The 144,179-nt window shown below is 48.8% G+C and overlaps 1 protein-coding gene across 3 annotated transcripts; it reads right to left on the minus strand.

Annotated features, from left to right (window-relative positions):
- Positions 1 to 273: 273 nt before the first annotated feature.
- RREB1 (ras responsive element binding protein 1) lies at positions 274 to 66,723 on the minus strand. Of its 3 annotated transcripts, XM_065885285.1 has the most exons (10): positions 66,553 to 66,723; positions 62,600 to 62,689; positions 61,730 to 61,893; positions 33,513 to 33,657; positions 32,685 to 32,821; positions 18,708 to 18,897; positions 14,795 to 17,687; positions 8,153 to 8,317; positions 2,068 to 2,883; positions 274 to 785 (listed from the first exon to the last, which is right to left on the minus strand). In XM_065885285.1, the coding sequence occupies exons 1-10, from the start codon at positions 66,721 to 66,723 to the stop codon at positions 274 to 276; spliced, it is 5,283 nt and encodes a 1,760-aa protein (XP_065741357.1). The 3 variants fall into 3 exon arrangements, with proteins under 3 accessions (XP_065741357.1, XP_065741358.1, XP_065741359.1); XM_065885286.1 differs by lacking the exon at positions 8,153 to 8,317; XM_065885287.1 differs by lacking the exon at positions 2,068 to 2,883.
- Positions 66,724 to 144,179: the final 77,456 nt, after the last annotated feature.

Genomic DNA, 144,179 nt, shown 5'->3' on the forward strand with positions numbered 1-144,179 from the left:
TTTTTAAGAAGTCATTTCGGGAAAACACAACACCCAAGACGACACCAAAGGGCTGGTAAGTAGTTAAGGCACTCGAGTCGCACGTGCTGCATCTCCGCGTGGGTCTGTAAGGCTATGGCACTGAGCGAGGCGCCTGCCTCTCTCCCTATCCCCCCTCCCCCTCCCTCCCCCACCCCGAGAGCTGAAGGGCACTGAGGAAACCTCGGGAAATATAGACTCAGGACATTTTGCTCTGCTGGCTTTCGTCTGTGTGCTGGGGGGCAGGCTGGGCTGTCATTCCAGGCCCAGGAGCGAGGCGCTGTCGGCAGCGGCCAGGAGGGGGTGGGCGGGCCTCCTGCCAGGCAGCTCCAGCAGGTCCTGCACGAGGGCCGCCGGGCTCTCCTGCTCAGGGTCACCCGGGGACGCCTGCTCCTTGGGGCTGCCCGCGGCAGCGGCCCTGGGAGCACTCCTGCTGGCCTCAGCCTGGCCGGCACCCGCCGTCCGGCCCGTCGCCCTCTCCTCCCTGCGGCCGGCGTCCTTGGGGGCCAGGCTCTCCTTCCGGCTGCGGGTGACGGCCACGTGGTTGCTGGCGAGCAGGGCCGAGTCGGCCTCACTCTCTGACACGGGGTTGGTGCCGCTGTGGGTGGATTCGCTCTCGCTGTCCTCCTCGCCTCGTTCCTCCTTGTCGCTGTCCTTTCCGTGCTGCTTGGGGTGCCGGGCTTTCTGGTGGACCCGCTGGTGGCGAACCAGGCTGTGCTTCAAGGTGAAGGTTCGCTCGCAGGTCTGGCATTTGTACGGCCTCTCTCCTGGGGGATGGAGAGAGATTCACGGCTGTCAGCAAGGCCACCGGCACCCACCTCCCTGCTCCGCAGGATCGCAAGCGAAGGCCCTAGGGGGACGGCGGCTGGGCCGGGCCGGGCCTCCCTCCCGCTCACAGGAAACCTTATCTGTCTGAACTGGCAAAATGGGGAGGGAGGAGAGTGGAGGCCCACACAGCCCTGTCTCCTCGTCCTTCAGCCCAGGGTTTGCACACCTGATCCAGGAACCAGAGTCCCAGAAGCGGAACCTCAGGGACAATAAGACCGGCCTGAAAGAACCCAGCAGTGGCGTCCTTCCCAGGGTCGGGTACCATCGCCAGGGACCCTGTAGGGCGGCACCTCCCAAGTCGAAGCTGCAGATATGCTGTGTTCTGACTCAGAGCAGCTGGGGCTTCCCCTCTCGCCTGCAAACACGGAGCTGAGAGCAGCTGAGAGCACCACCTGCCAGTATCCCGAGAATCTCTCTCTGCTGGGAGCCAAGCTCCGGTGCCCTCAAGTCCCAGCACAGGGCCGTGGGTGTGTGTGTGGGGCACGTGTGCACCTTGGCCGCTGGGAGGAGAGGGAAGCTGAAACCAAGACACAGAGGAGCTTTTCTGTTTGGTGGGGGAAGAATCGCTTGTATCTTCTGGCTTCATGAGGACATCCAGGGGGCCTTTCTACCAAAAGGACAGCCGCTGCTTTGGAGTTTGCAGCCTCAAGCCCAGAGGCGGTGGATTCCAGGAGGAGCAAGGACATGCCCAGGCAGCAGCCAGATGACCGCTGCACTCAGCCCCATCAGCCCCGCTGCTGCAGAGCCAAGAACAGACAAGGTTCCCGCTGCACAGCTGACCTAACACCTGTTGGCTGACGACGAATCCCGGGTGCCTCCCCACACAGGCCTCGGGCCGTGAGCCCCACGGAGCCCCACCGCACCGCCTGCTCTGCCGGCCACACCCACATTCTTCTAGATGCTTCTACCAGGCAGGGCAGCCATCATCCCCATTCTAGAGACAGGACTACAGAGGCTCAGAAGACTAAGAGGCCGGTCAAAACGTGCTGGCAGACACCACTCCGCCGTCCGTCGCACCTGTGCCCTCCTAGTGCTAAGAGTGGGACACGCCCTCAGAATTCCTAGCCCACCCGGGCTCTCTCCCTGCTCGGCAAGAAAGCCCTGCTGCCCACGGCGGCTGGAGGACGGGATCCTGGCTGGCTCGCCAGCCCCCGCCCCCCCCCCCCCCCCCCGCCCCGCAACCTCTGCCAGCAGCCCTCCCTCGGCCCCCGCCCCCCTCACCTGTGTGTGACCTCATGTGCCGGGTCAGGTCCTGCAGGGACCAGAACCTCTTGCTGCACACACTGCACACCTTCTTCCTCTTGTCCGCCTTGCTGGCCACACTCCTGGGGGAGTCTGTCTTTGGCTTCTTGTCGTCCTCACTCTTCTCCGAGGGCTTCTTCTCGGCCAGGCCCTCCCCATCCCCATCCGAGGGGCCCTCGGCCTCCTCGCTCTGCTTCTCTGCAGGGGCTTCAGTCACGGCCTCCGCCTGGGCGGGGGGCTCAGCGGCCGGGGGCTCGGCGGGCCTCTGTGGCAGCTCGAGGGCAGTGGGCGGTGGCGCTTCAGGCTCCTGGGGGGCTGCGCTCCTGTCCCCGGGCTCCTCGCGGCCGTGGGCCTTGCGGTGGCGGTTGAGGGTCCCGAGGAACTTGAAGCTCTTGCCGCAGACGTGGCAGGCATGGCGGGCGTGCCTGTGGTCCTGCGCAGCCGGGTCCCCGCCACCGCCCGCGCCAGCCTCACCCTCGGCCAGCTTGAAGCCCATCAGCTTGCTGGCGAGGTTGAGGTCTAGGCTCTTGTTGCTGATCGTGTCCTCCGCGGGGCTGTCTGCGTCCTCATCCCATTCCCCCTCCGCGCGCTCCTCCTCGGGCTCCGCGTCCTCCTCGGTGCCCCTCTCCTCCCCAGCCAAGGGCGTGGCTGCCGCTGGCTCCGCCTCCTCCGCCGCCGACTCGTCCAGGACCGGGCTGGGCTCGGCTGCTCCTTCTGGTGTCGGCAGCTCCCTCTCCCGGGAGGTGAGGTCCAGCACTTCGCCGCCCGCAGATGCCTCAGCGTCCGACTGGCTGTCTGCAGAGCAAGCACGGGGCAGGCTGAGACCCGGGCCACCAGACACGCCCCTTCCGAGGGCTCGCTTGTTACCCACCCCCTGGGGGGCTGTCTCCCAACCCCCGCCAGGACTTCTCTCACACAAATTCCCCTCACCCCTTATGTCCCTCAGGGGCTAAGAAAAATCTGGGGTTAATTTTTAAAAGGCAGAAGGAGCAGCCGCACACGGGTGCACACAGGCTGGGGTCACAGGGTAGCTGCGCCTGCAGCTCCCGGCCTCCCTTCCCCGCCGCCCCCATGCCGAGCCAGCCCCCTCCACGGGCACACACAGGGATGCTCGGGGCCCCCAGGGGCAGCCAGACAGAGCGACGGCGAGAGAGGACAGCTGGCACATTCCAGAGACTCGCAGCACAAGGGAGGTTGAGGAAGCTGAGCCGTAGAAGTTATTTTCCAGTGCAAAGAGGTTGTGTACACATGCAGCCTACACAGGCCCGCCCCCCAAACACGGTATCTGGGAGCACCTCACAGGAAGTGGCCCAAAGCGAGTATTCTGTGTATGTGGTACACATGCTCCCGCCTGACGGCGGGTTTCCAGTAGAGGTCCCAGGCAACAGGAGACGCATGCACACCTGTATGCACACCTGCAGGCCGCCCTGGCAGCTGTCAGGACCCCATGTAGGGAGCGGAAACATTTCCTGTCTCTCAAGTGGTTCCTACCTGTCCAGTCTCCACAGCAAAACCAGATGTGGACAGGCCACCCGTTTCTATCAGCCTTCTTAAGGGCTGGCCTGGTGGTAACAGTATCGACACCAAAGAGATGACAGTATTTATCAAAAGCACCATCTCCTCTCTATTCTGGTTGGACAAAGTCTTAGCCAATATTTTATTATGTGCTCTGATAGTGAATCTAAAGCTTGCTGAGCCCGACTATTAACTACAGATGCAACGACCAATGGACTACTGTGGCATCAGGCTGATAAAATTCGTTATTTCATGGCACATATGTGACATGTACCTCCCTCATCATACCAGGTCTCCGATCACAAGTTCACACATCTAACCTGAAGTCTCACCTGATGAGAGCAGACCACCACCACACCGACCCAGGCCCGTGGCTCTGAGTCACAGGCTCCACGACTCGCCACCAACGCAGCCCTGGGCTGGGGGCGAAGGAGCTGCACCAACCCTGCCACGGTCATACTGCCTGGGGCTCTCGGCTCACCTACAGCAGTCTATGCGGCTCTCCCACTTTACTTCTCTTCACTGGTTTTATTCTGACTACTTTTTGGCAACCACTGTTTGAGTATCTTAAAAGGTTTCAGAAGGAAACAAGTAATTGTGGGGTGAATATAAAATTTCTGAAAGAAATTTTGACAATTTAAATGATTTCTGACAATTATCCAAAAGATGAAAGAAGATGACCCCTGAGACATGCACACCAACATCGAGGCCATATTCCAGGGGAAAAACCAGCTGCTCATTTTCTTGAATCACGCAAATGGAGAGCACCTATTAAATGGCTTTTGGTATAAACTCCACAATAAAAAAAAATACAGAATGCTTGGTTTCCTACTTGTTGGTTCCGTGGGTAGTTACATTAAAGACAAAAAAAAAAAAAAGACAAAACAAAAACAAAAAAACGGCGAGGGGAGGGTTGATCTCTGGTTACTCCTTATTTGTCCCAGTATACTCTAGGCTGTTTCACTTAATTATTAATTTTTTTCCACCAAAGAGCATGGATTATTTAAAATTTCAACTGTAGTAGGATATATTTAAGATGATAAACTTTTGGGGGAAAATTCACAGTGAATTCTGAAATCAAACCCAAGTAAAAATACTACGATAATACACTAAGATCAGATCGTTCTGACTCCTGGGCCCTCCCTAAGTGTGGATAAAGGAGAGCTCACCCTAAAGGCAATGGGAGGCCAACTCCTTCCTCCGAGGAGCGGAGAGGGCTTGTTGCGTTCTACCCAACGTCCACTAGGGGGCGTGTTTTAGCAGGGCAGCCGGGGCCCTTCAAGTTCCCAGCAGCACCAAGGGCTCTTCTCAGCAATTCTTGGGAACAACGCACTTAGCCCCCCTCTGTCTCGTGAACACCCGCCTTACAGCGCCAGGTCCTATCTTGACCTTGTCCTCCGCAGCAGCTCACCCTTCCGAGTGCAGGTGGCGGAGCTGATGACTTTTGTAAGCAATGGGGCTTTAAAAATGTGTTGATTTGGGGACTTCACTGGAGGTCCAGTGGTTAGGACTCTGCGCTTCCACTGCAGGGGGCCTGGGTTCGATCCCTGGTCGGGGAACTAAGATCCCGCAAGCTGTGAGGTGCAGCCAAAAAAAGAAAAGAAAAGAAAAAGGGGAGGGGAGAGCGGGGGAAGAAAACTGTGTTGATTTTCTGTCTCTGTCAGCCAGTCCCTCATTCGTGATGCTAATCTAAGAAAACTGCTAGAGGAAGCAGATAGAATCTGAAGGCACTAGTAGATAAGAAGCCCAAAGCTCCTCCGATGCGATGCGCAGTGAACAATTAACTATCTACTGCTTCCTAGAAATTTCGCGTCACCCAACTGAGGTGACAATGTACTGACCTCAACGCCTACCTGCCTGGGCAGGGGCACAGCCTCCACTTTATCTAGACCAGCACTCCCCGTGGTGCAGTCCATGCCCGTACGTGGCCTTCTGGGCCAGCAAGGGCGCCACCACTGAGGGACAGTCTTCAAGTGTCCACGCTGGGGAATTAATTCCCTGGCGGTCCAGTGGTTGGGACTCGGCGCTTTGACTGCTGTGGGCCCGGGTTCAATCCCTGGTTGGGGAAGTAAGATCCCAAAAGCCGTGCGGCGAGGCCAAAAAAAAAAAAGTCCACGTTTACACTGATTTGAAAAGTCACATGCAGGTGCCCACAAATAGGAAGGCTCCTACAGACATCTGAGGAAGAACCAGGAGCATGCCCTGAGGGCAAAGTGGGCCGGGGTACCTCTGCCCACAAGAAAGTGAATCAAAGTTTCAGCCTAGCTTTGAACTATCAATATGTCCCTTTCAGCTAAAACTGCCCCCATCGGAGCATCTTCAGCATGCCTTTGGGGGAAAATCTAGGGCGCATTTTTGTGAGACCTTATGTGATCGAAAAAGTCAGACCTACGTTGCAAAACATGTCCTGGGATTTTAAGAAAATGCAACCTAGGCACATAAACCTAGAAATCCCTCAAGAACTGCCTTGGTCATTTCCTGCCTTTGTGTTTTTACGGTCTTTCTCCAAAGCCTCACTTTTAACTTCATGGGAGGGAGCCGGAAAGGAAACCTTCACTCCCTCCATCACACTCACCTGGTTCAAAAAACTTCCCCTTGAAATCACTGAAATCCACCTCCCTGACCCTCCTTCTCCCCATCTTACCTCTCAGCCCTCTTTCTCACCAGGGATTGTGACCACAATTAAACCAAACCTATATTTTTCTCTTTGCTGGTTTCACGTTACAACTCTCACTTAACTTTCTTTTTCCAGAGGCTTTGTCCCTTAAAGGAAACCTACACAACCTCCCGGCAGGGTCAGGGCAAGGAGGGCACTGATGGGACTTGGAAAAACAAAACTCATAACTGCAATTTAAAAGATAAATTCACCCACCATGAAGATGTGGGCTGCAGCGAAGCTGAGATATAAGTTCCGATTGGCTTTGCGCCTGCAGGAGCCCTGGTTTTGGTGTTCCTTGATCATACATATCAAGATGCTGAACCCAAAGTATGTTACACTTTAAGACTTGTCTGCCAGCGTGGGAAACCAAGGGCTCCCCGCGGCCACCTCAACTATCAGCTGCTTTCCCTCCTTTGGGACCGTGATGGGCTGTGAGAAAATGGGCTGGGTAGAACGTGACGTGGCAGCTGACACTCAAACACTGAGAGGGGTCATCCCAGTGAAGGTGTGCTCTGCCAGCCTTGCTGCCCGTTTCCTGGGGTTGAACAGCAGATCACCCAGCAACCTCGGGCTCGAGGGCACTCAAGTCACGGCAAGATTCCGTGGGGCCTGTACGTTTCTCTACTCAAAGATCCTGGCGAGTCACGTGGACCTGGACGCTGGAGGGGGCGTGGCAAACTGGCCTACACTTCTATACCCTGAGAGGGTCTGGGTACACCACAACCGAGGGCCTGGCCTTTCAAGGGCTTGTTTCACCGGGCTCTGTGGGAGGTGTGGGGAAAGAGCAGAGGGCTCTGCACCAGCTCCTCTTCCTGGAGAGGCTGCCCGCTCACTGCACCCCTCTCCCCCGTAAGTGGGACAAGGACAAGGGGGCCGGGGCTGGGGTTGAAGCCCGACCCTCCAGTCCACACTCACTCACAGACAACACAGCCCCCAACCCACCCAAGTCCGAGGCGGAGAAGCCCGGACACAGTCACAACTCTAGAAAAGCACATTTGGGGGGAATCTCCTCGGATTCAGAAAAGGGGGAAATGTCAAGCTTTCCAGATTTGCCAGACTGAACCCACACCTGCAATAGTTATTCAGCACTGGCCAACCAGCCCTGTGTCTGAGTAACCCGCAGCAGCCCATTTTGTTTTATTTGTTTTGGGGGGTGAGGGACACAAAACCCCAGCAGCTGGAGATAATGGAGTATACTGAAGAGAGGACACGAGTAAATACAGAAGCTGTAAGGAAAGAAAAGGTGGCAGGAGATGCACGGGGCAGCTGTTAATTGCTCTATAGGGGCCGGAGGAAGGAAGCACATATCAGCACATGAGAAGAATACCCGGATTCGGGTCAAGCAGAGATGTGATTAAAGAAAGGACATGCAGAGTGCTTTTTCAAACAAGACAAAGTTTTTTTTTTTTTAACTGGGAAAAGAGTTATTTAAAAGAAAAACACCCCACCCAGCCCGGCCCCTCCCTGCTGAGGGTGGAGCGTCACTAGTTCCTGCAACACCCTGGCAGCCAGTGGGCCCATCCCTGGCTCTGCAGGATGCGGCAGACGCTGGGGTTTGAGAAAACAACACCCGAGTAGTTTCACATCCCTTTCAGACGTGTTCCTATGCAGAGCTGGACTGTGCACCCTCCTGCACAGCCCAGCTCCACAGGGCAAAGGGCAGGAACAGGCGTCTGGGGTGGGAGGGGTGGGGAACAGATCTTCTCTAGCAGCTCAGAGAAGCAGCCTGGGGGCGCTACCGTGGCCCCCATACCCGTCCTGCTGCTGGGATGCCGGCAGGAGGCCTCAGGGTCCTGCAGAGAAGGGGAGGCCGCCAGCTGCAGCGCAGAGGCCGGGGCGCGGCTAACGGGCTCCTGCGGCGCCCTCCTCTCCATCACTTGGAGGCACTACCTGTGCTATCATGGGCTCCAACATCACTCTGTTTTGACTGGGGGATAAGCCCGTTTCTTCTCAGGGAACAGGCGGTAACTCCGTGTTTGCGCAACTGGTGGCGTTCACAGTTAGATTTGGTGGAAAAGAAGGCACCGCATTTTTGACAAGGGAAGGGTTTCTGACCTGAAGCGGGAAAAAAAATACATGTTTATCTGGCTTTCTACTGTAACGAAAAGAGAAAAATCGCTTTCCATTCATTCTCCTGGGATCATTGGCATTTGTCCACCCCCCCCACCGAACCCCTTTCTTTTAAGAAAATAAACAAAATACATTAAAAAAAAAAAACAAAACAAAACACTGAGAACAGCAGCAACTCAAATGATCACCTTCCCTTATCCTGAGTGGGATGAAAGATTTGTCTTCAAAATACTAGAAGTTAGCAATGAAACCAAGATACATATCTGAAGCAAAACAGCATTACAATTACAAATCTTACATAATAACTACAACAACAAAGGTGAGTGAAGGGATCTGAGCACAGCAGAACACCTATGTCCACCACAGAGAGAAGACGCCTGTGATAGTCTCCAGCCTGGCAAGTACCACGTACGTGGGGAATCGAATGGGATGAAGGGCAACGCCCGGGGCCTCCTGGAGGAATCCTGAACCCTCTGGATGTGTCTGGGGTCCGGCCCTCCCACCTGGACTGCAAGTGTTGAGTTCTGACTTCCCGGGATGCCTCCTGTCTGACCTCTGCCCAAGGTCACCGTGGTCCTGGCTGGCAAGACAGGGGAGGTCGGCCTGGTGCACGAGGGTTCTCTGTCCCCCTTGCTCTAAGCTCTTGCTGGTGGTGCATCAGTGACCAAGGTCCCGAGTCTGATCAGAGCTGCGTGCTCCACTCAGCAGCCCGCGTGTGAAGCTGAGTCACTGAGCGGCCCCTAACCCCACCAGCCCCACAAGTAGGCCAGCTGCCTGTCCCTCCCCGGCCATTATCTGCTTCGACCGGCCTACTCTCCCCCTCTTCCATTTCGATTCCTTTTGCAGGCTCCTCAGCACCTGGTCCCGTGTCTGCATGGACGGACGAGTGGGCGAAGCCAGGGCAGACCGCAAGGACAAAGAGAAGGAAAGAGGAGGGACCAGGGAAGGGAGTGGGCGGGCACCAGGACAGAGGAGGTGTGGTTGTCAGCTACTGCATCACTGGATTCTTCTGTTTTCCCCCCAAGTGCCACATTCTAAGGTTCCGGTTTCTGATTTTACAGGGAAAAGGTTTCGTGCACCGACAAACAGGACTCATAGAGCTGCAGCCAGCACGGCTGTCTCATAACCCCAGGGCTGCCACGATCACACACGCATCAAGACATGTCAGGCAAGTCAATCAGCGCGGTTCCCTGGAAACACTAAGAGGGGGCGGGGCTGGGCTTCAGCCTTCCATTCAGGTTTAGATGTGCATTAACGGCCCCCAGAACCAGCGCAGGCGCACCAGTCCAGGCACCCAGGGAATGAACAGCGTGGGCCTGGAGCCCCGAGTTCTCAGGACAGGAAGGACTGGCACTGCCAGCCGCACAACTCTGGGGGCCATTCGCACGGAGCACACTGCGTGTGACCCCCGAATCCCCACACTCCAAGTATGAGCATCAAGCAGTAACCAAAGAAAGGGGACGTCCACCTCCACCTGAGCCATGGTTCCAAATCACTGGCAGGGTTTTTACAAACACAGATGCCTAGCACCATCAAACACCACGGAATCAGAAGCCTGGGAAGGTGGAATCAGACACTCAGAAACCGGACCCGTGCACCTCTAAGGAGCTCCACTTGGGCCCGAGAGGATGAAATGGAGAACCCGACTGCTCCACAAAGCTTGTAGGTGTTTTGCACTAAATTTCTAAAAATGCTCACATTCAAAAAAAAAAAAAATCACGCTTTTTGCGTGAAGACTAGTTGTAAAGTATTTTAATGCTTTTTTTGTGCACCCTTCTCGCTTTTCACTAACAGCTGAACATAATGTTTAATAATTATTCAGGCTGTGTTAAGTAAGAAGAAAATACTTTTCCTTTAACATTTTATTGTCAAAAGGCAACATCACAGCTTCCCTGAGTCAGGCCAGTTTGGAAAACAAGAGAACCAGGCTCCAGAAGAAAACAAGTCAGAAGCTGTGACTATGAACTGTGATCTGGCTCTTGATTTCAAATGAAGCAGTTAGTTTCTTGCTTCTTCCTCTTACATGACTTGCTCTAATTTTCACACTGGTAGATGCGTCACTTGTACAGCTGGTGTGAATAGCCAGGCTGATGTCTCGTGATGATGAGGAGTCACGTTAAGGTTAAATGTAGAAAACGATTCAATGCCCTCAAAGTACTGTATCCAGTTAGGAAGATTCCCGAAGTGACAACTAACAGCAGTCTTTAAAAGTTCCCATTTCACTGCATAAGTCGCACATTTTACATAGCAGTGTGCTCTCCAGACTGCATGGACAGAGGAAAACAAGAGCGCTTTGACTATTTTATGATCATACAGGTTTCAGAAAAACCTTGCTGACTCGTAATCTACGTGGAAAGTATCCAATGATTTTATTCATTTGGTAGCAGCCACAGAAGACTGTTCCAGCAGCGGTGTTTCTAAACGCACCTGTGAGCACAAGGAGCCACCTCTGCACCCAAAGGCCCATGACGTCCTTCCACCCCACCCCGCGATGTCAGCCAGTAGTTTTCACTCTCACAAAACAGTCAAGAAACGAAGAAAGAAATTCTTCAGGAGACGACACCATCTGGCAGGCACTGGGCAGGAAGGAATAAAGGATGAAAAACCAGAGCAAGTCCAATGGCCCGGCCTCACACCCTCAGGCGCCTCTCCATACCACCCCCTCCCCGCCCGCCCCCACCCGGGGCACAGGCCTCTCTCTGTCTGTCTGTCTGTCTTTCTTTCAGGATGTGGCAGATGCAGGGCCAGCCACGTGAACGGTTTCAGAGCTGCCCCTTAAGAAAGTTGGAAGCAGCCAAACACGGCTGGTGTCAGTGCTTCCACACTGAGGTGTGTACATCTCACTGGTCTCAGCTCCGCCGCTGGTTGCCTGTGAACAGCGGGTGGGAGAGGTGGGTGGGGAGGGCCCCAGGCTGGCAGAAAAGGGCAGCGAAGCCCTCAACCATGAGAGAGTGAGCAAGGCAGGGGGCCAGGGATGTCAGAGCGGGAGGGCACCTCAGCACCACAGGTGCCGACCCCTCCGTTCCACGCGGAAGAAGGTGAGGAAGGGGCTGAAATGGGCCGTTTCCTGGCACTCTCTCCTCTACTTGTGGCCTCAAAACACACGGGACGCTCACGAGGGGGAAAGGCAGGAAGAGTGAGCCGTCTTCTCCTGAAGAGGCAGCACTGTTCAGGCTGAGGAGGGAAGGAGCCAGGACGGTCCTCCTCAACAGGGTGCCATGGGCCAGCGGAGGAGGGGAAGGAGGAAACTCAGCTGTGTGTGGCGATCACGCCAGGATCTCACGAAGTGCGCCAGCAGACGCCAGCTTCCTCCTGAGACACGATTCCTAGAACCTGAGCCACGCAGAGAAAGGGCTGAAACCATGTGCCCCTTGCCTGAGCAACAGTGAACCCCCGGCTGGACACTTAGCACCTGGGCTACTTAATGCTGCCCATTTAGGGGGCGGGGTGCACCGGAAACATGTCTGTGAGACCACGTAAAGATGCTAGAATTCTTTGCATTCGCTAAGAGGTTGGGAAAAGGCCGACTCTCAAGATGCACAGTTTGCTTCAATCCAGTTTAAAACTGGACACCACCCAAAAGCTTCTGGCTGGAATGCAGCTAGAGCTTAACACTACCACCCCGGCCCCCCAAGCCTCTTCCCTGTGTAACGAGGTTTTACAGGGTCATTTCAGAGTCCATGTTTAGTTTCTGTAACATGTGAGCCTCAGTCTAATTTCAGCATTACGGAGGGAGCACCTCACAGGAAGCCACGAGCCGGGCACTTGGAGATCCCACAGCAGAACCGTCTACCGGGAAAACCTCAGCGTGCAGGAAGGGTGGGCAGGTCACATGATTTCTCAGGCTCCGTCCAGCTCCAGCACTGTACCAGACATAGCCGAGGGCTGTATAAAATTACTAAATGGAGCTAATGCTGAGATTGTTGCTGGAAGCTGAGACTGTGAAAGAGCAAAGGAAGTTAAGTGAGCCCCATGGGCGCCAGCGTTCGTCCAGGTCTAAGCATGTGGTTAGCACCATCCCACGGTCACGAAGTCTCTGGTCAACAGCTCGTGGTCCACAGCCGTGTTCCACCTTGTCTCAAACCACTTCCCAATCTTCTGCGTTCGCACGTGTCAGGATACAGGGGGGCAGAAGAGGCACGCCCCCTGCATCCTCAGATGGAACCTGACCCTGGCTCCCACCCCCCAGCACTACTGCGCGTCCCCCAAATGCCTGCAGGCAAATCACTCAAGCCTCCCTAAACTTCAATTGCGTCATGGCAAGATGAGGACGACATGGCCCTCGTGGCCCGGTCACCAATACTAGCTCTGGAACGGTTCCCTACCCGCCCGAATGCGCCCCTCAAGAAAAAAAGCCCGTGACCCCACGGCAAGAACACACGACGTGAGGGATGGGGTGGAAGCAGACACGGCCGTCAGGGGACAGTGACTGTGGGGGGAGAAGCGGCAGAACATGTTCACACCTACACCTGCCCCCGCCCTCCCCTCGCCCCCGTCTCAGACTAACTCCCATCTCCTCTGCTCCGTTCCGACGCCACCAAATGTTAAACCAACGAGGTCGCTTCGGCGTTCAAAAGGAGCTTCTATCGGGCACCTGCAAAGACACGGCGCGGCCCTTGAGCGCAAGTACGGGCTGCTCAGTCCTCTCAGGGAGGCCGCTGGCGTGCAGGGAAGAGGACAGTGGCACCCGCCCAGCACAGGGCTCCCGGCTGGAGCAGAAGTGGGGAGGCGGTGCTGGCAGGGGGGCGCTCCTCATCACGCCCAGACGGCCTGCTTGCTCAAAAGCGGCAACGGGAATACTCACTTCTCCAGAGACTCTGCAGGAGACAGACAGCTGCCACCCAAAAAGGGCGGCAAGAGAGACTGCTGTGCAGGGCACCTTCTCTCTAAGAAGCATCTTCTTTCTGAACTACTTTCTTCCTTAGAACTGTTCCCTTACGTTGTCAGGCTTAAATGATTTCAAACGGAGAGAAAATGACAGCCTGAAAACGCAGCACAGACTCTACAAATCTAGGAATTCTGGTTCCTGTTATTTGAGTCCTCCGTGGACAGACACTCCTAACTGATGCCTGGGTTTGAGGCCCCACCACGCCGGAAAGAGACGCCGTGCCCACGTGGCAGCCAGCCTCAGACAGATCCTGCAGTGCACCCTCCCCTGCCCTGCCCTGCCCGTCTCCTCTGCACTCTCATTGCCCAGGACAGCTCTGCCATCCCCTCCCGATATCCCAACTTGTTAGGAGAAAGAGCCTTCCACGGAGGATCCACCCTGCGTGAAGCCTTTCTACCTGGATACAGAGCGTGGCTCCCACCCAGCCCCTGCCATCTTCCCCTCTCCACACCGTCATGAGCCTCTGCACTACCTGGGGTTGCCAGATTTAGCGACTCAAAATACAGGACGCCCAGCTAAAATCTGAGTATCAGATACACAACAAGTAAGTTTTTAGTATATCCCAAATAGTGCACGGAAGATATTTATACTAAAAATTATTTGTTGCTTATTTGAAATTCAAAATTTAACTGGCATCCTGTATTTTATCGGGCAATCCTGTACCATACAATTCTTTATTCTGTTTTAGGTCCTATCAATTAATATTCGGGTGGTGATCTCCAAAAGGCTAAGGATCTCACCCAATCTGTCCTTAGTTCAAAGATGTACATTTTGAATACTCAGCTTGAATATTCAGTAACTCATAATTAAGATGACCTTAAGATGACCCTAAGTTGTAGGGTCATCTGACTACTAACTCCCTGGTATAAAATTATTTAAAGTGTATTTCTTATCTCAAATTTCTCTTTAAAAATCAACGCACGACAACATTTGAAAAATACTTTTGGGATATCTTTTTGGCAACTTAAGTCTGCTACTTAGAATAATATTTATATTTGCGTGTTTCTCTCTGCAACAGCCAACAACTTCAGTATAGATAAAAAATTTTTTAAATTCTAAAGCTACTCTGTCACTGACACTCACGATGAACAGGGGAAGAGGTAATCGCCTTAGTGAACTGAAAGGTAGCTGCAAAATTTGCAATATTTCCCTTTATGGATACACAGCAGTCAAAAAGAACTTCACAGAAGGTCTGCCATTTTAACAGCTGCCTCGAATGCAAATTCTTCCGCCAAAGTCCCTGTTCCCCTAGCTGCCTCCTGTGCATAACCAAGCAGCTAATGCCTCGACCACGTGAGGGATGCGATGGCCCAAGACCATCTCACCTAAAAACACCCTGCCTGACCCTTCCCTTCACCAGCAGCCCTCGGAGGCCCAGCCAACGGAAACAGGCCATTCTGGTTACACGAGCGCGCAGGGAAAAACTCTCGGCCCCATCAGGCAAGCCCCTGCTTCTGAGACTGAGGAAGAAGAGAAGCTAGGAATGGGGAGGCGGGAAGAGGGCCCCTCCTTCGACCCCACCGTCGCCGCCCCTCAGCCCAGTGGCTGGGCCACAGCCCGCCCGGCCCTCTTACCAGTGTGCGTGAGCATATGCCTCTGCAGGGAGCTGGCCCAGGGGAAGACCCGGGGGCAGTGGGGGCAGCTGATCCTCTGCAGGCAGCTGGCATAGGAGCTGCGCTTCACCCTCAGCAGCCTGTCCTCCGGGGGGCTGCCCTGCTCGTCGTCGCTGGGCCCGCTGTGGTCTGCGGCCGCCTCGTCCTGAGCGTCGTCCTCTGCGCTCTGCAGGAACGGACTGAACTTGTTGGTGTCCGTCGTAGCCAGCATCTTCTCGATGCTGGCGAACTCCCCGCTGGAGTCCAGGTCCACCCCGCCGCTGGTGCGCAGCCGGCCCCTCGTCCCCTTTTTCCGGCCCCTCTTCTTTGACAAGCCAGCTGGTCCCTGCTCAGTGGGCGAGGCTGCCTCTGGGCTGGTGGCAGCAGCCGGGGAGTCACTGGATCCTTTCCTGCTGGCGACATCGGTGGTGGCTTTGGAGACGGCGCCCCCTACAACATCTGCAGCCGCAGCGTTACTGCCAGCGCTCGCGGGCCCCGGGTCAGCCACCTTGGTTTTCAGCAAGGTGGGGGCCGAGGACACGGATGAGATGATCTGGGCAATGGAGGCCAGCGGGGGCAGCTCCTCTGTCACGGGGGGCTTTGGCAAAAGCAGGGGGGGCTTGGGGCGCAGCGGCCGCAGCAAGGCTGGGCTGCTTATGAGGGTGGAGTTGCCCAAGAGCGGGGAGCTGTTGACCAGGGCTGAGGAGTAGATGGGCACAGCGAGTTGAACGGAGCCCTGCAGGGGCGGAGCCGGGGCTTCCGGAGTGCTGGCGGCAGAGGCCGCCGCTACAGGGGCCACGGGCTTTTCCAGGACCCCGCTGGGGCCCAAGGTCGCCGGCAGGGTGGGGCAGGCTGGTGGACAGGGAGAGGCCTGCTCATTGCTCGCGGGCTCCTGCTCAGGCTTCTTGGCTTCCCCGGGAGCGGCCGCGTCCTCGTCTCCTCTCCTGAAGTTCTTGGGGATGGACAGATCGATGGGCTCCATGGAGCAGTCGTATGGGGCCGAGGCGGAAGGGCTCAGGAAGGAGGCCGAGTTCTCCTGCTTCACTTGGACCAGGGCCAGGCCCTTCTGGGAGAAGTCCAAGGGCTCGTTGAAGTCCCCTGCGAAGTTGCTGGCAGGCTCCACTTTGACTGCGATGTGCGGGGGCAGCGGCTGGGCGGGGGCCCCGTGACGAAAGCCGTTCTGGGGCTCCAGGAAGGCGGCCAGGGGCTTGCGCTCACCCAGGGCGGCGCCGCCCTCCTCCACCCTGCCCGGGGCCTCGGTGGGCGCGTCGGCGGGGCCCAGGCCGTCGGCCACCAGGACGTAGCTCTCGATGTCACGCTCGGGCACGTGCAGGTGCTGTTTGAGGACGTGGTGGATGCAGTTGCGCTTGGCCGAGAAGGCGGCGCTGCACTCCTTGCACTCGAAGGGCTTGCGGGCCTTGGGGCAGCCGCCCAGGCCGCGGCCGCAGTGCGCGCGCATGTGGATGCGGAGGGCGCGGTAGTGCTTGAGGTCCTCGCCGCACAGCCGGCACACCGTGTCTGGGGAGCAGAAGGCGTCCACCATCTCAGCCGCGCTGCTGGTCACGTACTCAATGTTCTTCTCGATGTCCTTGCGTGTGGCCTTGAGGTGCTTCTTGCGTAGGTGCCGCTCGCAGTTGGCCTTGACCGTGAAGGGGTAATGGCAGATCTTGCAGATGTAGGGCCGCTCGCCGCTGTGTGTGCGCAGGTGGCGGATGAGCGCGGCCTTGTCGGCGGCGATGTAGTCGCAGATGTTGCACTGATAGGGCGAGATGCCCAGGTGGGAGCGCACGTGCGCGCGCAGCACCCCCGAGAAGGCGAACACCTGGTTGCAGAAGCGGCAGGGGTAGAGCACCTTGCGCATGGCCGGCGTCTTCTTGCCGCTGGGGGCCGTCATGATGGCCTTGAGGTCCCCCTCCGTGATCTCCTGCTTAATCTTGGCCTCCATGCTCAGGGGTAGGAGGGCCTCGATGATGCTGTCCTGCTCCAGCTGCGTCTTCATCTCGGCCTGGCCCGGCAGCTCGAGGCGCGGCTGCTGCAGGAAGAGCTGTGCGGCTGTGTTTGGCTGCGCCCCCGACTGGGACTGCAGCAGGTGGGCGTCGGAGGCCGCCTCCACGGAGCCCCTGAGGAGCTTCAGCGGCGGCGGGGGCAGGCTGGGGCTGATGCAGCCCGGGGAGGCCTGCTGCGCGTTGACGAGGGGTGGAGGTGTGGAGGTGGCCACCACCGTCCGCGGTGTGACCAGGGGCTTTGGCTTCAAAGGGGGCATGTGTTTGAAAATGGCCTGTAGAGGGGCAGCGGGGGCCTTGGACAGAGGTGGAAGACTGATCTGAGGCGGGGCCGAGGCTGCCATCTTCAGGATCTGCTGGATGTCTGCCAGCTCGATGGCTGACTCCCCAGAGATGGGCTTGACCACAATACTGCTGTCAGGCTGGATGATGAAGCCCTTCTGGAAGGGCTGCAGGGACAGATGCTTCATGCTCTCCTTGGTGGCCGGGAGGACGGTAAGAGACCCGCCCAGGGAAGCAGCTTCGAAAGGAGACAGACTCAGCAAGCTGGTGCAGCCAGGGTCCTGAGGTAGCTGACACTTGAGTGCCTGGAGCTGTATCGCTTGGTTGTCATCCGGCAGCGCCTCCTCGGCCAGTGCAGGCCTGGCGTCTTCGATATGCTGCAGGCCCAGCATGGCCAGGAAGACCTTCTGGTCGGGGGCGTCGCCAGGCAGGGCCCTGGACTGCAGCTGCTCCCGTCCCTGGTCGGCAGTTACATGGGTCTGCTTGTGCAGGGTGAGCGAGGAGAGCATGGGGAAGGCCTTGTCACACGTGTCGCAGACGAAGCGGTGCTGCTCACTGATGCACCTGCGCAGGTTCGTTTCACACCAGGCCTGCACGGAAGCCGGGCGGGCGAAAGCAGGGGAACAGAAAGGAGCATTTAGAAATGATCGCCAAACTGCACAGCTGCCCCGGCATCCGGCCCTTCTCCACGGCACGTAGGGTGCCCACCTTCCCCTGCTCCCTAACTCCCGGACCGAGTAAGAAAACCAACTAAGCATCTTACGAATCCTATCTGCTTGATGAATGACGCCGATCCCCAGGATGTCTCGGCAGATCAGCACTGAAGTACGGTTAAGTAATATCACCACAGAGGTAGGATTAATTCTCTCTTTAAAAATGGGGGCCTTGCAAGCCTAACTGATGGCAACTACCACCATCAGTGAAGAACTGGCTTCCTCTGTGACTGTGGGGGAGGAGGCTGCCTGGGAAGGGCACCACGGGGGAGGGGGCTACATGAGCGTACACACGTGGGTACGTTCACACATGGACATATGCATGTGCACACATGGACATATGCACATGGTCATGTACACGTGGAATAAGTCACTGAGTCTGGGGCTGCTGGGATGGAAGAATTTCACTGTTGATATCGTCTACCTCGATTTTTTTAAATTGGAAAAAAAATGGGTTCCGAAGTAGTTTTAGCAGGTGTTTTATAAGCAGAGCACAAATACAGCTCAGGCTAACACTGACCCAAAATATTTGAATAGAAGCTACAACACTAGAAATATTTAGCTGTGATATCGACATTAAAGAAATATTTAAAAAATACAAATTCAATTCACCTAGGGCTGTGTGGGGTAGTGAACGATTCACAACTTTAAACCCAAATGCCCCCAAATGGGCAAAGTACCGATGAGCTACACTCACACACCAGTTAACGTGAAATTCAGCACACAAAACAAAAGGCCGCCAACCCTCGTCAACTCTCAACTTTCAAGAGAAAGGTACTATTAAACAGAAAAAAACCAAATGACAGCATTTTAAGGAAAGGAAGCCTCAGGTGAGGAAATTCAGTCCAGCTGTGTGGGCCATGGAGGTGGCTGCCAGTCATGGGCCAATCGGAATACCTGAGAAATGCGAGGAAACCTCCTACAGGAGAAGTCGGTGAAGCCTAAGTCGTGGAAGCCGGCAGGGATGGAGGGGTTGTTCTGGATGAAGGGCCTTCCCACTGCGTCCCTGGGAAGCTGCTTGTGGACCAGTGCGTTGTGGCGCAGCAGTCCTCGGTGTGTGCGGAAGGTGACGCAGCAAATGTCACATCTGCGGGAAGAAGACACAGGACGTAAGGAGGTGGCCGTGCCGGGGCGTCCACCTGTCCGTTAGCCGTATTGTGTTTTCTGTTGCTTCATTTCAATGGAGCAAAATAAAAAGGCTGTGACATCAAGAAGCCAGCCACCTCATGGTGAGCAACGAAAGACTCTCCCTTTAAAAAAAAATTTATGTCCTACCAGCCTCTGGATACCCAGTCTTTGCAGACGGCACAAGTGTGAACAGAGCAGAGAGGTGGGAACCTGAGGCCACTTGCTCTTACCTGTGTTACACGATGTGGAGGGAACACTTCCCTCCCCCAGCTCCATGGATTCTGATTACCAAAAACATTTAGAAGCCAAAAAGCACAAATTTCCACAGCAGCTGGAGCAGTCACGTCAGCATCCCTGATATGTGACTGGGATAAAATGATAATCACATCCTCCAACTGAACTGGTAGCACGTGACAGCAATTATGTATTCAATTCTGCTATTATTACCGTCTATCTAAGAAATAACCACAGCTCCCGAATGCTGAGCCACGCTAAGTGCGAGGGCACCCCACAGGGGTAGCGCACGACCCGGCAGGTGGGTGGGCATTCTCATCTTCATCTTCCAGAGGAAAACACCGAGGCTCGAAAATGTCCAGCAACGCGGTGGAGGTCACACAGCCAGGAAGAAGCAAAGACAAAATGTGAGCCCTGTTCATACTCCCACCCTCACCCACCATGAAGCCATCTCCCTATCCTAGAAAGACTCTTTCAAATGCGGTCCACAGAAAGATGAAAGACTGTCACGCTTCACTTCAGAGATGACTGCATACACCTGACCCGTCCTGGGCCACATGGACGTGTAACAAACACCACTTTCTAACGGTGGCTCCGTTTTCTCCATGTTTCACACCGGTGCTGCCTTCTAGGTCTTCACTGAGAGCCATCTTAAAACCCAACAATCATTAGGACATCACCCACATCCTTTAGGCCTGCACTGAATACAGCGGCCGTGAAAGCCCTATTTAAACGAATTAAAATGTCCTTAGTCACAAGAGCCCCGTCTCACGGGCTCAGCCGCGACAAGCAGTGCAGGCCTGGCGCATTTGCAGGATCGCAGGAAATCCCACTGGACAGCGCCTCTTTCCAACTACTTTACACATACAAACACATCTGCCCCTCACGAAAGCTCTACGGCAGGTCTTCCCCTGTCTCACGGAGAAGGAATGTGGGGCACAGAGGGGCACAGCGACCTGACTGAGCTACACATCTGCCCCTCACGAAAGCTCTACGGCAGGTCTTCCCCTGTCTCACGGAGAAGGAATGTGGGGCACAGAGGGGCACAGCGACCTGACTGAGCTACACATCTGCCCCTCACGAAAGCTCTACGGCAGGTCTTCCCCTGTCTCACGGAGAAGGAATGTGGGGCACAGAGGGCACAGCGACCTGACTGAGCTACACATCTGCCCCTCACGAAAGCTCTACGGCAGGTCTTCCCCTGTCTCACGGAGAAGGAATGTGGGGCACAGAGGGGCACAGCGACCTGACTGAGCTACACATCTGCCCCTCACGAAAGCTCTACGGCAGGTCTTCCCCTGTCTCACGGAGAAGGAATGTGGGGCACAGAGGGGCACAGCGACCTGACTGAGCTACACATCTGCCCCTCACGAAAGCTCTACGGCAGGTCTTCCCCTGTCTCACGGAGAAGGAATGTGGGGCACAGAGGGCACAGCGACCTGACAGAGCTTACACCGCACACACCTTAATGGAAACTTTTTTTGCCTTGAAATCCTTCTCTAGAAATCAAAGAGAGAACGGCATCACGCATGAAGCAGCTGGGCTTCACGTGTAGCGCCGAAAGACCAGTGCCAAGCACGTGCAGCCCCGCTCCCTGTGCTGGGCCGTGGCTGGTACAGCAGCGTGCTCCTGTGTCCCCACCTCCGCGACACCCCCTCCCCGCTGACGCGCCCGCATCTCGCCACCGAGATTCCTGTCATCGTTCAATTAAATTTAGCATGCTGGGTTCCCACGAGCCACTCAAAACACAAACCCCTTTTGAGGGACTTCTGGTTAAGCTCACCAACTGTGATAAAGGCTCTGGGCAGGGATGGCCGCGGAGAACCCAGACGCCTATAGGTATGGAAAGTTCTCACACGGTGGGCCTGCACAGCGCAGCTTCCGTCTCTCCCCGGCTCTGCTTCCCGCAATATCTTGCACTGTTGAGATTTTCTCTCCCTGCACCTATTCCTCTTCCCCTCTGTCCTGTCTGGGCCACAAGCAGGTGAAGTTCAGGGAACTGTCTGGAAGCTGGTCTGTGCCTTCCCTGAAAGGTGAGACTGAGAGGAAGTTAAGAAAGAAAGGACAAGTGCAAAGGCAGCGGGGAGCTGCCACCCAGTGGGCCCTCAGGCATTTTCCACCTGACATCCATGATGACTCACTCTTGAGTTAACAATTAGCACTGACGACATATATTTTGTGTAGAATATTTGCAAAGTATTTATAATTAATTTTTACCAGCGTTGGGACATTACAACAAATACTTAAGCTCAATTCATCCTAGCAACCCAGCCAGTGTGTGACCATCCCATCACAATGGAAGCAGAGGCCTGGTTCTCGCTCACCCTCAGAAGACAGCAGGGCTCACTCCGTCTGTCAGAGAAAGGGTTGTACATCAAAGTTGGGTAAAGGGGTGGGGTGGGGGGGCCCCTCATTAAAAACAAAAAATCACGCACATTTATTATTTTACTCAACCTAAAACATATTCAGTTGATCCTCATTATTTGCAGAGTCTGTGTTTGTGAATTTGCCTACTTGCCAAAATTTATTTGTAAACCCAAGTCAATACTCGCGGTGTGTTCTTGGACAGGCAACGCAACAGAGAACAGAGTGGGAAGAACCTGAGTTGCCTGATGCACACGTTCCCTGCTGGGGCTGGACAAGGAGACGCTCTGCCCTCTCATTTAAGCTCCTACTGTAAACAAGTGTCCTTTCCGCTATCTCTTTAGTGCTGCCACATTTCTAGCATTTTAGTGTTTCTTCTTGATGAGTCTGCTATTTAAAATGGTCCCCAAGGGCCTCCCTGGTGGTGCAGTGGTTAAGAATCCGCCTGCCAATGCAGGGGACGCGGGTTTGATCCCTGGATTGGAAAGATCCCACATGCGGCGGAGCAGCTAAGCCCGTGCACCGCAACTACTGAAGCCTGCGTGCCTAGAGCCCGTGCTCCACAACAGGAGAAGCCATCACAGTGAGAAGCCTGCACGCACCGCAATAAAGAGTAGCTCCCGCTCCCTGCCGCTAGAGAAAAGCCCGCACAGCAACGAAGACCCAACGCAGCCAAAAATAAATAAATTAAATAAATAAATTTTAAAAATGAAATGGTCCCCAAGTGTAATGCTGAAGTGCCACCCTGTGTGGCCAAGAGCAAGAAGGCTGTGACGTGCTTTGCAGAGAAAACACGCGTGTTAGATGAGCTCCGTTCAGGCGTGAGCTAGAGTGCTGTCGGCTGTGAGTTCAATGTTGATGAGTCAAGAGTATATACTATATAGAGTGTCTTTAAACAGAAACACACTTAATAAAACAAGGCTATGTATCAATTAGTTCATGAAAATGTGACCAGAGGCTTGCAGGAAACTAACCCTGTGTTTCCTCCAGGAACAATGGTTCAGTGCCCACTAACTCTCTGTCTGTGGGGACTTCACGGAATGTACCTACTGTGTAACGAGACTCCACTGCACATTCAACTCGCCCATTTTTATGGGGGCCAAGGACTTAGGCTTGGGTCTAGCTCCACTGAGTGAAGATCCATGTCGCCATCACTGTGTGAGTCACACTCGTAACACAGCATCTTTGATTTCTGGTTTTAGATGCTTTCAGGTAGAGCAAGAACTTAGATTTTTGCAAACCAAACTAAAGCAGCATCCTAGGTTCTTATGATTGTTTCTTCAACTGTTCACAGCTGTCTTGCCCCCCCTAAATTTGACAGCAAAACAAAGAAACAAACAACAGCAACAACAAAAACCTGTCCAATCTGGCTTATGTGCAAGTATGCCCAACTTAGTTTTCACAGACCATTCTTTAAAAGAAAACAAACAATATTTTGCTGGCTTACAGACAATTTAATTAAATTACAGCAAATAATTATAAGTATTACTGACATAAACAGGTTGGGGGGAATCATACTGACCCTCGGCAGCCTGCGTGTCAACTGCAGAAGGTGAGCAGGTGGGCCTGAGCAGTGGGCTGCATGCTTCTTGAGCTTTTAACCTTGAGCTTCTAACTTTAGAGTTAAAACGCTTTTGAGCATTTATCCCGTATCGGCTTGCTGCTGGTGAAATGTGTGTGTTATGTATCTTTATGTATTTATATGCACACATATATAATGTACCAGGTACATTATAAAATATGAAAATAGAACATTTTAAAGGATGAGTGAAGAAAAGTCCCATTATCGTGCCCCAGAGATCTTTCTGAACACCCTCCTCTCTTGAGACTATGGCATCAGTGCAGAGTCTACTGGCCATGAGTATTCCACATGAGGGCATCACACGTGGGTTGTACAAGGGAATGGAGAGGTTCTCGGAAGGTGGCGATAAGGATTACTGCCCTTCTATCGTAGCCATGAATTTTCAGTAACGCTGAGTTTGCACCATTTATCTAGACATATCTATCTCCTCCTTCATTCTCTTATTCACCTTCAAACTCTTCCCGTTTCTGGTATCTGGTACCAAGTGTGCGCTCCATACACACGTGGCAGAATTACCTGGCACCAACCACAGGCTGTGTCCTCCGAGGAAGGCAGGTGTGGAGCAGTGGGGGGATAGGCGCAGGGACCAGGGAGTCCCAGCTGGGAATGGGGAGTCAGAGTGTGTGACCTTGGACAACTTGTTTCATCTGTATTTCAGCTGCCTGCTGTGTAAAATTTCCCAAACGTGCCTGAGATAAGAATCCCCCCATGACCTTGTTAAAAACCAGATTCCTGGGGCCACTGCAGATGGACTGGAATCAGAATAACTGGAGGAGGAACCCAGGAATCTGTATTTGTGCAAGCATACCAGGTGCCTCTTAGATCAGACAAGTGTGGAAAATAAATTAGTGAGAATCAAGCAAGAGGATCTCGAATTTATGAACAACTAAAGCTACAAGCCCGGGCGAGCTCATTCCCTTCCTGCTATGAGTCTCCGTTTTCTTTCTCATCTGTATGTGGGGATCTTTAGAGTTACCGTGAATAACGGGTAACCAAATGCTCGGAGAACTACAAGGTGCTAGACCAAATTTAACCATTATTTTATAGCGCTAGGTACAAAAAAAAAAAAATCAGGAATAACTCATTTCCTGGCAATTACAGCAGACACAAAAATGCAGAAAAAATGGAATTTTAATTTCCAAAGGATGTATTCTCTCCTTTCGCTCTCGAGAACTCCACAGAACAGCAGAACTTCTCCACTGCTGCCGTTTAATCTGGAGACTCACGGGGAGAGACGTGTGTTCCTCCTAGTCCTGCCTCTGCCCTGCACCCCCTGCTTCCTCATCACCCCCGTTCTCTTCTGGAGCCACAGCCTGCACCCACATGCACTCAAGAGCCTCCTAACGCCGTGAAAACGAGCCCTCCATCCACCACATCACACCTCTGTTTCCACAGGGTTTCAATCAAGGTGCTCCTGTTTCACTTCTGAAAGGATATAGACTTTCATCTTACAAACAAACTTCTTGAAAAGTGGCAGAGAAAATTAAAATCTGCCTTGAAATCAGAAGCACATCAAGAAGCTGGTTAAAAAGAAGGAAAGAACCCTCGTGGGAAAAAACACTGCCCCCCATCTCACACTTGGACCTCTATCTGCGGACAGACTTTAAATGAAACTGTCGTGGAAAACAGTCACCCAGAGACATTTAGATTGTCTTTGTCAGGCAGACACTCGGTTCCTCCTGAGGCCCAGTGGAGGTCACTGCAAATCTGCAGGTGATGCTGCTGGCTGCCGAGCTGGGGCTATCTGCTAACCTCGCTTCGGTCTGTCACCTTCATTAAGGCCACAGCCATTGATCGGGTGGTCCCCACCACTCTTCCCCTCGACCCTGGTTTGGGGGATCTTTCAACCCCGCCAGGAACTCGTGAACAGCACACTGTAAAACATTTAGATGGAGTGGAGCTGTACGTAAGAGTCACGGCAGAGTGACTGGAGGATGATTTCATTTTGCAAGTGCTCTGACGACGTGCCAGGGGGAAATTTTACAGATCCGAGAGGCTGCTTTCGGATTTTCTGGCAACGGAGATGGCCTTAAGTTGCAAACTGAGGGTAACTGTTCCAAATGGAAACTAACTTCCGCTGTCAGTAAGATAAATGCATTTAATGGGGGAAAGTGTATCTAGCTGTAGGGTTTAAAGACGCTAATAACATTCCACCCACTCTTCTAAGAACAAAACTTTCTTTTTTTCTTTTTAAATCACATACTCAAATAGATTACCGTGAAGAAAACAAAAATTCATTATTTGAAAAAAACTCTAAAGGACAATTTAAGTAAAGGTGAGCTTACTTACGAAACGCAGGGACGAATGCCAATATGGACATCCTGCCTGCCCTTGGCTTATGGAAGGATGATCCCCTATATGTAAGCCCCAAATTGTTCTGCTCACAGAAACAGTGTTTCTCTACCCAAGGCAGTTCACCAGAGCCCACTTCACCCAGAAAACACTTGAATCTCAGCACGTGTTAGCAAATGCTTCTATGAGAAAGGAAGCACGTTTAGTTCAGAATGCGGGGAGAGCGACCTGCTCCCCTAACTGCAGGGTTCCACCTCCCTCAGGGCAGCTCTATTCCCAGGGCAGGGGCTCCAGCACTTCAGTTTACTCGGGGTGGGTGGTAAGGGAAGAGCTGAGGTTTGGGGCCCGTGCAGGGTTGGAACTTCTGGAACCGGAGGGGAAAAGCAGCTGTCTGCAGCTTATCTGCTCTGCCTGCTGTGGCACCTGCAGTGTCACTGAGGGGGATTGGGGAGGTGTGAAGCAGAGACAGGAGGGGCTGGGCGGGGGGTTCCAGGGGAGAGAGATGCCCCCCCCAGAGCAGCAGGCAGGGGAGTGAGCCAAGTTTCCACTGTGGCCCCCGGTATACAAAGGAACAGATGGCAGGACTGGGGGCTGCCAGTGCTGGGGCTGGAGGGAGGCACTGTGATCCCAGAGCACCTTCACCATGTGCTTGATCTGTAGCCTGTCCTGTCCTCTCCTTCAGAAATCAAACAAACTCACAGTCTCTCAGCACACGGGCTCTGGCCTTGACGTTGGCCTCGCCGGGAAGAGCACACTGTGAACGTGGTCAGAGAAGGCTGACTTCCATGACAGTGGTGAACTGCACTGATCTTGAAGCTACCCTGCCAGCCACAGCTCAGGCCAGGGATGGGCCAGGCAGCTCCGGGAGGTCCAGGAAGTGCTCTCCTTTGTTAGCTGGGGCTTTGTCCTTTCAGTTCTCAGAGGGCTTCAATGCAAATGAATGAGGTTCTTGTTCATGCCCAGATCCACGACTAGTCTCAGAAAAACAAACGTCAGGATCTTAAGAGTCACTGAATCGAGGACTGACACGTAGCATGGCACACCCAGTGGGGCAGGGCACCACGGAAGCCGTTCTTTACAACACATGCCCTTCCTTCTTATTTACCTTTTAGAAGAAAACTGCAGAATTCTGGGCTGGGGTAGAAATGTGCTAATTATACACATGCTATAATGGCGTGGGCACTGTGCAGGAAGTAGGGGTACAGGAAGAAGCTGTCAACAGAGCAGCTCACAGTAGGGCTGACAGTGACTTAGCAGGACTAACTCTCACAATTAAAGGCATCAGCCATGAAACAAGGAACGTGTAACCACTAACCAGAGTGGGTTTCCCAACTAACCTTCCTGAAGGATCTACAATGGAGGGGAGCTTGCACACACACACACACACGCACACACACACACAGAAGACTGAGTCAAACCAAGGTAAATGTGGAGGCAAAATCACCAGCAAAAGCATCTACAGGAATGGAAAAGAAGGCCACCAAAAAGCTTAAAAAGAAGTATTTTTAAGGCTTGTGGCTAAGCGATTCTGGGACTAACCCCTCCCAGGGTTTGCTACAGTAATACTGTGTCATCTGGTGACCTTACTTCCACATTGTTCTATCATGTCTCCCAGTTAAGGGACAGACAGACAGATGACCCCCACTGCCACAAGAAAGGGTTAAAAAATTTTTTTTCACTATGCTAAACATATTTTTGAAAGACTGCTTTGGCAAATTTCAAACATCAGGAAACACATTTCTTTAGAATCTCAGGTTTCCCCAACAATCTAAGGGAAATGATGTGCGGTTCTATAATTTAAAGGTATCAGGACCTTTCAAGCTTCTAATCATCTGGGTTTCTGTGCAGCTGGATCACAACATTTGGGAGGCAGGACTCAAACCAAATGTAAACCGCCATTCAGCTACCCAATCTTTACAAAAGCAAAATCAGATAAAAGTGGCTACTTACAACGATAAAGACTAAAGGCCAAACTGCTTTCATGTTCTCTGTCAAGGAAATGGTACCTGGAGAAGCCCCGGAACGGGCTTCCTTCTCTATTTTACTGGAATCAGATTCCCAGAGAGCGACACCAACCCATAACTGTAAGTGTCGCAAGGGTTAAAATATTAAAAACAACACATGTTCTAAATAATAGTATCAGAAGTAAATGTTCATTGATTGATTGTTACAGTCTGGGGACTGTGGATGCTCCCTTCATCCTCACACAGCCCCTAAATCCATTTTCCAGACGGGGAAACTGAGCCCGAGGTCACGGAGATGCCAGGCCCCGGTCAGGCTGCAGCCGGCACCCTCAGCACCGCTCTGCTGCAACTGCTGCGCTGTGCGTTCAGAGGGTGGTTACTGCAGGTGTCCCAGCTCCTTCTACAACCCATGTCACGTCCTTAATGCCTGGGCCCTGGACAGCGGCTCGACTGGGAGTCTTCCCAACACACCCCGAGCAGCAGCAGGCCTGGCCCTGTCATCAGAACCTGGGAAATACCTTGCTGAGAAAGCGGCAGTCACCCTGGCTGCTTCCTTGAGATACTGAATTTCTTGCTCATTACAGTGTTTTATCGAGGGACTGACGTTCCTTTTTAAAGGGATTCCATGCTTCATTTTCTCTGTTCTGTCTACGGAGGCAAGAGGGGCGAGTGCAAACGGCTTCTCGTCAGAGCCCCGCCCGGTTCAGACCCTCCCTGCCCTCCCCCGCTTCCCAGCCGCAGAGCTGACAGCCAACAGCTGCCTTGATCTCTCCCAGTTGCTGGGAGCAACAGTGACGGCCTAGGAGAGGGCCCTGGCCAGGGGCAGCCTGCCCTCCCCACGCCCAGGAATCCGCTGGCCTGCACACACTGCATCCTGATGCCCTGCTAGGTCTGTTCGACCGAAGCAACGCAGCGGGAAGCCGGGCAGGTCCAGGGACTGCTCAACGCGTGGCTGGGGTGAACCCAGAAGCCGGCGGCAGTGCCCACTCCACGCGGCTGAGAGGCCCCCCGGGCAGGGTGCGGAGGGGCCGCCCGGACAGAGGCCTCCAGCTTAGGGGGCGGATCTTCTCCTCCCTCAGCCCCCAGCATCGTTTTAGATCTGCCCTCCACGTGGCTGAGCCTCAGACCCCTGGGGCTCTTATACGAGATGCTGCAGAGTATTTTGTTATACCCTCTCCCTATTTTTAGGATGACATTTAACAAGTGTGGGACCAGCGCCACGTCAGTCAGTCTTAGGGTCTCCCTGCAGGTGACGGGAATGGGTAGAGGGGGGATGGGGCGCAGGGCAGGCAGTCGAACGTTCCTTGGAACACTTGAGAATCCAGAAGAAGGTGGTCCTGGCGACTCTCCCCACCTCTGGCAGCCCGCCCTCCATGCCCGTGGGCACCTGCCCTCCCCTCTGTGCTGCCGCGTGCCCGCAGAGCCCACTCAGATCCCCACCTTCCAACGCCCCATGTACATTTAAGGGCATCACCATAACATTTTCCTCACAGACAACTAGGAACGGTACTGGACCGGACTGAGGAGGGCCTGCCCCGGGCAAGCGCCCCAGCATCCAATGTAAAAGGCCGTGGGAAGCTTTCCGCCAACCTATCCGGCTCCCTGGCTGCCTCTGCTTGGACAACAGGCTGCTGGCCTGTCTGGCCCTGAACTGACCCACTTCACTCTGTTATAATCGCTCTTACTCTTTTGCTGACAGCCCTCGAGGGGCCCTGTCTCCACTGTCACCACTTTTTTCTTAAGTCTGGTCAAGGGCCTGGCACACAACAAGCACTCATTCATTTGCCGGATACATTTTAGCTGAACTAATTTAAAAATTATTTATTACCCAATCTCCTTTAATCAAGAAGCCACATAAGATGATACAATAACTTTTGCCAAATTTCGCCCCCAGCTGCAGTCACAGTGCCACCGTGACTACCCAGAGGTCCCCCCAGCCCAGCCCAGCCCCCATTAGCCAGAGACTAGTCATTCAGACACAAAATGGGGATGGGGGCGGGGTCTGAGACAAAGCCCTCCCAGCTACAGGTGGGCTTGTCCTAGGTTCGCACCTACACATGGGCTGCTGGGGGCTTGGAATGTGCCTCTTCCAATTGAAATGGTGGGCTGCGATCAGGCCCCACACACCAGATGGCAAAGACTGTATGAGAATGAGAATGGAAATCACATCACTGACGATTTCTGTACTGACATTATATTTTGGGTATATTAGTATACCAGCAAAGCATGATCAATTTCCCTATTTTCTTCTTCCTTTTTTAGAATGTGGCTACTTGAAAACTTAAGGTGGCCCTCGTGGCTCTCCTCCTGTTTGCATTGGTGGCTGCTGACCTGGACTTCCCTCCCAGCTAACTTTACTCAGGGCAGCAGACAGCCTGTTACTCTGTTCTATTCTTATAACCAGGCACGATATTCAACACCCAGACACCCTCACACAGGGATGTCCTCTCTGCATCCACCTGCTCACTGAACACTCTGTCACCTCCAGTCCCAAGTGCCAGCTCCCAGAAAGCCTCTGCTTCTCCCGTCTGGGGGGCTGGACAGAAGGGCCAAGTCACTGCGGGTCTGGTCACGCCAGGGCAAAAACAAACCCGACACTCGGAGCCAGAATCACTACAGTGGTCTGTGTCTTCCTTTTGCTCTACGCTTCCACTTCGTTAACTTGAAACACAAGGCACTGCAGGAGAAAGGCCTCGGCGTTTACGTGAATTTGGATTTCCAATGCTTTTTATTAAGGAACAACGGGCACCTTGCCAGCTTTGGGGGTGGGCGGTAAGGGCAGGAGAGGGAGAGAAAGAAGCCAACAGCTGTTTCGAGTTATAAACTTTCTGTCTAAACTGGTAGCATCCCACTGTGGTTCTGCTGCCTTTGGGGTTTGCAAATGGAGTTGGTGCCTATTTTAGCTCTGGGTTAACAAGCAGTCTCTCCCACCAGCTACTGTCACAGTTCACTGCCTGGCTGGGCCCTGCCGGCTCATGCCTGTCCCCATGGCATCCTCTGATAGCAGGCCATTATGTGGAGGGCAGAGCAGAGGAGAGAGAAGGGAAACTAACTATGTTCTGTAATTAACTCCTTTGGTTCCCAGACACAAGACCCACCCACACAGCAACAGCCGCCAGACAGGGGATGGCATGCTTGCCCCCCACCATGGATGCAAGGCAACCTCTTCTCACGCCACTGCCGGGAGAGGCCGAGCCCCCCACCAGGCTCAGGACTCCTCCAGTCCACCCTCCCCAAACAAAGGATGCTATTACCAAGTGGGCAAGGGAGGACCTGAGGTTTAACTTCACAGCCTTGGAGTCACGGCAAGTGAATTATGCACCAAATCATGTAAAACAGTGAACCAGTATCCAAGGCGATTCCCGTCTCCATGTTCTCCAAGTAGCCAGCCCGGCCTGCCCCCAGATTAGGTGCTTGTCCAGAAGGCCCCACTCCAGGAGCACCCACGCCCTGGTGCCAGCCAGCACTAAAGAAGGGGACACCTGATCTTCCTTTATCATTGCTATACACTGTGCTGTGCAGGCTCCAGCTGCCCAGAAATCTCTCTTGAGAGTTAAGTTATTTTCCCTGTCGGACAGAATCATCTAGAAGAGGGGTAAATGGGTAGTTCCTAAGATGGTATCTGATCACAGAATAAAACACAAAGTGAAAGAAAACCTAGGGAGGAACCCAGAGAGGAGCAGTGTGTGGACTCAGGCACTCTGCAGTGCCGGGTCAGAAGCGCTGACCGGGGTCGGAGGGTCGGGGGTCGCAGCTGCTATTCCTGCCTCTGCCCGCGACTCACCACGTGAGGTTTGTCTGGTAACTTCACCTCCGCTTGCTCAGGTCCTGCATCTAGAGAACTATTTCAATAGTTACCACCCACCACCAGCCCGCATCCTGGGATGCTGTGGACGTTAATGAAACCATGAAGTCAAGTTCCTGAATCTCTCAGAATGACAGGGCCTACAAAAGGAAGAGCCAAGTGCTTTTTCTTGGTAGACAGAAGAACAACTGTTAAGAGGCAGGTTTCCGAGTCACAGAATTTCAGGCCTGAAAGGGAGCACAAGGACGATCTGGTCCAACTCTCCTTCAAGGTTTAGATGCAGCTGGTCCAAGCCCATGTGAGCAGAGGTGGGACAGGGACCCAGGGTTCTGACCACCAGTCCATGCCTGCCCGTCACATCCAGGAGTTTCCCAAGATGGGGCAGTCACCTAAAGACATGTTCTAGCACTTCAATTGCTCAGAGTTTAATCTCTCCATAAATTCTTTTCTCTCTCTAATGGAAAAAATGTCAAGCTAACGTGATTAAGGATAATGATTACTTGACACGACTTTATGTTACTGGACAATTAGGCTTTTACCCCAACACAAACATGTTTAGCTGCCTCAGACCTTTTCACTCCTAAGTCACAACCAAACATGTGCCCCCAAGAAGGAAATGTGGTCCATGTATTGGTGAGTCAGACAAACAGATGTCCAGATTTCTACACTCCCAAGCTGTCTTCTGAAACCCAAAGCTGCAACCACGTATGCACTGGCCTCTGCTCTGGGAACCTTCAGCTGTGCCTCTCGGGACGTGCTACTTTCAAGTCTCACAATACCAGAGGCTCCCCTACAGCACCTTAAAAATGATACAGTAGCAGTTTCAGAGAGGAAGCGTGTACCTGCTCAGCAGGAACAAAGGGCTTTCTGCCTGATAAAAACGCAGGGAAGAAGGTCGGGGAGGAAAGCCGAGCTCCCCCCACCCCATCCCCAAATTCTGCCGGAGGTCCGCCTGGGACCACTGAGAATCAGAAAAACTATGCGGAGCCTGGACCAGCAGAACCATCACCTTTGCTGCTACTAAGACAGGCTGCATTCAGGTCCCGTGTCCTGCACGACAGAACTCTGTCTTGCCCCCAAATGCTTTCCTCGGCTTCTGTGCTACCAGCCCATTCCAGACACCCATGAGCACCTGATCCGCCCTTCCCGCCCTTAGCACAGACACGGGCGCAGCTAACGACCATTTGGGCTGCAATACCATCCGTGAAGAAAATGTGTCTGCTGCCCAAAGCCCGGTGCTAGGAGGCTACCCGTGGGCGGGGGCTCATGGGGATCGCCCGGGGGCCCCGCCAGGAGTGCAGGAAGCACCGTGACGCTGGTGAATCCTCCTGGGGCTGCAGCCACCTGCTCTGACCCCTCTCAGCCCCACTTCCACCCCCGCAAGCACTCTGATCGGCCTCACTAATGGCCTCACAGCCCAGGCTGGAGTAACAGGAGGTAGGTTGCATCACACATCACAAGGAGGCGCCCCCCATAGCACAAGCCTGCCCCAGCCCCTCTCCTACCTTAGCGGGTTATCTGAGTGGGTCTCCATGTGGGTCTCCAGCCCGTACTTGCACACGAACTCCTTGAAACACAGTGGGCAGTGAAACACTTCATCAGCTTTCTTCTCCATGTCACCCGACTGCCTGTCCTCTACCATCTTAGGGGAAAGAAGAAACATTAAGTCACAAGGGAGAGCTCCCACGTAGTTTGTTTCAGAGAAGCCGACACTAAATCCAGAATCTGAAAGGAAAAGGACGCCTCCCTCCTAGGCATTAAGGATGCTACTGACCAACGTTTCATGTAACAAAACCTCACCGAACACCAGCACCCACCCACCCACCCTCAACTCACTCATCCATTCAACAAATATTCACGGTCCAGGCTCCACATAGTTTTTCTGATTCTCAGTGGTCCCAGGTGGACCTCCGGCAGAATTTGGGGATGGGGTGGGGGGAGCTCGGCTTTCCTCCCCGACCTTCTTCCCTGCGTTTTTATCAGGCAGAAAGCCCTTAGTACCTGCCAGGCACTGGGAATAAAAGTGTGAGGACAAAAGAGTCCCTAATACTTAGCAGAGCCTCTTCCATTCTAGCTGGAGAAACAAAAAACCCCAGGAGCAATGAAACAAGCTCCTCAGATCATCCGTGGGCTCAGCCGGGGGGCTCTTCCTTCCACAAAGGAGGAGCAAACAGGTACTTTTTTCTCCAGAGACCTTATGAAACAGTGCAGGGAAACAGGTTAGAAGCTTGGGATGGGTGTCCACCAAGCCCCCAGACTGCAAAATAAAGGCTGGAGGGATTTCTGCCAAGAGTCCCTGGGGCAGGCACATCTGTGCTGGGGGCAGAGAGGACCTTTTTAGCGGGCGCTGGGTCTTCCTTCTCTGACTCTGTATCATGACTCAGTTTCCTTTTGGAGGACAGCCGCCTGCGCTTCAGTGGGGACGGAGGGGCTGCAGCTGTAGCGCTGCTGGGGTCCTTCTCATGAATCTTCATATGTCTGGAAAGAACACACACACGGACAATGTGATTTAGCAAAAACTGAGGTGGTTTATTTAAAATGATATTTTAAATTTTATTTTATAAATAAAATTTATATTTTTCTATTTGGGCACTGGTAGTTAAATTTTCCTTAGTTAAGAGATACGGGATATAATTTATACAGTGACTTCTTTTTAAAAACCTTATAATCTCCTTGAACCCCTCGTGAAGCTCTCACAACGAAGTGCTATCCAAAAATGTGGCTCAGTGCCTTGCTGTCTGTTGGAAGATATTCATGAACTTCACTGGCACTAATAAGATAAAAACAAACTATTTGATGATCTGTTCTACTTATGCAGACAAGCTGTACTATTTTAGGGCACATAATTCTATAGACAAAAGAAGTCCCAGGTACCACTAGTTCATAAACCAAGAAACCACTCTGTGGTCCCAGAACCCACCCCCTGTCTACCAGTAGAATGTGTTCTCTCTCTTCTGCCTTTGGAAGCATGCTGGGGGTCCCATTTGAGAAGTGCTGACCGAGCACATGTCCGAAGTGCCCGAGACCTGAAAGCCTGCCCGTGCTCTCCAGGGTCTTACATGGATTTGCAGATCATGAGAGTAGCTGGGACAGTGGGATAAGTTACATGTTGCAACCCTGACATCTACAGGACTAGGAATACACATACAAGAAAGTATTATATTAGTATGCATATGTCTGTTCCAAAAAGAGAGTTTTATGGGTGACCTGACTTAAGTGACCTGACATTATCAAGTTCTAAAGCAAACATTCTAGGAAGCAGGTCCCAAGAGCTATAGGGAAAGAAAGAATGGCATTACAAAAAGATAGTCTCAATTTCCTTGCTTCGTGACATAAAAGGTTTACTCTTCCTAATGACAATCATCGTCGGCATCATCATCTCTGACCGGGGTTAAACTGTGCCAGATGTGGGAATGTAGCCACAGCTTTTTATAAATAACCCTCTGATGGGATTATCTTACTGGAGCCGTTCTCAGGAATGGGAAAAGACAGCAAGTTTTCATGACCGATCCTGTCAGACTTCTGAGAAGAAGCTCTGCTCAGCTCAAGCTCACGTTCTGCTGTGCCTTCTGTGCAGGACACGGGCTGGGGTAAAGGGCTGAGAAGCTCACGAACCACAAGCAGCGACAATTCAGGCTCTCAGGCCAACGACTCAACGAGACGGCTGGGCGACACCCTTCCCACTCACAGCCTCTGCCCCCGACACCCGTGAGCCCTCCTTCCGTGAGTGTGTGGGGCTAAGAGCTACAACTCCCCTGGTTCTGGCCCTACAGACATACTCTAGAAGGTGGAGGGGTCCCCAACGTCAGCCCAAGACCACACTAGCCTCTGCCCGAAGAGCACCAGCCCCGTCATCCACCAGTAGGCGAGATGTGGCCTAACCTCTGAGAAATGGGATTCGGGGAAGGAGGCTCAGACCAGCCCTCTGTTCTCTTAGGGGGAATCAATGTGGTGAGTCAGAAAGATCTAGTGGGAGAAAATGGAAAAGAATCACAGACAACCATCATGCCCATATCCACATAATTCCTTGCTTAGATTATTAGCGGAGGATGCTTTATTATTAGTTCTTGGTCACCTAAAGCCTTGAGAAAGTTAATGGAGACAAATAGCCTTGTTCTATGTACCCCCTCTATTTCAAGGCGATTGGGAGTTAAGGAGACCATCATTTAACGTCAGTGTTTGGAGAAAAAAAGAAAGGCTGGCAAGTTCCTTTCGACATTTATTGTATGGCACATTCCAATTTTAGAAATGTAAAAAAATTTTTTAGGCATCTAAGAATTGAGAAAGTATGATAATACTATGGGATGTAAATTAGTACCAAACCCATCCTTTCAAGAAATCACTCAAAATGAATTTTAAAAACAATATCCTGGAGGAATTGAGGAAGATGGCGGAAGAGTAAGACGCGGAGACCACCTTCCTCCCCACAAATACATCAGAAACACATCTACACGTGGAACAACTCCTACAGAACACCTACTGAACGCTGGCAGAAGACCTCTTGCCCCCAAAAGGCAAGAAAGTCCCCACGTATCTGGGTAGGGCAAAAGAAAAAAGAATAAACAGAGACAAAAGCACAGGGACGGGACCTGCACCAGTGGGAGGGAGCCGTGAAGGAGGAAATGTTTCCACACACTAGGAGCCCCTTCGCGGGCGGAGACAGCGGGAAGCGGATGGGGAAGCTTTGGAGCCGCGGAGGAGAGCGCAGCAACAGGGGTGCAGAGGGCAAAGCGAAGAGATTCTCGCACAGAATATCGGGGCCGACCGGCACTCACCAGCCCGAGAGGCTTGTCTGCTCACCCGCCGGGGCGGGCGGGGCTGGGAGCTTGAGGCTCGGGCTTTGGTCGGAGCGCCGGGAGAGTACTGGGGTTGGCGGCGTGACCACAGCCTGAAGGGGTTAGTGCGCCACGGCTAGCCGGGAGGGAGTCCGGGGAAAAGTCTGGACCTGCCGAAGAGGCAAGAGACTTTTTCTTCCCTCTTTGTTTCCTGGTGCGCGAGGAGAGGGGATTGAGAGCGCTGCTTAAAGGAGCTTCAGAGACGGGCGCGAGCCGCGGCAAACAGCGCGGAGCCCAGAGACGGGCGGGAGACGCTAAGGCTGTTGCTGCCGCCACCAAGAAGCCTGTGTGCGACCACAGGTCACTATCCACACCTCCCTTCCGGGGAGCCTGTGCAGCCCGCCACTGCCAGGGTCCCGGGATCCAGGGACAACTCCCCCGGGAGAACGCACGGTGCGCCTCAGGCTGGTGCAACGTCACGCCGGCCTCTGCAGGCTCGACCCGCACTCCAAGCCCCTCCCTCCCCCCCGGCCTGAGTGAGCCAGAGCCTCCGAATCAGCTGCTTCTTTAACCCCGTCCTGTCTGAGCGAAGAACAGACGCCCTCCGGTGACCTACACGCAGAGGCGAGGCCAGACCCAAAGCTGAACACCGGGAGCTTTGCGAACAAAGAGAATGGAAATCTATCCCAGCAGCCTCAGGAGCAGCTCCACAATCAACTTGATGTATCCTGCATCTGTGGAATACCTGAATAGACAATGAATTATCCCAAATTGAGTAGGTGGACTTTGGGAGCAAGATATATTATTTTTTCCCCTTTTCCTCTTTTTGTGAGTGTGTATGTGTATGCTTCTGTGTGAGATTTTGTCTGTATAGCTTTGCTTTCACCGTTTGTCCTAGGGTTCTGTCCATCCTTTTTTTTTTAAATACTTAAAAATATTTTTTTCTTAATAATTATTTTTTATTTTAATAACTATTTTATTTTATCTTACTTTATTTTATCATTTCTTTCTTTCCTTCTTTTCTTTTTTCTTTCTACTTTTTCTCCCTTTTATTCTGAGCCATGTGGATGAAAGGCTCTTGGTGGTCAAGCCAGGAGTCAGTGCTGTGCCTCTGAGCTGGGAGAGCCAAGTTCAGGACACTGGTCCGCAAGAGACCTCCCAGCTCCACGTAATATCAAACGGTGAAAATCTCCCAGAGATCTCCATCTCAACACCAGCACCCAGCTTCACTCAACGACCAGCAAGCTACAGTGCTGGACACTCTATGCCAAACAACTAGCAAGACAGGAACACAACCCCACCCATTAGCAGAGAGGCTGCCTAAAATCATAATAAGGCCACAGACACCCCAAAACACACCACCAGACGTGGACCTGCCCACCAGAAAGACAAGATCCACCCTCATCCACCAGAACAGAGGCACTAGTCCCCTCCACCAGGAAGCCTACACACCACACTGAACCAACTTTAGCCACTGGGGACAGACACCAAAAACAATGGGAACTACGAACCTGCAGCCTGCAAAAAGGAGAACCCGAACACAGTAAATAAGCAAAATGAGAAGACAGAAAAACACACAGCAGATGAAGGAGCAAGATAAAAACCCACCTGACCTAACAAATGAAGAGGAGATAGGCAGTCTACCTGAAAAGGAATTCAGAATAATGATAGTAAAGATGATCCAAAATCTTGGAAATAGAGAAAATGCAAGAAACATTTAACAAGGGCCTAGAAGAACTAAAGAGGAAACAAGCAACGATGAACAACACAGTAAATGAAATTAAAAATACTCTGGAAGGGATCAATAGCAGAATAACTGAGGTAGAAGAACGGGTAAGTGACCTGGAAGATAAAACAGTGGAAATAACTACTGCAGAGCAGAAGAAAGAGAAGAGAATGAAAAGAACTGAGGACAGTCTCAGAGACCTCTGGGACAACATTAAATGCACCAACAGTCGAATTATAGGGGTCCCAGAAGAAGAAGAGAAAATGAAAGGGACTGAGAAAATATTTGAAGAGATTATAGGTGAAAACTTCCCTAATATGGGAAAGGAAATAGTTAATCAAGTCCAGGAAGCACAGAGACTCCCATACAGGATCAATCCAAGGAGAAACATGCCAAGACACATATTAATCAAACTATCAAAAATTAAATACAAGGAAGACATATGAAAAGCAGCAAGGGAAAAACAACAAATAACACAAAAGGGAATCCCCCATAAAGTTAACAGCTGATCTTTCAGCAAAAACTCTGCAAGCCAGAAGGGAGTGGCAGGACATATTTAAAGTGATGAAGGTGAAAAACCTACAACCAAGTTTACTCTACCCAGCAAGGATCTCATTCAGATTGATGGAGAAATTAAAACCTTTACAGACAAGCAAAAGCTAAGAGAGTTCAGCACCACCAAACTAGCTTCACAACAAATGCTAAAGGGACTTCTCTAGGCAAGAAACACAAGAGAAGGAAAAGACCTACAATAACAAACCCAAAACAATTTAAGAAAATGGGAATAGGAACATACATATCAATAATTACCTTAAATGTAAATGGATTAAATGCTCCCACCAAAAGACACAGACTGGCTGAATGGATACAAAAACAAGACCCATATATATGCTGTCTACAAGAGACCCGCTTCAGACCTAGGGACACATATCGACTGAAAGTGAGGGGATGGAAAAAGATATTCCATGCAAATGGAAACCAAAAGAAAGCTGGAGCAGCAATTCTCATATCAGACAAAATAGACTTGAAAATAAAGACTATTACAAGAGACAAAGAAGGACACTACATAATGATCAAGGGATCGATCCAAGAAGAAGGCATAACAATGGTAAATATTTATGCACCCAACATAGGAGCACTTCAATACATAAGGCAAGTACTAACAGCCATAAAAGGGGAAACCAACAGTAACAGAATCATAGTAGGGGACTTTAACACCCCACTTTCACCAAAGGACAGATCATCTGAAATGAAAATAAATAAGGAAACACAAGCTTGAAATGATACATTAAACAAGATGGACTTAATTGATATTTATAGGACATTCCATCCAAAAACAACAGAATACACATTTTTCTCAAGTGCTCATGGAACATTCTCCAGGATAGATCATATCTTGGGTCACAAATCAAGCCTTGGTAAATTTAAGAAAATTGAAATCGTATCAAGTATCTTTTCCGACCACAACACTATGAGATTAGATACCAATTACAGGAAAAGATCTGTAACAAATACAAACACATGGAGGCTAAACAATTCACTACTTAATAACGAAGTGACCACTGAAGAAATCAAAGAGGAAATAAAAAAATACCTAGACAAATGACAATGGAGACACAACGACCCAAAGCCTATGGGATGCAGCAAAAGCAGTTCTAAGAGGGAAGTTTATAGCAATACAATCCTACCTTAAAAAACAGGAAACATCTCAAATAAACAACCTAACCTTGCACCTTAAGCAATTAGAGAAAGAAGAACAAAAAAACCCCAAAGTTAGCAGAAGGAAAGAAATCATAAAGATCAGATCAGAAATAAATGAAAAAGAAATGAAGGAAACAATAGCAAAGATCAATAAAACTAAAAGCTGGTTCTTTGAGAAGATAAACAAAATTGATAAACCATTAGCCAGACTCATCAAGAAAAAAAGGGAGAAGACTCAAATCAATAGAATTAGAAATGAAAAAGGAGAAGTAACAACTGACACTGCAGAAATACAAAAGATCATGAGAGATTACTACAAGCAACTATATGCCAATAAAATGGACAACCTGAAAGAAATGGACAAATCTTAGAAATGCACAACCTGCCGAGACTGAAGCAGGAAGAAATACAAAATATGAACACATCAATCACAAGCACTGAAACTGAAACTGTGATTAAAAATCTTCCAACAAACAAAAGCCCAGGACCAGATGGCTTCACAGGCGAACTCTATCAAACATTTAGAGAAGAGCTATCACCTATCCTTCTCAAACTCTTCCAAAATATAGCAGAGGGAGGAACACTCCCAAACTCGTTCTACGAAGCCACCATCACCCTGATACCAAAACCAGACAAAGATGTCACAAAGAAAGAAAACTACAGGCCAATATCACTGATGAACATAGATGCAAAAATCCTCAAAAAAATACTAGCAAACAGAATCCAACAGCACATTAAAAGGATCATACACCATGATCAAGTGGGGTTTATTCCAGGAATGCAAGGATTCTTTAATATATGCAGATCAATCAACGTGATATACCATATTAACATATTGAAGGAGAAAAACCATATGATCATCTCAATAGATGCAGAGAAAGCTTTCAACAAAATTCAACACCCATTTATGATAAAAACCCTGCAGCCAGTAGACATAGAGGGAACTTTCCTCAACATAATAAAGGCCATATATGACAAACCCGCAGCCAACATCGTCCTCAGTGGTGAAAAACTGAAAGCATTTCCACTAAGATCAGGAACAAGACAAGGATGCCCACTCTCACCACTCTTATTCAACATAGCTTTGGAAGTTTTAGCCACAGCAATCAGAGAAGAAAAATAAATAAAAGGAATCCAAATCGGAAAAGAAGTAGTAAAGCTGTCACTGTTTGCAAATGACATGATACTATACATAGAGAATCCTAAAGATGCTACCAGAAGACTACTAGAGCTAATCAATGAATCTGGTAAAGTAGCAGGATACAAAATTAATGCACAGAAATCTCTGGCATTCCTATACACTAATGATGAAAAATCTCAAAGTGAAATCAAGAGAACACTCCCATTTACCATTGCAACAAAAAGAATAAAATATCTAGGAATAAACCTACCTAAGGAGAGAAAAGACCTCTATGCAGAAAATTATAAGACACCGATGAAAGAAATTAAAGATGATACAAATAGATGGAGAGATATACCATGTTCTTGGATAGGAAGAATCAACACTGTGAAAATGACTCTACTACCCAAAGCAATCTACAGATTCAGTGCAATCCCTATCAAACTACCACTGGCATTTTTCACAGAAGTAGAACAAAAAATTTCACAATTTGTATGGAAACACAAAAGACCCCGAATAGCCAAAGCAATCTTGAGAACAAAAAGTGGAGCTGGAGGAATCAGGCTCCCTGACTTCAGACTATACTACAAAGCCATCGTAATCAAGACAGTATGGTACTGGCACAAAAACAGAAATATAGATCAATGGAACAGGATAGAAAGCCCAGAGATAAACCCACGCACATGTGGTCGCCTTATCTTTGATAAAGGAGGCAAGAATATACAGTGGAGAAAAGACAGCCTCTTCAATAAGTGGTGCTGGGAAAACTGGACAGGTACGTGTGAAAGTATTAAATTAGAACACTCCCTAACACCATACACAAAAAGAAACTCAAAATGGATTAAAGACCTAAATGTACGGCCAGACACTATCAAACTCTTAGAGGAAAACATAGGCAGAACGCTCTATGACATAAATCACAGCAAGATCCTTTTTCACCCACCTCCTAGAGAAATGGAAATAAAAACAAAAATAACTAAATGGGACCTAATGAAACTTCAAAGCTTTTACACAGCAAAGGAAACCATAAACAAGACCAAAAGACAACCCTCAGAATGGGAGAAAATCTTTGCAAATGAAGCAACTGACAAAGGATTAATCTCCAAAATTTATAAGCAGCTCATGTAGCTCAATAACAGAAAAAGAAACAGCCCAGTCCAAAAATGGGCAGAAGACCTAAACAGACATTTCTCCAAAGAAAATATATAGATTGCCAACAAACAGATGAAAGAATGCTCGACATCATTAATCATTAGAGAAATGCAAGTCAAAACTACAATGAGATATCATCTCACACCGGTCAGAATGGCCATCATCAAAAAGTCTAGAAACCGTAAATGCTGGAGAGGGTGTGGAGGAAAGGGAACACTCGCACTTTTGGTGGGAATGTAAATTGATAAAGCCACTATGGACAACAGTATGGAGGCTCCTTAAAAAACTACAAATAGAACTACCACATGACCCAGCAATCCCACTACTGGGCATATACCCTGAGAAAACCATAATTCAAAAAGAGTCATGTACCACAATGTTCATTGCAGCTCTATTTACAATAGTCAGGACATGGAAGCAACCTAAGTGTCCATCAACAGATGAATGGATAAAGAAGATGTGGCACATATATACAATGGAATATTACTCAGCCATAAAAAGAAACGAAATCGAGTTATTTGTAGTGAGGTGGATGGACCTAGAGTCTGTCATACAGAGTGAAGTAAGTCAGAAAGAGAAAAACAAATACCTTATCCTAACACATATATATGGAATCTAAGAAAAAAAAAAAGGTCATGAACTACCTAGGGGTAAGACGGGAATAAAGACACAGACCTACTAGAGCATGGACTTGAGGACATGGGGAGGGGGCAGCATAAGCTGTGACAAAGTGAGAGCATGGCATGGACATATATACACTACCAAACGTAAAATAGCTAGCTAGTGGGAAGCAGCCGCATAGCACAGGGAGATCAGCTGGGTGCTTTGTGACCACCTAGAGGGGTAGGATAGGGAGGCGGGGAGGCAGGGAGACGCAAGAGGGAAGAGATATGGGAACATATGTATATGTATAACTGATTCACTTTGTTATAAAGCAGAAACTAACACACCATTGTAAAGCAATTATACTCCAATAAAGATGTTAAAAACAAAAAACAAAAAACCGAACATCCTTTTCTACAGCCAGTAGGCTACTTGTGCAGATAAACATAAGGCTACGATAACGCATGAGGATACTGGAAATCAGAGGCTGACAACTGTAAGCAGTTCACTCGCTCATTTCAAGCTATCAGTACATCTTTCCTATCAATATGACACTAACAGTCACAAGACTGATGCTTTATTATCTAGCTCCTGGGATTTATGACAGAAGCTGTTTTCACAGAGCAGAGGGAGAGGCGGACTGGAGCGAGCACTCAGTGAGGATCTGCTGGGAACTTCACCCAGATTATGATTTCCATTTTGCAGGTGAGGCCATTGAGGTGTGGAGAGGCTGACATGCCAGGGCCTCACAACTAGGATGGACCCAGGTGTGCCAACTCCAAGGTCTGTGCTTTTCCCCCAAATTGCCTTTAAAGGCCGAGCCTTTGCATCTCTCTTCTGGATCACGGATCACAGGCTGGACACTCAAGGCTATTCCCTGAACCCTGGACACTTCTTCTCTGAGTGACTGTGGCCCACAGTCTTGCTTGCAGTTGGTACCAAACTCTAATCTACGTTCAACAGGAGAATGAAGGGCCCACAGGTCAGGCCTGGATGCTCCCCCCTCCAGTCCTGTGTCACTGCTAACAGCAGGGGGACGAGACCAGGTCAAGCCCGTCTCTGGGGCTTGGTGGCAACATAAGGCTTCTGAACATACCAGCCACTCCGGCTACCCCACTGAGCCCAGCTGGAGCCTCAGTTCAAAGCTCTAGCAATGCTCCATTCTAGGGTTAAATGGTGCTTTTTGGCCAAGACACAGGGGGTTCCCAGTCTGTCCTTCCACCTATGGGATGGCCAACTTCTGGAGGCTCGTTTAAGAACTTGATTCAGTCAATAACTGAGCTGCCAGGCGCTGGGATCTCCGGGCATTTCTGAATTTGGATGTGATCTGCAGTTAAAGACACTCCCTAACCTGACCCCTTCTCGTCTTCCCTCCAATAGCAGGAGCGGCCACAGAAGTGTCGGTTTCCTCCCCGATGCTCACAGGAAGTGGGGCGAGTCACCATGATGAACCACTAACGGCCTCTTCCCTGCAGAGTGTGGCCAAAAACAGAGAGGAGGGTGGGCAGGGAGGAGAAAATCCAATTTCTCTTCTTTAGAAGACCTGGGTGTCTTTCTTTCAGGTTTTATTTCAAGGGCTAATTCACCTCATTTCCATGTACCCTAAGAATCAACAAATTACAAAGAGCCTCAGGACTGGAAGGGAGGTGAGATGCTATCCCACCACCCACGCAGCACAGAACGTCCCTCAGCAGCGTGCACTGGAGACAACGTCATTCAGTTCGGATTGAATGCTTCCAGCAACAAGGACATCTCCATTTTCAGCAAGGCCAGCTGTTAAAACCATCTTCCCCATGTCGAGTCAAAACTTCCATCCTTCCTTTAAACGTCTGTCTGTCCTCAGGGGCGACACAGAGTCAGTGCACCTTTTCTTCTGCAGGGCAGCCCTTCAGGTAGTTCAAGGTGAGGTCTGCGTCTCTCCGAAGTTTCTCTTCCCAAAACTGAACAACTCTGGCTCCTTCAGCCAGCGTCCCCCAGCTCTGCGCTCCAGTCTGCTGGTCGCTACTCATCTTGGAATACTCTCCAGTTTGTGAATATCCTTCATGAAATGTTGGATCAGAGGTGAAAACCAATTTGGATGTGGTCTGAGTGCAGGGCACACAGAGTGCTGGGACGACCACGTCCTGAGGTTGTGTGAACAGAGCTGGGGTTCTCAGGTGTGTGGGTTTGGTTTTGTTTTGTTTTACTCTTTGGCCGCACTGCACAGCATACGGGATCTCAGTTCCCTGATGAGGGATTGAACCCCTGCAGCGGAAGCTCAGAGTCTTAACCACTGCACCAGCTCCTGCTCAGACCCCCGTGACTCCTTTATTCAGACTGCTGTCAAGCCCTGCGTCCTCCATCCTGCACCTAAACAGTGAACAGCTCTTCACTTTCCAGGTGGGCAAGGATGAGAAATATGCAGCATTGCTGTGGTACAAAAAGCTGGCTCTCAACACTGTGGATGGTACCGAACACCGGTAACAACCTTTCTGCAAAGTAGCTGAGTGACAGGGATCTGAATTTTAAATACATATGCCCTTTATTCCATTGATTTCACTTCTAGAAATTTGTCTCGAAAACTAATGATTGGACAAAAGTGCCAAGATTTATGCACAGGGGTTGATGTACCATTATACCCACAGATGGATATACCGCAAAAACGACCCACAGGATTCTTGAGTGGCTGGTCGTAACGTTTTACACTGGCCACCCTGCTTTCCCTCTTGCCCTCCTGTTGTTCATTCTCTACAAGGCAGCCAGAGTGAACTTCTAAAACATGCATCAAATCAGATACTCCTCCACGAAAGTGCCTCCGATGGTCCCCTCTTAGATCTGCCTACTTCTTGGGCCTCCTTTGTCGGCACCCTACCCCGATCCAAGGTGCTTTCAGACGCAGCGCTCCCTCCAGGTCCCTCAAAGGCATCCAACCAGTCTGACCCTAGGTCTGGTGCACTTGCTGCACGCCCTCTACCCAGGCTGCTCCGCCCCCGGCCTTCCAGGACTGGTGCCTGCCGTCACAGCAAGCGCCCCAGCCCACTCGACATAGATGCTCTCCAGCCTTCGACCCAGTTTTACTTTCTTCACAGCACATACCAGTGACTGGAAATACCGGGTATTTACTCGTGTGACTGTCTCCTCGGCTCAGACTGAAAAGAAGTTTCATTATAATCTTGCCTCTCCTGTTCTCTGCACTTGCCCCTGGTGGTGCACAGTGAGTGGTTAATAAATAGCGGTCAAATGGCTGGATGGATGAGTAGGCGAATGAATCAATAACTGCTGAATGGATGGATGGAGGGAATGGATGCATGGATGAAGTGTATGTAGAAAACCGGCTACACTTGCAGCACCACTACCACATATGTCTTCAGGTTCCAAGACAACTTCTCACTCACCTTACTAGGACTTAATGTCCACAAACCTGATATGAGATGGTATAGAAAAGTGTCACAGTGAAGGGACCTCGATGAAGAACACCCCAAAGATCAACACTGAGGACATGGGGTAGTTTTTTCTCTTATTGGAATTCATCTGTATTTATGCATTCAAAACTATACACATATTGGGCTTCCCTGGTGGCGCAGTGGTTGAGAGTCCGCCTGCCGATGCAGGGGACACGGGTTCGTGCCCCGGTCCGGGAAGATCCCACATGCCGCGGAGTGGCTGAGCCCGTGAGCCATGACCGCTGAGCCTGCGCGTCCGGAGCCTGTGCTCCTCAATGGGAGAGGCCACAACAGTGAGAGGCCCGCATAACGCAAAAAAAAAAAAAAAAAAAAAAAAAAACACAACAAAAACACAAAAACTACACCTACATCCACAGTAGAGAGAGGTTGATGTAAAATCAAAGTAAACATCTGTTTTCTGCATATAATCCTAGAAATTTCCTTTGGAGGCACGCCACATCGACTGCAGAAATCCTGCCACATCGCGGTCTAAGGAAGGCATTTTATCAGAACTCTTTCAGGAGTCAAGGGAAATTTTCTCCCATTCCTAACACTGCACTCCCGGCCCCCTCCTGGGAGGTGGGGGGACTCTTCCAGTAATGAATAATGACAAATATTGCAGATGTTTTTAAAACAAGGGGGAAAAAATCTCAATCTGAGTACTTTTTAGGAGCTCACTTTGAATTCCAGGGTGGATGTGTATTTTCCGCTCAAAGTTTCCGTCCTGTAAATGTTATATTTAACTTCTAAAATGTGAAAAGATCCATTTTAGCTACGGTGGGATGTCTGTAAGAATACTATATCACAGCTAAAACAACTACATCTGTACAAGAGCTGAATGCCAGTCTAGTAACTCAGAGCAGACAGACCAATTCCTAAAGCACATCCCTCCCTCCTCCCCCAACTTCCTCACTTCCAGTTCCAAATACAAGAATTTTCTACTGACCTTTCTTAGGTGTGATTTGGAAATGGAGGTAAACCCTTAACCATTCAAGCACTGGCTTGCTCTGAGAACGAAGCAGGAATTTAGTAGGTGAAAAAGCAAATTCAGGTGGGAAGATGGTGTAGTAGGTGGAGAGACCATGTGACGGCAATGAAGCCTTGGGGTGGTCTCAGAGCATCGAGACGTTTTAGACGGCGCCAACTAATAACCATCTAGTAATCACGGAGACCCCACTAGTTACTTAGGTATGTTAGCTTCAGATTCCACACCTACAAAATGGGGAGAATACTGCCAGTCTTACAGAGCACTGGCTTGCAAACTGTGGTCCTCCAACCAGAACCACTGGCATTTACCCAGGAGCTTGTTACAGATGTAAATTCAGGTCTGGCTGAAGACCTGCAGACTCAGAGACTCTGGGCCAGGGCTCGGTACCCTGGGTTTCACTCCACTGATACCCATGCCTGCTCAAGCGTGACAACCACTGGATCCCAGTTACATTCTTTAACCGTTCGCACTGTTCACAGGTCAGTTAACTATTGGACTACGATGTTGACATTTTTTGGATATAAGCATTAAACCTCTCCCAGGTTCACTCCGCAGTTTACCTGCACGAGTTTACCAGGTATAAATATGTAACAAAAACAGGGAAATTTAACCTTCTTATCTTGGGGGTAAAATCCCTTGAAAAACTTTCAACAAGTTTAAAGGACTACCTAGTAGACGGTGTCCCCATGACAGGTCTCAAACCTTCTTCAAGCTTTCCCATGTCTAATTTATGAGTGAAGGTCAAAGTTCAGGCAACATCCAGACACATCTAGTGTCTACTCACTTCTCAGACTGAATTTCCACGTAGGTTTTACTGATCTAGGGGCTGAATCCTCTGAGTGAATGGCATCATAAGGAAGGTCACTCTCAGTAAACAGGACACAAACCGTACACAAAACCAGCACCCAGCATGCCTCAGGGCCCCGCCGGACTGAAGTCAACAGGTTCGCACAGGTTTTTACAGGCTGATAATAGACACCTCCCTGTCCATTCCCCGTGCTAGCTTTGCTTTTACAACAAAGCCTTGTGATAACCAAAGAGGGAATGAATGAGATTCAGAGGCATCGGACCTCTACAACCTATTTTTTGGGCCAAAGCAAAGTAAGTCTCCAGAAAGCTTTGTGTGCGTTTCCCTAACAGATGTTTAGGGGAGGAGTTTCAGGGTGCGGAGCCCAGAGTGACACCTATAAGGCAATCACGCCCTGTGCTGGGGAGTGAAGACAGGCTGGGGAGTGAAGACAGAGGTGGACAAGGGGCCGGCGGGGGAGCTCTTCCCCGTGTGGCTCCACCTGTGAGCCCAAAGGCACCTTCTGACGATGCGGGTGTTGCTCAGGTTCAGTCACGCTTATCCACAGGCAGGTCACGCCGGCTGTGCCAGGGTGTGGAGGAAGGTTTGATGGTCGTGTAAGCAGCCTTGGAGACTGGAGAGACAGCTCCCCCGGGAACGTGCAGAAGTCAGGCCTGAGAGAGGCGCAGACCTCAGGGAGGCGTCCCCCGCTGTCCGCAGGCCGGCTGCGGGAATCCTCTGCCAGGAGCTCCCTGCGGCTGCCCCGGACACAATGCCTGGAGGCTGCAGCCCGCCCCGGGCCTCTGCCACGTGGCTGGTGGAGGCTGCGACACAGGAGGTTCCCTCCTCCTGCCCCTGCCTCCACTGAGGGGCGCAGCATGGCACGTCAGCCTGTCCCCAACAGTTCCTCTTCCCCTGACTCTAGGGAGGCGCATCCCAAAGCAGAGAATCTCCCTCCTCGTGCTGGCTGCAGCCTTGCGCTCTTGCTGCCAGTGCGAGGATCGTTTGAAACTGTGGGAGGAGTTAGGGAATCTTAATTCGAGGCAGGATGCATCCGGGGTTCAGGTCCCAGCTTCTCATTAACAAATAAATGCCTCTGCACTCTCCCCCTCCAGAGCTCCCCAGCCCAGAGAGGCTCTCCAGCCCGACTCTGGGCTCCAGCTCTGGCTGGACCTGATTTCTGCTCCCCTGTCTCTGGGTTCCTTCTCCATCTTAGTCTCGTGGGAGACCCTGGTGCAAACACTTCCTCACTGACGGACAGGGCTGGGGTCACGATGCCTGAAGAATATTTCCCCTCCCGTCCTCGCTCTCCCGGCCGTCCTTCAGGCAGGAGTAAGGCCACCTGTGGCTGCTGCGTTCCTTCCCTACTTTCATGTTGACACTGGGAGCCACTGACTTCAGAACAGAATCGAGGGACACGCTCTCTTGTTATGGACCGCCTACTTAGACAACAGAGGGCCCGTGCCACTCACTCTCAAGCCCCGTCCTTCTCTCCTGACTTTCAAACCCAGTGCAGGGAGCTTGGCAGTCGGCCCACGTCAATAGATATCAACTTGTAAAAAAATTTTATTCTAGACCTTGTTCCCAACAGCCATGCCTTGAATCTGAATACCCTGAACCCTCTTGTACTTTTCCCCGTTTGTCTGCCCTTGTTTTCCTAAAATAATCTTCCATTTGTTATAACACTCTCCATGCATTATTTAGCTCCTTTGTTTACAATACCCACAAAGACACCGAGTACCTCTTTCCATGTAAAATTAAAGATTCTGAAAAAAAAAACCAAACTAAAGACCCCAGAGGCTGGATGAGCTGACTGCTCTCTCATGCAAAGAGAACTCTCTCATTCACATAGAGTTCAACGAGCCTGCCGGGCCCATCCTGTGTTAATGCAGAGAACGAGAATGACCGCTTTCCCCCTTGACAGCCCCTAGGTATTTCCGGGCAGCCGTCATGCTGTGCGGACTCTTCCCTTCCCTGGGCTAAACACCTCCATTACTTCAGCCTTCCCATACAGCCCGGGGACCGCGCCACACTCTGAGCTGGCCCTGTCCCAAGAGTGACTCGTATCTATGGTCTTGGGTGATGGAGGCCCTCCGCCGGGAGCCATCACCTCTGAGGGGGGCACCTGCCACCGCCCCACCAAGAAGGCCCTTCGGTGGCAAACAGCTACAAAGCCAGTCAAGCCAGTTCCCAGCTCAACGCTTCACAGTAGAATGGAAACGCGCAAGGCACCAGACCTTTCCGCAGAGCCCAGTTACTCACATCCTTTCTGGGCAAGGAGGAAGAGAGGACTCCCTGGTAATAAGGGGGTGCCACGGCACCGTTTGCTGTCCCCCATCCTTTTCCAAAAAAGGAACGAGCAGTGCCTGCGCCGGGCCATTTGAGACGGCCTGCCACGCACCACAGGGGGAAGGCAGGTGTGGGCGTGGGTGCAGGAGGTCACCACCACTGCGGGGACAACCATCCTCTACGCCTCAGGGGCCAGCAGAGAGAGAGAGAAAATGAACAGGGCTCCAAAGACAAACTTCACCCGCGAAACAAACTAGATCTCAGGGCCCCTGTCTGTGACTGCAGTCCCCGCTATCTAAGTGGGATAAAGGCTGGCCAGGGGTGACACACAGGACCACATGATGTGCTGTGGGGGAAGGAGCCCGGGAAGGAGGGTCCAAGATGTGCCTGGACCTTGGCTATACTCCGTGCCATTGCAGACCTCAGTCTTCTCACCTGCAAAACCGGCACAGCCTCCCGAGGGCGCTGGGTTATATAAGCTCAGAGAGTGAGACTGGAGTATAGTCGCGGCATCCCAGTGAACCCATTATGCAACCACATCTCCGGTTTAAGGAAACACAAACTCTCTCCCCACTGAAGGCCAACAAGCTTTCTGTCAACCCAGAGCCCTGAAGGAAGCAGAGGAGAAAGGCCACCAGCACACACACACGCCCCAAGGGAGAGAGTGGGTATCCAGTGCGGTAAATACAGGTGCTAAGATTTTTGTGCTACTTGCTCACTTTTTTTGGGCGGGGGGGCGCAGGGTGCAGAATTTGCTGCTAATCACCTTCCTTAACAAATCAGAAAAACGTTGACAGTTTCGATGTTTGCTAGCACCAGCTTGTTCAGCCCAAACAGGTTGGACAGGTTGAATATTTAAACAAAGGCGGAAAAATGCAAGGTATAAAGCAGGACGTGCTGCGTGGCCTGCAGCCAGCACCCTGCAGGTTTAAGTTTGTGATCTAACGCTGGCAGTCAGACTCGCCCTCTCCTGCCTTCCTCCTCACCTTGCTACTTTCACATTATAAAACAAATGGGACCCACCCTCGTGATCTGCTCAAAGTTCTTGGGCCATCAGATGAGGGGAGTGTGCAGAGGAGAAGAGGGCAGAGGCCAGCTCCCCGGGCCACATCCTACCCCAGCAAACACACACCTTGCCTCCCATGACCTGATTTCCAGCGTGCACAACTGCCAGGTTGCTCAAGTGTGGGCAAGCAAGGATGCTCCAGATTTTGATGCCATTTACCAGTTTTACCTGGTGCAACTGAGCTTTTGAAATAGTTTGACAAGATAGGTCAAAAATACCAAATCACCTGCACCCAACATTTCTTTTGCGTTTGCTTAATCTCCAAAAACAAACTAATAGACAAACACCACCTCTGCCAAAACAGAAGAAAAGCTAAGCTGTAAACCTTAGCATCCAGGTGGCCAAACGGTAAGAAACAATTTAATTAGGAAGCAGATCGTAAATGTGAGAAACAGGGATACAAGGAAAAACGCTTGGCTGGTGTTTACCACCTCCCTGCGCTCCGACGGTCCTATGAATAAACTCTCCCCAGCGTAAGTGAACTTGAACTGGTCCTTCAGAGGAAAACGCAGAATCAAAAGTGAGACACAGCACAAGGACATTTTTCAATTAGCCTTTCAAAAAAGATAAAATAAAATAAGCTGTGCTGGGGTGTCCCTGGTGGCGTAGTGGTTAAGAATCTGCCTGCCAATGCAGGGGACACGGGTTCGAGCCCTGGTCCGGGAAGATCCCACATGCTGTGGAGCAACAAAGCCCGTGAGCCACAACTACTGAGCCTGCACTCTAGAGCCTGCGAGCCACAACTACTGAAGCCCGCACGCCTAGAGCCCGTGCTCCGCAACAAGAGAAGCCACCACAATGAGAAGCCCGAGCACCGCGATGAAGAGCAGCCCCCGCTCGCCGCAACTAGAGAAAGCCCGCGTGCAGCAACCAAGACCCAACGCAGCTGAAAATAAAAAAAAAAAAAAAAAAAAAGCTCTGCTGAAAGGGTTAAAGGGGTATTAGAATAGAGAAAACACAAAGCAGAAGGAAAAATATTTTGGAGGATGTCAGTCTAGCAAACACAAAACAGGCCGCACAAGAGAGTGTCAACTGAAATGGGTCAACTTCCAGCTTTGCTATTTTCTTACACTTTGTATCTCATGTGAAGAATAAAATTCTGTGACAAATCACTCTGACCTGTTCTTTTTCTCAGAGAAGAGTGGTAGCTTTCTACTATGTAAAGATTTCTAAAATGTAAAGTAAGAATTCTGAAAAGGACCACAGACTCTCATCTAATAGTGTAAGTGCAAATCCACACAAAAAATGTAAAAACACAACAGAACAAGCAATCCAAAAAAAACGAAGTGTTCAAATAATAATGAGGAAGTGCACAATTCAGAAAAGGTGTACGGCACACAAAACCCTGCTCTCACACCATCACGAACTTAGGACGCAGCCTGAAATCCTCATGGTCGAAGGGCACAGAGTCTATTTTCTTGGTTTTGTAAATACTCATGCTTACCGGCACGGAGGAGTGACTAGTGGGTTAAACTTTCCTCAGGGAGAAAAGGAAGGAACTACAATTTGTGAAATATCTTATGTAAGCCAGAGGCTTGCGCATATATTATATAGCATTTAATCCTCATAACAACAACTTTTGTGAGCAAAACGTCACCCCCATTATAGATGAAGAAATGGAGGCCCTCTTCCCCATTCCGTGGAGCATCCTTTATCAGCCATAGCCAGAGAGGAAGGAAGAGCTCTCAGAGGACCCACAGAGAGGCCGCCTTTATTTAAACAACTATTAAGTTAAAATAAATGCATACAAATTTCAATTCCAGCCAATGAGGTGCGAAGAAAGGCTAAAAACGTTTAAATATAGTCAAACAAATAAACTCATTTGGTGAAAAATTAATAATGCTACTGGGGGAAAGCGGTAACTTAGACATTTTGCTGTGATAAATAGATTTACAAATGTTTACTCTCGAGGGGAAAATTCTCAGCCTTTAAATAATGTAGATTCTCAAGAGAGTGAAAAGCATATTAAGTGGAATGATCAGGGAATGGGGTATTATACTTTAACGACTTTCTTTTTTCTGGTTAAAAAGAAGAAAGTTTCATCCCTTGTAATAGAAAAGGTTTTCTAAACTGTACCCGAAGTATGTCTGACTATTTCAGTACAGAGTACTAAATATACCGAAACTGCCTTGATACCCAACTGCTATCATGAAACTACCATATAGTCACCGAACACCCATGAAACTACCATATAGTCACCGAACACCCACCAGATGTGAGGATCACATGTCCAGCACAGTTCATATAGTTGTGCTGACCATGTATACGACATTAAAATCTCATTCACACAAACCCAACAATCTTTAGAGGGCTGCGATGTTTATCATCTTCTAAGTGGACCTGAATGTGTAAAGACATCTGAGCGTCCCAGAAAGTTATTTTCTTCTGATTTGTCTTCCCCCCTAAGGAACAGATACTTAGTTATAGATAAGAAAAGTGTTATTACATAATCATTTGCCCCTTCTTTTTTATAGAAATATTTCCAAGGAAACAAAATTTTCAGTCCTGGGTAGGGTGACCCACAGATTTTTATCCTAAAATAATTTCTTCGCATGTGAGCTGACTCAATCCCTTCCTTCCCTCCAGGGAATATGTCAGGAAGCAGGCAACTGTGATTAAGACTCATTTCAAGATGGGACTAGCTGAGCCTCTGCAGGCGCACCTCCACTCTTGAGAAGTAGCAGGTACAAAACTAGTGACAGGGCGCCCTCAGAAACTCGTTTACCACCACGACTGATTTTCACAAGGCCCTTCCTCCCGCTGCGCTTGGAGGGTAAAGAAGTGACCCTCCCGAAACACTGTCCTACGTCTGCTCCTTCTGTCCTTCAATGCCGGCCACCTGTTCCGATACCCAAGTTCAGCTGTACATGCCAAGGGCTGGCCGTGCCTAAGCATCTGAGAGCAGTGTGCTAAATTCAGAGCCTCCACGGTCTCATTCGTCACGGAATAGGTCACATTTCTGTGCAGCGAATGTTTTTTTCCAGCATAATAGGAACACATAAGCCTCTGTTCCTGAAGACTGTCCATTATCCAGCGGCATCCTCAGGGCCTGTGTCTCCTGTACTTAGCAATGGACAAAGGCATGCCCATTGCAGGAGGAAAGCAAAACAAGCAGACGACACTCCAGGGATGTCCCTGCCTCACCTTCTAAACACACAGCTGAAATAATACATCCCTGCTCTCTGGAGGATGTGTTATCCTCCAAAGGATATATCTTCCAAAGAACAGAGAAGTTAGGAAAGCTTGCTCTGGTCAGGGTCTCTCTCCTGTGTGTCCTCAACGTGACTCCATGACTCTCTTTACAGCTTAAAAGTCTAGAGTTTGTAAGATGAGGAGCAAAGTGGAAATTAATTTCCTATTTTCCAAGGCAAAAGAAAAATACCCATTTCAGAGGTCTGATTCTTTCCAAATGAGATCCATTGCAACCCTCTCAAGTATCATCACTTCTTCATAGCTCTGCCGTCCAGCACTTTTTGGAAAGTTTTGCAAATTGCAAAGCTCAGTGCCCTTTTTCCTACACTGAGCTCTCCCAGAGGGCGTGCTCTGGCTCAGTTTCCCAAGTTTGTTTGGGAAGACAAGCACCTCTCAATCCAAATTTTCAACATAGGAGCAACTGATAAAGAGTTCTGGGAAGTTAAAAGCTGGAGCCACAGTGATGTTTCCGTGATACATGTTTTGCACTGTGATGGCAGCCTGTTATTCTGCTCAGGAACTAAGCTGTGGTTAGAAAGGTTTGGGATAAAGGATCTTCAAGCCTCAAAAACATGAGAATCCGCAGTCAGGGAAGTGTTAACTTGAAAAACCGTACCAGATACGGTGATAAATCGAGATGGTCTCTCCCCCAACCTTTTTCAAAATGAGCTGGAATTTGCATCACTCTAGTGTCCCTAGTTACCAAATATACAATCAGTTTTAAATATCATTTAAATGTATTTACTGGAATTAAATTATAATAAGTTATGGGCTGCATCAGGGCTACAGTGCAACTATCAACATGACAGCACATAATTTAATCTGCTCTCTGATTCTGTGAAGTTTGTTTTTCTTTTACTAATATGATAATTCTACTGGATTGATTATGTGTTGATGGTCCTCTCATGAAACTAAGGTAAAGGAAACTCTACAAAAAGGCCAATTAGCCTAATAAACAAAGATAACAAACACACTTATAAAATGACTAGTGGCCAAAGGAGATACAGTGAGTTGCTTTACCAAGTGGGTGACTGCAAAGAGTACCTCGTTATCAGCTAGGAATAACCTGAAGTTGAAAAGGACATGGTCCTGGGGTCCATGTTGTGAAACGTATAACGAGGCCCTCTGGGCGCCGAAGCAACAAAAGTCTGGGGTGGAACCAGATCCGCCTCCTACATGCGGTGCTCAGCGATAAACCTGGGGAAGGTGGGGCTTATCCAAGAGAACGTGCACACGGAGGTGTGCAGCATGCATGCGTGTACAGATGACCTTTGGAACAGGGTGAGCGGGAGGCCAAGGGAAGGGGCACTAGAAGTCCTCAGACCAGCCTTGTGGAATCGGGCCTTGGAAAATCGGATCTAGAAATCTGCATCACAGGGACTCATGTCACGGCAGGGGTCTCACTGAATCTGCACCCCCGAAGGGGGTGTACTGAAAACCAGAGCCCAGAGCCGTGTCACACGAAACTGACACAGGAAAGGAGGCCCAGGGCAGGTTAGAAACAAGGCAGAACAGGGACGCGGGGGTGGGTGCACCAGCCCGGGCTTAGCATGGGCTCCAGAGCCCCGACCTGTGAGCTCCTGGCTCTACCGATGGCAGCTGCGGCCGCAGACCCTGAGAAGCAGCAGCAGCCAAAGAAAAATGAGAAACAGAACTTTGGTCGTGAGCACCACACACAGTCCACTGACTTCCTTCCAGGCTCTGGCAGTCAAGCACGGATGCAGCTAATCACAACTTGGGTTTTCACTCTTGTTTTTAATCCCCGCACACACATCCCAGGGCAGCTCTGGCCCCTGATTAATGTAACACAAGTATGTGCTCAGGAGAGATCACAGCTCACCGTTCGACTATCAGATTCTGGAACAGATCCACCAGGACAAATAAATCTAACTTTACTCTTTCTGGCACATTTTTGTCAGTGTTTTCACATTTTTATAATTTTTGTTTTCAAAAGTACAGATTCACCAACAAGTGAAGGTGGTAATGACTATGACTGATTAACCGAACACCAAATGTTCTTTTAACCCATTGTTTGCAATTTTCTACAGGGAAGACAAAAATAAGTGCAGTGTGATAAACTCAAACATTCTAAATAATTTTTTTGGTATTTAAATTACAGGGTTAGTATAGCAAAAGGTGAAAGGAAAGACAACCTTTCATTTACATTCTGGCATCATATGCATAGTCAATCGCCATACCTCCCTTCAGTGGCACCACCACCATCACAACACTAGTGACCACTTATTTAAATTTATTTATAAATAGTGATTAACTAACATTGTCCTAAGTGCTTTGCACCTGTTAATTCATGAATCCTCACAATGCTCCCATTGGTACAGATATCACTGCCTTCTACAGATGAAGTAACCAAGACACAGAGAGGTTAATTAACCTGCCAGGGTCACACAGCTAGGAGTGCATACCTCTCAAAGATCAGCACAAGGGTGCCTTCAGCTCTGAAGATACAAACTCAGGAACACCCCTCACCCAGGACATTTCCCTAGTACATGGTAAGCCTTCACAATGCTTTCACAAACACTGCATTTGAATACAAGTTCTAAGTGAGGTTTTACCATGCCATCGTGGTAAAGTATAGAACAATCGAGAGATTTCTGAAACGTTCTGCAGAATTAGGACTGGAACTCAGCCCCCAACAATTAGTCCTCTCCTCCAAATCAAGATGACTCACAATAAAATCAGCACAAAATCCAAAATTTGCACAAACATCCCTAAGGCCTGCTTTAAAAAAATACTTATAAACAGTAATTTACAAACAACTCCAATATGCATTGTGCATAAATGAGAAATGCATCTTAGGGTAATATCAAGTGTTGGGCTATAAAAAATTCAACATAATTCACAAACAACACACTTAAAAAAAATCAATAAAAAGCGATTCCATGCTCATGAAATAGAGTATACTATGCTAGTAGGATGGCTCAAATAGTTTGACATTGAAAATAATACTCTACAACAACATGAAATTATTCCTAAAGAGGGTAAAGCTTGAAAGAGTGCTTTTTTTTCTAATACGCAAAGTGACACGAAAGCTGTATCAATTATTCCTCATGGCCTCTAAGCCTGACAGCCTATGCTCCAACCTCGGCATTGACTTTGATCTTAAGCAAGTTTCCTTATCTGCAAAATGGGATGATAACTGTACAAACCTTACATGTAGAGCACATAAAGATAAATGAAAATCAATGAGGAAACAGAAGACTTATACAGTGTATAAACCAGCTGGAACTGACACTACATTGAAAAAACACTCCACCCAACAACAGCAGAATACATGCTCTTCTCAAACAGACGTGGGATGTTCTCCAGGACAGACCATATGCTAGGCCATAAAACCAGACTCAATAAATTAAAAAAAAATTGAAATCACAGAAAGTATGTTCTCCAACTACAATGGAATGAAATTAGACAATAATAATAGAAATAAATTTGAGAAGTAAATATGTGGAAATTGAACATACTCCTAAATAACCAAAGAAGAGATCACAGGGAAATTAGAAAATACTTTGAGATGAATGAAAAAGAAGACACAACATACAAATATTTATAGGATGTGATGAAAGCAATGCTTAAAGGGAAATTTATAGCTGTAAGTGCCTCTACTAAAAAAAATTCTCAAATAAACAGTCTAATCTTCTACCTTAAAACACCAGAAAGAGAAGAGCAAGCTAAACCTAAAGCAAGCAGGAGGGGAAAAATCATGTTTAGAGTGGAAAATTAATGAACTAGAGAACAGAAAAGCAACGGAGGAAAAAATCAACAAAATCAAAAGTTCTTTGAAAAGACCAATAAAATTGTCAAATGTTCAGTTGGATTGACTAAGGAAAAGAATTGAGAAGGCTCAAATTATTAAAATCAGGAATGAAAGAAGAGACATTACTATTGACCTTACAGAATAAAGAGGATTGTAAGGGGACACTATGAACAACTATATGGCAACCAATTAGATAACTTAGACAAAATGGCTAAATTTTTGGAAAAGACATTAACTACTGAAACTGACTCAAGAAGAAACAGAAAATGTGAACAGACCTATCAGAAGTAAAGAGACTGAATTAGTAACTTAAAAACTTCTCAGAAAGAAAAGCCCAGATGGCTTCACTGATGAATTCTACCAGATATTTAATTAAAAAGAATTAATACCAACTCTTCACAAACTTTTCCAAAAAACAGAGGAGGAGAGAATATTTCCAAATTCACTCTCTGAGGCTAATATTACCCTGATATAAAAACCAGCAAAGGACATCACAAGAAAACTACAGACCAATATCTCTCTGCCTATAAATATAGGCAAAAATCTTTAACAAAACACTAGCAAACCCAATCTATCAACATATGACAAAATGACTATACATTGTGCCCAAGTGGGATTTATCTCAGGAATAAGGTTAATTTAACATCCAAAACAGAATAAAGGACAAAAACAACTTGACCATCTTGATAGATGTAGAAGAAGCCTTTGACAAAATCTAACACCTTTTCATGATAACAACACCAAGCAAACTAGGAGAAAGGAACTTCTTCAAACTGATAAAGGGCATTTATGAAAAACCTACAACTAACAGCATACTTAATGGGAAAAGACTAAATCTTTCCTCCATAAGATCAGAAATAAGACAAGGATGTCCATTCTTTTCACTTCTATTGAACATCACACTGGAGGGTCTAGCCCGGGCTAGCAGGCCAGAAAAATAAATGAAAGCTTTCAAAGGAAAAAGGAAAACTCTCTCTACTTGCAGATGACATGATCTTAGATATAGAAAATCCTAAGGAATCCACCAAATAACTATTAGAATGAATAAACAAGATCAGAAGGGTTGCAGGAAACAAAACCAATATAAAATTTGAATTGTTATTTTTATACACTAGCAACTAACAGTCAAAAAACAAAATTAGAAAACAATTCCATTCATAATACCACTAAAAAGAATAAAACACCTTGGAAAAAATTTAAAATAAATATAAATATATTTATAAATAAATATAAAACTTGCACTCTTAAAAACGATAAAACATAGTGGAAAGAAATCTATCAAGACTTAAATAAATGGAAAATATCCCGTGCTCAAAGATTTAATATTGTTAGATGGCGATGCCCCCAAACTGACCTACACATTTTGCAATGCCTATAATCTTCCCAGCTGCTTTTTTCTGCAGGAACTGATAAGCAGACCCTAAAATTCACACAGAAATGCAAGCAACCCAGAATAGCCAAAAGAATCTAGGAAAAGATCTAAGTTTGAAGAGTCACACCTCCCAATTTCAAAACTTACCAAAAGCTATAGTAATCAATACAGTGTTAGGCCTCAGGATAGACATACCTATCAATGGAACAGAATTGAGAGTACAGAAATAAATCCTTACATTTATGGTTAACTGAAATCTGATAAAGCTGGTAAGATAATTCAATGAGGAAAGAAAAGTTTTTAAATAGTTCAAAAGACTGAACTTGGATTCCTTCCTTATACTATACACAAATATCAACTTAAAATGAATTGTAGACTTAAATGTGAAAACTAAAATTATGAACGCATGGGGATTTCACTTCACACCTACTAGGGTGGCTGTGATGAAAAAGACAAGTGTCGGCAAGGATGTGTAAAGCTGCAACCGTCACACACTGCTGGTGCGAGTGTAAAATGATGGAGCTGCTCTGGAAAACAGCTTTGCTGTTCCTCAAAATGTTAAAACATGGAGTTACTACACGACTCAGCAATTCCCCTCCTAAGTATCTACCCAAGAGAAGTGGAAACACATGTCCACACAAAACTTGTACAACAATGTTCACAACAGCATTATACAGAGTAGCCAAAAAGTGAAAATGACTCAAATGTCCACCAATTGTTGAAAAGGTGAATAAAATGTGGTATGTCCATACAATGGACTGTTATATGACAATAAAAAAATAATAAAATACTGATAGATGCTACAACATAGATGAATCTTGAAAACATTAATGCTAAGTGAAAGAAGCTGGTCACAAAAGACCACATGCTGCTATATGAAAAGTCCAGAATAGGTGAATCAACAGAGGGAAAGTAGATGAGTGTTCTCCTAGGCCTGGAGGGTGGGTAGTAATGAGAAGTGACTGATAATGGGTATGGGGTTTCTTTTTGGGGTAATGAAAATGTTCTAAAATTGGGTAGGAGAAAGCGGGGAAACCCCCCAAGAAGGGAACAGGCAATACCTCTAGGATCAGATTTTGAGGGGTCAAATACACAAGCGACAGAGGACTTTTTTTTTTTTTTGGGGGGGCAGGTGGGATAAAAGGAGAAGGCAAAACAAAACAAATGGCAAACAGAAGGCAAAATGATACTAACAGGCTGATGTGGAGGTAAAAAAGTAAAAAGCTAAAATGTAAAATATATTAAAAAATGATGACAGTATTCACTTCCTCCTTTGTACCCAGAAACACTCCTAGGAGGAGATGAGGGGCAAAGGGGATTGGAACTTATATAGGAAAAAAAAAAACCATTTCATCAAAATTCTTTAAAATAGTGATACCTTTCATGTCATACTCTACCCTACTTCTAGGAGTTCAGACTGAGAACTCCATAGGATTCAAATTATTGCAGCATTACTCAGAAATGCAAATAAAAATAATAAATAGCACTGGCTGAGTGCCTGCCATGGGCTAAACTCATTATCTCCAAATCCTCATTAAAAATCTCATTTTAAAGAGAAGGAAAGTGAGGTACCAAGGTTATGCAACTTGCTCAAGGACGGAAAATTTACAAGTAGCAGAGCTGAGATTTGAAATCAGGAGCCTAATTCCAAAAATCCAGAAATTTACCACTATACCAGTATGTCCCAAGTACACCATCAGTGGATCATAAAATGATTTCAGTTGGAATAAACTGGACCATCTCATTTGAGTATTTATATATGATAAAATATCAATTTCACAACTATATAAAGTCTTCTTTTGAATAAATATGTAAAAAACAATGCCAGTCAACTCTTTAAAAGAAATCAACATAACGCCTAAAAGGGAATACGGAAAAATAAAAACAGCCTGACTTTTTGAGAAGGTGAAATTCTGAGTCCCTTTAAAACGTTTTCCTGGATTTCCAATGTTCCTAAGTGTGTGTGTAAAAAAAGAAAGCATTAAAAAAAAGTCTGTTCTAACCCTTAAAATTAAGTAATCGTTCTGTAAAGTGCATTTTCCATTGGTTCCTCCCACATTTTAATATACCCACCACTGAGCTCCCTCCCACTTCTGAGTGAGCCTCTTTCTCCCTCAGGAAGTAGATTCCTGACATTTATCAGATTTTCTTTCTCATTTTATCCTATCTTATCCTGAAGCTCTAGGACCAGCCCACTTAACTATTTATTCAACTGCTCCAGAAATTTTTCCGCCCTGCAGGGTATCTGGTAGGCATATGCAAATAGTTTTAAAAAGGCAAGGGTTACTCTGCTAACCCTCTAGGGTTCCTCTGCGTCTGATAAGCTGCCCACCTCTGGCACCTAAGCAAAGAAACTCCAATTGGTAAAGGGTCACCCTGAAGATTCCCCCATCGGCCAAAGACCTAGCCCAGGTCCTTCTGTTTCCTTGAGCAGACACCTCTGACACACTGGAGACTGTACACGGCAGGCAAACATTTCCATACAGTGAACAGAACTCTTTGTGCCTTTAGCTAAGATGGATAGAAGGCCACTTTGCTTCCTGTCAACCTCCAGGCTCTAGCCAGCAGAGGCTGCCCTCACTCACCTGTGCATGTTCCCATTGGTGGTAAAAGACTGGCCACACACAGAGCACTTGTAAGGCCTCTCCCCAGAGTGCACCAGCATGTGGCGGTCCAGGGAGCTGGCCGAGCTCAGCGACTTCCCGCAAATGCTGCATGAATGGTCGGCCCCTCCAGTGTCTGTGTTGTGCTACAGAAAGCAATGATCGCAGTGGTCACTTAGGAAGACGGGTCAAAATGAGGTGATTATGAAATGCACATTCAGAGCTTTATTTAAAAACAACTAACACTTCTCAGCAATTTGTTTCTTTTTCATTTAAAATATCATCCCGAACATCAAAATCTATTGAGACCATAGGCAAAAAAATATTGTGTTCTATCAAACCCAAGTTACTAAATGATGTTACTATTCAGTACCATGTTACGATTTGAATATTGTCAGTCCTTCACTGTTCTAGATTCAATACTTGCCATGAACCAGCCACAGCAGGCAAGGGAGAAGGATAAATCTTACAGTGAAGAAAAAAAGCCAAAAGAGATCCCAAATCAAGGAAATTCCCTGCTACATGATGTAAGTTTATAGCAATATATAGAATTAGGGTCTACAACTATAATCTCACTGTACTGTGACGAGATTTGGTTCACAATGGCAAGTCACAGATGATGAAAAGTCTTCCGTTACATGTGCTTAGTTAATTAGATGTTTGCTAAATTCCAAAAAGATATTCTGTGTTGACCTGGGACTTTGTCACAATAACACGGACACACAAAAATTATTTCATAACTGCCCCTCAAAATTAAGAATATTAGATCTAAATTAAACAGCCACAATCCATCCGTTAAGATAAAATCCCATCCCCTCTCTTAACAAAGAAAATACAAAAGCAGCAGCAAACCTGGCGAATGTGCATAGTTAACTGATGCTGCGTAGTGCAAATCTTCTCACACAGGGGACAGTTATAGGAAGACTTCTCCTCTTTTGTTTCCTGAAAAGAGAATAAAAGGGAGGATCCATCTCAGCGCACGGTGAACTAGTGCCTCTCATCTGTGTCATAGACATCTGTGTCTGATGAGCTGTAGCAAGAGCGGCTGAGAGCACAGGCCCTGGAGCCTGGCTGGGTATGAGCTTGGGAGAGCGGCCGTCCCGTCTGCCCTCCGTTTCCTCATCTGTAAAATGGGGGAAATAATAGCATCTACTGCATCACGCGGTGATGAGGATTAAATCAATCAGCACATAGAAGGCACCAGAACGGTGCCCCGTACAGGCCAAGTGCTCAATAAATACTAGTGTTCTCGTGAGACACCATTTAGTTAATCATCAGCGATGGCGAAAAATTAAGCATCAAGTCACAGCTGAGCTAGAAAAGGGATGTATTTCTCCTCAATTCTGACCCAGGCTCCAGTCACTAGTTTCTACCTGGTCTTGAGTCCACCAAGGCACATGAGAGGGAACAGAGCTCTCACGTCAAAAACCCACCCTCCCGAGGGTGGAAGGCCCCAGTACCCACCAGTGTGCCCATCGGACATCAACGGGATCCTTTTACTCGCTGCGAGCACTTAACTGCTTATAAATAATAAAAAAGAGCGAGGGAGGGTGCAGTCTCTGGGAGGTGACAGGAGGGAGGGCTGGACCCTCGGGCATCTTTCAATAGACCTCTTTTCACTTGTACTCATTCGAATGCATTTCTGTTCCCTGAAATAATACCAATTATTGAACACTTACTCTGTGCTAAACTCTGCACATACAGAATACTGTTTTTTCACACCAACTGTGAGAAACAGCCACTATTATGGATCCCATTCTCGGGATGAGGAAACGGGTACAGAGAGGCAAGTAACCTGCCCCCAAATCAAAGAACTATTAAGTAGCAGAGCCACGATTAAAACTCAGGCCAGCTGCTCCACAGCCCATACCCTAAACCGCTAGGCTGTGTAAGTCTGACCCAAAAAGGATTAAGCCCAAGGCACAGAAAGGAAACACCCTTGTGGTTGGCTCATGAGAGATGACGAAAATAAAAGTCACCCTGAAGACCATAAAAACAAATGGCACCAGACGGGGTGGAGTGAACGCATGATGGGCTCTAGTACGCGGCTCCTACAGTGGGTCCCTCTCACTCTTCAGAGACTAACAAGCCTCATTTTAAGCAATATCCACCTGCTCCCAGTCTGCGACCTTGGGTCTGAGAAATAGGTATGCTACACATTTTTTCACTCTCAAATTTAAAAAAAAAATCACAGATATGAATTCTAAGGAAGGTGATTAACCCAGAGACAATTTAAAAAACAAAACACAAAAAACCCTGCACCCTCGCCCAGTCATCATCCACTTCCACTCCTCCCCGAGGCAACGTGTGTGTCTGTGGGGAGGAGGGTGTCAGACCTTCTCATCCCCACTCTACGACAGTCAGAAAGGAGCTGGCCAAGAACCACCAGGCAGAAAAACCAAAACCAAAAGTAGTAACAACAAAGTGAGAACACTCGTATAAAAATGAGGGATGCCTCACAGCTGGGCCCAAACTCGGTCTTTGGGGTATTTCTGTTAAATTATTAGGTTAGTGATAATATATATCAAAAAGTGTTTTGTTTTCTTTTTTTAAAAAAAGAGATTCATCGGTAGGATGGAAATACATGTTAAAAAGTCAGGCCTCCAAGTAGCCAGCCTCTTGAGGATTTTAAAATTCTTTTTTTAAAAAATCATCTTGCGCTCCCCTGAGACAGATTCCAGACACGCTGAGTGGCCCCTGGGGCTAATGGGATTGATTCTGGGTTTACGGTTAACTGGAGCCTCACCATTCTCAGAGGCGGGCAGCGGCACGCTGCAGACCATAGCACAGGTCCAGGACATCCACGATAGTCTGGGAGAAGGAAGTCTCCAGACTCAGATTGAATTTTTACAGACAAATCAAGCAGAGAAGGGAGCACCGTGATGCTGGAAGAGGACCTACTGGAGAGTTGCTGAATCCGGTGGCTGCGGCCGCGCTGGTGGAAGGGGCACACTTCCTGAGCTGACAGACAAAATTAGCAGCTACTGTGATAACTAACCATTCCATAATGAAACTATCTGGCACCCTTGTTGGCTTCCGGCTGTGGTTAATCTGCCCTGGAACTCTGCTAGCTGCTGGGGCTTCTCCCCAGGGCTCCCTTCTCAGCCCTCCTGTCCGTCCCAGGTAAGGACGACGCACTCTGCACTCTCTCTCCTGCACTGCGCTTATTTTTTTCAATGCACTGTCTTTCCCATCCTACCTCTAGCCCAGACCTCCTTTCAAAAACTCAGCCAGTGCCCTAAGGAACCCCAGAGGACACAGGAAGTGGGTGGAAAATGGCCCAGGCACCCCTGTGGAGTCAGAGTCAGCTCCACTTACCATGCAGGGATGGAGGTGCCGTGGGCCCCCTCTACAGCTCTACCTACTGTCTGAATCACTGGGAAGGGACCAGAGCCCGGACTTGGGCCAGGTCTGCCTGTGTTGGGGCGATGCTGAGCTCTAAGGAAGAGCTTGGCACCTGGCGCAGTACCTGGTTGGAAGGAGGAGGGGGGTGTATATTGTGAAATAGGGGCATGGATGGAGGGATGGACAGATAGATGGACGGATGGACATTCACATGAGAGTGGAAATAAACCTTTTCTTCCCAGAGCTAGTACTCCTTCTCGGCTCAGGCCACAGTCAAACAGGCTGAGAATTTTCTCAGGTACCCATAGGAAGAGAGGCACGCGGAGACAAGGGAAAAAAGAGAGAAAAAGTATCAATGCCCCAACCCTAAAGCATCATTTAACTCTGCCAAGTCTTCAGCCTCGAGAAAGAGGTGGAGAAACAGACACTCCTGTGCTGCTGGAGGGATTTTAGGCAGGGACAGCCTTTCCTGGAGGGCACATTGTATCAAAAGCTGTAATTCATGTTGTACGTCTACAAATTTATAGAAGACCATCACACTATGCTCAGACAATTCTGTATAAGGACAGTCACTGCGAGATTGTTAATAAAAAAAGAAAATTAACTCACAAAAGCCCAACAGGCTTACCTTCCTGTCCACCCCCAGTCCCTGGACAAACTCAGAAGACTGCCTTCTCCCGAGGGTTTGGCTGGACCCCATTAAATCAGTGAAGCCAAACATGGAGTTCACATCACGTGGACGCAGAGCGGAAAGGGGAATGGCTCACCTCACTCCTTGAGCTTCACGCACCGTCGAGCATGCTGCTGCAGGACAGCAACACCTTCTCAAGTGCCCCGTTTGTACATTAATTAAAAGACTCATCTTATTTCCCAAGGGAGGAGACGTGGCCTTTCATAACATCCCTGCCCTCCCATGTCCTCTTCTCCACCCCTCCTGATCTCTGAAAATTCAAGAGGAATAAATGGCATCTTGAGTGGAATTCTCGGGAGCCCCATTGTGTGCTTTGTCAAGGATGGAAGCTGAAGAGCAGCTCCAGCACAGCCAGGACTCATCACTACCTAATTTGGAGACACTTAAAAAAAAAAATCAAGGAGGTGGCATCAGAAACCCAATTAACCAGCTGCTTGAACGAGGAAACAAATCATGCCACAGGAGAGGAATAAGCCGAGTTCTCTGCCTCGCCTGTCCCGTGGAGAAAGCTTGCATTCAAATCAAATCACACAGCAGAGTATAAGGGCGCTTTCACCAATACTGACACCACAGCATGGAAAATTTTCTCTACAAAGGGAAACTGACATAAGCTATGAGAAGTTAGCTCTTGAAAAAGGATTATGGCCTCTGGGTATATCCATTCAGTTCTGACCACATCTGAGTTTCTGGCTTAGGAAGCTGGGGCTCAAGGGGACATCCTTCTCCCAACACTCTCATGGATGCCACAGCCGGGTACACTAACGCTTACCTGGTTCCTTCGGCCAATACGATTTGGTCCCGGAGGCTTCGTGGGGGACCTGATGCTCTGGGGGCTCCCACCATTCTCGGCAACCTTCCCTACGCTCATTACCGCTGACATCATGGTGTTGATGGAAGACAAATCTGAACCTTCCAAGCCAACGGGCGAACTTGACATCATTGGGACAAAGGTTTAAGCTTCTAGGAAGCCTCGGCCACAGAACTGAAAATCAGAAATTGCTGATGTGATCAATGGGAAGTTTAGGCTTCTGTCACAACCAGGTGGCAGTGGCCATGGCTGCCACCACTGCAGTCGGGTTAAAACCCCTTCTTCAATTCAAGCTGACACTCATATGACTCCTATGACTTAAGCTTTCATCTAAACCAAGTGCTGTCATACCAAACCGATGACCTCACTTCCTTTCTGAGCATGTACCACTGACGAAGCTGCCCGAGGCAGGTCTTTCTGCCTTTCCTAAGCTTTCACTAGGGAGAGAGTGGGAAAGGTTACAACAATTAGGAAGCCTAGGAGCTGCCATCTGGCCAGCACCCACCTAACAGCCTAACTCACTTACTGCTGTGTGCATGCTCTAGACCTAACAACTAAGGATGAGAAACCTCAGCTTTCACTTAAACTCCAGCCTACGATACCGTGATTTTAATGGGGAGCCCGAACTGTTAAGACAACTGAGAAGCCAACGCTGTCACCCAACACTATAACCAAATTTCAAATCAGCATAAAAAAGACTACTTCTTAAAACATGCAAGTACATAATATAGCTGTAGCCCAGAAAATGGACAGAAGAAAAACCAGCCCCCACTGCCAATCACCTCCATTTTCTGCCCCAACTGATATACTGTGAGACCTTCCCCTGCTGTAGCAATCGCCCACGTGGAGGAGGAAATGAGGTTGGGTTCACTTCTTTTTTTTTCTTCTCTGGTATCACTCGCTGACACTGGAAGGGAAGCAAAGGCAAAAAGGTTCAGTGAAGAAAAAACAGAAACCATTTGTTTACTCTAATCTCAGACCACTATATTCCCAAGACTACAGGGAACAGTGTGAGAGGAGGCGGCTAACTCTTCTTTTTCTTCCAAAACCACGTTCTGTGGTTGTTTTTCACCCTTAACTGATGTGCCCTACTGTGCTGTCACCCTCACTCCCAACAGCCAAAACGATTCTGTGGTATTTTATTTTCTGAAGCTCATATTTATATCCATACAGCAAACTTTCTCTCATACTCTACTCCTGTCTCCCACAAGGACTCTCAAGACTCCCACTTGACCATCTCCCGCCTCCCACTAAAACTGACCAAAGATAAGGCAGTAAAGGAGTCAGAGTCTGAAGGCTAAAACCTCCAAAGGCTCAGAGTCTAGGAGGGACTAGGTCAGACCTTAAAGAAACTTGGTAATACAAATAGGTTGACTAAAGGGAAAACTACAGCCCATGTACACATCAAACTTTACTTCTCCAGGCCTTTTCTAGTTACGCTTCTTCCATAGACGTACTATGGCTACAGGTATGGCCAGAAGTAAGTCTCCAGGTCAACTGCTTCCCTTATTTTATCTGGGAAGATATTCTCTAGCCACACATCCTGCCATGCTCCAGTGTGCATTACATTCTTCAAGTCCACAGCTGCCTCAGAGATCAAGCTAATGACCTCAGGAGCAAAGTGAACACTTAGGAACAACACCAGAAAGAATGTGATGTCTTGTGGTTCCTCCTCCAACTCTAGGAGAAGTGACCTAGGATGTGACAAACGGTAACACCCAGAGCAGCTGCAAACGTGCCCAGCAGCAGAGCAGGAAAGCCTGGGGACATAACCTTATTAAGTGATGCTGCCATCAGCTGAGAAGTCCCGAGCCAAAACCTTACCCAAGAGCCAAAGAGAAGCTCAGGAACAGTACTTTCCTTGTCAAAAGACAAAATGTGCCTTCCTTTTAGTAGACATTTTGAAGATATGACTCTAATACTTTTCCAAATGGTAAGTCAGAGGACTAACTACCAAACATACAACTTAAGACCACTGATCCAGCCTCACCCCTCACATCTTTCCCATTAAAAGAGGAAATCTTGGGGCTTCCCGGGTGGCGCAGTGGTTGAGAGTCCGCCTGCCGATGCAGGGGACACGGGTTCGTGCCCCGGTCCAGGAGGATCCCACATGCCGCGGAGCAGCTGGGCCCGTGAGCCATGGCCGCTGAGCCTGCGCGTCCGGAGCCTGTGCTCCGCGACGGGAGAGGTCACAGCAGTTAGAGGCCCCCGCGTACCGCAAAAAAAAACAAAAAAGAGGAAACCTTGAGCTGGCAAGCCGCCTGCCGCAACTAAGACCTGGTACAACCCAATAAATAATAAATTAAAAATAAATAAATAAAAATACACATTAAATTAAAAAAAAATAAAGAGGAAACCTTGGTCCAAAATTAAAACAAACAAGAAAACAACAAACAACACCCCCAAACCCCAAAGCTGTTGTCTTTCCATGAAGTTTCCTCCATATATGGAAGACCATTTAAACTTATTAAAAATTGTACTTGAAAACTTCCAATTTTGACTGTCTTTGAAAGTTTATTCGGGAGATTCCTCTCTAGGAAGAATCATTCAACACGAGTACACACATACGGAAGTATACACATACCTCATTTTCTTTCTTAAAGGATTTCTAACAAAAGTATCATCAGTTCCTCAGAATTGCTGTCATCAATCAGTATATGATTAGTTCCTTGATTCAAGTAAGGGGACACCTTCTATACCAAAACCATCTCATTCCTTTAAATATATATCCCCCATAGTTTTAATGTACATCAAATTATAAAATAAATGACTAGAAATCTTTATTGTAATTACATTATGTCAGTAAAAATAAAGTTAACCTTTCCACCGATTTATAGTGGGAGTTTAGATGATCTTGCTTTTGTCCTATTACTATACTTAGAGAAGAAAAATGTGGTAGAGTTTTTCAGACCAGGAATAGATTAGAGAAAACACCATTTAGATAAATATAAAATTATAAGTTATAGAAAACATATTCTAATTCCTTCACTGAGTAGGGAAAGAAAATGGAAAAAAGGGAAATAGTCAATATGAAAATTAACAAAAAATACATTCATCAAAAAGAGCCAAAGTGCCAGTAAGAATTTTTGTCACAATCATTATAACATCAAAGATACATTCTTGCAAACTACCTAAATGTCCTAAATATAGAAAACCCAGCAATAGTCACAACAGTTAACCAACCTAAGCGCTGAAAGTTGCAGGGGCTTATATCCCAACTGGAAAAGGAGAAAAGTCATGCAAACTTGCTATTTCCCATTTTGTCTGGACAGGAAGACATTTGCTAAATTTATTTCCCCTTTGGGATAAAGTGTGAAGTGTGACACTACCCACTGAGGACACCAAGATCACCTACATTCACTTCCTTTTCCTTGTTTAAATGTAAGTAAATAGTAATATTTTTTTAAAAATACAGACTCTTTCTCATCTTTGATCAGAAAGAGCAATGAACAACATGAAACTCCCAGTTACACTGTCTGACAGGAAGAACAGTCACTGGACTCGTCCCTGAAAAGCTTTTTCAGAAGCAAAACCCAAACCAGCCTCTCAGACCTGTTCGAAGATTTTCCTCCAGTTTGCGCTTGTGTGTTATGCGTGAGCTCTCCTTTAGGGAGGATGGAGCAGGAAGAAGGGCAGGGACCTGGTTGTAAAACAATGCAGCCCATTGTTCCCGGTCAGAAAACACAAATCCACCTTAACATTAAGGTGCATTTATGCACTAATTTAACCAGAAGCCAGCAGCCAGAATCAGTCGATTCTACCTACCCCACGCCCGACCGTGGACCACACTAGAGCAGTAATCCAAACTGACCAACCTAAACCTTCTGATACTCAATCTCAGGGGGTGAAAGATAGGTTTAACAGTTTAAGGTCCATTTACAAAGCACACTTTCTTTATAAATACTTATAGTCCGTATATTTTCATTCTCTCCTCTGCTCCCTGACACCATCCTACACATCAGCTCCATCACTGCAAATTAAAAAATAATAATCATAATAAACAAAATAAAAATCACTGGCCCCATTCTAGTACAATCTCCTCCAGCTGCAACCAGAGAGGAGTGGGAACCCAGATGAGGCCCCCAAATCACAGACATGAAAGGAAATCATCATCTCTATTGACATGGCCAAGTGGACTGGCCTGGTGTTCCAGTTCTGAACACAAAGAGTTCAAATCTGCAGGTGGGAAGGAAGAAGCAGGGAACGGGGGGTGCCTGCAGCACTGCTTCCTGTGAGCCAGGTCCTCGGCACGCTTCCTGGGACTCCTCACCCCACACCCCCGGCTCTTAGGTGCAGAATAACTAGCAGTGCACAGGGAGAGCTTCGCCTGGTTTTGTACCAAAACCTCAGGGGGACCCCAAGCAGAGGGTGGACCGCTCAATGGGGACATGGGGAGGGGAGGGAAGACAACATTCAAAGTTACTGTGACTCAAGGAGTGTCAATAAAGTTTAACTGACCTGTTTATCTTCGTCTTATCAAGCTGGCTCTCCTTACTGAGGAGCTGGCGCTGGCTGGGCCCAAGCGTGGACAGGGTCACACCTCAAAGCCACCACCTCTGGAACAGATTGGAGCAACCTACAAAAACAAGAAAAGGTGACATTAAGAGGGAGCCCAGACCAGACAGGATCCTGTCTCTGTATCATTTTCTCCACTTATACCACTGGGAGTCACAAATTAAGGACAACAGCATTTCCCATCCCCTGCCTGCACTTATAAGCAAGCTTCCAGCAACTAGGTCAATTAACACCCGAGCAAGAGCAACTGGAATCGAGTGTGGCGTGGACGGAAGGAACCCCCAAAGCACATGCCCCAACAACATCGAGGGCATCATCACATGCAAATGGCTGAGACCAATGGCTCCAAGCGAAGCTCTGAGCATCTGAATGGCATGCTGACAGCAGGTGCTGATGGACCGCCATTTTAAAAGGAAGAGAAGAAAAGACCACACTAAGTGCTATCAGAAACAGAAGGAGAAAAGAAGAGAGTTGAAAGTAAAACATATGGAACTAACATGCCCCTTAAGTAAAGCAGTGACTATTATGCCTTTTCCTGAGTGGTGGGGAAAATGTCCACAACAGTTCAAATAGGACCAAAGGTGTATCTTTTCCTTCCTGTAGGGAAGATACAGAAAACTCCTCAAATTACAAATGCCCTTTGAGAGTTTGAGAAAGGCTGCTCTGGGGTGCCAGGGGCCTCAAACCCCCGACCTGGGAGAAAGCTGTGTCTGGCCCTCTGCAAACTCAGAGAGACCTAGAACACAGCATTTCCCAGAACTACACGTCCAGAGAAGAAGCAAGAAATGTTTGACAAAAACCTAGAAGATAAACAAAATTGATAAACCTTTAGCCAAACTCAACAAGAAAAAGAGGGACAGGATGCAAATCAATAAAATTAGAAATGAAAAAGGAGAAGTTAAAACGGACACCGCAGAAATACAAAGCATCCTAAGACTACTACAAGCAACTCTATTCCAATAAAACGGACAACCTGGAAGAAATGGACAAGTTCTTAGAAAGGTATAACCTTCCAAGGCTGAACCAGGAAGAAACAGAAAATATGAACAGACCAATCACAAATAATGAAATTGAAACTGTGATTAAAAATCTTCCAACAGGGCTTTCCTGGTGGCCCAGTGGTTAAGAATCTGCCTGCCAAGGCAGGGGACACGGGTTTGAGCCCTGATCTGGGAAGATCCCACACGCCGCAGAGCAACTAAGCCTGTGCGCCACAACTACTGAGCCTGCGCTCTAGAGCCCACGAGCCACAACTACTGAAGCCCGCGAGCCACAACTACTGAAGCCCGCGCGCCTAGAACCCATGCTCTGCAACAAGAGAAGCCACCTCAATGAGAAGGCCACGCACCCCAATGAAGAGTAGCCCCTGCTCACCACAACTAGAGAAAGCCTGCGTGCAGCAACAAAGACCCAATGCAGCCAAAAGTGAATCAATAAAATAAATAAATTTATATTTAAAAAATCTTCCAACAAACAAAACTCCAGGACCAGATGGCTTCACAGGTGAATTCTATCAAACATTTAAAGAAGAGCTAACACCCATGCTTCTCAAACTCTTCCAAAAAATTGTGGAGGAAGGAATACTCCCAAACTCATTCTATAAGGCCAGCATTATCCTGATACAAAAACCAGACAAAGATACTACAAAAAAAGAAAATTACAGACCAGTATCACTGATGCACATAGATGCAAAACTCCTCAACAAAACACTAGCAAACAGAATCCAACAACACATTAAAAGGATCATACACCATGATCAAATGGGGTTTATCCCAGGGATGCAAGGGTTCTTCAATATATGCAAATCAATCAATGTGATACACTAGATTAACAAATTGAAGAAGAAAAACCGTATGATCATCTCAATAGATGCAGAAAAGCTTTTGACAAAATTCAACACCCATGTATAACTGATTCACTTAGTTATAAAGCAGAAACTAACACACCATTGTAAAGCAATTATACTCCAATAAAGATGTAAAAAAAAAAAATTCAACACCCATTTATGATAAAAACTCTCCAAAAAGTGGGCATAGAAGGAGCCTACCTCAACATAATAAAGGCCATATACAACAAACCCACAGCAAACATCATTCTCAATGGTGAAAAACTGAAAACATTTCCTCTAACATCAGGAATAAGACAAGGATGTCCACTCTCACCACTACTATTCCACATAGTTTTGGAATTCCTAGCCACAGCAATCAGAGAAGAAAAAGAAATAAAAGGAATCCAAATTGGAAAAGAAGTAAAACTGTCACTGTTTGCAGATGACATGATACTATACATAGAGAATCCTAAAGATTCCACCAGAAAACTACCGGAGCTAATCAATGAATTTGGTGAAATTGCAGGATACAAAATTAATGCTCAGAAATCTCCTGCATTCCTATACACTAACAACGGAAGATTAGAAAGAGAAATTAAGGAAAGAATCCCATTCACCATTGCAACAAAAAGAATAAAATACCTAGGAATAAACCTACCTAAGGAGGTAAAAGACCTGTACTCAGAAAACTATAAGACACCGATGAAAAAAATCAAAGATGACACAAACAGATGGAGAGATATACCATGTTCTTGGACTGGAAGCATCAATATTGTGAAGGTGACTATACTACCCAAAGCAATCTACAGATTCAATGCAATCCCTATCAAACTACCACTGGCATTTTTTACAGAACCAGAACAAAAACTCTTAAACTTTGTATGGAGACACAAAAGACCCCGAAGAGGGCTTCGCTGGTGGCACAGTGGTTGAGAGTCCGCCTGCCGATGCAGGGGACACGGGTTCGTGTCCCGGTCCGGGAAGATCCCACATGCCGCGGAGCGGCTAGGCCCGTGAGCCATGGCCGCTGAGCCTGCGCGTCCGGAGCCTGTGCTCCGCAACGAGAGAGGCCACAACAGTAAGAGGCCCGCATACTGCAAAAAAAAAAAAAAAGACCCCGAAGAGCCAAAGCAGTCGTGAGGGAAAAAAATGGAGCTGGAGGAATCAGACTCCCTGACTTCAGACTATACTACAAAGCTACAGTAGTCAAGACATTATGATACTGGCACAAAAACAGAAATATAGATCAATGGAACAGGCTAGAAAGCCCAGAGATAAACCCACGGACCTATGGTCAACTAATCTATGACAATGGAGGCAAGGATATACAATGGAAAAAAGACAGTCTCTTCAATAAGTGGTGCTGGGAAAAACTGGACAGCTACATGTAAAAGAATGAAATTAGAACACTCCCTAACACCACACACAAAAACAAACTCAAAATGGATTAGAGACCTAAATGTAAGACCAGACACTATAAAACTCTTAGACGAAAACATAGGAAGAACACTCTTTGACGTAAATCACAGCAAGATCTTTTTTGATCCCCCTCCCAGAGTAATGAAAATAAAAACAAAAATAAACAAATGGGACCTAATGAAACTTAAAAGCTTTTGCAAAGCAAAGGAAACTCCAAACACTACGAAAAGACAACCCTCAGAATGGGAGAGAATATCTGCAAACAAATCAACGGACAAAGGATTAATCTCCAAAATATATAAACAGCTCATGCAGTTAATATTAAACAAACAAACAACCCCATCAAAAAATGGGCAGAAGACCTAAACAGACATTTCTCCAAAGAAGACATACAGATGGCCAAGAAGCACATGAAAAACACTGCTCAACATCACTAATTATTAGAGAAATGCAAATCAAAACTACCATGAGGTATCACCTCACACCAATGAGAATGGGCATCATAAGAAAATCTACAAACAACAAATGCTGGAGAGGGTGTGGAGAAAAGGGAACCCTCTTGCACTGTTGGTGGGAATGTAAATTGATACAGCCACTATGCAGAACAGTATGGAGGTTCCTTAAAAAACTAAAATAGAACTACCACACGACCTAGCAATCCCACTACCAGGCATATACCCTGAGAAAACCTTAATTCAAAAAGAGTCATGTAGGGCTTCCCTGGTGGCGCAGTGGTTGAGAGTCTGCCTGCCGATGCAGGGGACGCAGGTTTGTGCCCCTGGTCCGGGAAGATCCCACATGCCACAGAGTGGCTGGGCCTGTGAGCCATGGTCGCTGAGCCTGTGCGTCCGGAGCCTGTGCTCCGCAACGGGAGAGGCCACAACAGTGAGAGGCCCGTGTACCGCAAAAAAAAAAAAAAAAAGAGTCATGCACCACAATGTTCATTGCAGATCTATTTACAACAGCCGGGACGTGGAAGCAACCTAAGTGTCCATCGACAGATGAATGGATAAAGAAGATGTGGCACATATATACAATGGAATATTACTCAGCCATAAAAAGAAACGAAATTGAGTTATTTGTAGTGAGGTGGATGGACCTGGAGTCTGTCATACAGAGTGAAGTCAGAAAAAGAAAAACAAATACCATATGCTAACACATATATATGGAATCTAAAAAAAAAAGGTTCTCAGGAACCTAGGGGCAGGACAGGAATAAAGACGCAGACGTAGAGAATGGACTTGAGGACACAGGGAGGGAGAAGGGGAAGCTGGGACGAAGTGAGAGAGTGGCATGGACATATATATACACTACCAAATGTAAAATAGATAGCTAGTGGGAAGCAGCCGCATAGCACAGGGAGATCAGCTTGGTGCTTTGTGTCCACCTAGAGGGGTGGGATAGGTAGGGAGATGTAAGAGGGAAGAGATACGGGGATACATGTATATGTATAGCTGATTCACTTTGTTATAAAGCAGAAACACACCATTGTAAAGCAATTATACTCCAATAAAGATGTCCAAAAAAAAAAAAAGACACATGCACCCCAATGTTCATTGCAGCACTATTTACAATAGCCAGGTCATGGAAGCAACCTAAATGCCCATTGACAGATGAGTGGATAAAGAAGATGTGATATATATATACAATGGAATATTACTCAGCCATAAAAAGGAACGAAATTGAGTCATTTGTAGAGACGTGGATGGATCTAGAGACTGTCATACAGAGTGAAGTAAGTCAGAAAGAGAAAAACAAATATCGTATATTAACGCATATACGTGGAACCTAGAAAAATGGTACAGATGAACCGGTTTGCAGGGCAGAAATAGAGACACAGATGTAGAGAACAAACGTATGGACACCAAGGTGGGGAAAGTGGCGGGGGGGAGGGGTGGTGGTGGTGGGATGAGTTGGGAGATTGATTGACATATATACACTAATATGCATAAAATAGGGGCTTCCCTGGTGGCGCAGTGGTTGAGAGTCCGCCTGCCGATGCAGGGGACACAGGTTCGTGCCCCTGTCTGGGAAGATCCCACACACCGCGGAGCAGCTAGACCCGTGAGCCATGGCCGTTGAGCCTGCACATCCAGAGCCTGTGCTCCACAACAGTGAGAGGCCCACGTACCGCAAAAAAAAAAAAAAAAAAAAAAAAAAAAGCATAAAATAGATAACTAATAAGAACCTGCTATATAAAAAAATAAATAAAATAAAATTCAAAAATTCAGAACTACACCTCCAGCCCATTCTGTCTCTGAAACAGCCTCCGAAGAGTGCAAAACTGGAGACAGTAAAGAAGTAAAGTGACTGTCACACGGACAAAAACTTGTCCCTTTTGGAGTGTCTTTAGAAAAGCTGCCCAATACGTCACACGCCCACTTATCATCCTGAATCTTACTTTGTCCACACAGTTGCTGAGCACCTAAGGTGGGCAAGCTCCTCCCGAACCGGGTCGGCTGGGGGTGAGAAAGCTCCACCAGCCCTTCCTATCAGAAACAGCTCCTCAGTGATTTCTGACACCACAACAGCTTCTCTCTCTTCACACCTCACTGCTTCAGTTCTCCTTCCTTTTCTTTGTGTCTTTCTCTTCTGACAAGTTCTTTGGATTTTGAATAAAGTATCAAGAAGCAAGGAATAACTCACAGGGACAGCCCCAGAAAGGCCAGAGACACCACCACCACCCCCCGCCTTTAATTTGGAGGAACCCTTATTACTACCCCAGCAATTCCCAATGTTTCTTGTGGGCAAGACCCTCCTCGAGGATCTGATGAAAATTATGGACCCTCCCAAAGATAAAAGGACATACTACACTCAACATTTTCCTTCAGTATCAAGGGGGTCAGGGGCCCCAGAAACTCATCCGGGATAAGAATCCCGGTTTTACTTGATATATAACTCACCTTCCTTGAAACTGCGAATCAAGACCATTTTACTAAAATTCCCATGAGGTTTCAGAAACGCACAAAGAAAACATCCTTTCAGATCATCCCCACCCATCTAAATTTAAAGATGCGTAAGGTGAAATTATATACTGTTTGAAAAAAAAAAAAGCAAGCAAAGTTTCCCAATGTTGGGCTTCCCTGGTGGCGCGGTGGTTGAGAGTCCGCCTGCCGATGCAGGGGACACGGGTTCGTGCCCTGGTCTGGGAGGATCCCACATGCCGCGGAGCGGCTGGGCCCGTGAGCCGCGGCCGCTGAGCCTGTGCATCCGGAGCCTGTGCTCCGCAACGGGAGAGGCCACAACAGTGAGAGGCCCACATAACGCAAAACAAACAAACAAACAAAACACAATCAGAGAGAGAAGTCTCTGGAATTAAAAATTTCCAGAATATAACTAAGACTCTCATTGAAATATGGACCCACTCCCTCCCCTCACTTAAAAAAGATACTTTAAAAAGTCCACCAAGTAACTTCCTCAATCCACAAGGGGAAGCACGGAGAGGAGAGGGCCAACCTGACAGACTTGACCCTGAGACTTCCGTCCTCTGATCTTGGATGTAAATGATCTGAATATCGAGAATGTCTCTCCATTAAGCTGAGTAACGAGTCACTCCTCTGTTTGTTTTGGGTTCCACCAGGCCTGAGGGATTCACACAACTCCAAGAGTGGAAAAGTACAGGACGGTTCTTGGAAGAAAGTTCAAGATACCCCTTAGCTCTGTCACCACCACCTCAAAAAAAGAAAAAAGAGAAGAGAAGAGAGAAAAGAGAAGAGAAGAGAAGAGAAGAGAAGAGAAGAGAAGAGAAAATGACCCATGAGGAGAGGCTGTATCCTGGAGACAGAACCTCCAGGAAGCTGAAGGGGTGGGTCCCGGGCTCCTGAGGGAGGCTGCTGCATTTCTGGATTTGCATTCCCACACAGGCTTTGCCCAGATCTGATGGAAGCAGGATGGCCTGAAGAGGGCAGAGGTCCCTCTGTGAGGATGATGGGGAGGGCAGGCCAGCCCCAGCCCCAGAGGAGATAAGGGACAATGCTATGCGAAGCCAGAAAGAAAAGATTAAGGATCCTGTCTCCAGGTCAATGAGATAGCAAAGACGAGATGAAAGATAAAAGGGAAGATGGTCTAGAAACAAAGCTTCCCAGCTTATGAAAACCCGCAGGGTTCTTGAAGTGAAATCTAAACTCTGTCCTAAGGCCCCCAGGAAAAAGCTTGGATGCCTAGGATGACAGCAGAAGCCCACAAACCAGACGGTGGGGAGCTTTACAACACCGAACCAGGACAGAGGCGGTGCGGAGCCTACACAGATGTCCACAAATACTTGGGATGGTTGATCCCCTGATTGAAACAGCCGGTTTGGGCCAACCCAGGACCGGCTAACAGATTGTGAGTTTAGAGGAGTTCAGATACTAAAATGTGCTGGGCTACTCGGGGGCTTAACAAGCAGCAAGGACATCTCTCTTAGGATGGGCTGACTGATGCAGGAAGTCTTGGCTAGGCTGGGGGTGAAACCCAAGCCGACTAGTGTGCACCATGGCCATGCCTGCAAAGCTCGGGGCAAAACCGTCTCCTCTAACCAGGACGGCCTCGCGTGTGCTCTGAAGGCTGACAGCTGTGACTACGGCTCTGAGTTCCAGGAAGTTGATGTGTTTCTTGGCTGAGAGTTCAGTCTATGCCTTGGGTAGGGCGGCAACCCATGCACGGCCCCCTCCCCCTCGCTGGCACAGGCTTTGCTCAAAGGGAGCCTTGGAGTGTCACGTAGAGCATTCGAGCGGTACAGCGGGGCACCGTGAGCTGCTCCAGCCAGCCCTGGATCCTACCCGCAGGGGGAGCGCGGATGCACCCCTCGGCACCGGCCACGTGCAAGACAGCAGAGCCGGGAGGTGCGGGGAGGGCAGCAACCCGGGGTCCCACGGCCGTGTGCGTGGCCCCCGGGTGGTCTTCTGGGCTCTGCCTCCACAACATGCCCCCTCTGGATGGAGGACTTGCTGACCCACGTTCGCAATGCTCTGGCCTCAGTTTTCCTCTGGCCTTCTCTCCCACCGGCCCTCACACTCTCTGTTCAGTTTCTTCCCCCAGAACATACACCTGCACCCCTCCCCTGATCCCATCCCTCAGGGGCCACTGTTCACACGAAGCCTCCCGGATTGCCACCAGTCGAAGGCTCTCTGTTCCAAACTCTCCCTCTGCGACACTCGCACTGAAAGACTAGAATGAAGACTGATGAGGAGAGCGGCTAACACTTTCTGAACACTGTCTGCCACAAGCTAAAGTGCATCATCTTACTCGATCCCTGTAACAACAACCCTGTGAGGGTCAGCCCCACTGCACAGCCCCCAAGACCACGGTAGGAGAGCAAAGCGAATCCAGATTCTAAACTCTGTTCAGTTTCTGTTGGACAACATTTCCAACTCCTAGCGCGGGGCTTGAGAGAACAGACGCACTCCCTGTCACATTTTCAGACTTCTAACGATGGTCTTCTGAGTCACCTCTGCCCCTCCAGTGCGCGGCTTCCCATTTCTGCCTGTTTCTAGGCAGGAAGAAGGTGTTCTCTGCTCCCACCTTCACCTCTGGCAGGAGAAGGACTGGACTCCCACCCCAGACTAACAAGTTCACTGCACGGAGTCTGCGTCCACGCACGGTCCCTGCTGAGAAAAGGGATGGGGGTCCACGTTCTACACCCTGCGGTTCTCCAAGCAGGCAACTGGAAGGAAGCCACCAGGCTCCCGAAATCCCAAACAGCCCAGTCCTGTGGGAGAGGCTGGATCCCACTGACCCACTGACAGGAGCTCAAGCTCAAAAGTGACCTGAGTCCTCCGGGGCCTTCCGCTTCCACACAAATCGATTGCAGACTTGGAGTCCACACTTTGGGGTCCCCTCCTGGGGTGTGGAGGAGACACGTGTGTAGGAAGTACTGGGGGGCAGGAGATGGGGAGCACAGATGGTGGAGAGTGAGTCGCAGAACTGCATAGATCAAAATTAAGCAAACAAAAAATTAAGCAAACAGGGGCTTCCCTGGTGGCGCAGTGGTTGGGAGTCCACCTGCCGATGCAGGGGACGCGGGTTTGTGCCCCGGTCCGGGAGGATCCCACGTGCTGCGGAGCGGCTGGGCCCGTGAGCCATGGCCACTGAGCCTGCATGTCCGGAGCCTGTGCTCCGCAACGGGAGAGGCCACAGCGGTGAGAGGCCCGCATACGACAAAAAAAAAAAAAAAAATTTAAGCAAACACCATGCGAAGCTTGGAGTCTTGCCTACAAGAAATGGGGGACAAAAAGGCCTCCGTGCCAGGGAGCCCCACAGGGCCCTGCTCAGCATCAGAAGGAAACCTTACAGTCTCATCTACTCAGTGAGAGGTTAACTACTACTGACCCTCGCTCCAGCACGGCCACCCCAGAGTCGTCCCGTCCAGCGGCATCACAGACCTTGCTTTAGAAATGCAGTCTCAATAAATGTGAGTCAGTCATGACGCTGTACACCTTAAACCAACACAGTGCTGTACATCAATTATATCTCGATTAAACTGAGAGAAAGAAGAAATGCAGGTTCTCGGGCGCCACCCAGAACTGCTGCATCAGAAACTCCCCTGTGGGCGGGCCCTGGAGTCTGTTTGTTGGCTCCCAGCGGATTAGATCCAGCTTTGAGGACCAGTGCTTTACATAGAATTCTGGAAGGAGGGTGACACAAAACCAAGGATCTCCCTGAAAAAACATTCCTTCTGTGAGGATCTGGAAGAAGCCGCTGGCTTATCATACTCCCAGGAGCAAAAATCAAGGCACTGGAGCGGAGACTCAGACCCCAGTTCTAACTTTAGCTTTATTTACCACAAAGAAATTAAAAAAAAAAAATTAAAACAATAAGGGCGGAGGGAGAGGGATAAATCTATGTGGGGCTATTTTAGCTTCCTCAGGAGTGGGCACGTGTGGGACGTGAGCTTCAGACAGGGCAGGGCCAGCCTGCAGTGCACAGAAAGCAGAACCACTCAGCCTGGGCTCCCCTGCCCGCCCAGGCAGCTCTGGATCCTCAAAGTCCCCTCTCCAGCATTCACCAAACTTGTGTCACTCACAGATAAGCTCCTTCCGGGGTGCTGAGGGATGGTCTCCAAAGTTGCGGCCTGTGGCCGGGATCTCCGGTGGCCCTGGACACCCTCACGGTCCCCCCAGGTCACTGCCCTTCTCTGCTGCTCCTGGCAGTAAATGCGCTGCAGGGGCGGGAAGGCAACCCCAGAGTACCCCCAGCCTCAGAACTAGCTCACTGTCTACTGCGGTTTCTCTCTTAATGTGACCCACGGTGGAGGGAGAAAAATGGAACGGAGACTGTTCCTACGGCCTAGAGCGGCTGCCCCTTCCTGCTCAGGCTTCAGGGGCCCCAGCGGGTACCAGGAATAACACAGGCTGCTGATGCTACCTTTCAAAAGGAACATCCAGTGCCTTCACATAAAGGAACACTCTAATATTCAGTAAAGTGTGTGGGGAAGGGGTGCCACAAGGGAGAGGGACAGTCTCTCTTTTAAAAATAAAAACCACTTGGACGTTTTAATTGCTACATTTACCTACGACTTCAGCAGGGAGGCGAGTGCCGACCAGGAAGACAGGGTTCTTGCTCACCAAGCCTATCTACGTGAGTCAGAGTAAATTCACTATTTAAAATAGGAACCGCTGGAAAGGTGGGGAGATTTCCTGGTACATATGCTGGACGAAACCGTCCTGCGGTCCCCACTCTCCCTCCTGCATCCCTCTGTGAGGGCTCTTGGCTTCTCTGGAGGGAGGAAACGGGGCCAGGTCCCAATTACATGCCTTCCTGCGAAGAGCTGACTCCACCCCTGCAGCTCTGCCCCCCACCCCTATCTCATCGCCCCACCAGGATGTCATCTCACTGCTGCCAGACTCGGAGCCACGGCTTCTGCAGCTGCCACACGGCAACCATTTGTTCTCAGTGGCCTCTCTTCAGGGAGGGGCCTGGTGGCCCATGGGCGCAGCCCTGTCCCTCTCCCCAGGTGAGCCAATCTTTTCCCGGCCACCAGGATCTGGTATTTCATCACCTTCTTGCCCAACTTGGCAGACACCTGTATGGTTCTCTACTCTGCAAGGAAGCTGGTGAGAAAGAGGGTGCGGGAGCCCTCAGGCTGAGCAGAGGGGCAGAGGACCCACGGCACCCTCACCTACCCCCGGGGCAGGGCCGGGCCTTCCCTAAGGCAGGAGATGTCTCACCAAGAGCACCCTGGGGGGGGGGGGGCGGGCGCGGGGATAAGGGTTAGGGTCCCTGCCCCACCCTTAGATCTGCTCTGCTGGCTTATACGGAAGTGTGGGGAGAGGCCTCCACATCTTATCTTGGCTGAAGAATTTTTAAATAGAAAGGAAAGCTATTGCTAAAAGAGAAAACAGGATTTTAGTCAGGGTATGTCACAAGTCTAGTGTTTATCCATTTATGTGTCTTTCAAAGTATCCCTTCTCTAATAACTACGGGGTATTATCTATTGGGGCATAAACTCTGGGCCAGAAAATGTGTTAGGCACTTTACATATATTTACTCCTCCCCCAAATCGTATCAGGTAATGATTAGGTTATCTGCTGGCTATTACACAGCTCTGCAGGGGCAGAGCCAGGGTTCTAGCCCAGGTTGCCCAACTCCGAAATTCTTGCACTTTCTGATGCCACAAAAAGGATCATGGAAAAGTCATCCAGAGAGGGGCGATTAGCAAGCTAGAGGACTGGGAAACAGGCCGGGGGAAAACAAGAAATGGCTGAAGGAACCACAGGCACCTGCAGGCCTGGTGCGTGGAAGAGAGGGCACATTCCCCCGTGTCCACCATGACGGGAACGGGGTTTGGGCAGGAGGCACAAAGAAACTGGTCCGGGGCCCCGTAATTCTTTATACCAGAGCTGTGAACGACTAGAGCTGCCCACAGAAGGAATGCGGCCCCGTGAAGTAATGAACTCGCTGTCTCTGGAAGTGTTCAAGCAGGGGGTGGATAACCACAACCTGGGCCTGCAATGGGTGGGAGACCAAGTCGGACCAGGCTTCTGACTTCCAGATTCAGCACTTCTAAGAGGACAGCCCCTTTTTCATCCTACTGTAAGATTCAGAAGGATGCACCAGGAGAATACACCCCAGCAGCACAGCCTAAGGAGCACACGACGTGGAGTCTTCTGTCTTGGACTGGAAACTCACTCAGCTTGCCACCAGTGGAGAGACTTGAGTCTCTGAGTCTCAGTTCCCTCATCCGGAAAATGAAGCTAGTAATACCAGACCTCCATACTTTACAGTACAGAAATCAATCAAAGGAACATTAACTGAAACACTTTACAAACGGCACGGCACGCCCAGTGTGAGCTACTGATGCCACGCTATTCGCCTCCCGACGCTCCAGGTTAGCTGGGCCCTCGGCTGGCCCTCCCCCAGCCCCTCCATCCGCCTTCGGCACCCCTCTTGGACTGCCCTGCCTCATGGAGGGCAGGGCCCAGTTTGCTGATCTTAAAAAAAAATTCTGCTCCAGCCCCCAAGTTTAACAATGAAGTATAAATATAATTTAGCTTATCACAAATGCAATCCCATCGACAATTAGGAGTAAAACAGCTGCTGCCAGCTCGCAGGGTTGCATGGCCAGCAGGAAATAAAACGCCTCCGGCTTCAGGTCACCACTGAAACAAATCCTGGTCAGCCTCACATGTGCTTAATCAAGGAAGTCTGCACCGCGGGCTCCCACAGGACCCGAGGGCTCTTCCCCACCCTTTCCTGCATCTCTCCCCTCCCAGCTCTAGAACCCGAGCACAGTGCAGCTGACACCCCGCAAGCTGCCCCAGCCTCTCAGCAGCTGGACCATAGTGATTGCGTTTGCTCTGGACACTCCTCTGATGTGGGCCTCAGCGCCAGCAGTCACACTTACAGCTTGGGGAGGAAGCTGGGGTAAAGTTCAGTAGCAGTTTGCAGAGTTTTAGGCAATATCCTGCAACTCTTTCACAGGCCCTGAGGTCGTGGGGCTGTCTCTTCTCTCCAATAGGCTCGGTAAAGGGTCAGGCTGCAGAAACAGGATTCTCCACTTTTCCCTTGAGGAGGGGCTGGATGCCAGCTGAGCACCCCCAGGACAGGTGGTTACCCTAGCGTCTGGGCTGTACATTCCCAGAATCCAGGGCGGGTTCAGCACGACACCCCTTATAAAACCAAAATGACTCTGCGGAAGATAGAAGTGTTGCTGGAAATGCTTCTAGCTCAGTGGAAGGAGGAGATCACATCTTTCCTCACCCGGCGCATCAGAAAGGCAGTCAGCTGGGGTCAAAATTTCACAGTGGGTGAGCAGACATTACAAACTGTCAGCTGAGAATGACTCTGAGTGTGCTGGGCCCAACGACCACGGGCTCCAAGGGCTGCCCGCTATGCCTCCTAACGGGTGACCATGTTCCCCTCTATTCTGCCTCTAAGAAAAGTATTCACCTCTCTATCTATGAAGAAAAACAAATACTCTGAGATACAAGACGTTGATAAGTGTTTATCACAAGCCAACCAACCAAAAACACTAGCAAGCAAATGGTGTTTCTTAAAGCAAACTGAGCACAGGCCCAAAGCTGCTACGGGCAGGATGGGGCACTGGGAGGGAAGAGCGGCGCGTGCGGCCGAGGTCCCCCTCCCCGAGCTGTAAAGAGCTGCCGGGCAGGCACCTGGGGAGGAAGGCAGTAGTGGACCAGCCGGTCCTGGAGGAAGCCTGGGCTCTGTTTCTCCCCAACAGCCAGGAGGGTGTGGGGTGTCTCGCTGAACCAAGGGCCGAAGCCCGGCGGGTCTGAAACAAGTACACTGTGCCCAAAGCACGCCTGCTGTCTCCATCTGCCGGAGCTCACGCGGCGGCCCTGACCAGGCCCAGGCTCTTCAAGGTGGGGTCCCGTTTTACAAGCCCCACCCTGAGAAAACGACTACCCCTTCACAAGCCATTAAACTCACCCTAAAGTGACAAAGAACAGGAAGGAAATTCCAAAAGGGGAGATCCGCACCAGTCGGACAGATCCCCTCCCTTAGGCTCTCAGGCCCAAGCGAGAACCCAGCCAGCGGAGGAGGGAACCTGAGAGGAGAGCACACGCCACTGAGAAATCAAGGAAACTGAGCCGGCCTCCTGCGCTCCCCACTGGCTAGGCCAGCCTGACACTTCCCCCCGGTCCCCAGGGTCACACACCTCCACAGGGAAACCTCTGGGGCACGAAGATCTGGAAACCCAAGCTAATGCCCATTTAACTTAAGCTGACATTACACTACCAACATCACAGACATTCCTAGTCACATGGACCGCTGTGGCTGAAAAAGACTGGCCTCTACCAATATTTCCGTGGTACAGAACTGATCTTGTGCGTTTGGGAAGCCACTCCGCGCTTCTCCAGGAGAGTTCTCTAACACGCCTGCAACCATAAAGCTGAGGTTTCCCTGCTCACCCCCTTCACTCGACTTGAATGCCTGCGATAAAGGCCCCCTCGTGTTGTTCAAAAAGAACATCCCTGCTCTTCCCTTTTATCTTCCCTTAACAGTTTGCCATCCAGTGATAGAAGGGGCCTCGCCTCCAACAGTCCCGGCCTTTTATCTCCCGCTGACCTGACCACGCAACAACATGAAGCCAGGGGCTGGGTTTCCTGCAGCTCGCCTAGAGGGGCTGTTTGACTCGTTTAAAATATGACTGGCCTCCAAAACCTTGGAACGATGCCGAGCAACACCCACCCAGCATCCATTTCAGCTCGGGCTTTAAAAGCCTCCAGGTGCAGTCGACCAGTGCCCTCCCAACCCCACCCCCACGCCTCCGTGTGGTACAGTCTCACCGCTTCCAAGGAGAGCTCGCTTTCCGGGCTCACGCACATATCTGCTTTCCGTCCGCAGCAAACCTAAGAGCTCTCTTCATCAAAGTCCAGAAAACCCTAGAAGTTAGTTACGGTAGCTCCAGTTGAAGTCTGAGTTTATACTGCTATTATGAAAGTAATTCGGTAGCGTTTAATAACATCCTTAACCACTGGAACGCAGGGAGCACACCACGTGCTTCCCTGCATAATAAGCAAGTGGTCTGGGATACACCGGACCCCTCGTCTGCAGAGTGAGGACAGGCCATGACCTCTGACGTCCTTCCCAGGCCTAACTCTCATATGAGACTCAGCTCTGCCGGGATGCCTGGGTGTTCTTAGGCCTGGTCTCTAAAGACCTCCACCTGCCTCATGCTACAAGCATTCTCGTGAATATCCAGGACCAAACTCCACCTCTTAAGGAATCAAGGCAGATGTGGGGCTGTGTGCCACTTACGGGGTGGGACGACCAGCGGGCGCCCAACACACCAGAGCACAGAGGGCCCTGACTCCCCGCGTTCAAGGCCAGGACTTCCATTTTCTTGGCATCACATCAGCACATGTGAAGTTAATAGGTTCCGAGGATGATAAGATCAGATGTTTGAAACAGTCCCCCAGAGTTCCTTTCTGGGGTATAAGGAATCTTTCCAAAGCCAATTAATGAAAAGAAAAAACTTTCTGGCCTAAACACACGTCCCCTAACCACTCACAATCTCAGAGACAAGGGGGAGGGGCGGGAGAGAGGTGATGGAGTGGTGACATACGCAAGGCAGTGGAGAAAATGGGGGCGAATGAGTGACAGAAGCCAGGTTACGCATTAAACCCACAACAATTCCTGTGCCAACACTCCAAAATGGAGCCGGTACTTTTAGGATCTTTTTTTATGAGGCGAGATACCAGAGTAAAAAAGAGTGTGCACAGCCCAGAGCGGCCACACTGCCCCCATGCAACAACACCAAACACGCTGCCTCCTGTACGGCCCCTCTCCTGTCGCCACAGGACTGGGCTGTGTCACTGGCCCATCTGAGAGCAGGAGCCAGCTGACCAGTTCAGCCCCACCGGCCGAACGGCAAGCGCTCCACGTCCTGAACTTCCTCCCAGCCGTGAAGTCAGGAACAACCTGTACAGACAAAGAAAACAGAAAACTTGCGAAACAACGGCATCTACCGTGCTCCCTGAATATGCCCGAAGAAACTTTTTCAAAGCCCTTTAAGATGCTTCATTACAATTCTGGAAAGAAAACGCAGTCCACTGCACCCAGGCACGCACATGTTCACACAAACCCAATTTCATGCTCTGCCAGCCCCACGACGAAAATGCAGAAGTCAAAATATAACTCGAGAGAGTGGCCCTGGTTACTTAACAGATCGGAATTATAACTGACAATTTTCCAAAATTATATGAGAGGCCAGGGACATCCTGGCAGGTTTCCAATCTGGAAACAGAATTTGCCTAAGGGGGAAAAAATAAAGGTCTAACAGATTATACAATCTGCTACCTAGCCACAGTGAAAATGCTGTGCTGTTTAGATGGGGATGTGAGGAAAAAAAAAAACAAACCTCACCGTCTCTTTATTCTTTGTAGTTAACCCCTAATGCTATGCCGTAGCCAAGGCAGGAATAACCCTCTCGGGGCTTCACCACCAAGAAACTACTAATTGTGGGGATGACTTTTTTTTACCCTATCAGCCAAGGTTCATTTAATGGGATCACAGTTTGGAAGACGGATATGCAAAGTAATTCCTAGTTCCGCTGGCCTTACGTGGAGATTCTGAAAGTACCACGCAATCAGTGCCAGTCACACATTCTGTACAACCCGAATACAGTCAGATGTTATTATTCGCATCCACAACATTAGGCAAATGCTGTTTTAATTTTTTTAGCTTGAAGAAAGGGAAAACAAAGGGACACATTAATCCATCAAAGTTGCCAGGCCCTGAAACTTTCACAGCTTCTTCTCACTTAACATTTCGACGGCTTCAGCCACCAAACAGCTTTCATTTAAAAAAATGAGTGTCTTTAGTTTCCTGCAGTTTGAGTTCCAGGCCCATCCTTGCTGCTTTCAGTGTGCTAGAGCCAAAGCCGGGGCGAGTGCACAGAAAATGTGCGTTCTCTGCAGGGGTTAAAATGAGTTAAGAGGCTCTATGCTATTTTTGTACCCGGGATGTAGGGCAAGATTTGGTATCATTGTGAAACCCTGAAACGGGATGATGCTCATTCCCAGACACCAGTCTACTTCAAGCTCCAGATGTTAGAACCACCAAGAGCTGGAAGATAGAGCCCCCGGCCTCAAAGGCTGATACTCAGGCTGGGGAGATAGAGTAGACAGGACACAAAGAGATAAATTCCAATCCAAGGGAAAATGGATTATGAGCCACAAGCTTGAAAGGCTGCAGGGCTCCCCAGAGGTAAGTCATCAAGCGTGAGGGAAGTGGGGCAAAAGCAAACCTGAGCTTGGAGGAAAGATCCGGCTTTCAGAAGACAGGGCATTCCAGTCAGAAGGAAACGCATGAGGGAAAAGCATGGAGACCCTAGAGGTACATCCAGATGGGACACCGTGCCATGAGAGCACTAGCTCCTAAATGCCTACATTTTCACCCTTCTCCAGCAAAATGAGGACTTACTGAGATTCTCACAGTGCTGAATGCATTCGTTTTTTTAGGTTAAAGTGTCCCCTTTTAAGAGGAAATGATAGGTTTCCCTGGTGGTGCAGCGGTTAAGAATCGCCTGCCAATGCAGGGGACACGGGTTTGAGCCCTGGTCCGGGAAGATCCCACATGTCACGGAGCAACTAAGCCTGCGAGCCGCAACTACTGAGCCTGCGCGCCTAGAGCCCGTGCTCCACAACAAGAGAAGCCCGCGCACCGCAACTGAGTAGCCCCCACTCGCCACAACTAGAGAAAACCCACGCACAGCAGCAAAGACCCAATGCAGCCAAAAATTAAATAAATGAATAAATAAATTTATTTTTAAAAAAAAAAAAAAAGAGGAAATGATAAAGACAGTAGGTGGTTGGGACTGTTTTTTAACGCCCTTACTTGGCAAAAGAAAAAAATGGCAAGCCCCTGTGTAACTGCCAGAGCTTTGCCTTCGGTCTCTGGCCCATGCAAACAAAACCCTTGGGAGCCATCAGACTACACCAGCCCACTATGCAAAAGGAGGAAGAGTGGAGTGGGGGAAACGGCAAAGATGGGGCTGGCAAAACGATGCTGAGGTCAAGGCTCCACCTCAGAGTGGTGAACTTTATCCTGTGGCTGCGGGAACCCACTGAAGCCCCCACCACTCTTCTGGAAGAAAACCTCTGGGATGAAATAATCGTAACCATATTTTCAAAAACTCTTGGCAGCAGTTTAAAAACTTGACGATTAGAGGCACATAACCCAGATAGGAGGTTACTGCAATACAGTCTAAGGGACAGACGTGAGGAGCACAGGGTCAGGAGAACATCACCGAGGGACCGACCAGGCTACCAGGAGTGAGGGCGAAGGTCAGGGAGGCGCTGGGCTTCCTGCGCTGGCAACAGACTGGGCCACAAGGCAGTTAACTTCGATGCAGGAAAAATTCCCAGTACAGGAGAGAACGAAGAGAATACAGCACGAAGGGACTGGTTACTGAGTAGCAGGATTAAGCAAGGAGTTCTGTTTAAAAGAAATCCAAAGACTGTCCCTAGCCAGAAAGGAACAGATGGGAAAAAGGAGAAGGTTCTGGAGGAGGCGGGAAAGGAGGGCCAGGGGCTGTCAGGCACAGGAAGATGAGACACTTGCGGTCGGTCGAACGGAATACATAACATATGCAGACATAAATGCGCGTATTCATTGTCAAATGGGCTGCTGACGTGGGGGGAAAGTGCTTAAACAGCCTTAACTTACAGGTTACAAGTCCACACAAAACTGTAACAAATACAAAACAAGACAAAACCGAAATCCATCCTGCTCTCCCTTTCAAGAGCCTAGCCTATAAAACGAATACGTTAGATGCTGGGTAAAACCTTTTATTGAATCGATACGGTCTAGAGCGGCGCTGTCCAAAGACGAAAAGAATCTCTGTGCTGTCCAGTCCGGCAGTCTCGAGCCACGCGTGGCCGCTGAGCACTAACGTGGCCAAGGGACTAAATTTAAAATTTTCTTTTCAGTTAAATTTAAACAGCCACATGTGCCTGGCCAGCTGTTGTACTGGACAGTGTAGGTCTTATGGTATCCTTTTTCTCCAGTCATCTTGAGTTACTAGACGGTGGTCCTTAATTCATTCGTTTGCTTCTCACGGTTTTCAAGCCCTAAAGCAGGAATAGAGATGCTCTAGTATAGTTTTAACTGGAAGGCATGGGAGGGCAGTGAGTGAGCTGACCCCAGAAGTAACTTACTTTGCTATGTTTCTTTATTCTTCCCAGGGTTTATCAGAGTTTCAATGTATAAAGGGAAATAACCCACGAAACCAACAACAGAGGGACCTCTCCTAAGCTAGGCTCGCTTCTTCTCGGCGAGTCATCAGCTCCCTGCCCCGTCTACCCAAAACCTGCTCAGGCCTGGTCCCACCTCACTCGCGAAGGTCAGTGTGTGAAAACATGGGAAAATGTTAAGTTAGACCAAGGTTAGAAAGCAATCTAGTACATTTAGGCATTCTATGTTACAACGTATTCATGGATAAGTCTGGCAGAGGCCACCTGAAATGAGATACTCATCATGGGACTACAGTGAGTGGTCCTTTAAAAATAAAAGTATAATTTAATGCCACTGTAAACTTGATTTTTGTAATTTAAAGTTATTTTTTTAAAAAGATACAAGAAAGAAAGTAATCAAACTGCATTCCTTTTCAAGCTGTTTAACTGTTCCCTCCTTCCTTCTCTCCCTTCTGACCCTTACCTTTCTTTAGTCACAGCCCAGTGCCCAGTTTTTACATAGTTCATCCTATAAATCTGGGCCACCTACTAGGGGTGGTATGATCAGGTTGATAAGCACTGCTCTACAGACAAGCGCAAAACTCATACCCTTGAAACTATGTAAAATTTATGTGGTATCATTTCTTTTTGGGGGGGGAGTCCATAAATTTGATCAGATTTTCAAACCTTCCTTTTTCTTATGAAGATGAGATTTACCATGTAATTCACTTCAAATAGTGTCTGATACATGGCAGTAACTCAGTAAAAGTTAGTGGCATCAATTCCCCCAAGAAGCTCCCAATGCCTGCTATAAACAGTTATAATTTTAGGCAGAATTCGTCCTACAGAGAGGAGGTGGGGAGAGATCATTGTGAGCCCCCCGTCTATGTCACTGGGTTTACATGGTTTTGTTCTGCTCCCATTATTCCAGAAATAACTGATGGAACCAAGTTAGTTTCTTGATGATATTAGGTTAAAACAGTGCATATTATCACCAAAGGCACTGAGGAGGTCTTCTCTAAGATCCACATAATAGGTGTAAATGTGGCCCAAGCACTAGCAATTCCTGGGAATCTCAAAGGAGACCTAGAATAGAGGGTGGTCTTGTGGAGGATGTTTGTTTTTTAATTAACAAAAGGTAATGGGGGCATTAGTGAGCCTTTTAAATAGGAGCCAAGACCTTAAACTGATTCCCTCTATGCAGTCCTTACTTAAATCGCAATGCATAAATAAAATACACTGGCTGTAAAAGGGAGGATTATATCAACTGTAAAATTCAAGAGTCACAACCAGGGGAGTGGGAAGAGTGACTGTGGTGACTGAGGTTAGAAGGTGCTGGGCTGGGGGGGCGCGGCTAGCTTGGTCCTTGTTTTCTCACGTGTCGAAGGTGAAAACTAACCAATTTTTTCTGGCCTTCAACCTGTCAGAGGATTAAAAAAAAACTCAGTCTGAAAAAATAAACAAATGAGACCTGTAATCTCCTTTCAAAAGGTGGAGGGGGGGGAATGTCCCACCTAAGGCCCTTAAATATTTCCTGATGATTGTTACCTCAATTAGTAACTATCCATCTACCACACGACTGGGCAGGGCAGGGGATGGCGGGAGTCGGGGGAGGGGGAGAAGAGATGTTCCAGGAGCTCACCACCTAGGTGAGAAAAGAAGAAACCATGAGAAGGTAAGAGAATTTAGTGTTGTGTATGCAGTACTAATTTTAAGTCCAGAAAAACCACTGGCGTGTAAGTGGAGGGGTGTCCGAGATGGAAGAGAGCCCGGAGGAGCTGATACCCAGGGGGGACCACGAGAAGCCCCGGAGTCAGGTCCTTGCTTGCCCAAGGTGTGCGGGGCGGCAGTCACGGGGAGCTGAGAAAGCTGGGCCGGGGCGGCAGGGGGTGTCGGGGCGGCAGGGGGTGTCGGGGCAGCACCAGGGGATGATGTCAGAGTTTTAAGGAAACCTGTTTGAACAAGGTATGGGGCCGTGGGGGAGGGAGACCAGACTGAAATGGGAACAAAGGGAATAGAGAGGGAAAGATAAACCTGAATGCCTTTCAAAGAACTGCCGAGACCTGGAGGGAGCTGAGCAGGAAGCGGCTCCTGCCACAGGCTCCATTTCCTGGGGCACTAGCACAGCGATGGGAAGAAGTTTTCCACTGTTAAGGGGGTTGGGCTCAATTACTTTTTTAGACACTTGGCAAGTGAAGAAATGGAGTGGATGAGAAAGGAAGGTCTTGGTAACTCGGTGAGATACTGGGACTCATGAGTGCAGCGGGGAATTGACCCCTCCACAGAGAGCGGAGGCCTGAACTGGCTGAGTGGAGACTCGGAGATGAGAGGGTCCAGTACAGAGAGTGAGGTCCCCAGGAAGGGGGAGAATGTGGTGTCCAAATAGACGTGAAAGCACTAGCAACGAAGGGGCATAAAACCCCTCTGAGTCCCGAAGATGCAAGAGTAAAGCGAACGTAAGGGGGAGCTGAAGAAGTTCACAGTTGGACGGTCCTCATCTTGAGCACACAGTAGGCACTCAGTCTACGGATTAGTAATCTCAAGAAAGTAGGCAGCAGGTCAGAAGCTGTGAGTAGGAGGAAGAGAAAAGGGGAACTGATGGCTTCAGGAGCAAAAGACCCCAGGGAGCTGGCGGGAGGGAACGCAGTGGCTGAATGGGCTGAACGGGGGTTGGGCGGGGAGAGGGGTGCTCTTAGCTTAGGTCTTTACAATCACATGACCTCAAGGTGCTGGGGAACAAGAATGGGCCCAGGGGAGGAGCCAGGAGGCCCTTTGGAACCCCTCTTCCTACTCTGGGTAAGTCTGGCATCCTGTTTCCTACTCTGGATGGCTGGCTGAGGAGAAGGGAGGAAAACCGTGTTATTTCAAATGGTTGCATCTTTTATTCCTACTATTTGAGGCAAGCCTGGTACATTTCTTTCAACAGATGCCCGATTCACACATCTAGCTGCTTTCCTCAGCAGTAAACAAGTGGATTCTATCTACAAACAGCAAGGACACCAGGTCTGCGAGGGGAGAGAAAACCTTTTCCAAACGCCCAACCCATCCCAAATGGCTTTCACGGTGTTTTTCTCACCAGGCTGAACTTTGCAGCTCTAAACCCATCAGATGCACCTTGGTGCGGAATGCAGCCAGGAACCTGCTCAGGACCCAGTTGCTGTTCTTAAGAGGCACTCGGCCCACCCCGGGCATGGGCTGGGGCTTCCCGAGTTCTCAGGGTCAGCTGGTCCCAGCAAATCTGCACGCAGGGCCCGGTGATTCAATTAGTGTGAGTTCAGTTGCTCTTTTTTAGGTCAGTTCTTTCTTCTTTTGTTTAGATCTGACTCAAGATTTACTTCAATTATCTACACCTCTGTCAGAGCACCTAAACAAATTAACCTGTTGAACGTGATGAAGGCAAAGGAAGGGATGAAGGGAAAGGAAAGGAAGAACCCGGGTCTTTAAAAAAACACACAAATGGTCTCCTCCCTCCCCCTCCACCATCTCTGTTCTCTTAAATTACTCAAGTAGACAAGCAACTGTTTCTCACAGGAAAACGCTAGACTCCAAGTCTGAATGTGAAAACCCCGTGGTTAAGCCCTGGCTTGCAGAAAACTAAAAATTTCAGCAACCCTGGAATGAAATGTTATGTTCAGAGCTATACGAAGCAGCGCAGCTGTTCCCAACCAACATGAAAACTGAAAGGGGTGATGCTATCTTTATCCTCTACCTACAGGCAAAGCTGGTACCACCCTGGGCTGCCCAGGAGCCGGCTCAGTTCTAGGCTACTGAGCACAAGAGACAAAGAAGGCAAAGGAGCACAGGGGCCAGCAGAGCGCACCTAAGCAACAACACACAACAGAGCCACCGGGAAGAAAGAAAATGCAGTTAATCATTAAAAGTCTGAAAAGGATGCAAGGAAACGGAACTGCTTGAAAAGCTGTTCTCACTGCCATTTGGAAAATCTGTTTCAATCAAGTCAAAATTCAAAAGGTTAGATCGCATCTAACTTGACCTGGATCTCCCAAGTGGAAGGAGAACCCTTTAATCAATTTTCTTGGAAGAAAAAACACATTTCTCTACTGAAACTCAGAAAGTGTCTTTAGACCACCTCATGGAATCAGGCCCCAGATGCGCATCTCAGAGAGGGCAGGTGATGGAAAATGAACGACTCCAGAAGAATCGGAGGCAAGGGGACGAGAACAGGGCTTCGCTCACAGCTCGAAGCTGACACACAGGCTAACTGAAGGAAACGTTCTCCAGCGTGACTGGCCGTCTCACTCTGAGCAAGCGTTTCCCGCTAGCAACTCCGTGCTGCCCCTAAGAGCCCCAGGCCGCCGCCCGGGCGCGCAATGCCCAGGCCCGGCCAAGCTGCCAGCAGCCCGCCACACACATAAGCCACCAACGAACGGAGCTGTGGTGAGGGGCTCAGCTCGCAACGTGAACTGCCACCGACACACCACACTTCCTGCTCATGCCACCAGACCATCTCCATTCAAGAAAAAGTGAAAACGACCGCAGGGTGGCCACCGCAGGGCCAGCGAGCAGGATGGCACAGCAGCTGAGGCGTGGGCTCGGGAGCCACGTCGCCCGGGTTCAAATCCTGCCTCTCCCACTTGCCAGCTGTGGGGGCACCACCCTTAGTTACAGAACCTTTCTCTGCCTCGGTTTCCTCAGCGGCAAGGAGGAGACAACGGTAACACCTACTTCACACAGCTGCTGTGGGGCACGGGGGTTATGTGTGCAAAGTGGGACGGAGAACACAAACTGCCCACACGCGTATCGGCGCTTCAGCGCTGAGTCCCTAATTATCAGTCCAACGGGCGCTACAGATATCCTCTTCACCCAGGGCCGTGGTTCCCAAACTTCAGCAAGCAGCCCGAGAGCGTACAGTAACAGATTTCTGACTCAGAAGGTCTAGGGCGGGGCCTAAGAATGTGTGTTTCCAACAAGTTCCCAGGTGATGCTGAGGCCGCTGCTGGTCTGAGGCTCACACTCTGAGAACCACCGCCCTACGCCCCGGTTAACTCCTGTGTTCTATGCTTTGGGCCTAAGCCTTACCTGGTTTATTTATCGGCACAGCGAGCCTGAATGAGAGAGAGTAAGGAGAGTGGCAAAGCAGTTTACTGCTCAGAGGATATCCAAGCGTTCTTCCACACTGCCTAGCACCCCTGCACCTCTGCATGCGGCAGACTGCATGACAGGTTCCGGCCAATGGGCTGTGGGCAAAGGTGACACACATCACTTGCAGGCTGAAGCTTTTAAAAGCTGATGTGTGGCCTGCTGGCTCTCTCCTGACTGTGGCAGCCTGGAAGCATGCACAGTGGCGGGCAGGGGGCTACAGGATGACAGCAGCCTGGACCCTGGGTCACTGCTGGGAAGGGAGCTGCTGTAGAGAGCTGCTGGCCTGCAGCAGATTTCACATGAAAAGCAATGACGTTTTGTGCGCTGAACCACTCAGATTTTAAAGTTTGTTTGACAGCTTAGCTTAGGCCCACTAAAACACTTCCTGTCACCGCTAAAAAAGGGCCTTTGCGTCAGTCTTAAGTCCAATCTACGGACACAGGTGTGAGGTATTTTACACCACAATCAGTTAGCGAGGGTTTCTACCCTATTCTCATTCACTTCAGTTCATCAAACAGATGAGTTTGTTTTCTTTTAATCCTCCCATTTTGGGTCTTTTTCACCAGATATAAAAATTCTTCACTGCAACATGATTACGTAACAGTTGCCAATAATTTAGAAAGCTGAATATGCTAAGAAGTATTGAAAATGTGAAAAATAAATACAATGAAGGACTCGGGTCAACAGTCCCATGAAAAAACCTGTGTGCGCGCATACACACACACACACACACACACACACACACACACACACACACACACACACAATCCCTTGACTCTAAAAGGCAGGCCAGAAGGAAAGGTTTCCATTTTATTTACTAAATCATGTGCAAACTGATATCGTACTTTGCCCAAATAGGAGAAGGTGATCTCTTTAAGGTAAAAGCATCACCATTTAGCCGCCAAACTGCTCTTAAAAGAAAAAATCGTAATTTCTAGTTAACTGAGGAACATTTGCAACTTGACATGCAGGTAATGAACTGTTCACAGTATATTACGTTCCAGATTATGTGGAATAAAACATGATAAAGATTCTGTTATAAAAATTACCACTAACCCCACATACACGGCCCAAACAAAACGTAACCTTGAACAACTCCTCAACTTGAACTAGAAAATTCACGAAATACACAAAATGAAAAGAATTGGGAGGACTTCCCTGGTGGTGCAGTGGTTAAGAATCCACCTGCCAATGCAGGGGACACAGGTTCAAGCCCTTGTCCGGGAAGATCCCACATGCCACGGAGCAACTGAGCCCATGCGCCAGCACTACTGAGCCTGCGCGTCACAATTACTGAGCTTGCATGCTAGAGCCCGCAAGCCACAACTACTGAAGCCTGTGTGCCACAACTACTGAAGCCTGCGCACTAGAGCCCATGAGCCACAACTACTGAAGCCCATGAGCCACAACTACTGAAGCCCACATGCCTAGAGCCCATGCTCCGCAACAAGAGAAGCCACCACAGTGAGAAGCCTGCGCGCCGAAATGAAGAGTAGCCCCCGCTGGCCGCAACTAACTAGAGAAAGCCTGTGCGCTGCAACAAAGACCAAATGCCGCCAAAAATAAATAAATTAATTAATTAATTTTAAAAAAAGAATTGGGAAAAGAGAATTTTAAAATATGTAACAGAATCACATAGGTCCTTTTGGTCTATGGAGCAAACAGCACTTCTCAGGAGGGCCCTCTTTGTGAGACGGACTTCAATTGAGTGGGATCTACAACGTCTCTCAAAGGTGGGGGGGATTTCTTGCTAGAATTCTCCCTAGCCCTTTCTACAGAGGGCAGGAGAACAAACCCTTCGTGGACACACACACACACACACACACACACACACACACACACACACACATTTTAAAACTCATCTCCGAAGGAGCTCAGTGGCTCTCTGCTCCCCAATTAGCACCGGCAGAGCTAAGCTGGAGATGAAGGGCCCTGCTGCCCTGGCCTTCTCAAGTTCCTAGGCCCTTGAGCGCCTCATTCTCTGGGTGTGTCACATTCCACCTCTTGAGGTACTTCCACGTGGCCAAAAAGAAAAAAAAAAAAAGGTAAACACTCAGGTAATGCATTTGGTCACATATTATAATTCAGCTGTAAAACCAGAGTTAAACTAATTAAAAAGGCCCCAACACTACTTTCTCTAATATGCTTTATAGTTATTTGGCAACTTCTGGGTTTTATTGGTGAGTAGATTTTTTTTTCTTTTTTCATTTCTTTCAGGAGACATGAAAAAGTCATTAAAAAAAAAAAGAAAACCTGAAAATTTAAACATCTCTATTTTAAAAAAAAATCTCATGCCATACTACCTTGAAGACACTGGGGAGAACGATAAAGTCTCCACGTATACCCTAACACTGGGTTACTTCTCTACTGTTCATTGAGGAGCTAACCCTGGGGAACCTTCTCTTAGGACAAGAGGAATAATGTGCAATCAGATAATAGGTGGCTCCATTACTAATCACAGAGCTAAAGAAAGCTGGCAGTGCATCCTGCTAGTACCCTCCTGCAAGGCCCCTGAAAACTCCCTATTGTTCAGCCAGTTAGGGAATGTACACGTTATAGCTGGCTCATAATGTATCTGCACACCAGAGTCGCTGTGTGTACATCTGCAAGAGAGACGTAATAGGAACGTCCACATTTAGAAGATGAAAGCCATAGAGAAAGCAATCTCATGTGATTTTTGCAGTCTAACTTGCTCAGTTTATTTCTTCCATAATCATGTTCCTAATGAGAGAATCAAGCTGTAAGTAAAGTCCTAGGAGTTTATAATCATGATGCTTTTTATACAGCCAAAGGGCCCTTTCCATTGCTTATACCCAAAGAGGTCTGTGGTGAAACAGACCACCACTGTGGTGGTGACTTCTTTCTACCCACTGTCCACGTGTCCTGGACTCACGCGAGAGCGTCACAGGATGGTTCTCTCCACCCGGCAGCCCCACGGTCAACGAGTAGGCACAGTACTGCAGCGCACTCACTCCTGCCACCTCCTCCAACTTGCGTCAAGTATTAAATCTCAGGCCATACAAATGTCACGTCCCCGTGGCGCGCAACTTTTATGCAGACCTAAGGCTATGACCAAAACCAGTTCTTGGCTACATGACTCCCGAGCCGGCACGTCCCACGCACTCTGAAGCCAGCTCTCTCCGTGGACTCCTCAGCACAGAGACTGCCCGTGCTGCCGCTCGGGGGCTGGTCTGCAGATCATATGACAGCTGGAATCCCTCGGACACAAGCAGGCATTGTCCACTTTTCCTTGAAATCTCAAAATCCTGGATAAGACCAGCAATCAAGTAACACTTCAATCCTCCAACAACCTTAAATCAATTGACCAAATTCTTCTCTTTGGGTTTCAACCTCTCCCTTTACAAATAAAGCGATGATGTCCAATAAAAGCCATTTTCGTCAGCTTTTGAAGCAGACCCACAGCACTTACTTTAAATAAAAGGTTAGGACTACGTGACTGGGGGAAAGCATTTAAACAAACAATGGACGTTATGGACAGAGCTGCTAATAACTGCCCCACAATTTCTGTGGTGCCTTCAGAGTGCTCTGGGGGCGTCAGAACATTAACTGAACGCTCCCTTCCTTCTTCACGGCTGGCCTCCAGACCCACAGATGACTCATGGAGGCTGAGCTCCGGGCAGCCAGCAGCTGCTCAAACCCAGGCCTGGATGCTTCCCGCCCTACTCCTCCAGCCCCACCATCCCAACCTCTCAACAGGTGTCGCTGAGGCCAGCCCACTGGTGGATGCCATAAGCACATCATCTCAACCGAGCCGAGCAAGGAGCTGCAGGTCCTCACAGGCCATGACACAGAAGGAGGCCAAGCCCTTCCACCCTCCACCATGCCCCTTCCCTCCAGCAAGCCCTCTCTGCGCTGTCCACACTCCAAAAAGCCAGCACGAGACCCGCTCCTTTATTCCTGGGAAGTAGTAGGTTTTATTGCTTTTCCATCTGCTGTGAGCGTCTAACATCCAGAGAACTAATTCTTATTTCTCATATGCAATTCATATAGATTTCCCTTCCCTGACAGAGTCACAAACATCTCACCATAAGAGAATGCTTTCCACCTTCAGCATGGCAATCAGGAGGTATATAGTTTCCATGGATACCCAGAAGACCAAATTTCAAAACTAATTACATTTTCAAAAGGAACAATTTCTCTTAGTAAAAAACAAACAAACAAAACCAAAACAGAAAACCTATTTGATTCAGGAGCAGGAAAGTCTATACCAACCATTTTATTTGTTAACTATGCATTATAGCAAATCTAAGTGCACAAAAAGCTTAAATTTAGTACTATTAGAAGCCAGTATGTATTTAAAATATGTGTATGAGTATGATTATTAAAACTTAGGCCTAGCAATGCTCTATGCTTAAGCAGATAAAATTAAAATTTTACAGCTTGTGAATTTTAGTGGCTTGAGAACTACTAGTATGTAATAGCTACCCTGGGAAGTTTTCAACTCTGGGATTTCCATGAAAATGTCCAAAAATACTTACTGATGCCAAGGGAGATTTTTGGTGTACCACCACAGAGTCCCTCCCGCAGGGGTCTCCATCTATAAAATGGAGCTACTGAGAATACAATTAACAAGAAACCTAAAAATATATAATCATCTCTGCCAAGTGAGCACGTTTAATTTTTCAAGTTAGGATGAGCCCTCCTGCCAAAGAAGCCACACGGACGCTCCTCCAGGTGACACGTTCAATTCTGGGCACAGACATTATTTGTGAAAGAATACACACTAAAACAAAGGCAAACTCATAAACACAGGCCAAGTGATCTCTGAAGTCCCTTCCAGCTCTAAATCCTATGGTTCTTAGAATGAGCCTATAGTTGGGATGAGGGGGGAAAAAAAACACTCCTTCCTTCCATTTGTCATCTGATGGCTTAAGATTAAATTTTTTTAATATTTAAGTTTTCTGAGGCCTCCCTTACACTCAGAACTCCTTTTCTACAGAGACTCCGTCTCCCAGGGTATCTATGACTTCTATGGTACCCACCAGATAGAGGGTCTTCTCTAGCCCCTGCTTTAAAAACTCCGTGACAGGACTTCCCTGGTGGCACCGTGGTTAAGAATCCACCTGCCAATGCAGGGGACGTGGGTTCGACCCCTGGTCCGGGAAGATCCCACATGCCGTGCAGCAATGAGCCCATGCGCCACAACTACTGAGCCTGCGCTCTAGAGCCTGTGTGCGGCAACTACTGAGCCTGAGAGCCACAACTACTGAAGCCCATGCGCCTAGAGCCCGTGCTCCGCAACAAGGGAAGCCACCGCAAGGAGAAGCCTGCGCACCCCAGCAAAGAGGAGCCCCCGCTCGCCACAACTAGAGAAAGCCCGTGCGCAGCAATGAAGACCCAACGCAGCCAAACAAAACAACCTCCATGACATTCTGTGTATTATTTCAATTAAAAATATGAAAGAACAATTCACATTAGGAATACAGAAAAACGACCCTCGTACCCTCATGATGGTATTTGGACACCATTTGAACCTGTTAATGCATCACTTTTTTTTCCTGCAAATCTGGTCAAAATAAATAATATTTTGGCATGTACCTGGACCCACTGGAAGTTTGATTCTAATGCTTCACGTCAGCTCATAAAGCAGCTGCACATCACTGAGGAGAGTTGTGGGGGAAGTATCGAGACGTTATAAATCTCCTGGGTATAAATCACTATAAAGTATCTTTCTAACTTGCCCATCTCCTTAAAGCAGAGCATGGTGAATCAACATATGATTAACCTAACCTTTCTGGGCGATGACTCAGGATCACTACAATGAACAACTATTACACAAGGTGCCTTCGGAAACTAGTGTCATAACCCTCCCGCTTCAGTTTTGCTCCTATGCCACATGGGCCTCAGTCAGCCATGCTTTTTTTTTTTAACTGAAATTTGTATTCCAGAGACGCACTGAGAGCGTGTGGATATACATGCAGTCGTAAGAACCAACAAAGAAGGCCCCTCTGTTCGTGCTGTCTGCGCTCTCCAGTCTTGTCCCCGGACATCCCTTCTTGCTGCTCTCAGTGCGTCTCCTTCTGATGGCTCTTCTCCACCCTCAACCACCAACTTTGGCCTCTAATTTCTTGTGGACTGGAAAATGGGAGACGAGGTGGTCAGGGCCGTATCTACAGTGAGAATAAACAGTGGTAAAGTGTGGGCCCAAAGGACCATCACAAACCAAGGGTAAGAGTGTTGGCCCCGGGCCTCCTCCGCCTGCCCGGCTTCCAAAAGCTTTAGCTTGCATTCCCCCTCCGCCACCCCGCTGGTTCTCCCTCACGCCCAGGCTAAAGATTCTGGACCTCAGAACGCCAAATAAGTGACCTCCACAGAAGTGATATATTACTTTTGAGTCAACTGAATACTAGCTAAGCAACTGCTGTTTCCATAACTGGTAATTGGTACTCTGGCAGTACCCAGTGTCTTACTCTGAACATTACCAAGCATTGTTAATAGCCTGAAACGAAAACACAGCGCCTAAAAAAAAATTTTAATTTTTCTTCCTGGACCCACTGATATTTTTAAGGAAGTTTTAACTTTGTACTACTTGGAACAATTCAATTATATAAGTTAAAGGAGTAAAGTTCTAAAAAAGATACGATAAAGAGCGTAATGAATGTGTTTCAGAGACTTCAGTAAATAAGAAAGCTGTCACTTTGTTCTTCTACTGCATTAGGAACTTCTCAAACAAAGAGGCTTGATGGAGGCAGACAGAAAGGGGCTTATCAGCTTAAGAAACGGGAAGGATGGTACAATTAACTGTCACACGGTCAGATATAATTCACTCTGACGAGGCCAATGAAAGACAACAAGGCAGTGAAGGTCCCCATCTTGTCTCTTTACATAATACCCAAACACCCCAGAGTGGCAAACCACCTTTTCTTTAAGGGCTATCAGTACATGTGGCCTGAGAAGAAAAGCAATAGCCTTTGGAGGGAGGGGGGAAGGAAGGAAAAGAAAAGAAGAGCAGGAAAGGGAAGAAGTCTCTTATCTGAACCGTAAATGCCTCGGGCAGCTCACTCACTCCAAGCTGAGGTGCTGTATCCTAGGTATTCCTGGGGAAAAAGAACAAAAAACAAAAAACAACTGCATTTCTTTCTCAGTACAGTCTCCTTTCCGCTCCACAGACCCAGCCCTGCCAAGGGGAAAACGGCTGCGCTCAGCTCTGCGGACTCCGAGCTGATGCTCTGCCCTGGCAAGGCGAAGGTGAAGTGTTGTAAACGCATGAGGACAGCTCGGGGAGGATGCGGCGGAGGAAACGTGAAAGCAACTTCTCCACCGGTCACCGACAGTACAGGCTACGGGGCAGAGCTCACCCTCACAGGGTTAAAAGATGCTCCAAAACAAGCAGTTGAGAACCCCGGGGACCATAAAATGCGAAACGCGTGTGGTGTGAGAGATACTAAGAAAAACAAGGGTTCTATTCTAAAACAGATGTACAAAGAGAATTCAGTCTCTCCTCACGTGAGGATACAGTTTCTTGAGTTTTCACAGTGCCAGACAGACTAGGATCAGAAACATGCTTCAAACAGTGTAAAGATGGAAAGAAAAAAAGCCTCCTGCCTCCTCCCTCCAAAAAAGAAAAAAGAAAGCAGCGACACACCAGAAATAGCCTGAGCCTGCTTCTAAGCACGGGGCTCTGCACATCAGGAGAGGCTCCCCTGCAGTGTGTGTTATAGTGAGCTCCAGCGTGACTATATATGGTATGTTTACGGAGGGATTAGACACAAACACCACGCAGAACTTACGTCAGACCAGAGCTGGCTTTTAAAGAGCTCAGTTTCTCCAAGTTGACGGCCACAAGACACCCCCTAAGTCCGAGCAAACTGCAGATGCTTTACAAAGCAACATCTCATGACTTAGGGGCACTTGGAGCGCGAGGACTCCCCCGCGCTGCCCTCCACACCCCCACCCCGACCTCTCCCCCACCCCACCTCCCCCCCTACCCCCCATGCAGGCCGTCCACCCTGCAGTCCCGCAGAGGCATAAATGCACACTCAAGAATGTCTCTGTTGAATGGGGCCTATGTTACATGACTAAGGGCACAGACATGGATTTCTCCAGAAACAGCTGGCAAGACTGAGGCCTCTTGCACAGGCTCCTCATTGCCACAAAGTATTTTCATCACATCAAATGTCCTGCCAGAGAGAGGGAGAGCCAGACACTGAAGTGGGGAGGGGGCGGGGGAGCAGGGGATAATGTGAAGATGTCTGAAAGTCCTGGGAGAGGAGCAGGGCAATAGAGGAGGTCAGAGGGGGAGAGCGGGAGGGCCAGAGAGAGGGAGAGGGCCAGAGGAGGGGGACAGAGAGAGAGGGAGAGGGCCAGAAGAGAGGGACAGGGCCAGAGGAGAGGGCCAGAGAGAGAGGGCCAGAGAGAGAGTGACAGAGGAGAGGGCCAGAGAGAGAGGGCCAGAGGAGAGGGCCAGAGGAGAGGGAGAGGGCCAGAGGAGAGGGCCAGAGAGAGAGGGAGAGGGCCAGAGGAGAGGGACAGAGAGAGAGGGAGGGAGAGGGCCAGAGGAGAGGGAGAGGGCAAGAGAGAGAGGGAGAGGGCCAGAGAGAGAGGGAGAGGGCCAGAGAGAGAGGGACAGAGAGAGAGGGAGGGACAGAGGGAGGGAGAGGAGGAGAGCAGGAGAAGGGGGAGGCTTCATCACTGCTTTAACAGTCTTGCCCAACCTGTTCTGCGGTGCGCTCTGTTAACTCCTTTCTGGCAAATGGATGCGCACAGCAGCCCTTTCTTTCTTCTTCTTTCCCCCACAGCCAGGCTGCAACTGAAGGCAGACTTGCAGAGAAAAGTCCCAAAGAAAAAGGCTAAACCCATTCCTGACTGGACTCAAACCCATAATTTGTATCCTGCAGCAGGAGACCTTCACTGCCAGCTCCCAGGGCGTCTTCTCCACCAACTTCCCAGGCCTCTCCATCTCTTAACTCTCCTCCTCCCCTTGGAAATATGGAAATCGAGGTTGGGTCCTGAACACAGCTACGTGGAGGTAAGGGTGAGGGAGGCCCAGTTTTTACCCTCCAGAGCAAAGCACTACGGGAGAAGGAAGCAAAAGGTGGTTTTTCTTCTTGCTGTGTTTTTTGCTTGGTATTAGGCATTTTCGGGGTTAACAGACAGCCTGCAGACCAGAAATATACCTGCTTAGCAACAGAAGCATCAACTAAGCCACACTGGTTGTTTTGACACAGGAAAAGCAGTTTCTACCTGGTGAAAATACCTGGTGATGTTTCAGTTGCCATTTTAAGCAACACACATATTAATCACATGAGAAGGGCAGTCACGAAACCACGGTTACAGGGAGAAAAAGTCCAAGGAGAGTTTACCCAGCTTAAAGGGGGAGATCAAAACCAAGCATGAAAACGCTGGACCTAGTAAGGAAAACATGCTCTACAAGTTAACAGCAGACTCCAAGGTAGAACACTGCTCTTGAAAACCCTGAAACCGGGGCTCACTTGCCCCCTAACTTGTTCGCAGCTGCTTAGTGTTTACGTCGACCTTAAGGACTCTTCAGGTAGTAGGAGACAATGCTCACAAAAAGACAGATTTTCCCCCTTTGAATGGTGAGATGAAAAGGAAGGCATGAACCTCACAAACGATTACACTTTCTTCCTTTAAACATACCTGTATGTCTCAAAATTCAAGTGCAACCCGGGGTCTCCATGTCTTCTTTTAAAGACGAGTGAATACAATCCTTGAAACCTAAATATCGACTTTAAAATTCAACTACAGAGAGCTTCTTCATTTTCAGCAAATGGCTGTTTCATTTTTGGAAACTCCAGGATGCCAGGGTTTGTAGAGTTGGTTGCTGTAGGATGTTTACTGCTGTTTTAACAGAAATGTGTCTCCTTAGCCATAGCAAGGCCTAAAAGCAATTAGGACTAACAATTTGGTCCAGTTGTTGAATACGTAAAGCACAGTATAAAAATATGTTAATACATCCTTTCACCTAAAATGCAATTAAATGAAACGTAAAGGAGGAATAACGCCAATGCACGCATACGTAACACATAAATAATTACAAGGCCAAAGAATGAGAGAAACAAAACAGAAGTGAAATTCTGAACACTACTGGTATCATTTGGGGATGGAACCCCGTTTCAAGAAACAATGCATCAACAGTCATTTCTAATGATAATATTCAAATATTCTAGAAAACCACATTGTACTTGTAACGGCTTCCCTTAAAATCTAAACTGAAGATACTGGATGACAAAGAGATTTTGTGTAAAGCTTAGGAGATATAATGATCTAGGAAAAAACCCAACTTTCTAACTTCGACCCAGTTTAAAATAAAATTTCAAAGGCACATGGTTCTACAACATTGTAAAAAAAAAAAAAAGAGAGAGAGAGAGAGAGAGAAAGCACATATGCAGAAACCAAGCCACAAAACTAATCTCTTCCTTTAATAAAGTAAAATACTTGCACTTATTTAGAACCTCTATACTAACAGTTGGAGCAAATTAAGCCTTATTTCTGAAACTTATATTTGAAAAATGCAAGCTGGGTCAAAGAAACTAGTGTGGACAAAATGGTGGTATTTAAAGCAAAAATCTGGCCTATGAGGAAGCAAAGAAGAAGAAAAAAAAAAAGAGGAAAAGGGAAAAAAAAGGCCGCAGTAATGCACTCTGGTCGCAGCCAGAGTGGGCTGCAAGGCCAGTTGTATCTAACAGTTGTGCACGGGACGACAAATGGTGCATTCATAAGCTGCGAGAGCAGAGGCTGTTCAGAGGCTGTAAAGTCTGCACTCGAAATGATGAGCGTCCGACTCTCCTCTTGTTTCACAGTCAAGGAGTGCAAAAAAAGATGGATTCAGTTAGAGGCACAGGCTGTCCCTTCAGCTGTGGCAAAATGGTGAGCAAGAGGGTCTAGATAAAGAGGCCCAAGTACCATTTACCCTCTTCTAACAAGAGCTGGGCCTGATGATAACTGAGTAAACACCTCTACAGAAGATAACACGGCAAGAGCGGTGAGGGGGGTGGCGGAGGCCCGGCAGAAACGAGAACGGAACGACATCTTCTCCAGCCCTTTCTAAAGAAATTATTCAGCATCCCTAAATCCACAGCCACCGACCAAGGGATTAAACGTCAGTAGCTTTATTACCTGTGTGTGACCTTACCTCTCCGTGGCCTTAACAAAAGAAACATCTGGTCCCAGTTATTTGGCATCCCTGATAATTCTGTCAAAGCGCCAATTTCTTAAAAAATTAATTAGTGGCATTTACACCTGCCAGTGCAGACGGCCTATCAGGGGTCTAGCACAGGTACCACACTATCTCGCTGAAAAGGAAACTCAGGGTTGCAACAGACAAGCATCGGATAGGAGAATTTCAAGGTTTGTGTCATTTCCTAACTCTATTAAAAAAAAAAAAAATCCCAGTGCTCAAATGTATTCATTTGTCTCATCAGACATAAATGTACAAGTAACCTGTTTATAAATACAATTTTGAAAGCTGATTATTAGGGGTGTTCATTAAAATCACCCTGGAAGCTTTTTCGAACGGACGAGGCCCAGCCTCACAACAGACCTACTGAACCTGAATCCCCTGGTCTTAAGAATCACCGGATGCTACAGCCCAGCGAACAGTGATCACCCAAGAAGGCACACCAAAAACGAGACGAGTCACAGGGCACAGGGCTCACCGAAAGCGCTCTAGGTACTGAGCTGCTCCTGGGGACGGACGGGGGCCCCGGGTGGGTGAACCAGCCTCATGATGGCACGGGGGTGCAGGCAGGGACCACCCGCACGCCCCGGTGCTAGCTCCGGGCAGGCCTGCGGGGACACAGGGCACACTGGGCAGGGGCCTGGTGGCAGGCGGCCTTCAGGCCCCAGGAGCAAGGCCCAGCGATCCCACAGGCCCTGCCGTCCCCTCACCGGGTCGGGGGCGGGGGGAGGGGGGGGCACGAAGCGCAGAACGTGAAGCCGGCGCCCGGCGCAGTGGGCTCATCGCTACTACGACCACGTGGACCACGGAAGAGCCCTGGCGACAGAGGCCCACGGTCTGCCGCCGCCGCCGCCCGCCGCCACTGCTGCGACGGGGCGGGGTGGGGGGGGCGGATTTAAAACCTGAGGCCACGGTGGCTTGTTTGGCTCCGTGGTGCCCCTCGGCCTCCATCCGAAGAACGCGGGTCACATGGGAAAGAGGCAACAGCCGCCCAACACTGCGGAAGAGGACAGAAAGGACCCGGCGCCGCGCTGCCCCGGGCGTCCCGTCCCACAGAAGCTGCCCCTGTCCTTCCTCCTCCACTCATGCCTCCCCCAGCCGGGCTGCATCCCCTCTTCGTCCTCTTCATCCCCGGCCGCCTCCGCCTCCTCCTCCAAAAGGCTCTGCGGACACTTTTTCAGCCACACGCTGTTCTCATTAAAACGGCCATCAGGTAAGCCAAACCTTTTAACATGGACTCCTTCTGGGCAACAACTACAAGACGCGAGTGGGCACGCTCACGCCCATGCAAAACTTCGGGAAACTTAAGTGGTCACAGGCTAAATGGCCTCAAGCGAACACCAGGGGGAAAGACATGAGGGAGCACTTCATTCGGGGCGCACATGAGTTCAAATCTCTACCTGAGAGGAACCCATTTCTAAACAACGAACTCAACTACTAGACGGGCTCTTCGAAGGCCTCCGGCCGCCCACGAGGTTGCCGCCCACGAGGTTGCCGCCCGGCCACCGCGGCCTCAGGAGAACGCGTCAAGGTTTTCGTGGAAGCGACGCCGGCACTGCCCACGGGAAGGCGGCCTAGCCCCGCCCCCGTCCCGCCCCTGTCCGCCCCCGCCGGCCGGCCGGCCAATCGGCGCCCGCCTCCCTGACTGACGGTCCCGCCGCCCGCTCACGGGGCGGCCCCGCGCGGGCGCCGAGGTGGGCGGACGGCGCGGAGGCCCGGGCTGTACCAGCGCCCCGCGACCCCGCCGTCCGGCCGTCGACCGCCCGCTTCCCACAGGCCGCCGCGGCGGGACGGGCACGGGCGAGTCCCGGGACGACGGCCGCCGCGCGCTCTGCTGTGCGAACGCACTTCAGCTTAGACGGCCCCAGTGCACGAAGGCTCCGCGGCCCGAGGAGGGCCGGCTGCCCGGCCGCCTTCCGCGGCGTCCTCCCAGGCCCCTCCCCGGCCCGGCCGCCGGGAGCCCAGAACCGAAATCCAAACAGACAGCCTCGATTCGGTCGGTGCCTCCCTCCGGGAAGGAGACACGACCCTCGGGCGCGCTTCGCAGCCCCACCCTCCGTGTCTGCCACGGATGCCTAGGGGGCAGCCTGCAACGAAGGGCAGGAAGAGGGTAGTTCTTACTGTCTCTGTAGTTTTAAAAACGTTTAGATCCCTTTTCACTGAAAAGAAGCACAAGTCACATTCCTATTTTCGGAAAGAAGACACAGGGGAAAGTTTTAGAATATTACATGATTTCCGAGACGAGAACGTTTACTCTATATTTGGCGATATTTCATCTAGCAGACTTCACTGTGCTAACTCCGGAAATGAAATTAGTGCTCAGAGGGCAATCCCAAACAGTCCCTGAGAAAGGAAAAAAAAGGAAATCCCTGTAATATCAGATCGTCAGAATAATCACGATATATGTTATAGTACTTCTTTGGGGGGACCTTGAGAACCTTTCATCCTAGAAGGCAGTCCTGATAAAAATTTTTCTTAAGGAAAGGAAAGAATAAACAGTGTTTTAAAATCACTTGTCTTGCCATTCAGAGGGAGCATCTGAAGAAATCTCTTTTAACCCCAGGACAGAGAAAGGCCAGACCAAGTGTCCTTGTCTTAGGCCCACAAAACCATAGAGAGGATATTGAAAGTGTGAAACTTGACCCTAAATTCTCAATAATTAAAAAAAAATTCAACATCCATGTGACCTTGGACTCTCTCATTTTCATCTGTCTCTTGCAGTACACTCTCTTTGCTAGCCATTCAGTACACTGCAAGCCCTGATAAAAGTAGTTAATGTTTACTGAAACCTGGGCATGAACTGTACGAAACCTGATAGGAGTGAAAAGGCAAAGTTCTGTTAACAGCATCCATGCACAATAAAAAAAAAATTTTTTTTTAATTAAAAAAGAGGGGGTAGAGGACCAGGAAAAGAGGAAACTTTTTTCCTTCTTTCTAATTTGAACTTAAAAATCTCTCACTGATGCATACATCAATTATACATCCCCCAAAGAGGCTTTTTATCTTTGTTGTTATCTTTCTGGAAATTTTTCAACAGAAATATAGTTCGATCATTTAAGATTTTTCTTAATTTATAGACCTTAAGACCGAAACCAATCTGTTTATATCTCTTGTTCTCTGACTTTTTTGGAAGGCCCAGGTACTTGATCAGTAACCAGTTTTAATGATACTACTCTCAAACTTTATTCATTTGAATAGCTGCTTACAAGTTACAGCTAAAGAACTGTAGTTCATGCAAAAATAAATTTAACATTTCAATGGATATCATCTAAAATATTTTTTCTTCCCTTGACTTTTTACTTTTTCAAATGTAAAAACAGTTAATTTCAGTCTGATCAGATCTTTAAGTCTAACATTTCTTATACCATTACCTTCACTCTAAGTATACTGTTGTGTATCGGAACTTACTGATATTTTTAACTTACTGATAATCTATCTTTTCCTCCCATTTCCACACTATCCCTTTTTCTCCCATTACCTCAGTTAAAATAATATCTCAACTTACACACACACACACACACACACACACACACACAGACTGTATCCTGAACAGGATGCTCTCAGGTGTTTAAAGCCAACTTTCTCTCTCCCCATCCCCCCTTGCTTAAAGGGCAGCAATAGAACCAGTCACCTTGGAAACAAACATCACCCAGTGTTTGCAGAACAAACAATGGTACCTTTTCAGCCAGTACCAGGCAGGCAGGCCAAGGGGCAGCCCAGCAATTCTGGGCCATACAGGAGTGTTAACATATTGCATTCATTCAGTGCACGAAAAAGTAGTTCAGTACTGAAAATGAAGCGTTTGAACCTCTCAAACGTGTGAACCTTTGGCTAGAAACCGCAGTCAAAGCCAGGGAGGTTGAAAAGTCCAATAAGGCTACCCATAGTCAGAAGAAATCTTTTCATTATTTTTGGAATTGTTTTTACATACCTCATGAATAAGGTAAATTACACTCTTGTCACTGAAAATTACCTTCTCTGGCGACTAGGAAGAAGTTGCTTAAGATCTTAAAAAAAAAAAAAAAAGCATGTTTTATCTAATTACATCTACAAAGCCATCATGTCATTTTTTAAAATGTGCTACTAAATATTGGTTCCTAAAACATGTATACTGCTTGGCACCTAAACCCTCATGAATTTCTAGTACGGATAAAGAAATCTGGCTTGAAGCTAGAAAATTAATTATCAATTTTTTAAACAGTGCCAAACATACATGAATCTATAAGGGCCCTAGATAACTCACCACTTTTTGACCTTGGATAACAACAATTACTAAACTGTCATTTATTAAAGACTTACAAGGGCTAATCATTTGGGGTAGCTCAAGTGTGAGAGGAGATTCTGTTATTATCGTTTTTAAAAAGCTCAACTGGAGAGTTAATTTAAAAGAACACACACAAGTGTTCTTCAGGTCCTTCAGAATGAAAATTTTAAATGTAATTAACAACTTCCTCCTTATTCTGGGTGTGTGCCGAAGTTTTCCTTCCCACCAATTAAAAGAGAAGGCTGGGCGCAACTGAATTATTTGGACAGGAGTTTGATGTCAGTAAAATACCACAGTAACTGGCATTTTCTGTCACCTCCAGACTGAGGGACAAACGCCTAATTAACATGGACCAACGGGCAGCTTAAACTGGAAAAGTGCCTGTCCTTTTTCTTTCTTTTCTTTTTTCTCAGATTTAGGTCTTTAACATCCTTGAGTTAAAGTCCACAATGCTATCTGACTGAGGTGTAAAAGTCTAATTAACTAATAATGCTTTTTTTGCAGCAAAGTAAATCAGTTAACATTATTAATCTTCCCGACTGGGCCTGAGGGAGGGAGGAGGGAGCCTTTTGAAAGGGAGCTGAACGATTAGACTGGATGCCCTTGAAAACGAAAAGGAACCCTGCCAGCGATGACTGATAATCCTAAAAAACGACTGAGAAATACTATAAAATACCACCGCTGGGCGTAGCACCAGGCCATCCTCTGAAAACTGCAGCTGCGGCTCCAGGGCAGGGAGAGGAAGAGGAGGAGACTTCTCCCATCCTTTCCTTCCAGGACCACAGAGAGCAGAACTGGAGCCTATCACTGGAGGCTCCAGACAGAACTGGAGCCCTATCGCTCCCTTCTCGGATACTGCACCTTTCCAAATCATTGCTTTTTTTAGTAGACCAAACAGAAAGTACCACCTAGAGCAGCTTGGGTACACGAGTCCCACACTTCGGCCAGTTCGGGCTGGTTTCAGTTTATCAGGAAAACAACTAACTTATCTGCTTAGCTCTTAGCTGCCTTCTTTTACTGCCTATTCAATACTCCAAAAACGTGCATGCGTGTCATACTCATGTTAGCAAACCATAAACGTATCGCGTGAATGCCAGCCTCTGAAGAGGAAAAGCCGACAGCCAGACAACAACTTCCGAACCAGTACCGAAACAATGGCAGTGACTGCCGTCCACCTGTCCACCCTCTGCTCTGGAGTCCCCCTTCCTGCACCCCGTTCCAGAAGGCGGCTCCTTCCCCCGGGGCCCAGGGGACAGGGGAGGCAGTCTCTCAGCACCCCCCCGTTCCCGCAGCCTCCCAGGCCTTCTCTGGAAAGCCAGGGACAGGAAGAGTCAGCACTGAGCTGAGCTTTGGGGAAGGACTCCCAGTGCCAAGCCACTCCTGTCCCCAGACCCAGAGGCGCAGGGAGACCCAGGGCGACAACCCCAGCCACACGCAGCTTCCTCCACGTTCTCAAAGAACATCTCAAAGAGGCAGAGTTAGGAAGAAAAAGGAGGAGGCCCAGGTGCCGGGGTGGCTTTACCTTCTCCCCTCCTCAGTATTTCTATGAAGTTTCTGTTTCACTGTCCCCTCTCCTACAGAGTATGTGAAGTGATGCACACCTCTTAATGAAATTCTGTGGGAAACACAACAGATCTGATTAACAATGTGCTTTTTACAAGCCACCTGATAATAAAGCACTCTTGAAAGCATCAAGGTTCAGAACTCAATCCATTTTGAACTAACATATTTATGCTCTAAGAGATTTAAATATCTTTAGAGGATGTTAGTCATTACTCTGTGCACCATTATGCCTAAAAATCATCTTTTCTCCTGTTCCAAAAGGAAGGTAAGTTCAGAGAAAACTTTACTGACGTATTCCTAAGTTTAGTATGTACTCATAACCCCCTCCTCAAATAACATCTCTTACAAAAAGCTTGGTTATTTACTATTATCTCCATGTTGCCTAGTCACTGGGACCAGCCACCGAAGGGGGAAAACCCCAGCTGATTAAAAAATTCTTCAAGATAAACTAAACTAAAATCCTTAAGGAAGAATGTATAACTCACTTCTATTTTCTTCAAAAAGATAATTACTAAGGTCCATAAAACAGAGGCAAGAGAAGACACTGAAAGACTCCCCTTTCAAACCAAACCTCTCTTAGAATCAGAATTGTGAAACTGCTTTGGAATTCTTGAAATGATGGTTGGAGGGTTTTTGCCCCCGGAAACCTTTGTGAGGTCATCATCCATCAAAAGTGACCATCGCCCTCCGTGGACACTTGGGAGCCTCATCGTGGGTGAGTGCTGGTCCCACTGTACAGATGGCCACAGCCCTGGAACTGAGGTCAGCAGACTGTAATCACACTCTCACCAGGTCCACTTCATGGAAGTCATTCTTCCACATCAAGCCCAGCTGATATGGGCTTACTGTGCACCCTGTTTTGCTAAGAAACTGTTGAAGATTTTCTAAAGCAACTTGGAAAGGCTATAGAAGCTTAAAATAAAGGTGACATTCAACATTTCTTGAAAATACACAGACACCACATAAAACTTAAGCAAAATACCTGCTCCCAGCCCTGACTCCTTAAAAAGGTGAACCCTGGGATGATTGTCCTTCATCAGATAATACAGAGACATCAGAAATGAGGCGGCTTCTTCTGCCACCCATATCTTGGGGGACTAAGCAGTGCAAGAACTTTTTTCTCACAGCCCAAGGCTAGTGTTATATGAGGCATCACTGTTGAATAACAATTACTAAGAGAAAAAAACAGGACTACAGGAGAATGAAGATAAGGTTTTTGAGGAAGGTCACACTCCACTGGCAGGTCTTTTGGCTGCTCCCTTGCCATAAAGAAGCTTTTAGGATGCTTAGAATTTCTCTAGTTTTATGGTACTTTTCCTTTATATAAAAAGACAATAGCTTCTAGCCTCACAAAGATTTTTCTGTTTGCTTTCACGGATTAAAAAGAAAGAAAATGCAGTCTGGGGGTATCATTATGTCACCTCCCAAGAATATGATAAAAGAGATACTTCCCATTTTACAGATGGAAAAACCCGAGGCACAGGGTGTAACATCTTTCCATTAACCATAATCAGGGTTGGGCTTGGGTTTGGGACCTTAAGTTTTCTATGACAAATCCAGCCCCTCTCTGTAGCAGATCATATGAAATTCTTGAAAAGGACCAAGGGAGATAGTTCATCAGGTGTGTTGAAATGTCCCTGACTCAATTCGCTTCTCCAACAACGTTCCTACCTCTGAAATGATGAGGAAAGTGAGGTGGGGTGGGCCCCTCTGGAAACGTCAGCAGTGAGCAGTTGGCAACAAACTGCACCTTCCTAACCTGTCATTTAAGGGCCCTCGGACCCTCCGCCTACACAGCTGTCCCTGGAGTTAGAGAATCCCACTTGCCCTTCAGAAGGGGTCTGACTGCTGTCTTCCTCACATTAGACCTTAGAGTGATTCACAGGCAGGCTCTATCTTCCTGAGGGCAGGGGCCTCCTAGGGGCTATTTCAGAAGCTCCGCCCATCAAGCATCGACAAGTCTCGTAAATCATACACATATATGTACTATTATTGGGCAAGTGTATGAAGATGCTGTTGTAATTAATACAGAAAAATTCCACTAAAAGTGTTATTTTTAAGAACTTTTTGTTAGAGCTTCCCAACAGAGTCTAAAAATATACCTAAAATTATGTTTGCCCCAGAAACATGTTTTTACATTAAAAGAGGTCCTTGTATTAGAAAAGACTGGGAATAACTGCACTAAAACGTCCAAATTACATGACACTGATTGAAGCAAAACATCCAATTAAAAATAAAACTACAGGTACATAACATATCCCGTCAGCCATTAACATTCACCCCTGTGTCCTATACAAGATGGAAAACACCTTCTTCTCAAGAGAACTTGACCTTTTAGAAGGACTCTTTGAACTGCTCAATTTGCTTTTCACCAGTGATTCTCGTTTGTTTGGAGCAACAGGATGGCAGGTCACAGGCTAATCAAAAAATAAATACGTTTTGTCAGTTCAGCATTTTCCTCTTTAGAATAAATCAATTTCCGATTACCGATTCATAATTTACAGTAAAAATTTTAACCTTAGATTGGTTTCATTTAACATAGGACCAGTAAGTGCCCAGGGAACGCAAAATAATTAAAACATTAACCTCTGACCCCCCCCCTCAAATTATGCCACATCAAAATAAAGTGATTTTCATGGCAAAGAACATTTGAATACAACAGAAAATACTTATCCCATTAAATTTTTAATAGGTACGGTATAATTTAAAGGCATGTACAAAACTGGGCTTTTTATTGTCTACAAATGTAAAAAAATCTCAGTTTTTGTAATAAGCGTATGTATCCACAGGAAGCAGATATACAACAAGGTGATTTATGACTCATGAAAGTAAGTAATTTTACTTTCTTATGTGCTTTACTAGCTTTCTCTTCCTTTAGAATTTTACTATGGTGAATATGAGTTAAATGTGCAAAAAAAAAAAATCTAATGGGAAAAACCTTTCTTAATACTTAAGGTTGTTGACATAGTCCGCTTACTAACATCCTTGGCAAAAGAATAATGGTGGCTCCACTGTACAAACGTTCAGAAACCCCCCACCCCACCCAATACAAAACACCAGGCATCTGGGCTTGGCAGGGTTGCTGACATTGAAGAGAAATGACCACGTAAGACGGAGGTTCCCGCAGCCCTGCCCCTGCATCTCTCCAGGCCTGATGTTCCTCACCTGTAAAGTAAGGGGTGGAAGAACACAGTCTGGACGAGGACCCCGAGGCCCCTTCCAGTACAATGTTCTTACTGGAAACCAAGAAGATGAATATGCAGCTTCGTCAAAATCTTGCTAGTCGGGCTTCCCTGGTGGCACAGTGGTTAAGAATCCGCCTGCCAATGCAGGGGACACGGGTTCGAGCCCTGGTCCGGGAAGATCCCACATGCCGCGGAGCCACTAAGCCTATGTGCCACAACTACTGAGCCTGCGCGCTACAGCCCGTGAGCCACAACAAGAGAAGCCACCGTGATGAGAAGCACGTGCACCGCAATGAACAGTAGCCCCTGCTCGCCGCAACTAGAGAAAAGCCTGTGAGCAGCAACAAAGACCCAGTGCAGCCAAAAATAAATAAATAAAATAAATAAATTAAAAAAAAAATCTTGCCAGTCGTGACACCCCTTGCCCAGGGTAGCTTTAAACTGATTTCACCAACTTTACCAACTTCAAACGCTTCATAGACATCACAGCCAAGAGAGCAATGTTGGATGAATAAAAAAACACTTTTAAAAAGTTTCGGTGGCCAGCACATTTTTGGCGGGGCTAATCGGTATGGCAACCCTGCCCCAAAGGAAGGCAAACATAGACAAGAGCTTGAAACCAAGGCAATGCCACTCATCGAATGCTGGCGTGGTGCCGAACACTGGTAAGTATTTAGTGTTTTATATCATGTCCTCCAATCCCATGACATAGATCTGATCACTCCTGAAATTTTACGTGTGTGAAAAAGGTCTGCTGAGGGCTTCCCTGGTGGCGCAGTGGATAAGAATCCGCCTGCCAAAGCAGGGGACACGGATTCGAGCCCTGGTCCAGTAAGATCCCACGTGCCGCGGAGCCACTAAGCCCGTGCGCCACAACTACTGAGCCTGCGCTCTAGAGCCCGCGAGCCACAACTACTGAGCCCGCGTGTCACAACTACTGAGCCCGCGTGCCGCAACTACTGAAGCCCGCGCACCCTACAGCCTGTGCTCTGCAACAAAAGAAGCCACCGCAGTGAGATGCCCGCGCACCGCAACGAAGAGCAGCCCCTGCTTGCCGCGACTAGAGAAAGCCCGTGCATAGCTACGAAGACCCAACGCAGCCAAAAGTAAAATTAAATAAAAATTAAAAAAAAAAATAAATAAAGGTCTGCTGCAAAAACAAGAGATCTGAGGTGTGAGGTATTTGTGCCTGTGTGCCAAGTCACCCAACTGCTCTGTTGGAGTTGCCTTCACTAGGATGGGGCAAAATGACCCGCTCACTCCAGTCATTCCTTTATTCAATACTGACTGAGCACCCAGGCTGGGCCAGGCACTGGGCTAGGTGCCTGGGATCCTGCATGAACAGAGGGGAAAAGGAGCAAAAAGCTCTCATGGAGCTTACACTCCGCTAAGACGAAAACAGATCATAATGCCTAGATCAGACTGGGTGCTTGACAGACATTAGCTCCTCGCCCCCATCTTTAGAAATGGGAAAAGCATCAGAAAACAAATCTAAGAGAAGACATCAGCTCTAAGCCAGCCCCAAGCTAGAAAAGTTTTTCTTAATCAACAAATACACCAGCTTGGGCTCAAAGTCCTTATACTGGAGTGGCCTCAGGCAAGTTATTTAAACTCTCTAAACCTCAGCTTCCCCATCTGTAAGATGGAGATAACAACGAGCTCAGAAGGTCGATGCAAAGGTGAAATGCGACAAAGCACGGAAAGTGGAGGGCACAGTGCCTCCTGTACCTTAAGGGTACCAGGTATGATTAGGAGCGTCTTCCAAACCTGCAAAATGGGGACAACAACACTTGTTTGCTTGGTGGGCTTGCTGTGAGGACTGTGAAAATAACGCACGGAAAGCATTTACAAAGACCGCGTGTGATGGTACGTATTTGCTTCTTTAAAATGCCAGTGACACCAATGAATGGGGAGGTGGCCACAATGGCATCGCCAGGCTAGAGCTCAAGAGAAAAGAGCTAGGGGCACACCGGAGGGGGGGGGTGGTGGTTAGGAGCCTCAGAAGGGCGTTTTGCTTCTAGCACAGGTGCTGAGTATGTCCCAGACCTCCCCTTGCCCCAAATTAGGGCAGGCGAGGGCACCTTTTGGGCTGTGACACTTACCACAACGGAAAGCCAAAGACTTGGAAAACTGGATGCGAGGGAAGGGTCGGCAGTCTGGGCTCAGGCCCCACCCTCGGCTGTAACACCTGGACCAGGGCACGCACTCACTCACATCTCAGGACACACACGCGCCAGGAAAGCCTTTCCATCCTGGTTTCAGTTAAGCCAGGGTTAACGGATAAACCAATACGCCGACATTATGAACGTGATCCAGGATCAGTAAGCCAGGGTTAACGGATAAACCAATATGCTGACATTATAAACGTGATCCAGGATTCCAGTGGACAAGTCCCCAAAAGAGATAAGCCAGAACATAGAGGTCTGAACCCAAAGAAGTCTATGGCTGTAAAGAAAGAAAGTCCCCCTCCTGTGTGTGTACATCACTCAGTGGGCTCTGGGCGATTCAGCGATCTGACTGCTGCTTGGTTCACCCTGTACCAGGTGATGGGGATGCGCCCTCTGCCTCAGGCCAGAAATCAGCAGTGAAGGAACCCTAGCAGCCCCCGCGAGGTACAACCGTGGCCTCGCTGCCCCTCCCGAGGACATTTCCAAAGCCTCATCAGGCCACCTGTCACTTCTCTGCTCAAAACCTTCGGACTCCCTCTCAGGGACAGAGGACAGCTCCAATTCTGCCCCACCCCCATCCCACCCCAGGGAGCCCTGCAATGCCAGCACCTTCCAGTATGCGGTCCTCAACCCCAAACTACACCTCCAAACCCAGCCTGCCCCTTCCCGCTGGGACCGCAGCCTTCCCACGGGTGCACGGCTCGGGGGCCACACTGCACTACACCCTTTCACGATGTAAACTCCCAAAGGCAAGAACCACCATGCTCCCCGGTGCCTAAACCTATATCCTAAACGTAGAGGCACTCAAGTAATGTGTTATGCTCAAATCCGCGCCAACTATTAAGAGAATCAAGACGAATGAAATCAAGCTTCAGAGCTGCTGGGCTGGGACCTCTCCAGGTACCACGGTGTCATGAAGTCCCATGTAACCAAAAAACGTCCTTCAGACTGTGGATATGGCCTAAAGCTTCCTGGTAGTCTGACACTGGCTGTGTGATCTCAGAAAAAGTGAATTTCTCTAAGCCTCAGTTCCCTGTCTTTAAAAAGAGGAGGTGATACCTATGCCCCATCCGTGGAGTAACACATGCAAGCACTCCGCACAAGGCCCTGGGCCCGAGTGGGGCTTTCCTTCCCCAGCGAGTCCACCCTGTGCTCTGCAACAAGAGAAGCCACGGCAGTGAGAAGCCCGCGCACGGCAACGAAGGAAGCTTCCTTCCTTCACAGACAGAAGGAACCCACTCAGCACTTTGAGACACTCCCCCTCCCCCCTGACTCCCAGCCTGACCCCTCAAAACCCCACCCCAGCTCATAGCATCCCACCTCCTCCCGCACGATTCCAGCTCCAGTGAGAGAACTCGGTAAGAAACAAAACGAAACGAGAGGTTGCCAACAGTTCATAAAATCGTAACATATAAACATCAGTTTTAGGTGATGAAATTATTAACTTTAAGGTATGTGTTCCGTCCAGCCTGCCCACTCTGCAGGGGCCTTCCCACATTTTTCACAGCCCTCTCAGCAAGGTCCCTCGGTCCCTGCGTACAGGCCTTGAAATGTATAAAGTCACACATATTAAAAATGGATCTGTCCTCCCCAGAGGAAAAGGCAGTGTGTGCCTCCACCATAATTAATAAACCACGAGCATCTCTGGGGCCTGCTATCTACCTTCACCACGCGCATCTCTGCGGGCACAGAGCGCCTTTTCTGGCCGACCTCCCCTGTAGGAGGAGGTGGAATCCCAGCAGAGGACTGGGAACACGGGAGGGCAGATAGAGCGTTACCTGGGCGAGGGCAGATGCTACCCAGGTGGGCAGAACCGGCACAAATCCACTCCACTTGGGGCAGCTTCGCCTTTGTGAGCTGATTCTTCTCCCACCCGCGGCTTCCAGAAACCTTCATCCACAGGCTCGTCAAGACTGCACACTAGCTCACCCTCCCAGCCCGCATTCGCTCCCGGCTGACAAACTGAATAAGTAGCTCCCCCGACTCCCAGCATCCATCCTCAATATTTTCGAGGGTACAGAAATGAGTCTGTCTCTAATTCCCTAGCTGATGAGCTTAAGTAAGTACCAAGGAGTAAAACACAACCAAGGAAGTTTAAACATTGTTGAACTGAATTCTATCTGCTGAAAATAAAGGTCCCACCTCTCAATGATCACTGAACACCACTTCAGACGGCAGCCCACATGTCCTGGGCTGAAAAAAATCTCTTGGAAAAAACGGGAAGAAATATTCGGTTCCATATGGCATCAACGTCCAAGTTCATTCTGCTGGACGAGTCTCCCCTATGGCCTGATTTTTCTAAAGGTTTAGCAGCGTTCTCTCCGGGGCAGAGCTGCTCACACCACGGCCTGGCTTCAAAGCACTTCCTGGCTCACAACTGCCTCCACAACTGGCCATCTACACTGCCAGAGACACATCTCAACACTCCTTCCACCCTAACTCTGCACAGCACCCCAACCGTACTCTCTTGGTCTCACCCCACTGCTTACCCATCCTGTCCCCAAAGAAGCCTCATGGTATCATCCCCCAGGGCCTGTACTTACACTGCTCTTCACCTAGAAGTTCATTTTCCCTTTCCTACACGCTTCTCCACGTGGCCAGCCCTTCACATCTGAGAACATCATCACTACCTCTTTTCCCGACGGCTTCCCACTGCCAGGTCCTCAGTGTGTCCTGGTGTCTCTGCCGGTTGTGACGCACTGGTGAGTGTCAGGGCTGGACCACGTCTTATGCATCCTTGCCTCCCTGGAGCCTAGTGCCTGGGGGGAGGTATCGAGAAGCATTCCAATGCAGGAAAGCTGATGGGATTCCAGTCACTGAGAAAGAAAAAGCCCGGGATGCTGGTCTCCAACCCAGACGTCTTTCACTACTCTCCTGCCGGACCCATCAAACTGCCATGAGCAAAATAAGAACGGTACTAACGGTGGTAGGAGCTGGTAGCACACAAGGCTGAAATTTTCTATTTGTAACTAAATTTCAAAACAATCCTCCTCCACAGACCCACCGGAAACAGGAAACAGACCATCAGGCGCTTGGCGCAATTCAAGACCTGCTGGTTCCACGACTTGCTCGGGGGCTCCCACAAAAGGGTAGGAAGGGTGCCCAACTGGACACCCTCACCCCAGAAACGTTCCACGGGAGACAGGGCATCCTCCGTCACTGTCCTCCAGTCCATGTAGCTCCTACTGCTTAAAAAGCAAAGCAAACAAACAAAACACCTCCTAGAGACTATCTCTCCTGAATATGGACAAATTCAAACATTAGGTTAGTAATTAGATCAATTCAATTGTTGCCCCTACATCCCTGGTAACACAGACCACTGGGCCTCTTAGATGGCTGATCCTGACCCCCAGTACTAACTCTGAGGCAAAATCTTGATGTTATATATTAAATAAAATGATAATAGCCTATTATAACAGCAAACAAGTGACCTGTTTTCCAGGCATTGGCCCTCCAGAAACCCAAGGCAACCCTCACCCCCCAGATGCTCAGAGCTTACAGCGTCCTGGCTTTTCCCAAAGCGGCCAACACACCATCCTTACTTTGAAACGGAGCTCAAGCACTTTTAGTGAGGTTAACAGTGGGTGTCTGCAAGAAAGAAGTTAAGGGGCAGGCGTGCGCCCCACCACCCACCACACAGAAGACGAGCAGAAGCCTCGAATGCCGGCCCAACCTCTCCGCTCCCTGGAGCCTCTCATGGGAACTTAGGGAAGACTGTCCCCCAGCAGGATGTTCAGGGCCTCCCCCGACTCTCTGCAGGGTCTCCCGGGCCCCGGGTGCTCTGGGGCAGCCACTCCCGCTGGCTGATTTGTCAGCCAACTGCACCTCCCCTCCCACTTGATCTTCCACAGAACTGACGGTCTAACTCGCTTTGTCAAATACCAGACAGAAGGACCTGTTTCACGGGTTAAGTTTTAATCTACTTCCAGAAGCCAGTGGCCCCGTTGCACACGTGTCCCTGTCTTTCCCCTTGCTGTGTACCGCAGGGCTCTGCACACAGCAGGTCTTCAGGGGATATTTATTTGGTGACTATGTCATGTCATTGTGAAAGGAAGTTGAGCAGGGGCCACCAGCACAGGCTCTGGGGTCGGGCTGCACTGCTTCATGCCTGCTAGCTGGCTGCCTCACTGGGTCTCAGTTTCCTCCTCTGAATAACGGGGATAATCACTGTACCTACATCACAAGGGCAAAGAGCTGTTGTGAGGAATGAATGAGATGACCCACGTCAAGAATTCAGGACAAGGACATACTGGTACGCGCTCGATAACCTTAGTTCACATCACTGCTTCCTCCACCACTCTTGTGCGGACGGTTCTTCCTGATGAAAAGCCAACAACATTAAGAGGGTGAAACGGGGCAATAACTTGAGTTGTTTTGTTGGTTTTTTTCGCAGTTCGCGGGCCTCTCACCGCTGTGACCTCTCCCGCTGCGGAGCACAGGCTCCGGACGCGCAGGCTCAGCGGCCGTGGTTCACGGGCCCAGCCGCTCCGCGGCACGTGGGATCTTCCCGGACCGGGGCACGAACCCGTGTCCCCTGCATCGGCAGGCGGACTCTCAACCACTGCGCCACCAGGGAAGCCCCCTAACTTGAGATTTTTGACTTAAGAGTCACATATGGATGATGTCTAACACGGGCAGAAAAGAAACTGAAAAGACAACATCTGGTTTATCTGATATAAAGCGAATACAGGTGGGCTTTGACTAGGGATGCTTTTCATCAAGGGCAGTCTGTAATTCAAAGGTCTGCTGACCGGATTTAATTGCACTCTCGGTAGAGTCGTTTATCATACGAATAACCAGGTCATGGTTTCTGCTGTTTGCGGCTGGATTTCTGTGTCTTCCCTTTTCTGCAGATACAGGTGGCAGCAGCAGCAACCTGACTTCCCAGAGACAAGCCGACCAAAGGAGCCCTCCCCGAATTCCATCTGCCATGGAGATAAAACAGTGAAATAAAGCTGCCAGGCCATTTGGGCTGCGTTCTCTAAGTGTAATCATTTGACCATCCCCGAGCCCTTCAAGAACCAACGCCAGGGATTGAATACACAACCGTCGAAAGAAAAAAATTACCCGACAGATAGCGTGAGTTGTCACCACTATCTAGCAGTTAGGGGTGCGTTATCTGAAAGTGAGCTTATATAATATACACCTTTGTCACCACAAACTGGCTACCGAACATACTACCCACGCCAATTCTGGACACTCACTACAAGGCCATCCCTAGTAAGCTATTTTTGCAACAAACGTATTAGATCTCCAAGTCCACGCTTCTGCTTGGGTCACGGTGAGGTGAGGGACTGCGTTGTATGCATTTTCCTGAAGGTTTAAATTTTCCAAAAAGATGCGTAAACCCAGTTTCTTGAGTTCCCTTCCCACCATCCCCTCACCAAGCTGTTTCAGCTAGAAAGAAGCCGAGGGGCAAGGTCCCTGTTGAGCGTTTTTCCTCTCATCAGCTCATCTTATCAAATGTAGGGCTGGAATAAAGCGTGCCATCCGTTACAAATGGGATGTGAGGCTGAGGTGAGGTGGGAACATCCGTGCTTTTTCAACAAAAGATGTTAAATCATACTCTCCCCAAGGTGGGCAGCGCTCTCTGGGGGCCAGTGGTCGGGTTACCCGAGTCAGGACTGATCCCATATAAAAAGAGAAGCGGGATTCCCTGGTGGCGCAGTGGTTGGGAGTCTGCCTGCCGATGAAGGGGACGCAGGTTCGTGCCCCGGTCTGGGAAGATCCCACATGCTGTAGAGCGACTGGGCCCGTGAGCCATGGCCGCTGAGCCTGCGCGTCTGGAGCCTGTGCTTCGCAACGGGAGAGGCCACAACAGTGAGAAGCCCGCGTACCGCAAAAAAAAAGAGAGAAGCATCTGGGGAGCGGGCTGGGGCTCACCTGAAGTTTTGATGAGTCATTTGTATGACGTCAGAGAAAAGCTTTACCTAAATCCGGGAGCACTGCTAATGCTTTCTTGCAAGATGATTTAAGGAAGGTGTCCCAGCTCACAAGGACAAGCGAGGCAGGACCTCTCCAACCCCCTCCATGAAGCAGGAATTCCAGTACAGGAGGAAGTAAGGAGGGTGGCACTCCCCAATGGACTCTCTGGGGATCAGATTGCACAAGGCAGCCGGCCTGTGCTCCAGCTCCAAGTTTTTACCAACTCAGCGGAAAACACGCCACTTTCTAGCTCATTCCACAAAGATTCTGTTTGCCTTGAGAAAAAAAAAGTTAATTAACGCAGTAAAAACCCAAGGACTGCCTTGGGGCAATGGGGAGCAGGTCGGCCATCACCAGAGATGTTCAAACACAGGCTGGACCGTGGCTCGGTGGAGACCATCCCCGTGGAAGGATGAAATCTCTCCCTTTGGCACCCAAAGGAGATACACAGCACATTTTGTTTACTGAAGGAACTTTGTTTTCACACAGATTACTGGTCAAGCAAAACACTGTTGTCGTTGTAAGACATTCAGAGCATCAGCGAACACTGAGAAACTAAGAAATAAGTTGGATAATCAGGTCAGGAGAGGAGTTCTGACCCTCTTAAGCAGAAGGCGGGGGCAATTCTGAGAGCCCTACCTCGGTTCTTACCCTGGAGCCTCTGCCCCTGAGCCCCAGGCTCACAAGTCAAAGAGATAAAGCATCACTAAAACAAACAGAAACTTAAATACGCTTAAGGTTTTAGTTGTATGCCTCATCTGAAAACCATTCAGAAGCTCCGGCCATCGAGGAGAACTCTTCCATGTTCCTTTTGGCCTCAGGAAATTTAAAGGAGAGAAAGAAAGAAAAGAAAGGAGGGGCGGGGAGGGGAGAAGGAAGCCGTAAGTAAGAACCTAATTTCTGTTTCTCACTTTTATAGAAGTCCTTTGCGTGCATTATCCACGCCAGGAATAGTACGTTTTGACCAATGAAAGCGGTACAAGTAGAGAAAATGCTGATAAAATTCACAAACATAACTTCTTTGAAGGGTAGGGAACGTACCTGGTTCATAAACCTTGCTTTATCCCGTGATCTGATCTCAGAGAAAGGCACCGCCAGCCACCAGCCAGGGAAGCCTGAGACCTGGAAATCATCGGGCCCATCCTCCATCCCATCCCCCAGCCAGCCTCAAATCCCTCCTCTGGCCTCCATCTCTGTCAAACCCACCCAGGCTCCCCACCTCCACTGCCACCCACCCTGAGCCACCACTGCTCTTCAAAAGTTGTGCAAAACCAACCTTCGCAACGATCTTGCAGACAGAAGGTAAAACGGTCACTTCCTTCTACTCTAGTTTATTCTCCACTCTGGGCAGGAGTGATCTTTAAAAACGCAAATCTCATCATGCCAGTCCTTGGCCTAACACCCTGCAAAGGCTTCCCAGAGTTCTCAAGGGAAAACTCCAAATACCTGTGAGCTACCTTGCCATGCGTGTCACCCGCCTGGGTCTCTTCTTTCTCCACACTGATCTTCTCCAACCTCAGGGCCTCAGCGCCAGCTGCTTGCGCTCCAACTCTCCTTCTCTTCATGTTGTAGCTCAGGGGCCACTCTGGGGGGATGCCGCCTCCACCAGCATCCTCCTCCCCTCCCCCACAGTGCATGTCACATGCTCTTGTCATACTTAACACCCAGCACAGATGGAAACGACTTAGTGGTCCTGTGTCTCTTTCCATGTCTGGGAAGCTAGCAACTGTCTCTCTTTCTCATACTGGTACCCTTGGTGCTTATCACTGCCATCCCATCGTTGAAATTCAAATTTGTTGAATAAATAAAAACCTATAAATAAAGATCTATAAGTGGTTAAAAAAAAAAAAAAAACCCACTATGAGGTTTTCAAATTTGGGGGTGGAAAAGTGCCTGTTTTCCAAAGGGAGACTGAATCTGATACTGAATCCAACTGGATACAGTGTTTTAGAAAAAGGGGGTTGTAAAGCTTTACTAAGCTCTCAAACAACAAATGGTTTTCAGAAACATTATTTTCATGATTTAAAAACAAACTTAATTTAGAGACGTGCAAGTTGAGCCTCCTTTAAATTATACTTGGTTTAAATTTTTAAGTAGGACAGTTTGATCCAATGTAAGTTTAACTTACCAAGTCGTGAAAACCTGTCTGAAATGCTTACTAACCAACTTTATATAACTATCCCTCAAAACAATTAAAGGCCCAAAAGTGGAAGAGAAAATGGTTTTTTAAAAAAAATCGGTTTTTCACATCAGAGAGGAACATAAACAAGCCTCCTTAGAAATAAGATGAAGTTGGAATTTTATATTTGAATGTATCTGCCAAATCTGAGCCTAAACTCTAGTTATCAGGTAAGCATGTCAAGGAATATTTAAAGGTAGCAATAATGTACTTTTTTTTTTTTTTTTTTTTTTTGCGGTACGCGGGCCTCTCACCGCTGTGGCCTCTCCCGTTGCGGAGCACAGGCTCCAGACACGCAGGCTCAGCGGCCATGGCTCACGGGCCCAGCCACTCCGCGGCATGTGGGATGTTCCCGGACCGGGGCACGAACCCGTGTCCCCTGCACCGGCAGGCAGACTCTCAACCACTGCGCCACCAGGGAAGCCCACAATAATGTACTTTTAATCAACTAGGATTTTACCTCGTATAAAGGATACCAAGACCTTGCAATTTAAAAAGAAAAAAAATGGTAATTCCTTATTCGAAAAGGAAACCTACCCAGATAGTTACAAACATAAAGGTATAAACGGATCCATAAGCGAAACGCCTCTCTCTCACCCCATCCTTATGGTATCTCCCCGATTTCTGAAGACACAGGTACCTCTTTTAGAAGAAAGTTAAAAGATTTTGCGATGATTTTGTGTACTCAGGGTTTTTTGGGGTTTTTTTTAACTATGAAGTCTCAGCATAAAGGAACCTCCCCTAAAACAGTGAAAATGATTCTTTCTGTAAATACGATCTATACTCAACTTCCATCACGTACATACATATATTGCGCGCGCACATACAAATAAAGCAAGATCTGTACCCTGTAGGTTTCTGGTTTGTACTTTATTTTAAATCCAAGGAGTTACAGAAAAAAAAGAAAAGTTAAATTATACACGGACCAACACTCCTATTAACTCACACCACTAATGAAACAAAAATCTAACTAAGCAGAGAAAGTGGGCCCACACATTGGAGTTCAGAAATGATTTTGGTCTTTGATCTGTGTGCCCATCTCTCCTATTTAATATAAACTTCAAACCAAGAGCCATGAAAAGTGGTTATAATTAGTAAGGGCCCCAGTGTGACAGCTTTTAGTGCAATCAGGCATTAACAACTCTTTTTTTTCCTCTTTAATTTTGAGTGAATTAAGCTGAGCAAACTTTTATTTTAAAATTTCTGTAATTCAAAATGCTTTTCCACCAGTGTGCACTTAGCACCCAATTTCTGCAGGATGGGTCTGCTGGAAAACGATAGTTTACTTCTGTTTCCTTCTCTTAATTTGTACTGATACTTAGGACTTAGCTTCCAAATTATATGTGCCCTTCTCCAAAAATAAACTGTGCCTCTTCAGAAAAACTCTGGCTTTTTTATATTCGAAAATGGATCCAACAATAATTATTGAATGAGCATCAACTACGCAACCCTTGAGCTAGGTACAAAAGATGGAAAAATATGATTTGAAGTTGCTGCCCATTCTCCAGGTGGGGAAAACACGCCAACAGGTAAATTACAACAGACAGACCCGGCCAGATGGGGTAAGGGTTATTCTGGATGGAGGACCTGATTCTCCCTGCAAGAGGCGGTGTTTGAGATGGGTCTTGAAAGAAGAGTTGAGAAATGTTGTGTGCAAGGAGAAGGGGATGGGGACAAAACAGAATGAACACTCCACGGAAAAGCAGAAGCAGGACGAACTCCTTCAGTGTGGCAGTGGCCTGCAGGGAGAGTGAGAAGGGCTAAAACTAGGAAGGCAGTCTGGGAGCTGCCGGTGGAGGTCCTCGTGTGCCAAGTTGAGGAGTTTGGATTTCTTCCTGCGGACAACAGGGGGCCATGAGATGTTTTTCAGCAGCAGGCAAACCCCATGTGCAGCTATAGTGTTCAAGCCGAGTGGAGGGCAGACTGGAGGAGGGAGACAAAGGGGGCAGGAAATTGACTTGGGAGGCGCTTGTGACATGATGAGGGCCTAGGTCAGGACAGTGGGGCAGGCAACACCAGGGTCAGACTGGACCAGGGTTTTGAGGAGGGTCTGGTGACTGCTGGCAGCTGAGAGAGAGACCAGAGTCAGGGACTGGCCTGGGAGGCTGGGTGGACGGTGAGTTTCAGCTCACCTTCTAGAAGTGGGGGAGAGACTTTTCTTCCTGCAACTTCCCTCCAACGCACCTGCAGGGGATCCCCAGCCGGGGAAAAGTTGTAAACGGAGAGGGGGAGCAGGGACCGCCCGGTTTACAGGTTGGAGGAGAGGGCGGCAAAGCACCAGAAGCACAGCTCTTACTACACCAGGCGTGGGCTGGCGAAGCCGGCTTCCAAGCAGGTCACTGACATCATCAGCCCGGAGGGACGTGAACGGGACCCTGACAGTCTGTCCTCGGGTTAGGATGTAAAGAAAGCTGCCTGTAAGCGTTTAACATTTCTCTTAGGTAAGTGGGAGCCCAGACCGTTCTGGAATCATCCCCCTCTCTTCCTGCCTTTTCTTCTTGCTCCCCTCCTGCCTGTAAGATGGGGGGTGGGGTGGACCAGGACAAGGGTCAGGCAAGTGGCACCTGTGGCTAAAAGATGGCTCCTGCCACTGTCCTAGACATGTCTGGCCCGAGGAAATGCAGTTTAATGTTTGTACACCACATTTTATTTTTCTTTCAGTCAACCACCTTTCCGTGCATCTGAGGTCCGCAAGTCCCCAAAACATAAAATCACCACCGTCTCTTCCCTTGATCCCTCCCCAACCTTCCCGGGTAAAGCAGCAGCCTGCCAGCCACCTGCTCAAGAGGAGATACACGGACAGAAGACCAGGCTCCCACCACTGCCCTATAAAAAGGGTGGAGAGGGCTTCCCTGGTGGCGCTGTGGTTAAGAATCCACCTGCCAATGCAGGGGACATGGGTTCGAGCCCTGGGCCAGGAAGATCCCACATGCCGCAGAGCAACGAAGCCCGTGCGCCACAACTACTGAGCCTGCGCTCTACAGCCCACGAGCCACAACTACTGAGCCCGCGTGCCGCAACTACTGAGCCCACACACCTAGAGCCCGTGCTCCACAACAAGAGATGCCACCGCAGTGAGAAGCCTGCGCTCCGCAACGAAGAGTAGCCCCCACTCGCCGCAACTAGAGAAAGCCTGCGTGCGGCAACAAAGACCCAACGCAGCCAAATAATTAATTTTTTTAAAAAAAGGTAGAGATTCATGTAAGAATTTTGCAAAAACTTAAGAAAACAAAATAAGGGAGACTCCAAGGGCAAAAAACATTAACTGTCAAGCAAGTAAGGGCTAATTCAAACACTGAGCAAAAAAATAGGGGAGGTAGGGGGGTACCCTCCACATAACTTCAACCACGAGAGAGAAGTGGCAGATGACAGCGCCGGAGCTAGTTACCTAAATAAGTGAGGAAGTACCACCTACCAGAGCAGCTCCCCAGCGCCAACATATCTGGTTTGTTTTAGAAGCAGACGAGTTCTGGAACTTTTATTTACTACAGGGTTTTTAAATATATGTAACGCCACTTAAATGTTTTCCCCGACCCCCAATCTTCTGTGAAACCTTGAACTTGCCAACCACAGCACCTTACAGGCCTGTAAGGAGAGCTTACTCGCTCTACGAAATTCCAGATCCCCAAATATGCCACGTGCAGTACAGTGAGAACGCCAGGCTGCTTGCACACGTGACACAGGCCTTGACTCCTGTACCTTTAAAGCAGGCTTTCTTACCCTCCACCTACTGACATTTGGGACTGGATAATCCTTTAGCTGTGGGGCCTTCAGGTGCATTGTGGGATGGGCAGCAGCACTCCTGGCCTCGACCCACCAAAGGCCAGTCGCAACCCCCCCCCCCCCAGCAAGGCAATCAAAAGTGTCTCCAGACTTTGCCAGATGCCCCCGGGGGCGGGGAACCACCAAGCTGAGAACTACTGCTTTAAAGGGGGCATCCAAAGCTTACCACCTGCCTTTCCCTTAAAATCCATCCCTAGGTGAACTCCCTGAAGAAGAATTTGCTAGCCTGTCTGTCTCTAGGCGCTCGAAGCAAACATAAACTCTGCCCGAGTACTGGAGTTGTACACCATTCTGGAAAGGAAATCCAGAGTGGATACCCACAACGCTTCCTGAGCTTAAAATACACCACTTTCTTCCATATATAGATTTTGACTTTCTGGAACATTTATTTTATCCTTACAATGATCCCACGAGGTAGAAAACCTACTGAAAAGAACGCCTATAATCACGTTCATCAAGAGAAATGCTGGCAAAGGCTAAAAAGTTTCTTTTCCAATTGCCTTACATCTTCAAATTCAACCACAGCATTATTGTGAAAGGATCTGGCCTCATTTAAAAAGCACACACACAGATAAACAGGCCCTGTATATTTAATGCTCTGTCTTCTGAGGCCAAGCTGACTTGGAAAAGCAGGTGTTGTTTGGACTGAGGCTGGGGCTGGGTGTTCTGGGTCCTGGACCTGATTTATTACTAGCCACCGGGTGGAAGTTGGCACAGCTGGAAAATGGGTTAATACACCCACCCAGCCCTCACCATGCTGCTCTGGGGATCAAATCCGAACCTTTGTTCAAGGCCTTCACAAAAGCAGGGTGCAGTTAACTTCGTCCAGAGTCTGCCCTAACGAAAAATGAAATTTCACAAGTAGTGAAACCACTAAAAGCCTCCAACGTTCTTAAAGCCATCTTACCCCGCAGTCTCTGAAAGAGGGGGTAGAGAGATGAGATACCAAGCTAGCCAGGGGAAAAACAAATAGAGCCATTTAAAAGCTTTATCTAATTACCCCCACTGAGACTTTTTCTCTGCAGTCTGGCTGGCTGACAAAGAATGTGGTGGGGCTTTTGACTGGGCTTTCTCCACCCTATCGGGACCACCCGCCCTCCCCGAGTCTGAAAGGCCCGCAGGAGTAGCCCGTACCCAGACGCTGGGACTTTACAGAGGCTTTCAAGTTCTATTAGCAAGGCTTGTTTGAATCACACTGAACAAACAGTCTCCACCCTCTCCCACTTCTTTTGTCTAAAGCACCTATTCACTGGCAGCCACCTTTATTGATGGGCAGACTGGCTCACCTGTGCCCAAAGTACCATCAGAAACAAGATGCACCAGTAGTTGGAAGGGAGAGCTCCCTGCGCCCTCCTCCCAGGCTCCCCACCACCACCACCCCCATCTCCACCAACCAACGCCAGCTACACTCGGACAGGGACACCCAGGGAAGGTGACGAGGGAAACAGAGACCAGCACAGTGGTGACCCTGTCCCAGAGGACAACTAACAGAAAAGGAAAACGTCTGTCACCCTCGCGCCCCATCTTCCTCACTCTCCCACCTCGGTCATCATGAAAACAACGCAGATGGTTTTCCTCTCTGTATTCTGCCTTCCAGGGGAGCAGGGGAAATTAAAAATAAGTGATGCATTTCAGAAAGCACATCGTATGCCTGCCTCTGCGTTTCAGATGGTACACCTTTTACGTCTGATTTATGGGGAGGCCCCCAAGGGCGTGGAAATCACAGGCTGACCCCTGCTTTTTGAAGACAGCCATAGCTATTTCTACTCCAAAACCACTTTCTAAGTCCAAAAGAGAGAAAACTCACTTACCCTGCCTCCTCCCCCCACACCCCCAAAAAACCCATCTAATTTCTTAATTATATTTGGCTATAAAAAACATTACTCAACTTGGCCTGTTCAGTAGGTCAGATGTACACAAGTAATCTTGAGGAAGGGAAACTTGTGAGTTACAGTGAGCTTGCCTTTCAACCAAGAGAGGATGGTTACTAACCATGGCTTCGGTTAGATTGCAACCCTTTGATCTCACTGAAAACCCCCAAGATCCTTAAAGTGTTGCTTTCGAACACTTGGTTCCAAAGATACTCTACACCTAATGTAATGATTTTCAAAAAGGTATTAGGAAGTGTTCTGAAATGAACTGAGACGGGGAGGTGGAGTGAAAAGGAGGAGCCCTATAAAACTTAATCTAATCTCAGTAAAGGGGGAAGACCATTGTCCTATGATCAGGAGACTATATTGCCTTCGTTCTAGTGATACTCTATTGCATTTCTATCTTTTGAATACAAACCTGTTTAATAAAGAGCAAAAGAAGACATCACTTCATGGGTTAGGTAGGTTTTCCAAAACGAACTAAACAATCTGTTATTAATCAATGAAATAAGGTGATGTTACACACCATTTCCTTGGGAGGATTTAACCCGAACACACAGGTAGCAGGGAAGAAGTCCACCCAGACAAGCTGCCATCTGACACCAGAGTTGGTCAGAGAGCGTGAACTTCAATTCAAAGACACTTACAAAAGAGAGATGATTTAAATGTGATAACAAAAACAAAACAAAATTAACATCCTACTTTCCTAGGTCAAAGGACATGGAGAATTCAGAAATTAATTAAATCTAGTTAAATAATGGAAAAGAGGGAAGGACTCCCTTTCAAAAATGCTTTGGTTAATTTTAGCATCCTTCTGTTTCGCTGCTAAGCAACCCTTATCCTATGACCTTTTAAGCACCACCTACTTTTCAAAAGGATAATGAATAGAAACATCAAAAGGATTCACTTCTGACTACTTCTAGTGAGCACGTTTAATCAATTTCTGTAGGAGGTAAGATTTATATTAATTATGCCATATAAAACCCTAGACTGGTAGAATTTCTTCTTAGTTTCATTAACCAGGAAAGTTCCTTCACTGAAGATAATAAGTGATGTTAACAACTGAGCATAGCACAGCTAGCAAAAACTTCCAAACTGATCTTAGCAAGTGGACCAGCACAGCAGTTCAAAATTCAGTAAAAATGCAAGCCACGTAATGGCAACTACGTAGGGCCCGGCATACAGCAGGGAACCAACCAATCAATAACTGTTGATGGCATGCCGACTAAACTAGGTAGGTTTATTTTCCTCCTTCTAAAATAAAAGACCCTTCCATCAAAAGGTCATTTGTTAGATGATGCAGATAGTCAGGAATGGATGCCCCACCTGTGCCAGCTGAGTCAGACCCATCTTCCCCATCACACAACAAACTTGTCTGCCATAAGGGCTGAGGCTCTGAATTTCTGATGAGAAAAAAAGTGGTTTCTAGAAAAACGCAGAGAATGATATGCCATAGAACAGTACACATCAGCAGCATTTCTTAAGAGTATCACATAACCAGCAAATCCTCTTTAAAAACAAAACATCCTAAAACGCTACCTGTTTAGCAGTATTTTTAGGAGTTATAAAACAGTGCAAGTTCATTAACAACCTAAAATGGACCACAACGTAAACAAATAACCAAAGCAAAGGGCTCTCCCTTTCTTTTGTAAAAGTGGGGGGGAGTGGGAAGGAAGGTGTTTTTTCACACATTTAAAACTTGATAAAAGCCATTCAAATGTTTAATTCATCAGTGTAACCAAAGCTCAAAACACATCAAAGCAAGATCCATCAGCGGTACCCAGAAGCTCCCTCCAAAGGGTAGTGGCTCACCTTTACATAAATTGCTTGAAGAATAATTTGAACCCATTCCTTCAAAAGTTCTGTGTGACTCTTGAAGGAAGAACTAAACGTTTAAAAAAAGAAAGCGAGAGAAAAAAAGAAGTTTCAGCCAAGGCTTCAACCTCTAACTTAAGACTTCCGGGTTACATTATGTCTTAGACCCGTACCTGCCTACTCAAAAAGGCACCAGACCTAGAGGATGCTTTTAAGGGCCATGGGAAGAAGAAGAAGAAAACAAAAACAAAAACCCCAAAACAAAACAAAAACCATTCTTTTCTTTGCAGTTCCCTTTTCTCCACTTTCCACATCAATTAAATTTATTTCAGAACACACTCAGGCGCATGCACGCGCATGCACGCACCACTGCCTATCTAAAAGAAAACGACCTCAAAAATATGGGATGCACGTGAACAACTCAGCCTTTGCACAAATCACCTCAAGCCTCCTCTTCAAGACAGAAATACCTCGCTATTTCCAGCATCCCTATCCAACGGGCAAACTTTATTTCCACTGGCTTTTAAACCTAAACGCTAAAACAAGCACGGGGTGAATTTTTCTTCTGGTGAAAACCATCGGACAGGTTTTTCAGCATATCCCAAAGTGATATTTTTTACCCACCTTCCTATCTCTCTCCACCACCACCATCCCCAAAAAAGAAGCCGAAAAAACTCCAAAGTGCCCCGAATGTGTCCTGCTGCTGGCTCTGAAGCCGTGTAGAATTTCGTAATGGAATGTGAACTGCTCGTCCGGATCTGGGCTCACGTTCTATCTTCTAACCAGTAAGGAGCGAGGGAGGGCAAATCTGCTGAGCAAGGAGAAATACTTTCCTGCTCTTTTATAACCCATCGCGGATGCACCGCGGACGCTGGACGCGAGCTGCACGCGGCGCCTGTCAACCCGCCTGCCGGTCCCCGCGCCCCTCCTCTGCCCGCCCCCCCCCACCCCGCCGGAAAAGAAAAGTGACCCCACCGAGAAGTGGGCTCGGCCGCCGCGCCCCTCACTCACGCGCCTCCCGGGCCCCGCGGGCGGCGGGGAGCGAGTCCCCACATCCTCGACGCGACCCTCGGCCCCGTCCAGAAAACACGCCGCGTCCAGGGAGGGGGCTGGCGACTGGAAGGACCTCCCCTGCTCCTTAGCAACCAACCATTAAGGTCGCAGTTTCCTAAGAGACCGCGAGCGGGGAGGGGGCGCGGGGGACCGGGCCGAGGCGGGGGGCTGGGGGCTCACTGGATCTTCAGCCCCTCGACGCCGGCCCCCCCACCCCAGCCCCTGCTCGGCTCTGCGAGCCGGGACGGGAGGAGACAGAGAAGACCCACAACTCGCAAAAAAATTGGTCCAGCGGGCAGCGGACAAAAGTTTCCGAGCGCGCTCCACAGCTGGGCGGCGAAGCTGGCCCCGGCGGCCAGCCCCGCCTCGGATGCTCCCGGCCTCCTTCCTGTGCTCGTGACGGCGCCGGGCGCCGAGGTTCCCCCCCCCCCCGCCCCCGCGATGCAGGCTCCGCTCCACACCGATGGCTCCCACGAAAACACGTACACCGCCAACGGAAAGGCAAGGGAACAATACGCGCGGACGCGACCCCCCCTGCCCAGTCACCCGGGGGCGGTGGTCGGCGTGACCACCAGCCACGAGCCGAGAACGGCGAGGGCGCTGGGCTGCCCGCGGCCCCCTCCCGGCCGGCGCCGTCCGCCCGGGAGGATCAAAGTCCGCAGAGCAGGGCGCGGCGGATGCTCCCACCGCGCGGCCCCGGCGGGCACCCCCGAGCCAGTACCCCCGGCGGGCACCCCGAGCGGGCACCCCCGGATACCTTGCGGCGGCGGGCGGGCGCCGTCATCTCCGCGCTCTTCGGCCCGAGAGGGACTCGAAAGTATGTAGGAGAAAAGTTTCCCCTCCCACATGGGGGGGAGGATGTCGGGGGAGAGAGGGCGGAAGATGGAGAGCAGCGCTGGTAAGATGTTTCTGGCCGGCGGTGCGCGCACCATCCGAGTCCCGGCGGTGCTGGTTAAAAATAAATTCCGCGGCGGGTGCGGCGGCGCGGGTCGGGCCGGATTCCTGCGCTCGGACGGCTAATATGGATGCGCATCAGGTCCTGGCGGCGGGGCGCTGCAGCGGCCGCGGCGGCTCGCGCTGGGAGCTGGTTGGCAGAGCCGGCAGCTCGGGAAGGGGAAAAGGAGCGGAGGAAGGGGAGGAGGAGGAGGAGGGGGAGGGGGAGGGGGGGAAGAGAGGAGGAGCGGCCCGGCGCGCAGCCGGAGGGGAGAGGGCTGCCCAGCTCATCCCAGGCCGGCCCCACCGCCCCGAGCGCACGTAGCGCGCCGTGGGGCGCTCGGGTCCTCGGCTCCGGGAAACGCTGAGTTTCAAAAGTACAACGCGCTCTGCAGACTTCACCCTCCCCATCCCCAAAAGTTCTTTAAAAGGTCGCTCCCGCTCAGCCCCAGACATCTCGCTGCCACCCAAGGACCGCGAGCCGGAACCTCGGGCGCGTACTTACGGCCGGGCAGGGCGCTTGGCTCCCAGGCATGATGCAGTGGGGACCGGTGGGCTTCGGGGAGAGAACGAGGAGAGATGCAAACTTGTTCCGGAAAAGGAATCAAAATGGCGTTTCTGGATGTGCAAAGTTCATCAACTCCGCAGTCACTTCCCCTCCTCCTCTTCTCCCACAGGGAGGGAGGTGGGCGAGGAGCAGGCGACCCCGGCGCCCCAGCCGTCGTCCCGGCCCCCGCCTCGGCCCCCCGCCCCGCTTCCTCGCCCGCACGCTCGGAGACTCGCTCTCCCCCTCTCACCCTGATAAGTAGACACATCACGTGTTGCGCCTGCGACTCTCCTGGGGACGTGTTACTGAGCGGCGGCGGCGGCGGCGCTCGGGCTGGGGGGGGGGGGGGGGGGAACCGCGGTACCCGCTGGTCCCCACCGCAGCCCCCGGCCCGATTTTAGCGGGCTGACCGCATTTTTCCATCCCGGGATGGATGGAGGTGCAGTCCCCCACCCCACCCCCACCGCAGCCCCAGGTTTGCCCCGCGCCCTCCGCAGGCGCCCCGGGCCAGGGGAGGGCCGGGCAGCCCCGGGGGAAGGGTCCCGGCGGCCGCAGCTGAGCGCCGTCCGACCAGCACAGCGATCGCCGGCCGGCCACCCTCTTGGACCACCGCGCCCCCTCCCCTCCGGCCCCTCACTGCGGGCGACTCCCCGCCCCTGGCTTTCCATCACTTCGCTCAGTGGTTTGTTTCACTATTTTAACGGAGGACAGGGAAAGGCAGCGATGCCTGGGAAGCGCGAGAGGGGCGCCTCGGAGGCCGGGAGGGGGTGCCATGGGGGGCGGGGGTGCCTGGCCCGGCGCCGCCCCTCTTGCTCTCAGAGGCAGACGGGAGGGTGAACCCCACCCGTGCGATTCCCTCTCCACGCGGTCCTCGCTCTGCATCCAGGTGGGACAAGCCGACGATGGGGCGGGAGATTAAGGAACTGGCGCTTCACCCCGCCCCCAACTTCGGGCTGTTTCTCTCCCAGGGCCGGTCCTTCTCGCTCTGGGGCTGTCGCCCCGGGAGCGTATTCTCCATCCAACAAATTCAACGCTGACTTGGCTTTTGTCACCTTCCCTTCCCCACACTCCACAGCTGATGCTGAAGCGGGGTGGGGGGGGGGGCTGCCTTGCCCCCAACGGGCCGCCACTGTGTCCCCACCCCACGATGGCACGGCTGATGCTGTGTCATCCACGTCGCCCTCCGAGGCATCAGGGAAGCCACATGCAATATCTCTTTCTCTCAGAGGGCTCCTGTTTCAACTCTGAAAAGCAGGGGCCCTCCTCCGAGCCGCGCTCCGTCTCCACGGCTCCAAACACCAGCTTCGCCCAGGCTGCGGCGGCCCAAGTTATCACCGAGCCCAGAGAAACCAGGCCTGGGCTTTGCTTCCTCCATAAGGCAGCTGACATGTTTCCAACTGTTAATACTTTTCCTACTGAGCTTCTGAAAGGGGCCTGTTGTTGTCAGCCTTTTGGAAACATCTTCAGGCAGATAAGGGTGATTGTGGTTGCAGAAAACAAACACCACCCGCTCCCCAAATTCTAAAGATGGGGGGCCTCTTGTCTAGTTGCAGAGAATGCTACTGCAGAATCATGCGTTTGAGGCTTGTTAAGCAAGATGATGTCACACATGCAGAAAGCTGGCCACTATGTACTGGCTGTGACCTTTGACCCTCTTTCACGCCAACTCTTCTGAGTACCCTTGCACACCATACAAAGTTGTAAGCCCAATCACAGGCCTTTAATTTGAGGCCTTTAGTTGAACTCTGGTGTTCAGGGCTGCAGACAGAAGTGTCTACTTAGGGATGGACTAAATGGATGGGTCCTGGCCAACACAGAACTCTCTAGAACCAAGCAAAAGCAGCTGGACCATTACCTATGACTTGAGATAATCAGCCACCCAAGAGGGAACTGATTCAGCTGGCTGTTTCTCTGACGTCCAGAGTCATCAAAATTAAGTTTTCAGAACCTGTTATGTTTCCCAGGGTCTACTGTTTACTGAGGAAAACTCAACCCAGGGAAACGTTAGCAGTTGCATTTTTCTAAGCCTCCCCTCCACCCCAACCCCATGTCCCCATTCAGGGAGTTACCTTTCCTGGTCTCCCCATTGAGGAGTAGGTTTTGAGTAGGAACCATATCAAAGTTGGAATTTTGCTTGTAATTTAGCTTATTCTGTAAAATACATGCAAACCTGCAAAGCTACATGATTTTTCCTGACCTTGATAATGTCACCTAGGTAATACTGGCAACCTTTTAAGTTGAAAAAACAGTCTAAAAGTAACTTTTGAAAGTTGAATTCTAATGATACTGAGCTCTGTGTTCATCTTTTCTAGCTAATTCATAAACTTGGCAGTCAAACGAGCCGTCCAAAGGTCTGTTTGTCCATATTACATATAAATATCATTGACCCAACAGATATTTATTGAACATCTAATAGGTAAAAAAGAGTCATGCTGTTAAAACCATGATGAGTTGCCACTTCACACCCACTAGGATGGCTGTAATAAAAAAGACATAATAACAAGTGTCGTCAGGGAAGTGGAGAGATGGAACTCTCGCACACTGCTGGTGAAAATGTAAAATGCTACAGCCACTTTAAAAAACAGCTTGACAGTTCCTCAAAATGTTAAGCAGAGAGTTACCATCTGACCTAGCCACTCCACTCCTAGGTACATAACACAACACATGAAAACAGACATCCACACAAGAACTTGTACAAGAATGTTCACAGCAGCGTTATTCATAGCAGCTAAAAAGCAGAAACAACCCAAATAGCCATCAACTGATGAGTGGATAAACAAAATGTGGTACATCCATACATGGAATATTATTCAGCCATAAAAAAGGAAAGAAGTACATACTACAACACGGATCAGTTTTTTTTTTTTTTTTTAACACGGATCAGTTTTGAAAACACACTAAATGAAATAAGCCAGACCCAAAAGGACAAATATTGTTCTGATTCTGTTTATATGAAATGTCCAGAATAGGCAAATCTTCGGAGACAGGAAGTAGATTAATAGTTACCCAGGGCTGAGGGTTTGGAGGGAAATACGGATTGACTGCTAATTGTGTGACATTTCTTTTGGGGGTGATAGAAATGTTTTAAAATTGATTGTGGTAATGGTTGAACAACTCTGAATATACTAAAACCATTGAACTGTATGCTTTAAATGGGTGAATTGCATTCTTTGTAAGTTATACCTCAACAAAGCTGATATATATATATTCCATATATATATATATGGAATTGTGAGATTATATATATATATATTCCATATATATATATATATATATATATATATATAGGTTCTATAGTGGAGAAGTGATACAAAAATGGATAATTTATAATCCATGCCTTAAAAGAGTTTACAGGCTAATCTCTGCATCCATAAGAAGTAATCATGAAATGCAAGCCAACATTTAATAAGAACCATTAAATAGGTACAAAATTCAGAGGTTCCAAGAAAAGAGAGCACTTCAAATAAGAGTCATTGGGGAAAATTCCACAGAAGAGAAAGCGATGGGGCTGAGCCATGGAGAATGGCTAGAAATTTCGTGTATGGAGATGGGGATTAGAAATAGCAGATGCAAAGGCACAGTGGTGGCAAGTTATGAGCCCTGTTCAGAGACCAGTAAGGATTCCAGTGTGTATGGATGATAACCCATACAGCAATAGCAGATGATAAGAGTGAAAGTCAACAGGCTGAGGCTATCCCACAGAGAACTCTGAATACCATCCATGGAAAACCTCAGGGACGAGGGCCTGAACTAGGGTGGAGCAGGGAAGGGATAGAGAATAGCTGATCGGGAGCCACTTCAGAGGAAGAACTGATAGAAAAGCAGCTGGTGGGCCGGGAATGGGGGGTGAAGAAGTGAGAGCCAAGATGATGCCTGGGTCCCAGCCAGATGGAGAGAACGAATGACTAATGAGAAAGTCAGAGGTAGGAGCCCATTGGAGGTGGAAGGTGACAAAGCAGGTGACATCGAGCTGGAAGTAGAAATAATGGAAACCATAGAGCTATGCCATGGAAGAGAATCGAGGAGAAAAAGGATGTGGATGTTGGAGAAGGCCCCTAGGATGAGGTGACACGGTCCGCTGAATCTCATGAGACGTGGAGGTGTCCCAACCCCACCCAAAGGAGGGGGCAGGGCGCTCCAGACAGAGGGAGAGGTAAGTAGCAAGCACAAGGGCAGAGAGGCGTAAAACAAGGTCAGTTTCCAGAACTGCAAATACCTGACTCTGTGGCTGGACCAGAGGGAGGAAGGGACGCAGCCAGAGATGAAGCTGGAGAAATTGCCCGTGGGCCAGACGGCCGAGAGCTCCGGGCACACCGTGGAGCTGACCTGTGCTTTATCCGACGCCGAGCCCCTGAAAGGGCTTAAGGAAGAGGTAGACAGAGCCTCCCTCGTGGGAACATGAAGAAGGGTCTGGGAGACTTGGGATCAGAAGGCTAGTTAGGAATTAATAGAAGAGCCCACCTAAGAAATAATAAGGACCCTGTCAGCCGCTGGCTATAGAGGTGGAGAGGAATGGATTGGTTTGAGACAGAATTAGGACACAGATGCGATAGGATTTGACCAATTTGATATGGGAGAGAGGAAAAAAAAAATCCCTCTGGAGCACTGACCAGGGGGCGTGGCATCAAAAGAAGGGAAACCAGGCTTCCCTGGTGGTGCAGTGGTTGAGAGTCTGCCTGCCGATGCAGGGGACGCGGGTTCATGCCCCAGTCCGGGAAGATCCCACATGCCGCAGAGCAGCTGGGCCCATGAGCCATGGCTGCTGAGCCTGCGCGTCCGGAGCCTGTGCTCCGCAACGGGAGAGGCCAAAACAGTGAGAGGCCCGCGAACCGCAAAAAAAAAAAAAAAAAAGAAGGGAAACCACTCCAGCATCGGCAGAATGACACATGACAAAGCAGGGGTTAAAGTAAAAAGAGGGGGACAGACAGAGGGACTAGAGGTGGGAGGTGGTGAAGAAGATGGAATCCCCTGGCCTTGGTCCCAACTGCTTTGGAGCGAGAAGAGACTTGAAAAAGACAGCTTCCCCGGTCTTGGTTTGGGACCCGGGTTGGGGGGTTGGGCCATGCATCATGGCGGGGTGGGGGGAGTAGGCGGTGGTGTGTGGAAGATGAGAGGAGGCTGGACCCAGGAAAAAGGCCTGGAGAGACATCTGGGGGCCAGAGAGGATGGGAAGTAAAAGGCTAGAGGCTAACCCCAGGGAAGTGCCTGCCATGAGGTGGATGCAGAGGAGGGGTGACAAGTGCTCTCAGTCTCTTTCCTCTAAAGGAGCAGAACAGCTGGGGCGGGGAGTGCTGCCTTAAAAGAAAAAAAAAAGGTTGTCAATGGTGTTAAATCACAGAGACGTCAAAGCAAGTAGCTGAAAAGGGGGTGAGATCTGAGAAAGTAAATTGATTTGAGAGAGGAAGGCAAAAACCAGAAAGGGAGGGTTAAGGAGTGATGGCAGGAGAAGAAGTGAATGAAGGCCTGAAGGCTGAGAAGTTAGGTGACAGAAGGAGGGGCGAGAAAGGAAAGTAACAACAGCAACATAGTAGGCAGCTAATATGTACTGAACACCTACTATGTGCCAGGCGCTGCTCTGAGGGCCCCCTGTGAATCATCTTGCTTAACCCCCCTCCAACCTGGCAGGTGCCTTATCACCCCCATCCTACAACTGATGAAACTGAAGAGTCCCAAGGTCCCCAGGCCGGGATGGCTGGGACCTGGCAGAGCTGAGCTAAACCCCGGGACCCACTCCTTCCTTGCTGTCATCACCCCTGCTGCTGTCAGTCAATCGAGAATTAAATAGTTTGCTAACAAAAAATGCCTACTTGATTGTCTTGACTAATCTGAATAAAAAACACTCTGGACCGGAGTTTGGCAGAAGGGCCAGTATTGTCTGTGCCGTCTTAACAAGGATTTAATTGGAAAGATAAGCAAATGACCAGCTTTCAGTATTGCTAATTTGGTTTATAACCATCCCTCCCGCACATAAACCTCGGGTACAAACCCCTTTCTGTTCTCTATAGACATTTATGTCAACAGGAAAGGAATGTAGATCCAGAGAGAGAGAGAGAATACAGATCTATGAAACAGAGCACAGCTTTTGAAGGAAGGTGTGTATGCGTGTGTGTGTGTGTCTGTCTGCCTGTCTGTCTGTCTGTCTGTGGCAGAGGAGGAATGGTAGGGAGATCAGCCTTGGGGAAAAAGAGGGATAATTAATATTCTGTGACAGGAGGGAAGGGGAAAAGATGGTAGAAACTTAACTACTACATCAGGTTGTGGGAGTTACCATGCAATGGCTTTGACTACGGACAGCAGCAGGGCCGCAGAGCAAGGACAGGGGGCTAAGGCTTGAAGCAAGAAGTCAGGAACTGGTGGCAGAAAAGTTCGGCTCTGCGTTAGCTTCAATGCCACAGAGCCACGGAGGGGACAAAACATATGGTAGGGATTACTGACAGCGGGAAGCTGAAATGAGTAAAATCCATCACAAGGGGGATGACACCAGAAAGGGCCTGAGGCTGTGAGAATGGGGAGTGGCCACGGGCCCCGAGGAAGAAAGGCAGCTTCAGTGACCAGGAGGGCGAGGCAAGGGGTGAGAGGAAGAAGGGGGTCTGAGGGTGGGAAACGGGGATGGAGACCTCGGGGGAGACAGAGAAGCAGAAGACTCTTGTGAGCTGGAGGGAAATCCTACTCGTGGGGCTGAGGAAACAATGCAGGAAGGACAGGACACGAGTCCTTGACAAAGAGGGTCCTCCACTCATGGTGGGACTGAGACTGAGGGCAGGAAGGAGACGGAGAGGAAAAATGTGAAGTCGGTCACTTTGGCTCTCCTGCGGGAGGCTCTGCAGGTGGCGGGGATGCAGATGAGAAGAGGCGGGCGTTGACAGGTGACACCCACATCAGAGGAGGCAGCACGGGCTAAGTAAGCCGTGTTCCCCCAGATGCGCACACTGAAGTCCTAGCCTCCAGTCCCTCAGAGTGTAACTGTAGGTGGAGGTATGGCCTTTACAGAGGTCATTAGGTGAAATGAAGTAATTGGGATGGTCCCTAATCCAGTAGGACTGGTGTTCTTCTAAGAAGAGGAGATCAAGACACACACACACACACACACACACACACACACACACACACAGAGGGACGACCAGGTGAGGACACAGGGAGAAGTTGGCATCTTCCAGCCCAGGAGAGAGGCCTCAGAAGGCACCAACCCCACCAGCACCTCGATCTCGGCCCTCCGGCCTCCTCAACTGTGAGAAAATACGTTGCTGCGGTTCCAGGCCCCCAGCCTGTGTGGCTGAGTTACAGCAGCCCGAGCTGACTGATACAAGGAGGGACCCAAAGACGACGGGGCGCCTGGCGTGGAAGGAGAGCGGAACACACTCCAGAGACTCTGTGGCCTCCCGGTCAACTGGGAGAACCAGTCTTCTCGAGGAAAGGCTTTGGGAGGAAGTGACATATCTAAGGACAAACGACGTTTCCATCGGGGGGTCAGAAGTAGGGAATGCGCTGTGGAGAAGCCCGGGAGTTCGAGTTTCTTAGGACAAGGGGTACACAGTCTCAATGGATGGGGCGGCTTGAAAGTCGGGGCCTGTCTTGGCTAATGACTCCTCCATCCCAGCCCTCAGCCCAGGGCCTGGCACAGCACAGGTTCTCGATGAACACGTTCACACAGTATGCAGAGGTGGAATAGACATGAAGGAGGGGTAGAAATGGGCTGGAAACAGTGGGGAACATAGGGGAAATTCCAATTGTGGGAGGAAGGTCTGCCTAGGATGGGCAAGGCGAGCAGAAGGCTTGAGAGGCAGTGGTGAGATGTCATTTCAAACGTCCAAATCCCCTTAGTAACGTAGCCAATTAGATGCTTCCTCTCAGACAAGCCGTGCAGCATCACAGGGATGGGCTACCTTCATACAACTTCTGTTACCCTCAATACATTATGACTTTAGCTACCCAGATACCTCGGGGAATGCATTATTTCTGGTGTTTTTCCTTTTAAAGGTTAAATATTTGGAGCAGATCGTTTTCTAAAATGTATTATGAACTGCCTCACTTTTTCTTCCTCTTCTGAAAAGTCAGAAAGTTAATATCTGCACAAAATGCTATTATAAACTTCAAATATTTTATTGGATTGTCAAATAAAGATAACTTTTTAGAAGCAAGATTTATGCTAGACCACAAG

The sequence above is a fragment of the Phocoena phocoena genome, chromosome 10 (genome assembly GCF_963924675.1).
Source record: "Phocoena phocoena chromosome 10, mPhoPho1.1, whole genome shotgun sequence".
Lineage (NCBI taxonomy): Eukaryota > Metazoa > Chordata > Mammalia > Artiodactyla > Phocoenidae > Phocoena > Phocoena phocoena.

Coding starts and splice junctions, on each gene's coding strand:
- RREB1 (XM_065885285.1), bottom strand. CDS start 66,723: ATGATGTCAAGTTCGCCCGTTGGCTTGGAAGGTTCAGATTTGTCTTCC. Junction 33,658..61,729: donor ACCAATGGGAACATGCACAG/GTGAGTGAGGGC, acceptor TGTTCTTTCCAG/ACATATGAAGATTCATGAGA. Junction 18,898..32,684: donor CACTCAGATAACCCGCTAAG/GTAGGAGAGGGG, acceptor TTCTTCCCGCAG/ATGTGACATTTGCTGCGTCA.